The 143,320-nt window shown below is 44.1% G+C and overlaps 5 protein-coding genes across 19 annotated transcripts; 1 reads left to right on the forward strand and 4 right to left on the reverse strand.

Annotated features, from left to right (window-relative positions):
* Positions 1 to 7,859: 7,859 nt before the first annotated feature.
* On the forward strand, positions 7,860 to 18,712 carry LOC118588936 (sialic acid-binding Ig-like lectin 12). 2 transcript variants are annotated; one of them, XM_036195655.1, is made up of 6 exons: positions 7,860 to 8,324; positions 8,971 to 9,018; positions 10,124 to 10,381; positions 11,355 to 11,448; positions 11,789 to 11,867; positions 18,129 to 18,712. In XM_036195655.1, the coding sequence occupies exons 1-6, from the start codon at positions 7,898 to 7,900 to the stop codon at positions 18,312 to 18,314; spliced, it is 1,092 nt and encodes a 363-aa protein (XP_036051548.1). In that variant the 5' UTR covers positions 7,860 to 7,897; the 3' UTR covers positions 18,315 to 18,712. The 2 variants fall into 2 exon arrangements, with proteins under 2 accessions (XP_036051548.1, XP_036051538.1); XM_036195645.1 differs by lacking the exon at positions 18,129 to 18,712 and adding an exon at positions 8,511 to 8,780 and having other exon boundaries at positions 11,355 to 11,846.
* A 1,959-nt stretch (positions 18,713 to 20,671) lies between these two features.
* Ceacam18 (CEA cell adhesion molecule 18) lies at positions 20,672 to 53,673 on the reverse strand. Of its 2 annotated transcripts, none has more exons than XM_036188486.1 (7): positions 53,620 to 53,673; positions 52,609 to 52,735; positions 32,193 to 32,546; positions 31,217 to 31,501; positions 28,845 to 29,120; positions 23,298 to 23,347; positions 20,672 to 21,477 (listed from the first exon to the last, which is right to left on the reverse strand). In XM_036188486.1, exons 1-7 carry the CDS (start codon positions 53,650 to 53,652, stop codon positions 21,301 to 21,303), a joined length of 1,302 nt encoding a protein of 433 aa, XP_036044379.1. In that variant the 5' UTR covers positions 53,653 to 53,673; the 3' UTR covers positions 20,672 to 21,300. The 2 variants fall into 2 exon arrangements, with proteins under 2 accessions (XP_036044379.1, XP_036044387.1); XM_036188494.1 differs by having other exon boundaries at positions 21,402 to 21,477; positions 23,209 to 23,347.
* Positions 53,674 to 53,682: 9 nt separating this feature from the next.
* On the reverse strand, positions 53,683 to 74,491 carry LOC118584281 (zinc finger protein 175-like). 6 transcript variants are annotated; one of them, XM_036188468.1, is made up of 6 exons: positions 74,329 to 74,491; positions 71,132 to 71,348; positions 69,998 to 70,124; positions 69,681 to 69,752; positions 63,097 to 64,452; positions 53,683 to 53,867 (listed from the first exon to the last, which is right to left on the reverse strand). In XM_036188468.1, the coding sequence occupies exons 2-6, from the start codon at positions 71,201 to 71,203 to the stop codon at positions 53,695 to 53,697; spliced, it is 1,800 nt and encodes a 599-aa protein (XP_036044361.1). In that variant the 5' UTR covers positions 71,204 to 71,348; positions 74,329 to 74,491; the 3' UTR covers positions 53,683 to 53,694. The 6 variants fall into 6 exon arrangements, with proteins under 6 accessions (XP_036044361.1, XP_036044353.1, XP_036044343.1 ...); XM_036188460.1 differs by having other exon boundaries at positions 53,724 to 53,755; positions 62,872 to 64,452; positions 74,329 to 74,490; XM_036188450.1 differs by having other exon boundaries at positions 53,834 to 53,867; positions 62,872 to 64,452; positions 74,329 to 74,490.
* A 24,629-nt stretch (positions 74,492 to 99,120) lies between these two features.
* Positions 99,121 to 111,765, reverse strand: LOC118579865 (zinc finger protein 260-like). Its single transcript, XM_036181618.1, has 4 exons — positions 111,573 to 111,765; positions 105,804 to 106,054; positions 103,591 to 103,717; positions 99,121 to 101,758 (listed from the first exon to the last, which is right to left on the reverse strand). The coding sequence occupies exons 2-4, from the start codon at positions 105,939 to 105,941 to the stop codon at positions 99,792 to 99,794; spliced, it is 2,232 nt and encodes a 743-aa protein (XP_036037511.1). The 5' UTR covers positions 105,942 to 106,054; positions 111,573 to 111,765; the 3' UTR covers positions 99,121 to 99,791.
* Positions 111,766 to 116,192: 4,427 nt separating this feature from the next.
* Positions 116,193 to 128,296, reverse strand: LOC118579826 (zinc finger protein 175-like). 8 transcript variants are annotated; one of them, XM_036181605.1, is made up of 6 exons: positions 128,144 to 128,296; positions 125,551 to 125,772; positions 124,113 to 124,245; positions 123,753 to 123,854; positions 119,320 to 119,415; positions 118,534 to 118,590 (listed from the first exon to the last, which is right to left on the reverse strand). In XM_036181605.1, exons 2-5 carry the CDS (start codon positions 125,608 to 125,610, stop codon positions 119,324 to 119,326), a joined length of 387 nt encoding a protein of 128 aa, XP_036037498.1. In that variant the 5' UTR covers positions 125,611 to 125,772; positions 128,144 to 128,296; the 3' UTR covers positions 118,534 to 118,590; positions 119,320 to 119,323. The 8 variants fall into 8 exon arrangements, with proteins under 8 accessions (XP_036037469.1, XP_036037461.1, XP_036037475.1 ...); XM_036181596.1 differs by lacking the exon at positions 118,534 to 118,590 and adding an exon at positions 118,642 to 118,701; XM_036181576.1 differs by lacking the exon at positions 119,320 to 119,415 and having other exon boundaries at positions 116,193 to 118,701; positions 125,551 to 125,727.
* Between the last annotated feature and the right edge of the window lie 15,024 nt (positions 128,297 to 143,320).

Raw genomic sequence — 143,320 nt, forward strand, 5'->3', positions numbered from 1 at the left:
CACCTTACTGGGGAGATTCTAGGCAGATGTTTTAACATTGAGCCATACCCAAGCTCCTCCCTGGTGGATACTAGGCAAGCACTCTACTGAGCTATAGCCTCAACATGTGCCCCTTCCTATGCTTTTTATTTTTAAACAGAGTCTCACTATGTGGCCCATGCAGACCTCAAATTTACAATCCTTCTGCCTTTGTCCTCCAAGTAGCTGGAATTACACCTTTGAGCTACAAGGCTGGGTTTTGCTGCATGGTAGACAGACCTAGACCAGTGGTTCTCAACCTTCCTGATGCTGTGACCCTTTAATACAGTACCTTATGTTATGGTGACACACACACCCCCAACCATAAAGTTATTTTATTTACTACTCCATGACTGTAATTTTGTTACTATTATGAATCAAAATGTAAATATCTGTGTTATCTGATGGTCTTAGGTGACCCCCTGTGAAAGGGTCATTCGACCCAAAGGAGTCATGACCTACAGGTTGAGAAATGCTGACCTAGACCATGAGAATGATGTTTCGATACCATAGACAGAGCCAGCTCAGTTGTCTGGCCAGTCCACTCTGTCCTGTGGTCCATGTATGTAGCATGAATTCTAATTGGTCTTGATAATAAAAACCCAGAGCCAGATAGAGGGGTAAATGCTGAAAGACCAGAGAGACAAAGGAGCAAGCGACAGCCACATCTTACCTCACCAACTCCTCAACCTGAGAGTAAACTCCTTTCTCCTCCCACCATATGTTCCTTTTCTGCCCAGCCATATCACTTCCTGTCTCTACCTCCCTAGTGCTGGGATCAAAGTTGTGTGCCATCACTGCTTGGCTCTGTTTCTCTTTTAAACTGAATCAATCTTGTGTAGCCCAGGGTGGCCTTGAACTCGCAGAGATCTGTCTGCCTCTACCTCCTGAGTGCTGGGATTAAAAGTGTGTGCCACCACTTCCTGGCCTCTATGGCTAACGAGCCGCTTAGCTCTGCATTCTGATCTTCAGGCAAGCTTTGTTTGGTGTGTTTATGGCTCAGTGCCCTAATTTGCTTCCTAGCTGCTGTGATAAAACACTTGACCAAAATGAACTTGCATTTATTTTAGCTTGCAGACCACAGTCCATCACCAAGGGAAGCTGTGGCAGGAGCTGAAGCTGAAGCTGGGAGCTGGAGAGAAACCACGGAGGAACTCTATTTATTTACTTACTGCCTTTTATACTGGGAGGACCACCTTCCCAGGAGTGATGCCATCCACAGGGAGCTGAGTCCTCCCACATCAGTCAACAATCAACACGATCCACATGGGCTGATCTGACTGAGGCAATTTCTCAGTTGAGGTTCCTTTTGCCTCTGTGTTACAAGTTGATAACCTAGTTTAACCATCACACTGAAGGAGGGACAGCCGGCATTTGCTCACCAGTGTCACTGAAGTAGAAAATATCACATTTCTGTTCCAAATACTGCATTTCCTGTGGCACCATTACCTTTCAGGAAAATATCACAAATGGGAGCTGGGGATATACCTCAATTGATAGAGTGTTTAGCCACAGGTTCAAGTCCCAGCACTGCACAGACCACATGTGGTGGTACATACGTGTAATCTGAGCACTTGGGATGTGGAAGCAAGAGGAGGATATGGAGTTCAAAGTTGCCTGTGGCCACATAGTGAGTTTGAGGTCTGCCTTCATTATGTGGGGCCTTCTCTTAATCAACCAGTAAGTAAAATTTAAATGTAATCCATTCAGTACAGTATGTAGAAAAGTTACTGGGAAAAGTACATTCTCATCTTACTTCTCTCTATTATTCATGGCTACTGCTTTGCCCACCTTTTGCTGAGCATTGAAACCCACTCGTCTCCTAATTGATTTAAACCAGCAAGGCTGCATCTGGATCACTCCACTTTGAGTTCTGCTCCGGGCTCTTTCAAGAAGTTAAACTTGAGATGGGGAACTTGGCTGGGTTTGGATGTATGACCACAAACATTCACCCACTGTCTTAGTTAGGGTTTCTACTGCTGGGAAGACACCCATGGCTGTTGCAGGGTATTTGCTCACAGTGTGAACCCCGAGATGGCATTATTCACTGGGAAAAAAAAAACTGTTTCTAGTTGTGGTGTGGCTCAGCCCTAGCACACACCTTATTCCAAGAGTTTTCTTCTTGAATATTGTAAACAGGATTAAATAAAGTCAACCATAAGTCAAGAGGCAGAGCAAGCAACTAGTTGACAGGAAGTGAATATAGGGGGAAAAACCACAGAGGGTACCAGGGAGTCAGGAGGACGGATAGAGAGACACAAAGGAATTGGGGGGTGGGGCACTGAGTTTGAGGAGTTTGTTTGGAGATGGTATAAAAGAAGAAAGGCTTCTGGGAATCTCTGCTGAGGAGGAAGGTTAACTGGGTGCTTTCTCTGCCTCTCTGAGCTAGCTGGCTTTTACCCCAGCATCTACTCCCAAGTCTTTATTAGTAAAATCAAATTACTGAGATTCTGTTAAAAACAGCTCCTATAAAGGAAAGCATTTGATGGGGGTGGCTTACAGTTTCAGAAGTCCAGTCCATTATCATCAAGGTGTGACATGGTGGCATGTAGGCAGACATGGTGCTGGAGCTCAGAGTTAAAACCATCAGGGCAGGCAACAGCAAGTGAACTGAAGCACTTGAAGGCATGGCTTGAGCACATGTGAGACCTCAAAGCCCACCTCCACAGTGACACATTTCCTCCAACAAGACACACCCCCTAACAGTGCCACTACCTTTGGGGGCCATGTTTTTCAAACCAACATCCCCCCATGGTCATATCTATTTTCCAACAAGATGTGGCTGCCCACTGGATCTGTCCTACTTGCCTTTGCTGGAGACTAGAGACACAACATGAGTGTGCTATATCAGCTGAATTAGTGACTAATGAGTGGAATGAGTGAATGAAATTCCATCCTTCATACCAGGACACAGGTGATAGTTCACAAGCATTAAATTGATACCAGCAGACAAAAGTTGATAAAAGAGAGAACGGAGCACGAGGTGGAGAATGCACACAACTGGACAGTTCACTCCTCACACTAGCAAGATTGCCATACATTGTAATACCACAAACTGTGCAGCTTACAAACATCACAGATGTATTCCTTGTAAAACAAGAGGTTAATCAGTGCAGTGGCAGATGCAATGTCTGGTGAATGATTATGTCTTCGCAAATGATACTTTCTCATGTGGTAGAACAAGCAAACCACCTTCCTTGGGTGTCTTGCATGAGGGGCATTACTCCACTTTGTAGAGGCCCCACCCCTATGACCTAAGCCATTCCTAATTGTCCTGGCTAGTTTTATGTCAACTTGACACAAGATAGAGTCACCAGAGAGGAGGGAGTTTTAATTAAGTTTTAATTAATAAAATGCCTCTATAAGATGGGGCTGAGGGGTAGGGGATTTAGCTCAGTGGTAGAGCGCTTGCCTAGCAAGTGCAAGGCCCTGGGTTTGATCCTCAGCTAAAAAAAAAAAAAAAGATGGGGCTGTAGGCAAGTCTGTAGGGCATTTTCTTAATTAATGATTGATGAGGGAGGGCCCAGCCCATTGTGGGTGGTACCAGTCTGGGGCTGGTGGTCCTGGATTCTCTAAGAAATCAGGGCGCGCAAACCTCAGGGAAAAAGCCATTAAGCAGCACTCCTCTGTGGGCTCTGCATCAGCCTCTGTGTCCAGGTTCTTGCCCTGCCTGAGTTCCTGCCCTGACTAAGTTTGATGATGGAACTGTGAGTGAAATAAGCCTTTCCTTCCCGAGTTGCTTTTTCCATGGTGTCTTATCACAACAATAGAGACCCTGACTAAGACACTCAACAACTCACCTCCATGGGATTGGAAAGATGGCTCAGTAGAGTGCTTGCTACACAAAGATGGGGGTCTGAGTTAGGATCCTCAGCTCCCACATAAGAACCAGGAGAGGTGGTATGTGTCTGTAATGACAGTGCTGGGGTGTGGAGGCAGAGACAGGCAGATCCCAGGGGCTCACTGGCCAGCCAGGAAAGCCTGTCTCAGTGTCCTTTTTTTCCTTGTTGATGAAGTACAAAGCAACTTAAAGGGCAAACGTTTTTTATGCTCACAGTCCCAGACACAGTCCACCGTGGCAGAGACTCAGGGCAGCAGGAACTTGAAGCAGCTGATCACATTGCACCACAGTCAGGAAGCAGAGTGCATTGCATGGTGGCACTCAGCTCACTTTCTCCTTTTTAGACAATCCAGGATCCCAACCCAGGGAACGGAGCCACCCACAGTGAGTAGGCCTTCCCATCTCAACTACTTTAATCAAGATGATCCCCCACAGGCATGACCAGAGCTCCTACGTGGTCTTAGATCTTGCCAAATTGACCATTGAAACTAACCATCACAGATCCTGCTCAGAAAGTAAGGTGGAGAGTGACAGAAGAAGATACCCAAAGCAGAGCTCTGGATTGTATATGTGCATGTGCAGGCAAGTGCACCCCTCTACACACTGACCTCCCTCCATCCACCAGAACCCACCTGTTATCACCATAGCCTTGGGGTTAGGGATCCCAGCATGCCACCTTAGCACTTCCATTCTGGAACTCATGGTCTTCTGAAAATGGGGAAGTGACATTATAGGTCTTCTCAGTTCTCATGGGCGTGTACGTGATAAGTTCCTCTCTTGGATGCAGGTTCTCGGAGTCCTCTCTCCCTGTCCTGCTTTCTTTACAAACTGGGGACAACAGGGAACCAGATGGGCAATGGCCCAGCCCTTCTGACCACTGAGTTGCTGCAATTTCTGATAACTAAGAGAGAAAGTGTTTGGGTAAAGGTTGGTTGCAAGTTGAAAATGCAGAAAGTGGTGTGTGTGCACTCTCATACGAGAGATAGAGATATAGATAGATTGATAGATGGCTAGATAGAGAAGAGAGAGAGAGAGAGAGAGAGAGAGAGAGAGAGAGAGAGAGAGAGAGAGAGATTGGGAATGCTAGTTGAGGAGGGTGGCGAGACATGCCTAAACCCACATGTATTAATCAGGGTTCTCTCAAGGAACAGGATTTATAGAATGAATATATATATATTCAGAGACAGGCAGATCCCAGGGGCTCACTGGCCAGCCAGGAAAGCCTGTCTCAGTGTCCTTTTTTTCCCTGTTGATAAAGTACAAAGCAACTTAAAGGGCAAACGTTTTTTATGCTCACAGTCCTAGACACAGTCCACTGTGGCAGAGACTCAGGGCAGCAGGAACTTGAAGCAGCTGATCACATTGCACCACAGTCAGGAAGCAGAGTGCAATGCATGGTGGCACTCAGCTCACTTTCTCCTTTTTAGACAATCCAGGATCCCAACCCAGGGAACGGAGCCACCCGCAGTGAGTAGGCCTTCCCATCTCAACTACTTTAATCAAGATGATATATATATATATGTGTGTGTGTGTGTGTGTGTGTGTGTGTGTGTGTGTGTATGAGATATATATCATTATATACACATACATGATTTATTAGAATGATCTACAGGCTGTGGTCCACCTGGTCCAACAATGGCTGTCTATCAAATGGAGGTTCCAAGAATCCAGTAGTTGCTCAGTCCATGAGGCTCAATGTCTCAGCTGGTTTTCGGTGTATTCTGGAATCCAAAAGAAGTGGGCTCCAATGCAGCAGCAGCAGGTGTGACCCAGATTAAAGGTGGATCTTCCTGCCTCAAAAGATCTGTATTAAAGGTGAATCTTCTCACCTAAAGAGATCCAGATTAAAAGTGGGTCTTCCCACTTCAAATGATGAGGGAAACAAAACCCTCACTTGGGTTTTACTTAATTTCAGATGCAGTCAAGTTAAGAACCAAGAATAGCCACCACAGGGAGCAAATGTAGAATCCAGAGAGGGGAATATGTGGATGGCCCTGGAGGGCTCACAATGGATGGTTTCATCTTCTGGTATGTCTCTGGGTCACTTTTCTGTAGTATCTCAGATGTTTCTAGGAAAACTGATGTAAGTCAAAGGAGGTACAACCTCTTAGGAATATTTCCACTTCCTTCTACCTCCTACCACAAGTTCAACACAGTTTTCTTCTAGGAAATGCTGACCATCCCTGAGGGTAGACAATGAAAGGCTGGTACTCCTCACTTCACTTCCTCTGTTCAGAGGAACCCCGGGTGAGTGGACGACCCTGAGCAAACAAGTGGTCCTCTGGAGCAAGGGACAGTAACAGACAACAGCAAGGAAGAAACATGTAATGATGGGCTGTGGCCATGACTCAGCAGTAGAGAGCCTGTCTGGAATACTCAGTGAGAGGTGGGGTGGGACTCAGGGGTAGAGCTCCTGCCAAGAATCCTCCAGTGAGGGGCAGAGGACATGGCTCAGGAATAGAGCATCTACTAATGTGAATGACCCTGAATTTCCCACACCAACAAGAAATCCATCCTGGAACAAGGAAGGAAATTTTACTTTTTCCAAAAGTAAATCTGTGTTATTATAGTTTTCAAGGTCAATGCTTGAGCACTAGTAGCCCCAACAGAGCAGGCTTGGCCACACTCACCCTCCATATACCAACTAAAGACGTAAGAAAGAGGGAGACTTAATGTAACTTGGTTACACTGGGAAGAGAAACAAATAGAGGTTCAGTGATCCTCAAGTCCATCTTCAGGGTCCTGATGTGAAGTTTAGGTTTAATTGGAGGGCAAGAGGTAGGCATGATCAAGCAGTCCTGGTCAAGGTATGGTACTGCCCATCAGTGGCACATCCTTGTTTGGCCCACAAAGTTTTCTAATATGTTGTCAAAACTGTGTGGATTCTACCTGGGTGGTGAGTTCATCCTGTATTTGGACTTTAGCTTTTCTGTTTTCCTAACACTGGAGTTCTGTGGAAATTTTGATTCTTTGGGGGCCCTTTGTCCCAAAAAGTCTGATAGCCAAATGGAGGTCACAAGTGTCTCTCTCTAAAGTATCTCCTCTCCTGCTAGATAGGTCACATCTCTACCAAGTCCCACTGTATAGTCCCTCAGCCTCCATTTCCCCAGGTCTCCTGTGAGTGAGACTCTCCTCTGTGGCCTTGGTGTATTTTTGCTTTTGTTGTGTTTGTTTTGGTTTCATTTGAGGGCTTGGTTTGAACGTTTTGAGACAGGGTCTGCTGAAGCCACAGCTGGGCTGAAACTCACTCCATAGATGAGGTTGACCTTGGAGTCCTGATCCTCTTGCCTCCTACCCCTAAGTGCTGAGATTGCAGCACATTCTACCATACACAATTTATGTGGTGCTGGAGATGGAGCCTAGAGCTTTGTGCATGCAGAGCAAACACTCTACCAAGCTAGCTACGTCTCCAGATCCCTTGGCGGGTTTTAATAGGAAGAATGTTCACATCCACCCCTTCAGAGCAGCTGACCACTCAATCTGTGCCTTCTCCATTGAGGCTCTGGCTGTGAGATGCTCCAGGGGCCAGAGACATCTCTCACTGGACAGTGGTGCTTTGGGAACACAGGTGTGCTCAGAGAGGGTGTGCCCATGACAAACTGCTAAGGGAGGGAGGAGAGGCTGGTTGCCCCTGGCCTGCATCTCCCTGACCCTCTTCTCCCCTATGCCCTACATCCATCCCCAACTCCACCAATATCATTGGCCTCAGGGGAGGCTCTGGGGCTCTGGAGGAAGCACGCCCATTTTCACTGGGCAGGGAATGTCACTCAAAGGCCAAGGTCAGTGCAGAGAGGGAGATAGGATCAGACCCCACATGGGTGAATTTGGGAGAGGCAGTTGCCTTCTTTGGCCTCAGGAGGAGATCTGCGTGGTGGGTGGCTGATCTTCAAGGTCCAAGCTCCTCCTCCTCCCAGGGCAGCCACTGTCCTGGCCTCCCCCTGCTTCCGGTGGGGCTTCCTCCAGGCCTTGCATCTCTTAGTTCCTCAGAGAAGAGCCCAGAGAGTCAGACTTCTGGTGGCCCCGCAGCTTCAGCTCGACATGCTGCTGTTGCTGCTGCTGCTCTGGGGAATGACAGGGGTAGAGGGTGGCCCTGAGGCCACTCAGGGTTACTCGCTGAATGTGAAAAGGGAGGTGGTGGTGCAAGAGGGCTTGTGTGTCCTCATTCCTTGTAGGTTCTCCTACCCCACGGGGAAACGGACTGACTCAGACCCGGTTCATGGATACTGGTTCCATAGTGGAGCCAATATAAGGCATGATTTTCCAGTGGCCACAAATAACCCACAGAGGCCAGTACTGAAGAGGACCCAGGGCCGATTCTTCCTGCTGGGAGATCCACAGAAGAACAACTGCTCCCTGGACATCAGAGAGACCAGGAAGGAGGACACAGGCTCATACTTCTTTCGCCTGGAAAGAGGAGAAGAGAAGTATAGCTATATTTTGAACACGATGACTCTGCATGTGACAGGTCAGACATGGCTTGCAGAGAAGCCACCAGGGAAAGTCATGGGTGCCACAGGGTAGTCCTGGGATAGGACTCTATCCTGGGAACAGCTGGGTCTGAGTATCATGGCTGAGGTGGGGAGCTGAATCAGAGCCAGGGCTTCTCCTGGAGCTGCACCTCACCCCCTCCTTATCCTCCATTTCTCACCAGCCCTTACTAACACTCCACACATCCTTATCCCGGAAACCCTGGAGGCTCGCCGTCCCAGCAACCTGACCTGCTCTGCACCTTGGGCCTGTGAGCTCCCCACCTTCTCCTGGACTGGTCCCTCTGTGTCACTCTTGAGCACCAATGCCATTAGTTCCTCAGTGCTGACCATCATCCCCCAGCCCTGGGACCATGGCACCAACCTCACTTGTCAGGTGACCCTGCCTGGAACCGGTGTGACCACAAGAATGACCATCCGTCTCAGTGTGTCATGTGAGATTGGGCTGAGTTGCCTGTTTTGCTAAGGCAGAGTGGTCACCTAAGGGTGGGGTCAAGGTCTGGACACTGGGTCCTAAAATCCTGATAAGGGGACTTGTCAGGATGCTGCCCCCTGCCATACCCACCTAGACAGCTGCTGGGGACAGAGGGTGATTGATGAATCCACTGTGTCATTCTCTCTTAGATGCTCCAAAGAATCTGACTGTGACCATCTATCAAGGAGCTGACCCAGGTAGGAGCTGCCCTGGGTAGGAGCCTTTTAGCTCAGGGCAGGGCTTATTCTTCCTCACATAGGACTCACCTGGAGATGGAGGCCGCTTGTTGGGGAGCCACTGGACCATCCCCTCTGAAGCTCCTAGGTGTCTGCACCAGTTAGTATCCACCCCTCACTCCCTCAGATCTGCACACAGCCCTGGACCACCACAGGCACATGGTGACATGCACACAGCAGAACCACACCATCCAGTACCTTCTCTCCATTTATGGATCTGCCTGCATACCCCCAATAGTTGTGCTCTGGCTTCTTGTGCAGATACAGCTACATGGTTAGACACTTAGAACACATATAATACTGTTCTCAGAAGCTTGGTCTCCAAACTGGAAGTGACCAGTGTCCCGTCCACATAGGCTGGCTGAGCCTGGACTTGTTCCCCTGAGGTTCTGAGAGAGACAAGATGTCAGTAGCAGAGATGATCTTTGGTCTCCATGACTGTGATACCCAGCACAGATGGATTCAATACTGTGGGTTTCTAATACCAATGGGCAGCAAGGGCAGGGAGTCCATTCTACCACTAGCAGTGAACAGTGAATAGGTCTTGTATGTATGACCGCAAGTGTGTGTTCCTGAGTAATATACTATGTGCAGGGAATGTGGCTCAATTGATAGAATTAAAAAAACAAAAACAAAAATCTTGCCAAGCATGCCCAAAACCTTAGCTGGGTTCCATCCCCAGGACCTTATAAGCTGGACATAGTGGTGCAGACCTGCACTTGGGAGGTGGAGGCAGGAGGATCAGACATTCAAGGTCATTCTTGCTACATCATGAGTTTGAGGCCATCATGACATTGCCTTCAATTCTCTCTCTCTCTCTTTCCCCCCCCCCCCCCCACAGCCCCAGTTTGTCTCAACTCCAAATATATGCCTGGATCACTTGTTCTGTTTAATTTTGAGGCTTACAGCCAAGTAGTTCACACTGAAATAAAATAAGTTTAGATTCTTGCTGTGGTGGTAGGTGTCTTCCTTTTTTCTTCTTCTCCCGATCGGTGTCAGCCCCCCTCTCTGGATTCTAGTTTCTCTTCTCCTAATCTCGTCACAATGGCTGTCTCTTTCTCTACAGAATCCATAACCCTGAAGAACGGCTCATCTCTTTCCGTTTCTGAGGGCCAGTCTCTGCGCCTCTTCTGTAGCACCGACAGCTATCCCCCTGCGAACCTGAGCTGGACCTGGGGTAATCTGAGTCTGTGCCCCTCGAAGCTGTCAAAACCTGGGCTCCTGGAGCTGTTTCCAGTGCATCTTAAGCATGGAGGAGTGTACACCTGCCAAGCTCAGCATGCCCTGGGCTCCCAGCACATTTCCCTGAGTCTGCATCCACAGCGTGAGTGACCTGTGGGCCAGAGGCGGGCAGCAGGAGGAGATCAACGCCTGTCCCATCTGTGGACTGTTCCCAGCAGCTCCTGCAGCTTCACAGGGCAGCGTAGCTCCAGCTTGTGCTGAGCTGTGAGCTCTGCCTGTAAATATCCAGAGCCTCACTGTCTTTTTCCTGCTGCAAGGAGGGTGTGTGGGGCGGGGTTGGGGGAAGAGTCACCTCAGGAAGCAGCAAATCCTGAGGAGAGTGACTGGGACTTCCACAGGTGAACTTTGCACACAAGTTCCTTGCTTCTGCAGGCCAGGAAGAAGGGGCATTTGCTAAGAGAAAAACAAAACAAAACAAAACAGCATAAAAACAAATGGACAATTCAGTAGTCACGCTGTGTAGTGGTCCATGCCCCAGACCCTCAATGGGGGCTTTTAGGCAGGGCACTACCATTGAACCATACTGCCAGCCCCTCACTGATGGTAGGCAGGCATTCAACAGCTGACATATATCCCCAGCCATCTTTTAAATTTTTACTTTGAGACAGTTTCACTAAGTTGCCCAGGTAGTCATTGAACTCAGTCTACAGCCCAACCCCCCCCCCTTGAACTTGAGATCCTCCTGCCTTAGCCTCAGAGTTAGCTTGAAGACAAGCATTTCTTCATTACATCTGGCTGTGATGAAACATTCCTTTGCCTGTTTGTGAATCTGGGGTTGGAACCCAGGTCCTAACATATACTGAGATACATTTAATGATCCAGTTAAAAATGCAAAATAATCCTATCCTGGACAAGATACCAAACTAATCAAGTCAAACTGCCGCCTAGCTCTTTGATGTCCCTCTGCCATCTCGGGTCCTCCCACTGCCCCTTCCACTCAGGTCCTTGGGCTGCTGGTTACCTGAGCTAGGGGTGAGAAAAGCAGGGTCCAGCCTCCTGCAAGGCTGGGGCAGGGAGGAGAGGAGGGGAGTTTTCTTAGAGTTCTCTCTCTGCAGACAGTGCAACGTTATCAGAAATGACTGTGGGGGCCTTGGTGGGTGCAGGAGCCACAGCCCTCCTCTTCCTGTTTTGCTGCATCCTCCTCCTGGTGTGAGTATCAGTGTGGGTGGGGGCGGACCACCTGGAGTGATGAGGGACAAGCCTGGCACCTGACCCTGAGCCCAGGCCTGGAAAAGCGAGCCTGAAGTCAGGGGGAGCTGTGGTCTAGGTGTGTGGTTGGTGTGTGGAACTCTGGAGTGTTGCAACCCTCAGGCCCCACTGTCCCAGATGGTGGTAGGAAACACCTTTCAACACAGGAGCCTCTGGGACAGGACCACCAGCCAATCTGACCACCCTTCAGAGGCTTAATTGCAAGTAGAGGGTGGGAGAGAATGCCAGCTGCACCTCCACCTGCCCACACTGACAGGCCCCCTGGTGTCCTTGCATCCAGGGTAAGACCCTGTAGGAGACCAGCCAGGCCAGCTTCAGCAGCTCCGGATCCAGATGCCCTCAAGGGCTCGGTTTCTCAGGTGAGTGACCTGTGTGCATGTGTTCAAACCCAGCATCCTCCTGCCTGGACATCATCCATGAGATGGATCCAGATTGTTCGGCTGAGTGTAGGTCAAGTTGGATGTCCTGCAAGCAGACCTCTCTAGTCCGTTCCCCAGTTTGATAATTGCAGACCGTGTCCTCCACACTGCTTGCTCTCTGGCTTTGAGCTTTTCCTAGATTTGGTGAATACTGACCCCCACCATGCTCCATCCTTGCAATCTTCTCTGTGGTCAACCTCCAGGAAGTTCTGAGTGCCTCTGGGAGGGCTTTAAGTAGCACACCTGTAATCCCAGCACTCGGGAGGCAGAGCCAGGCAGATCTCTGTGAGTTCGAGGCCAGCCTGGGCTACCAAGTGAGTTCCAGGAAAGGCTCAAAGCTACACAGAGAAACCCTGTCTCGAAAAACAAAGCAAAACAAAAGTAGCAGAGTTCCATGCATCCTTGTTTTTCCTTTTTCCGTGTGTGTGTGTGTGTGTGTGTGTGTGTGTGTGTGTGTGTGTGTAGGAATGTGCGTGCATGTGTGTGTACATGCAAGTGAAGGCTTGAGGCTGATGTAAAGAACCATCCTCATTGGTTCTTCCACCCTGAAACTGAGGCACTGCCACTCTGTCAAACCCAGAGATGGCTCACTAGCCAGTTTGCTGCAGGGAGCCCCTACCTCTGCCTTCTAAAGTTAGAATTACAGGTGGGTCACCACACCCACCTGGCATTTATGTCATTCTGGGGATCCAAACTCTGGCTCTCACGTTTCTGCAGCAAGCACTTTACCACTGAGCCATCGCCCCAGGTCCATCCTATCATCCATTTGTGAAATATGGAGTACTTACAAAGAAGCCAGCAGACCAGGTGCCAGGGACCCATCTTTGAAGTTCCTTAGAGAACCTTGGGCTCAGTCGTGTTTTATTCTAGACAGGCAGTTATCAAACCCTCAATCAAACAACAAAGACCAATATGTGAGCATGTCGTAAAAGACAGAGACATTTATTGTAGGAAAATGAAGGTACAAGAACCAGGAAGTGCTGGGAAGACAGGCTATGTGGTTAGTTTGTCTACTATCTATCTATCTGTCTGTCTGTCTGTCTATCTATCCATCTATCATCATCTATTTATCTGTCATCTATCTGCCTATTTATCTGTCCATCTATCATCTGCCTGTCTGTCTGTGTATCCATCATCTGTGCTCTAGATTTTGGTAACCCCATGTAACATAAAATTCACTGTTGTTGCCCTTTTCACATACACAGTTGTGTTACAGATGCCTAGGACTTCTTCATTTTGAAAAACTAAAACTACATGCTGAGCAACAGCTCTTACTGCCTCCCCAGGCTTCCCTCCCAAAGACCCTGGCATCTGCCACTCTTTTCTCCTCCTCCTCCTCCTCCTCCTCCTCCTCCTCCTCCTCCTCCTCACCCCCCTCTCTGTGAATTTGACTTCTGCAGATACCTCCTATGTAGGACACACCATATTTGTCATTTTGTGACTTTTTTTTTCCATTTAATACATGTACTTAGGATCCTTCATGCTGTAGCATACTACACGATTCCTTGCCATTCTAGAAGGTTATTAATATTCCACGGTATGTGTATGTACCATGGTTTCTTTAGCCAACTTATGAGTTTCCTCTACCTGTTTACTATTGTGATGTGAACACTCATAAATATGAAATATTAAGATTGTATCCTCAGTTATTATATATACATATATATATATCTATATATCTGCATTGTTGAGTCATATAGTTTTACTTTTCATTTTTTTGGAATTTGTCATACTGTTTTCCATGGTGGTTTAACCATTTTACATTTTCACCAGAAGTACACTAGGGACCCCATTTCTCCATGTGTTCATCAATACTGGCTATTTCCTGTTTTCTTTTGTATTATTTTAATAGTGGATATCCTACTGAGTGTGAGGTGTTATTTCTTTGTGGTTTAAATGTGCATTTTCTAATAATAATACTATCTCTTTTCCATCTTTCTGGAGAAATGTCTGTTGCAGGTCTTTGTCTATTTCTCTGGCTGGGTTGTTTGTTGTTGAGGAATTATAGGTATTCTTTATCTATTCTGGCTCTTAGTCCCCACCTGATGCGTGGCTTCTAAATATTTTCTGTAGGTTGAATATGGTTTGGTTAGTGATGAGGGAGATTGGATTCTGCCATTTGATTAGTCCAGATAGAGGGAGGAGCAGGTACCAGTTCTCAGAAACAGAAGTCAGCCAGCGAGTGGGACAGCAGCCATGAGGGCTGTGGGAAGAGACAAGAGAAGCAGAGGCCACCACAGGAAGTGAGTTTGGAGAAGTTGATGTGTAAATCATATCTGAGCAACCAGACCACTATGAGTGAAAGAAGGAACGATCTAAGGCCAGCCTCCCTCCGTGGAGAAGGGATGATCATCAACTGTATTTTCTGTGGACACTTCTGGATGCAACAGGCAGGAAAACCTGAGCAAGGGAAGGACAGAGGCAGAGGTGTTAGGAAGGAGGCTGGAGGTGATGTGGAGGGATTCTGGACTGGCTGATGGATAGCTAATAAAGCCAAAATGAAGGGAGTAAGTGTGGGGTCTGAGTGACAGGAGATGAATGAAGGGCAATAAGTGAAAGAGGTTGGAAGCTGAATCAGAAGTTTGCCTTGAGCAGACAGGAGGAGAGAGGCACCCATCACTGAGGGTGAAGAGACCACAGGAAGTAGTCTGGGGCAAAAAGGAGGAGTGCAAAAACAAACAAAAACCACAACAAAACAAAACAAGAACAAGACAGTCACAAAAGGACAAAAACTCTCACTTTCTTGGTTTCTTTCTCTGTTTCTTTGTTTCGTTCCTTCTTTCTTATTACTGTTATTGCTTAATTGCATGTGTGGACATACATGCTTGAGTGCAGTACCCACTGAGGACAGAAACGGGAATCAGATTCCCCGGAGCTGGAGTTACAGGTACTGTGGGTGCTGGGAGCTGAACTCTGGTCCTCTGGCAGAGCAGTGTGCTCTCTTCACTCGGAGCTATTTCTCTAACTCTAAGTGTATTGCTTTGCTGTTTCACAGGAGTTGAGGGTTCAGGTATAAATGCTCCAGGCTCACAATGTTTCCCCTTACAATTTTTTTAGATTTATGAGTTTCTTAATATTTTTATTATGTTTATTTGTTTGTTGTGTGTGTGTGTGTGTGTGTGTGTGTGTGTGTGTTTGCCAGGGTGTATATGTGGGGGTCAGAAGACAACTTCCAGGAGTTGGCTCTCTCCTTCCACCATGTGGGCTCCAGGGATTGAACTCAGGTCCTCAGACTTGGCATCAAGCACCTGTACCCCCTTAGCCATCTTGTCAGCCCAGCTTAGAAGTTTTTAGCTTGAATATCACATCAAAGCAACACCTGTTCTGTGGAATCCATACTTCGAAGTTTGAGTTATCTACTAGTGCCTGCACATGTGGTACAATACTCTCCTGTGATTCGGGGCAGTAGCCATGTGCCACAGCCCCCAGTCCATAGCCCCAAGGCCATGGGGTGTGTGGCCCATGGTTTTTCTTTTTCTTCTTCCTTTTTTCTTTTTAAGGCAAGGTTTCTTTGTGTAACAGCTCTGGCTATCTTTTAATTCACTCTGTAAACCAGGCATGCCAAGAACTCACAGAGGTCCACCTGCCTCTGCCTCCCAAGTGCTGGAATTTAAGATGTGTGCCACCACCACTGGCCTTTTTTAAAATGTGGCTATTCAATACTTTGCTATAGTTGTTCAACACTTTATTATAAAACAGACTTTGCCTTACTGAAGGCAACTGTTAATACCCTGGTTTCATTTAAAGGTAGGCAAGAGAGCTGGAGAGATAGCTCAGAGTTTAAAAGTGCTCTGTGCTCCTGCAGAAGACCTGAGTTCAGCACCCACATCAGGCAGCTCATATCTGCCTGTAGCTCCATGGGATCCAATGTCCTCTTCTGGCCTCCATGGGTACTATACTCACCTGTTCACACACCCACACACATACACATAAATGAAAATAAACTACTTTTCAAAACAGTAAATGTAGGCAGTGTTAAACTTGGATACTCCTTGGGTTATATGTGTTAAAAGCATTGTCTTTTCTTTCAGCCTAGTGTATGCTTATTTGCATGTATGTTCATATGGCTTCCATTTAATCTGGTTTTTAGCTCAGTACCACCTGTGAAGCTTCTTCTAGTTGCACATTTACAGGTTCTAGGTGTTCTGGGTATGAGCTTCTTAAGGGCCATTATTCCTCCCATCAGATACAATTTCTTTGACTGGAGGTTTCTTACCCTGCTCTGCTACACTGTGAGCTTCTGGAAGGCAGGCACCATGTCTGAATCAAGGCACTGTACCTCTGTCACTTGCCCTTTCCTGACTGTACCACAAATCACAATTAGACACCAGTTGACTCATTTGTTTTGCTGTGAGATGTGTCTTGCTATATATTCCTGCCAGACCCAGTAACCATGGGGTGGTCCAGGTTGGCCTCGAGCTCACAGGAGTCCTACTACCACAGCCTCCCAAGTGCAGGGATTACAGAACTCTCCAATGAGTGTTCAAATAGACACTGGCATGACCGTCTTCAATTAATGAATGAAGTACATGAGGCTGAGGGCAAGGCTCAGTGGGTAAAGTGTTTGCAAGCATGAGGACTTGAGTCTGGATCACCAGCACCCACATAAAACCAGCCACAGTGGCGCAACCTACAACCATGGTACCAGGGTGGGATAGAGACAACTGGACCTGACCAAAATGGTGAGCTCCAGGTTTAGTTGGAGAGCCTGTCTTAAAAAATAAGGCAGAGCACCATAAAGAAAGACACTTTGTTGTGCCCATGTCGAGAGACCCCCAAGCAAGACCATCATAGAGCCAATATTTGATGCAAAACACACAGGAGTTTATTAGTAGCAAGCACGCCCAGGCTTGGTCCATGTCCAACACTGGACACAACGGGTGGAGGAGAACAGTCCTGAGCTCCCAGGGTGAGGGGTTTTTAAAGGGAAAAACCGCAAGCAGGGTGGTACAAGCCTTTGCGTCATATGATTGGGTGAGGGTGTATAATCTTTGAATTTACTGGTTAGGGGTTACAGTTATTATTTTGGGGAAGGCCTGGACAAGTCCCAGGCTTTGTCCTTGAACTGCCATGGGGACTGGTTGGCCTAGTATGTACTGACTGTGGGGACTGACTCAGTGGCCCAGGCTCTGTCCTTGAGCTGCCATGGAGGCTGGCTGGCCTCACATGTTCACATTGACCCATGCATGTAGCTCTAAGTTGGTGAGGGGTTCCAGACAATAAACAACTGGCTGAACCTTGAGCGGTCAGAGTAAGTGCAGAAAGGGAGCTACTGCAAGGACTACGTCTTTTGTTCATGGCCCTCCCAGGAACTGCTTGCTCAAGTCTCAGGAAGCTGAAATTGAGGCCTGATCTCTGAGAGAAGACTGACAGCCTGTTATGGCATCTGCTTGGTCCTTTCAACTTGATACAGACTTCTTGCCTCTTTATTCACACATGTACCCACACCACACACAGATGTAATACACACATATCAAGAAGAAAAGGGGCCACGGTCCTGTGTCTAGCACACCCATTCCACCTTGGACTATCCAACAACCATCTAAGAATCTCACACATGTGTTCCTAGTACAATACCAGGTGTTGGAGTCAGAACAATTGGTTATGGTTTTGACTGTGATTTTGGTTTGGGTTTCTCTTTATGACCTGTTATGATTGTCCAGACTGGCCTGGAACTCACTGTGTAGTCCAGGCTGGCCTTGAACTTGTAGCAAGTCTCCTGCCTCTGCCTTGAGTCTAGCTGTGCACCAGCTTTGCCAGGGAGTCTGGACAAGTTGCTTGCCTGTTTCCATCTCAGCTTCAGATGTATAAAATAGAGGCAAAACTAGTATCTTGCTGGTGAGCCAGGGAGACTGGGTGCTTGTTATTAAATGTTTGGAGAATGTAGAAATGAGGGTGATTTCAACAAAAATGCACATGAGTGACTAGAGAGCTGGCTCAGTGGTTAAGAGAGTGTACTGCTCTAGCGGAAGACCTAAGTTCAGTTCCCAGAACCCACATCCAGCACTCACAACCTCCTTTAACTCCAGCTCTAGGGAATCATGCCCTCTTCTGGACTCTGTGGGCACTACACCATATGTGCATGCACCCTTACACACATACTTGTAATTTAAAAATTAAAATGTATGTTGGTGAGTGGACGAGGGTCCCGAGGGTCCCTGCTGTCCTACCGTGACCCTCTTCCTTCCTCTCTTTACACAGAGTCCCCTGGTTGAACCTCAGGCAGATGACAGCTTCGAACCCCTGCCTCCCACAGTTGAGGCGGCCTCCTCATCCACAGAGGAAGAGGTACATTATGCATCCCTCAACTTCCATGAGATGAAGCCCAGGAATCCACAGGAGCAGCAGGACACCACCGAGTACTCGGAGATAAAGCCCTACAAGTGACCTGCATGGCTGTGGGCACGGTTGGAGGGAGCCCAGCTGCCGTGGGGTGAAAGAGACGCCAGAGGCTGGCTGGTTCTCGAGAAGGAGAGAGTCCACCATGTCAACATGCCTGCACATGACTTCAGAGCCGTCCTTTATCACACAGGAGTTCTGCTACTGCTCATGTCCCTGCACTCCCTGCCCACCTGATCCCCAGGCTCTGGAAACCACCATTGTGCCCAGGAAACCATAAACTTGACTTTCAGTTGTATGTGTGTGTGGATGTTTTGCCTGTACATCTGTTTTGCTTGTATGTCTGTGTGTTGCTCACATGACTGTTGTCTGCAGAGGTCATCACATCCCCTGGAAATGGATTACAGAGAGTTGTGAGTTGCCACATGGGTACTGGGAATTGAACCCAAGTCTGCAAGAATAGCCAGTGCTCTTAACCACTGAGCCATCTCTCCAGTCCCAAGATTGATTTTTTTAGATTTAATTTTTACTTAAAAATATCAAGTATTATTTACACCATGATAAGTTTTGTTGTATTTTCTTCCAAGTCTATCATGTATTTTGGCCCTGTTCATTGCTGTTACCTTCTCCTGTCTTCTGTTAGTTGCTTGTCCCTTTCTCTACCCAAACAGTCTGGTTTCTAATTTCATGTTGTATGTATTAGTTCATTTTCTTACCTTTGTTGACAAAACACTGACAGAAACATGAAGGGTGGAGAGGTTTATTCTGGCCCATGATTTTAGTCTATCATCATGAGGGAGGCAACATGGTATTCAAGACAGTGAGTACATGTTGTGGAAGCCCCACACATCTTGGTGGATCAGGAAACAGCGGGCATAGGCCAGAGCCAGAAGTAGATATCCACCTTCTAGGCCCAGCCCCAGACACCTACTTCTACAAGTTGGGACACATGTCTGAAAGGCTCTGCAACTTTAGAAAATATTGCTACCAGCTGGGTATCAAGTGTCCAAATACATAAGCTTGTGTGGACCATGTACGTTCAAACCAAAACTAGGTGAGTGGATGGTAGACAGATAGAGAGATAGATAGAAAAGTAGATGGTAGATAGACAATAGATAATGATATATAAAAGATAAATGGTGGTAGATATAAGATAGATACAGAGAGAGAGAGAGAGAGATAAATGATAGACAATTTGACAGAGATGCTGCTCTATCCTACTTCACTATTTGGAATGCACTGATGAACACAGCTCAGAGAAAGTTGCAGACAGAGCACTGTGGACACTGAGGAGCTATCCAAAGTGTCTTAACTTGGTTTCCTTTTCCAGATTTTTTAAAACAATGAATGTTATTTGGGAAGGAAAAACACTTTAGAATAAAAAACATAAAGAAAGAAACTGACATAAGAGGAAACACTGGTAATCCTTAACATGTTTTGCATTTTTTCACTTTTGTGTGAACATACAACTGAACTGAACCTGTATTTGTGCATATTATATATTACACCTATCATTGCTGATTAATCTATACTTTTTTTGAGTTGGTGTGATGATTTGAATGAAATGGCCCCTATAACTCACAGGGAGGGGCATTATTGGAGGTGTGGCCTTGTTGGAGGACATATGTCACAGGTGGTGGGCTTTAAGGTTTCAGAAGCTCAAGACAGGCCCAGGGTCACTCTCTCTTCCTGCTGCCTGCCAATCTGGACATAGAATTTCTTCTCCTGCACCATGTCTGCCTATCTGCCACCATGCTCCCTGCCATGACGATAATGGAGTAAACTTCTGAACTGTAAGCCAGCCCCAATTAAATGCTTTCCTTTATAAGAGTCGCTGTGGTCATAGTGTCTCTTCACAGCAATAGAACACTGACTCACCAAGACAGACAGGGTCACATGTATCCCAGGCTGGCCTAGACCTTGCTATGTAGCTGAGGATGACCTTGAACTCTTGAGCATCCTTCTTCTAGCTTCTAAATATGGGGATCACAGGTATATGCCACTACTTCTCAAATATTTATATTTTCAAGTGTGTGTGTGTGTGTGTGTGTGTGTGTGTGAGTGTGAGAGAGAGAGAGAGAGAGAGAGAGAGACAGAGAGACACAGAGAGAGACAGAGAGAGAGAGACAGGGAGAGAGAGAGAAAGACACAGAGAGGGAGAGAAAGACAGAGAGAGAAAGACACACACACACACACACACACACACACACACACACACACAGAGAGAGAGAGAGAGAGAGAGAGAGAGACAGAGAGAGACAGAGAGAGAGAGAGAGACAGAGAGACAGGGAGAGAGAGAGAAAGACACAGAGAGGGAGAGAAAGACAGAGAGAGAAAGACACACACACACACACACACACAGAGAGAGACAGAGAGAGAGAGAGAGACAGAGAGACAGGGAGAGAGAGAGAAAGACACAGAGAGGGAGAGAGAGAAGTGTAGTTCCTGTTGGGTTCAGAAGAGGGTGACGGATTCCCCTGTAGCTGGAGTTACAGGTGACAGTGAGAAATGTTCCTGCCCAACATGGGGGCTAGGACCCTAACTCAAGTCCTCTGCAAGAGCATTATGAGGTCTTCTTCCTGCAGTCCCTGAGCTGTTCTGTCTCTGATGTCATCTGTGTGGATCTGGGGCCCTAGGAGATGTAGCTGTGCATATTCATTTATAACCTGGAAGAGACTGGCCTTCCTCATTGGGAAGCCCCTCTGCCAGCGTGCTTCCTGAACATGTGTGTGTGTGTGTGTGTGTGTGTGTGTGTGTGTGTGTGAACCCATCTAAGCAACTGATACCACTTGTCTGAGCTCACAACGGCTTGATGTCTCTGTCCTCAGCAACACTGGTTCAAGCATCTTCCAGGCTCTTTCAAGATTCCTTGGTGTCAGGAAAAGGACAGGAAGTTGGAAACATCAGAGTGGGAGGGGGTCTGGAATTAGAGCCTGGAGCTCTCTCATGACCTTGTCCCAGCTTGGCTGGCTCTGATTGGCCAGGCTGCCTGTGATGTCACTCCTTGTCCAGGTCCCATATGGAGTCTTCCAATTCATCTAGAAGGCTTGATTTTTCTTTGGCTCACTGAGATGGCTGGTTCCCTCCCCAGGAGACACCCTGTGATGGTCCGGTTCAGCTGGTCCCCATGGGAGACTCTCCTGTCTCTCTCCCTCCTTGCTGGGCTGAGCTCTCCTCTAGGACTGCCATGAACTCTTATGCCCGGTTCCTCCTACGGGAAGGAATGAGGGGAAAGTCACATCTTGTGTTCCTAAAGTCCTGGGAAGGAAATAGATAAAGAGGCCCAGCTCTTCCCCCACATGTGCCTGTGGAAGAGACAACCTGGGGGTGTTAGTCTTCGTGCCCAGAGTTCCTAACATTTCCACCAATACTTTTTAATATTAATTTATTTTAATAACAGAAAAAATAATTAGCATAACCCACCTTTCTAGTTTCACTTCTGCTGCTGTGATAAAACATCAGACCAAAACAATGTAAGGAGGAGAGGGTTTGTCTCAGTTAACAATTCCAGATCGCAGCCCATCACTGAGGGAATCAAGGCCAGAATGCAGGCAGGCCTGCTTGCTGCTCCGTACAATATGACACCCAACTGAGAAACTCACAACCAAGGAAGTACAGCAGAAGGCATGGAGGATGCTGCCTGCTGGTTTCACCGTCTGGCTTATACTCAGCCAGCTTTTTAAAGTATTATCACCATACCCACGTTACCATCATCACCATCATCATTTAGTGGTGCCAACTTTATCGCCATAATTTCTGCTGTATATTGGATCCAGAATGTTCCCTACAGAACTACGTGTCAGAGGTTTAGTCCCCAAGGTATTGAGAGTTGTGAAACCCTTAAGAGGGTAGGAGACCACTGAGAGAGGATTGGAAGCCTGGCTCCTTCCTCTCTCTTTGCTGTCTGCTCATCACAAGGTAAGAAGCCAGAATGTATTGCTTTGGCACTGGTCCAGTACCAATGGGGGTCAACTGACCATGAACTAAAAGTTCTGAAACTATGATCCAGGATATATCTTCATTTTTATAAGTTAGTTGACTCAGGTATTTTGTTACAGTAACAGAAAGCTGACGGATACCATCACCATTCCTTCATAATTACCATCGCCACCATCCACTGCTACTGTAACGCCATCATCTCATTATGTATCTCCCAGCTATCCTAGAACTCACTGTGTAGACTAGGCTGGCCTAGAACCCACAGAGGCCCACCTGCCCACTACTTCCCAAGTGCTGAGATAAAAGGTGTGTGCCAGCATGTCCAGGTAACCCTTATGTTTTAGGAGTCTCTCATTGACCTTAGAGCTTACCATTTCAACTAGACTGGTGGTTGACCAGTAAGACCCTGGAACACAGCAGTCATCACATCCTCTGGTGCTGGGATTATAGGCACATACTGCTATATGAATGGTTTTTACATGGCTGTAGGATATGAATTTAAATCTTCATTCTTCCATAGCAAGAAGTTTACTATTGTGCCATCTCTCCAGCCCCATCACTATTATTACTATTGAATCTCATGCCAGGGCAGGTTTGTGCTCTGAACCTGACACTTGTAGTGCCTGAGATATTTTTAGCTATCTAAACCTGAGTGGTGGTGGGTGTTACTAATGGCATCTAGCAGTCAGGTGCTAGGAGCAGTGCTCAATACCATACCATGCACAGGAGATCCTTTCTCCCCACATCTCGAGTAACTAACTCTCCCTAAGCACAAGCAGTGCTGAAGTTGAGACATGGTCTACTCTGCTGAAAGATACCTTCGTTTTCCAGCACCTTTCTCTAGCTCCCACATCATGAGTCCTCTCTCCCACTAGGTACATCCTGGGAATCTATTTGTCTGCCTCATATGAACCCTGGTTTCCAGTTCCTGGCCTGTTTCTCTATCTGGCCACGTCTCCTAAGTCATAAGAGCCCTGACCCCATGATGATGAACAGTGGTCACCTGGTGGAGTAAAATATAATCAGGATGTAGACCAGGATTCCACAGAAGTAGGCACTGCCCAAGGATGCCAGTACGATGAGAAATATTACCAAGGATCCTGAAATGTAGAACTCTCTGTGGACAGCAGGCGGTGGTGGCCCTGAATGGAGAGGACAACAGGACATAGAGTTTATTTTGCTGTGATAAAACACCATGACAAAAAGCAACTTGGAGAGGAAAGGGTTTATTTTATCTTACAGTCTGTTATGAAGGAGTCAGAACAGGAATTCAAGCAGAAAGTTGGAAGCAGGAACTGAGTCACAGGCTGTGAGGATCACTGCTTACTGGTTGGCTCTCCATGATTTGCTCAGCTTGCTTTTCTATATAACCCTTATATATGACACCAACCACAGCGGACTGTGCTCTCCTCTTATATCAATCATTAATCAAGAAAATGTCCCACATGTTTGTTTACCAGCCAATCTTATGGAGGCATTTTTCCCAGTTAAGATACCCTCTTCGCAGATACATTTAGGCTTCTGTAAGTTGACAAAAACTAACCAGCATATTCCGCCACATATGGGTTCTTCAAAGATTTATCAACACCTACTATGTGCAAAGCACTATTTTGGTATCAGTGATTCATCAATGATCAAAATCAATTCCTTGGGGCTAGTGAGACAGTTCTGTGAGTGAAGTGCTTGCCAAGAAGGTCTGATGATCTGAGCTCAATGCCTAGAACCCATGTAAAAATGGAAGGAGAGCTGACTCCACAGAGCTGGTCTTCAAGCTCTATGGGTGCACTGTGTGAGGATGCATCACTCTATGTGCATATGTCATGCGCACACACAATAAATATAAAACCAAGCCCTGGCCCTTCTGGCTGGCATGCAGGTGGGAGGACATGATGCTTGATATTGCCTACTTGACTGATGTGGAATGGCCAACGAGACACACCTCTGGACATGTCTTGAGAGGGCATTTCCAGAGAGGGTTGACTGAGGAGGGAAGAGCCATCCCAGGGCTGAGGTCCTGGCCTGAAGCAAAAGTAAGTTGCACATCAACACTCTCATCTCTGCTTTCTGATTGCAGGTGCAGTGTGACCAGCTGCCTCACACTCCTGATGGACGCCATGATTTCCCTGACATTGTGTACCAACATAAACCCATCTATCATGACATTGATTTTGTCACAGCAATGAGAAGTAACTAATATAGATGCAGACAGTGGACAACGGAGTAGAGATGGCCAACACGCCTGAGGAGAGGGGGTGATGAGGGAGGAAGTGCTGGCTGCACAGGGTCATTAACTCACTGAAGACAAACACAAAGGGGGGGGGGCAGACACCGTGCTAAGGAGCAAGCAATGAGCTAATGGCTAGCTAGTCTTCACCTTCCAGAAGCTTAGAGACTTGTGGAGTGGGAAACTATGAACTGGGGAGCCTCATAAGTACGCCATGCTGAATCAGCTCACAGCTTTCTCTGGGATGTGCAGGCAGGCTGGTCTCCTTTTGGGCAGTTTTCTCCAGTGTTTTGATTATCACAGTACTCTATTGTAGAGGGACTTGTCCTGAAACTACACATGGGAAAACTGAGTTTAGAAATGGTGAAATTCTTGCTCCTGCTGCACATTGGTAGCAGGGTACAATTTGAATCCTAATCCTTTGATTGTGTGTGTGTGTGTGTGTGTGTGTGTGTGTGTGTGTGTGTGTGTGCGCGCGCGCGCGCGCGTGTTTTGTTGGATTTTTCTTTTAAGACAGGATCTCACTGTACAGCCCTGCTGACCAGGCTTGCCTCCAACCCTGCTTCTGCTTCCCAAATGCCACAGTATCTGACCCCATCTCACTTTTCAAGACAAGCTTTCCCACTGGCCAGGAGCTTTCAAAGTGGGCTAGCCTGGGAGCTCTAGGGGTCTTCCTGTCTCTGCCTGCCCCAGTGCTGGGATCACAAGCATACCACCACAGCTGATGCTTTCACCTGGGTTCTGGAGACAGAACCTCCTGCCTGCACAGTGAGCACCTCACTGAGCCGGCCCTCAGCCCGAGTCCCCATCGCTTACTGGCCCTTTCCATGGCTCCCTCCTTACACAGGGCAGTTTCTCTCCTTCCAGCAAATGCCTGAGCTCTGTGGCTGCGGGGAGAAAGTGGTGCTTTCCTCATATGCAAAGTTGTCACAAGTTCCTGATTTTAAAACCACAAGAAATATCCATCCCTACAGTGTCTGGATGTCCATCCATCTCCCTACTTTCGCTTATGGGAGTTACTATCTTTTTGCAGTGTGGGTGTGTGGGTTCACGAGGGACTGTTGAATGAAAACTCAGAGGCACCTTAAGAATGAATCTATCCTTTTGTGGCTGCAGGGGGATCCAGCCTCTAAGGAGCCTCTAAAAATGCTTACCCAGAGCATTTTTATTTTTCTCTATATTTACAGTTTAGCCAGTTCATATCCATATGCTCAAAACATTCTGAATGAAGCCTCCAAAAATACAATGCCAAGTGCAAGTTTTTCTATTCATTACAATTTTCCAGGTTTCTTGAACCAAGTTTTTGCATAGGTTTTGTATCCTTGGCAGCCTCTCAGACAAGAGTCACAGGAGAAACAAAAGATGGATTAAGGCTAGGTGCTAGCACTCTGGAGTCAGACCAGGTGTAGCCCAGTGGGAATTCCTGTCACCATATGAATACATTGAGGGCAAAGGCTATGGGGTCAGAGTCCTTAGTAAAGGAGTCTCTCCACTCTCCCATCCACAGTGGAGCCTTGGGTCAGGTGCTCAACTCTGTGGGGCTGGGTTTCCACAATTGTGAGACAGAGGTATTGAATCCCTCACTGTGCCAAGAGACCAGGATGGTCACACAGGCCAGGACTGTGGCTAGACATAGAAAGTAAATGCTGGTCAGTCTTGTCTCTGGTGGAGTTTGCTCTGACTCCAGGACTGGAAACTATGGATGACTGATAGAATAGACAGATTTGGACAGGCCCTTAGAAGACGAGGAGGGTGTCACTGAAGGGCTCTAGCAGGCCTGGGCATGGCAAACATGGCTCTGGCCTTGCCCTTCCCCATTCTCTCTTCCTTGCTAAACCATTAGATTGCATCCCTAAAGCTAGCCCCCAAGGTCTATTCCATTATTTGGCTACTTCCTCCTCCCGAGGCTCACTACCAGGGTCCAGCTATCAAAGTATTAAAGTCCAGCAATCAGAAGTCTCCTTTTGACCACCCTAATTAACATGCCCAATCAAAACTAAACACCTCATCCTCACACAGGGTTTCCCCCTTTCCCTTTTTAAACTGCCATTTGTCTCTGGGTCACATCTGTCTGCTCTCTATCCAGAGACAGTCCTTTGTTCCTCAGGACAAATATCCCTCCCCTCTCCCTCACTCTCTGTCTCCTGCCTTTGTCTCTTATTCCCTGCCCTTTGTCCCTCTTTCAATTTCTCCATTTGAACTAATGTATGGGAGACCAGTTATAACACCAGGTCTTCTATCCAACCCTTCAACCATTCCAGACAGCCTGATAACTCCCCTGCTATGTCACCTAAAGTCTATTCTGTGGAACTTTGCAGACCATTCCTTACCTCAGCCATGTGACAGTTCCTGCCCACCCCCAATCCACACTGGGGATCAGGTTCTTCTTTCCCCTCCAGGCCACCACCCTTCACCCCTTTCCCCTAATGGTGGGAACCCTTCAAGGTAATTCTTGTAACCCCTACAGCTGCTAAGCTTGAGGGCTTTTCTCACTGGGTCCACCTGTCTCATCTGGAACCTTTTATCTCACCAGAAAAATCTTCTTTCATGCACAGTGACACAGATAGGGCCCTGCTCTCTCAAGTTCCAGAGGACACTAGGATCCACACTGCCTTGACACCAGTTCCAGAAGAATGAAGTATCACCTTACAAGTTCTTCCTTTCTGGTTCCCATTCCTAATTAACTACTCAGCTAATTGTTATAGGACCACCATAGAGCTGGAGGCCAAGGACCATCAGATATATCCAGGTGGTAAGGAACAGTAACAATCCAATGGTATTTACCCCCCCCCCCCCAGACCAAAAAGGGTCTGGGCTCTGCAAAAATAGATGTTAATATAACAATCTATTACTGTTAAATGCTCTCAGCAATTGATCACCTGTGTCTCCTGGATGCTAAACTAATAAAGGAAGCAGATGTCTTAAAATAATCTGTCTCGGGTAATACCTGGGGGGCGCTCACCAACCTAAGTCAGAGTGCCTGTGTGACCTGGGCAGGTGTCTCCATGATGGGTAAGGTGACCTGCTGACATCCCACGCAACCTAAGTCAGAAGCTCATTTTTTAGTAAAAGGGGGGACCTATAGGGCCCTGGCCCCTATTTTAAGTAGCTGTTGCCTTACTTGCCGACCTTGACCTTGATATCCTCCCTAAGCTAATTCCCTGCAGGGTTCCACCCTCTGGAATGCTTAAGGGAATTTCCTTGTTTGTTTATCCTGCATGTTGGGTGTCAACAGCTTAGATGCAAGATTGTAAAACATTGTCAGTGAACTTCTGCCCTCTGGGGTTCTCCCATTGTGCTATAAGCCTGTATTTAAGGCCTCCTCCCTCCTTCAATAAACATTTGACATTCTGCTAAAAAAAATAACTGTCTCTGATAAAGCTTATCTCAGGTAAAAATTAAAAACATGTTCCAAAAATCTCTCTCTCTCTCTCACCAATATAAGCAGAGTACTAAATGCTACAATGTAATGGTCACCAGCCCAAGGCTTTAATTTTCTCATGGCTGCTTCTTAATATGTTCAAACTTTTTCTAAGCTCCAGAAACCAGCTTGAATCCATCTGGACAGGTCGGATCTGCTTCATATAAGTGCAAAAATCAAACTTTCCTGGTTTTGGGACCCCCTCTCTCACCCTGGGGACCCTCCAAAGGAAAAATTTTTTAAAGTTCTTTTTTCTAAGCTTTTTTCTGTCTTACCAGCACTCTGCCAGACTCAAGCAGCCAGAGTCCTAAGCCAAGAAAGCCCACCATCCCAGGACGCCTAACTACCTCAGAAGCTCCCTTCCTTATCCCCCTAAGAGCCAACCGATGCCCACCAAGTCAGCTGGAAGCACTTTTTGGGAGAAATAATGTCCCATACCCACTCATCTGCCATCTTTTACAAAAACAAAGAGTTTGGGATGATAGGAATTCTAGCCATGCCCCCATGATCCCGCATGCCTGGGTGGGACACATAGTCATTTCCACCTAGTCATTTCCAGGTCATATGTCCTATGTAACCCATGCACTGCATGGTCATGTAAATTGTGCACAGCATGACCATGTGATCTATGCGCATGCATGGAATAGCCATGTGGGCCCATGTGTGCATGTGTAGGGTAGTCCTTAATAGATAGATCCCATGTACCCTCCCTCACCTCCTCACGTGTCTTTTCAGCAGGCCTGATCACATCCTGTCCTTACGTCTTCCTAATAAAACTCTTGATAGTAGGTTTTTGTTGTGTTTCATGACTTTTCCTCACAGGGTAGGAGTGCCGAGTAAAACCAACACTTTGTGTTGAGAACTTAGTCTTGGTGTGTCCTGTGCTGAACAGTCAGCTGTGAGTGGGGTGTAGTAAGAGGGGCCTCCTGACATGGGCATTGCCTAGACAAAAACATGGGAGGAAAAGTCTAGAGAGTATGGTGATTGCACTCACGAGGTGGCTGGATGGTGACCTCCCTGTAGAAGGTCAGCTGGGTCTCCGGGTTCTCCACAATACACCGGTAGCTGCCCATTTGCTCCCAGGACAGACTAGGGAGGGTCATGTTTTCCTCTGAGACACTTAGGAGAGAGCCATTATGGATCCAGTGGTACTTGGGTTCTGGCCTGGAGAAACAGGTGCATTCCAGCTTCACACTGGAGCCAATAACAGCAGTCAGCACACCATCAAAGACATCAGACTGGGTCCACAGTGATACATAGTCTGGCCCATCTGCAAAGACAGGGCAGAAGACCACAGCTATACTTCTGATCCCTCTTGGGTTGGCATCCTGTCCTCTAGACACAAAGTGTCCTTATGTGTAAAATGAGCCACCCCAGGTGACAGCTGAAACACAGGAATGGTAGCTTCCATGCTGAGTTCTTGTACCTACTATGGGATAAGTCTTGGTAGCCCTACACACTAGCAAAAGGCATAGAGCAAAGCAGAAAAACTCACCACACTGTCTGTGTGAAAGGAACCAAGCTAAGCTCTGTACATATTTCACAAGTGTGTAATCCACAAAACTTATGCCATTTGGTTCCAGAAATGATCATCTTACAGATGCAAATCTCAGAGGAGAGGAGGAGGGTTCAAGTTCCTTGTTCATACAACAGCAGCAAGTAGTTAGGGCTTAGCTACAGTCTAGGGTCCCAGTCTTGGTTCCAGCCAGAAACCCATGAGCAGGAGCATGGAGGACAGAGGTTGTCTGTCCTCCTGTGAATTAGTTTCCTTCAGATGGTGCCACAGACTTCATCTTAGTAAACAGGAGGACCATTGAGCAGTTCCTAACTAAAATGTGAAAATCATTTGAGATGTCTGATTATGATTTTCAGTTGAAAATAAATGTAAAAGACAGTTCTGAGTGTTGAAAGATTCTGGATGGGTGTTCATTAGTTCTTCATATTTGTGTTGTTGCTGTTGTGCTTGGGATCACATAGCTTCATGCATGCTAGGCCTGCACTCCACCACTGAGCTATACCCCAACCTGTTATGGGGGATTCTGTTCTGGGACTCTATCACTGAACTGTATCCCACACCATGATTAAGTTTTTAAATCCAACTTGCTGTTGAGGGAGTATAATCCATGCAACTGGAGCAAGAATAAAAAATGTGTTGATATTTTGTTTATGCTTAACAAATGAAACTTGCCTGGAGAGCAGAGGGTTAGCCACTGGTTAACCACAGAGCCAGGCAGTGGTGGCACACACCTTTAATCCCAGCACTTGGGAGGAAGAAACAGGAAGTGATATGGCTGGGTGGAGAGAGGAAGTGATAAGGCGGGAGGAGACAGGAGCTCAGCCTCCTTGTCGGTCTGAGCATTCCTAGAGGTAAGAAGTCTCTGGTGGCTGCTGCTCTGCTTCTCTGATCTAACAGCTTTTACCCCAGTATCTGACTCTAGGTTTTTATTATTAAGACCAATTAGAATTTGAGCTACAAAAAGTGAAGGTGACTTACCTAAATTGAGAAAAGAACAGTGTTTGTGAACAGATCTGAAAGTTTCAGAGAGTTAATAACTAAAAATTAATCTAAACATAATTGGAGATAAAGAGATGGCTCAGTGGCTAAGAGCACTTGTTCTTACTGAGTGTGGTTACCAGCGCCTCTGTTGGCGCGCGCGCGCACACACACACACACACACACACACACACAGAGAGAGAGAGAGAGAGAGAGAGAGAGAGAGAGAGAGAATATATACTTACACAGATATACACATAAATAAAAGCAAATAAAAAAGATAAAATTGTGATTTGAAATAAAAATAATAAAATATCAATTGTAATCTACGTGTGTGTGTGTGTGTGTGTGTGTGTGTGTGTGTGTGTGTTTATGAATTATGTGGTATGTGTGGTGGATTTATAATCATGTGCATGAAGGTACAGGTGCATACATGACTTACATGTCAGAGGTCAACATCACATGCATTCCTCAACCACTCGAGTCAGCTTTATTTTTTTTAATTGTTTTCATACAATACAATATATTCTGATTATGATTTTCTCCTCTTCCAACTCCCCTCATCCCCTCAGATCCTTTCCACCACCTTACAAACCTAACTCCACGCCTTTTCTTTTTCTCTCTTAAAAAAAAAAACAAGCAAGCAAGCAAACCAACAAACAGACCTCAGTAAATTCATACTGGCCATTCTAATCTCAGAATGAGGATCACATCCCTCTCCTAAAGCCCAACATCCCATGGGGACCCACAGAGCTAAATGGCCAGAGCTGGGATTTAAACCACACCAAGCTGGTTGCAAGCTGGCTTCGGTATATACTAGAGTCTACCCCTGGCTTCCCCTTACTCCCTCCCCCAACACCCTGTCTACTCACAGGCCACACTCAGGGGTATCTCCTCACTCCTCTGAAGTATTTCTGGGAAATCTTCTATGGCACACTGAAGATTGTGGTCATAGCGACTGATTCTGTGGATGACCAGAGTCTTGCCATCCAGGGAAATTGTCATGCGGTTATTGCCTGAAGTTGGTACAGAATTCACATACCACTTGATGTTGGAGGAGTTGGTAAGACATTTGGCAACCACGGAATCCATGCCTTCCACCAGGACACTGGCATTGGCTGAAGCATTGGCTGAGATGCCTGGGTTGCTTTCCAACTCTGGGTGAAGTAAAAGGAAGAGGTAAGGCAGAGTCAACTTTTTCAAGCTTTGGGACATGTTGAAGGTACAGCATATTGGAGAAATGTGAAGAGCTCTAAGATAAGGCAAAAGAGAAGCCCCGGAGCTGACAGGGGCAGAGGAGGGAGGGCTGGGTGATGGGGTGCACAGCCCCGGGCAGGACCTGAGTCATTCTGTACCTCAATTGCAATAACAGCACATTCTTGGTCATGAACAGGTGGCCTAATGGTCGCTTCTTCCCCCTCTCTGTGTGCCTATATGTGTTGTATGTAGGACATGTGTCTATGGGTGAGAATGCCAACATATGCATGCCACTGAGCATGTGTGGAAGACAAAGGACAACCTTGAATATCTGTCCTCACCTTCCACCTTGTTTTGAGGCAGGGCCACTTGTTCACCTCTGTGTACCCAGGTTGGCTAGCCCACGAACTTCCATGGACTCAGTAGGAGTGCTGGGGTTACAGATGTGCACTATCTTTAGGCTTTCTTGGCAACTCACTGATTCGTCACCCCCTCCAGGAAAAAGCTAGAGAGCCACCTTCACAGATTCCAGTGTCACTTTCCCGTGTTTGAGACCCTGGATACTATGTCCTCCAAGAAATCTCCCTTTCACAGTCCTTAGGGCTAGTTTCCGTGTTTTTGTTGGGGAAATTGGTTGCCCTGACAACTCACTTAGAATTTCGAGCCAGCCAGTCGCTCTCTGAGTTCCGTTGCCAGTGTCCACCTCGACAGTATAGTAGCCAGTGTCATTTAACGCCGACCTCCTGATCACCAGGCTACCTGCGCGGGTCACGTTCTCACGACCAGTGTACAAGGGTCCAGGGTGTCGGGTATTGGGAGGTTTATAGCTAAAAATCATGTTTTCTGTACTGTTGTCCATGTCCCGGTACCAGCTGTACTCCAGGACATCTTCTGGGACATTTTCTAAGGTCAGAATGGTCCGGTACCTCTCCACTCCTGTGAGCGAGTCTGGGCTGATGAAGATCTGGCCATAAGCCTGACAAATCCCACAGGTCAGCAAACTGGCTGGGGGAAACCAAAGAAGAGAAAGGAAGGGGGAGAGGGAGGGGAGAAGAATGGAGAGGGTAAGAGTGAGGGGGAGAGATCCAGGTAATTATTTTAGCAGTTCTATAGCTGTCAGAATTTGAATCTGTAATGTCTCCCATAAAAGGCTCAGATTTTGGACACTTGGTTCCCAGCTGGTGGCATTATTTTGGGAGGCTGTGGAGTCTTTTGGGGGCAAGGTCTAAGAGGTAGAAGTAGTTCACTAAGGGTAAGCCTTTAGAACGCATGTCCAGTCACCGGCTCTTGCCCTGATCTATGCTCCTGGTATATGCCATGGTATGATCAGTCTCTACCACACCCTGCTGCTGCCATAAGTTGGACTGCCTCACCACGGCTCCCCAGTATGCCGGACTGCCTCACCATGGCCCCCCAGTATGCCGGACTGCCTCACCACGGCTCCCCAGTATGCCGGACTGCCTCACCATGGCTCCCCCAGTATGCCGGACTGCCTCACCACGGCCCCCCAGTATGCCGGACTGTCTCACCACGGCTCCCCAGTATGCTGGACTGCCTTACCATGGCTCCCCCAGTATGCCGGACTGCCTCACCATGGCTCCCCCAGTATGCCGGACTGAAACAAGAGCCAATAAACACCTTCCCTCACTTGTTCCTGTCAGGAATTGTCACAGTGCCTCCAAAGTAACTAATTCTACAAATTAAGAGTTCCCAGTAGAGCTGGTCTAGAGTTGGCTCAGTGGTTAAGAGCTCTTGGTTAAGGGGCCCTGGCCTTGGCTCCCAGCACCCACAGTGGGTGACTTACAGCCACTGTAACCCTAGCTCCGGAGTCTCTGATACCTTTTTCTGGCCTCCACGGATACTTGCATACACATGGTGAACATACATACTCTCGAGCACACACATATACACATAAAATAAAAAAATAAACCTCCAAGAGTTTCCAGTTCAGGAATGATCCCTGCCCCATTTCTTCAGTCCTGTCTTTATCCATTTTTTCCCTATCCTCTCTCAGCTCACCCACTTCCCTTTGTCTTTCACATGATAGCCATGTGGATCTTAATAAAACCCAAATGTGGCCCTGCTCTCCTCTGCTCAATAGCCTTCCATGTATACTGTTCCCCATTCCACAGATCCCTGCTCCACTCTTCCCCATTCCCAGCCTCCCTGTGGACTCACTGCATCCTTATTTCTGATGTCTCTGACCAGCCTGGGCCACGTGACACTTCTGGGTTTCCTGGCATCCTGAGATCCCCATACCCCAGCCTTGACCACTTAGATTTTCAGTTTGAGGACAGATCTGTGAGCTCCAGGCAGACTGGGCTTGGCTGTGCCAGTCAGCACTGGGCACACAGCTCTCCAACTGATGCACAGGGCAGCACCTAGCATGGCCATCTGGAGGATAAATGCAGGGAAGTCTCTCCGAGACTGCCTGAGACAATTTCTATTGCAGATCTAAATTCACAGAAGATGGTGTGGGTGGGGTGGGAACTGCTACCACCTTAGACAAAAACTGGTGTCCACAACTCTGCAATGCCTGAGGTTTGGCTATGGGGGAGGTAAAGGTGCCTGAGACCCCACTCCACACTGCAAGGGGAACACTAACATATTCAAAGCCAGTATCTGTGTCTCCTAACAAATCCCAATAGCTGTGTGTGTTGTGGAGCATAAAGGCTCCAGAGAAGGAGGGGTTAGAAAGGGACCTAGGCTGGGTGGGAAGTGAGTCCAGACAGATAGGGAAACCCCAGGGAACACAGGGTGATTGTAGGGAGGAGGGGTCCAAGTTCACCCGTTCACATGGCAGGTGGATATAACTGAATTCTCTATCTCTCTCTGCATGTGTTCTTGCTGTGGCTGTGCGTATGCATGTGTCTGAATCTGTGTCTCATCTGTCTGTGTCTCTGTGGGTGAGACATACCCAGATGTTTAGGCTCACTGAAGTCCTGGTGGGTGTCCTGTCTCTGGCTCTCTTTCCACCACTTGCCTCATGGGACTTCTGCGTTATGCCCCACAGGTCTGTTTCCTACCCTTCCCAGCTGAGCTCTTGGCTGCCCTCCCCTCAGCCTCAGAAAGAAGATTCTTCTCCCTCTTACCTATAAGGGTGAGCCACCTCCAGGGGCTACTGTTGGGCCTGGAAAAGTCCATGAGCTTCTTTGGTACTCCAGAGCTCGGGAGGTTCCACTTCATACCCCAGTCCTGGCCTCCCCGCTCCAATGTGGCTCCTCCTAAGATGGACTCTGCCCAGCAGGGAGGGTGGACCCATGGCAACCACCTCTTATCTTTATGGTTTTGTGTTGTCTTTCAGCATTAATTTATCTTACTTTTATACCTATTAATATTTTTTTCTGCTTATGACATGAACAACACCGGCTTCTTGCTAGGTTTCATAAACTGGGAAATACGGAAAAGCAGTTACAAAGGCGAGAGTATAATGTGTCTGTTGTTTCATTTTTATTCCAGCTCTGGGGATTGAACACAGGACCTTGCATGCTAGACAAATGCTCTACCACTGAGCTATAGTCCCAACCACAAATAGCATTTTGTGTGTGTGGTAGGGTTTGAACCCAGGGCCTTCTGCATGTCTATGTTTTTTTAAACCATTTTGTTTATTTGTTTGTTTGTTTGTTTGTTGAGAGAGAGAGAGAGAGGGAGACAGAGAGAGAGACAGTCAGACAGAGAGAGAGAGAGAGAGAGAGAGAGAGAGAGAGAGAGAGAGAGAGAGAGAGAGAGAGGGAGAGAGGGAGAGAGAGAGGGAGGGAGAGAGAGGGAGAGAGAGGGAGAGAGAGGGAGAGAGAGAGAGGGAGGGAGAGAGAGAGAGAGAGGGAGAGAGGGAGAGAGAGAGGGTGAGAGAGAGAGGAGGGAGAGAGGGAGAGAGAGGGAGAGAGAGAGAGAGAGGGAGAGAGAGAGAGGGAGAGAGAGAGAGGGAGAGAGAGAGAGGAGGGAGAGAGGGAGAGAGAGGGAGGGAGGGAGAGAGGGAGAGAGAGGGAGGGAGGGAGAGAGGGAGAGAGAGAGAGAGAGAGAGGGAGAGAGAGAGAGGGAGAGAGAGAGGGAGAGAGGGAGAGAGAGGGAGACAGAGAGAGAGAGGGAGAGAGAGAGGGAGAGAGAGAGGGAGAGAGAGGGAGAGAGGGAGAGAGAGAGAGGGAGAGAGAGAGGGAGGGAGAGAGGGGAAGCCACAGTGTGTGTAGGCCCAACTCCCACCTTAACTCCTCCCACTCTCTTCCTCTTACTGAGAAGCAGACAGGTCTGAGAGCAGGCTAAGATGCATGCAAATAAGTTTATGATCAGGACCCACAGGTGCTGCTGGGTCTTCTTAAAGCTGTCCTCAAGCCAGCAAACTATCAAAAAAAAAAAAAAAATTCAAGATGGGGAATAAAATCCGTTTCTTGTCTCCCAGAGCTCCCTGACCTTAGGGCTAAAGCTTAAGCATCTGGAGAGCAAGGCTCCTGACTCCACGGGAGTCAAGTGTCAGCTGTGGCATTTAAGGTGTGCAATGGGAGAAATGAGAAAGCTGAGAAGGGAACAGATGAATGTCACAGCAGCAAAGTCAGAAGGATAAACAGCGCTGGTTACTGGGGCTGGTTACCACGCAGAAAGGTCATGATCACAACTGAACCCAGTATCGGTATCAGAGCTTTATTAGGAGGAAGAAGGGTGGGGGGGGGGTACAAGAGAACCAGGCCTGGGAAGGAGCATGTGCAGAGAGAAAGATGGAGGGGGGAAGAAGAAATAGAACAGAGAGAGAGGGCGGGGTCTGCGCCTGGGGTTCCAGTGAACATGTGCAGGCGGGTTTACAGAGCTACACCACGCGTGCGCTGATTGTGTGACCACACCATGTAGTCACCAGCACACACTGATGTAACACACAAGACCCTTTGCTTAACTCCTGAACTGCGCATGTGCGGACATGCAGCTGGAGTGAGGGCCGAATTCTAACAATCAGGCTTGGTGGCAAGCACTTCTACCTGCTAAGTCCTCTTGATAGCCAAAGACTACTGCACTTTAATGTTATGTATCCTTCCCATTTTATCTGGTTTTCCCGTTCAGGCTTGTGATCGATCTTTGCATTGCTTTGTCTTGGTTTATGAGTATGCTCTTTCTCTCCACAGCATAATTCCCACGTCACACCCCCTCACGGACTTCGTCAGGCCATTTTAAAATTTCATTCATTCATTAATTTTACAATCCAACCCTAGCCTCCCCTCCCTCCTCTCTCCATTCTCCCACCTCTCCTCCACCCATTCACCCATCCTCTGTATTAGCTAGGAAGGGGCAGGCCTCCATGGGCATCAGCAAGCACTGGCACCATAGATGCTTTAAGACCAAGCACCTTCCCCTGTATTCAGGCTGGGCAAGGCAGTCCAGCACGAGGGATGGGTCCCAAGGCCAGCCAAAGCACCAGGGCAGCCCCGCTCCCATTGCCATTAGGCCATTTTTATAGGCTGTCCTAGCTCCCCTCAATGAAAACCTTGTGAATTCATACACACAGAAGACACAGCTGGCAACAAACCACATATATGATGGCAGCCCTTTAGGATTAAAACAAAGGGGAAATTCCTGCCACCCAGAGCAGCCATGGAAACAGCCATGGCACATGGCACAGGTCATGGTGCGGATATAAACAGAACACAGCTTGCGTTTTCTATTGCAGTGATAAACACCATGACCAAAAGTAACTTGAGGAGGAAAGGGTTTGTTTTAGCTCACAGCTCTCAGGTAACAAGCTACCAGTGAGGGAAGTCAAAGCAGGAACCTGGAAGCAGGAACTGAAGCAGAGACCATGAAGGAATGCCGTTTACTTGCTTGCTTACTCAGTTTGCTTTCTTACACAACCCAGAACCATTTGCCTAGAGGTGGTACCACCCACAGTGAGCTGGGATTTCCCACATCAATTATTAGCCAAGAAAATGTCCTACAGACTTGCCTAAAGGCAATCTGGTGGAGACATTTTCTTAATTGAGATTCCTCTTCTCAAATATGTCTTGGTTTGTGCCAAACTGATGAAAACCCAGCCAGCACACAGACCTACTGTGCTCCAGCTAGGACCTACCTATTGCCTTTTACTACCTTCCTATAATAGGATAAGCCCATTGGTTACATCAGAGCTCTCATGACCTAACTATCTGGACACACCCTCAGAGACACACTAGTAGGCCTTTCCAGAATGTTAAGTTGACATTATTAGTCATCACAGGACTGTAAAAACAGCTCTGCAGTGAAGAGCACTTGCTGCTGTTGCACAAGACCCAGGTATGGTTCCCAGCACCTACATCCTAGCTGTTTGTAACTCCAGAGCCAATGCCTTCTTCTGACCTCCATGGGCTTCTGCATGCATACAGGGCACATAAACTCGCAGAGGCATACATACACACACATGAACAAACAAAGAAAACCTCAAAATGTGTGTGCGGGTGGGGTGGGGGTGCTGGAGAGATGGCTAAGCAGTTAAGAGAGTACTGCTCTTCCAGAGGACCCTAGAGTTTTGGTTCCCAGAATCTCTATCAGGCTACTTACAACTGTTTGTACTCCAGCACCAGGGGACCTGATGCCCTCTTCTGGACTACATGAGTATCTGCACACACATGCATATTATCCACCCCTTGAACCCACACAAGCACACAAATTATTGAAAATAAAAATAAATCTTGAAAATCACTCATTAAAAAAATTAAAATCACTGTAGATGGATTTTCTTTTCTGCCACCAGCCCCAAATAATGGCATGGAGAATAATTGTTAATCATGAAAGCTCGGCCTTAGCTTAGGCTTATTCCTAAATAGTTATTATAACTTAAATTAGCCCATTTTTAAAATCTATGTTCTGTCACATGGCCCGTTACCTCATCTCTTCATACTGCCTATCCTGCTTTTTCTTCCATGTCTGGCTGGTGACTCTGTCTTTCTTCTTCCCAGAGTTCTCGCTGTGCCTGGAAGTCCTGCCTACACCTCCTGCCTAGATCACAGCCATCCAGCTTTTTATTACACTAATCACAGCAATACATCTTCACAGTGTACAAATATCCCACAGCATTTCCCCCTTTTTCTCTAAATAAAAAGGGAAGGTTTTAACTCTAACATAGTAAAATTATATACAATAAGAACAACTATCAGATAAGAATTACATTTAAAATGCCCAGTCTATCTGTATTTGGCAAATTTAGAGAAATTATTCCATTAACTATCCTATCTTGGTGAGTCAAAAGTTTTGTATCTAATTTACTTATTAACCTAACTTGTATTACTAACCCAAAACTATTTTTTCAGACCTCAAAACATTTTCTTTTCTTTTTTTTTTTTTTTTTTGGTTTTGGTTTTTCAAGACAGGGTTTCTGTGTAGCTTTGCGCCTTCCCTGGATCTCACTCTGTAGACCAGGCTGGCCTTGAAATCACAAAGATCTGCCTGTCTCTGCCTCCTGCGTACTGGGATTAAAGGCATGTGCCACTACCGCCCAGCTCAAAATATTTCTTAAACAACTTAAGGTTTTATGTCTTTCACCCTTATATACTTCCTACCTCTTTTGTGAGTTTTTTTTTTGTTTTGTTTTGTTTTGTTTTTCTGAATTTGGTAACAAGGAAAATTGTAACTATAACTATTGGGTCTTTAACCCCATCAGAGACCTGAGAAGGATAGACTATTTCCTGAGTAAACAGGAAGTACAGAGCAAATATCTTCCAAAACTTTAGAAATGATAGAAACAGATGGCTGCCTGGACAGTCAACCAAAGTTTCTTTGCAATGGTGGGGCATCTATCTTTGGCCTACAGGCCTAGAATATCTGACAGACTTTTCTGTGAAGCAGAAATTTTTAAGGGCTATCCTACCTTGTCTTGGCAAAGTTTGGCAGTTACTTTCTTCTGTGTCCTGCTTGTCCAGTTTGGACAGCATACTGTCAGCAGCCAAGGCAAGGGCAGTTTCTTGTCCAGTAGCCAACTTTTCCACAATAAAGGCAAACTCCATATGGAGGTTTTTTGATGCCCATCATCCTTTTATGAAGTAAATTAGTGCGGCCAGGAGCAGACATGTCTCACTGTCATGAAAATATATAGGTTGGTTTAATTTAGCAGTTTCTATACTCCAATGTCTCTCAGCAACTACTGTTTTCTGTGCATTAGCATTTAAAAAATTCAAAGTCAATAAATACCGTACAAGATCCAGACACCCTGTGTATTTTCCATCTTTATGTGGTTATTTTTTATTACTTTACTCTCTCTTTAAAGACTTTATTATTTTTAAACTATTTTTTCTATACTCATTTTCTTTTCTAAGCACATCTTAAAACATTCTGCACCTTTTTAGAGGTTTTCTGTGTCTGGACCTGGCTTTACTAAGCACCTGCAGCTTTCTCTGACCATGTGAGACAAACCTTGAACTGTCATGTCAGCCACTGTGTGGCTCAGCTTAACAAAAGCACCAGCAGTTGTCTCTAGCCTGCAGGCAGCAGCCAGTAGCCACACCTCTGTATGCCACCAAGCTCCCACCTGCCCAAGAGACTGCAGGACTAGGAAGCCACATCCAGATCCTTTTTCAGAACTTTTCTTAGCTTTATCAAGTCCTGTGTTTGGATATTCAAGCCTCCACATTGGACGCCATATCAAGACGGACTTGCTTTGCCGCCACCAGCCCCAAATAATGACATGGAGACCTATTATTAATTATGGAAGTGTTGCCTTAGCTTAGGCTTGTTCCTAACTAGTTCTTTTTTATTTATTTTTTTATTATTAAGAAATTTTCTATTCATTTTACATACCAACCACAGATCCCCTCCCCTCCCTCCTTTCACCCTCCAGCCTCTCCCCACCACCACCACCTATTCCCACCTCCTCCAAGGTAAGGCCTCCATGGGGAGTCAACAGATCCTGATACACTCAGTTGAGGCAGGTCCAAGCCCCTCCCCCTGCACCAAGGCTGTGTAAGGTGTCCCACCACAGGTAGTAGGCTCCAGAAAGCCTGCTTGTGCCCTAGGGATAGAATCCTGATCCCATTGCTGGGGGCCCCTTAAGCAGATCAAGCTATATGACTGTCTCATCAATGCAGAGGGCCTAGTCCAGTCCTGTGGAGGCTCCACAGCTATTGGTCCACAGTTCATGAGTTCCCACTAGTTTGGTTTGGTTGACTCTGTAGGTTTCCCCATTATGACCTTGATGCCCCTTGCTCATAGAATCCCTCTTCTCTCTCTTCAGCTGGACTCCTGGAGCTCAGCCTGGTGCTCGACTGTGGATCTCTGCATCTGCTTCCATCAGTTATTGGATGGTGACAGGGTATTCACCAATCTGATTACCAGGATAGGCTAGTTCAGGCACCCTCTCCACTATTGCTAGTAGTCTAAGGTGGGGTCATCCTGTGGATTCCTTGGGAACTTCCCTGTCGCCATGCTGTCTCTCTCTATCATGGTATCTCTTTCATTGCTCTTCCACTCCATCTCTGTTCCAGCTTGACCATCCTGTCCCCTTATGTTCTCATCCCCCATCCCCTACCTCCACTGCCCCCCTCATCCCTAGTTTACTCATGGAGATCTCATTCAGTTCCCCTTCCCAGGGCAATCTATGTGTCCCTCTTGGGGTTCTTCTTATTAGATAGCTTCTCTGAAGTTATGGGTTGTTGTCTGATTGTCCTTTGCTTTACATCTAGTATCCACTTATGAGTGGGTACACACCATGTTTGTTCTTCTGGGTCTGGGTTACCTCACTCAGGATGATATTTTCTAGTTCCATCCATTTTCCTGCAAATTTCATGCTGTCATTGTTTTTCTCTGCTGAGTAGTACTCCATTGTGTATATGTGCCACATTTTCTTTTCCATTCTTTAGTTGATGGGCATCTAGGTTGTTTCCAGGTTCTGACTATTGTGAGTAATGCTGCTATGAACATAGTTGAGCATGTGTCCTTGTGGTATGATTGAGCATTCCTTGGGTATTGCTGGGTCCTGAGGTAGATTGATTCCCAATTTTCTGAGAAACTGCCATACTGATTTCCAAAGTGGCTATACAACCTAACTAGTTCTTACAACTAAAATTAACCCATACTTTTAATCTTTGTTCTATCACATGGCTCTTTATCTCATCTCTCCATACTGCCCATCCACAACAGAGGCACACACCCAGAAATATTCTCTTGTTTTCTAAGAGGAGAAACCATGTGTAGCCTGCTTAATGTACCCACAGGAAACTGGCAAGACATGTATGACAAATGCCTGGTCACCCAATAGGTGAGCTGGCGGCAGGGCAAAGTAACAATACACCAGAGTACAGTTTGGTGAACCAACGAGTTTATTGGGGTTAATTACAGGAGAAGTGTCTCAAAGGCAATGCAACCCTGAAAGCCCACTCCAGCATGGGTATTGGCTCGCAAAAACTGCAATTGTCACTTACTGTATAATGTGCAGGTCATTCAATAGGTTGGAGAATGTCTCTTCCAAGCAGCTTGGCTAGTCTGTTTCCTCAGCAGTCCTTACTGCTTATATCAGCTTAGGGAGGAAGGCACATTGTATATCTGGTCAGTTTCGGGTATTTCCGAAGACTCATGTGTTTACCTCCCAGGTCTTGATGAGCCTCCCACCAAAACTTCCCAAGTCTTAAGGATGGGATGTTCTAATACAGAAGAAATCATTACACAACACAGCCCCTCTGGCCTACCCCTCTGCTGGCATTTGTTTGGCTCTCCCAGCATGGACAGAAACTCAAGGACATCAATAGACTTTCCTGCTTTGTCTCCAGCCCCAGCTCATAGCAAATGCTGTTTGAGGGAACACTCAACATTTCACCTAAGACCACTACTATCTTTTATGTTCCTACATCTCCACACTGAACCTTGCATATTTGACAGCCTTTGGGGCCTACTACAGTACCTCTCAAGCTTCTGATTGTTGATACAAGTTGAGGCTTGATGACTTTTGACTGGTGAGGCCCTGTGTGTTGTAGAATGTTGCACAATGTGAATTCTACCCAATAAATGGAAGGAGCTCAACCACATCTTCCACAAGGTGTAAGAAATAAAATGTCCTCACACATTGTCCCATCTCCAAGCCTGGGTAAACCTCAGAGATTCCTGAAGGGACTCTCAAGACAGTCTGAAGATCTTAAAAAAACTGTCAACAGTTTGTGAATCAGGAAAATGTCTGATTCAGACCCCACTATCCAGAGAAGTGGGAGGTAGGAGCAGAACATAGTCTCTACTCCTTCTCCAACAATGCCTCTAACATCTCTCTGGCCTCTGGCTCTGAGGTGTCTTTCTATTCCCTGCATATGATTTTGCCACCTGTGGATGGGAGGTTTGTCTTCTATGAACAAGGACTCGGACTCTCTCATGGCATCTCCAGCCCCACAGTATGCCCTTGCTTTGGTCATCCCCCATCTGAACCCAGGACCCAGACACCTCCCACTATGATGCTGATGGGCCTGTTCCAGGCAGGTGAGTGGGCTTGGGAATAGGGGTTATAGGCTCTGAGTCAAGCTGAGCCTCATCTCCCCACATGGCTTCGGACATGGAATCTGTAATTCCCCATCAAAATATCAGAAACAGCAACTGTTCCGTACCTCTGAGCCCCACTGATCATCCTATACCATGCCCCTATTTTGCACTGTGTCTGTCTCTGGCAACTGATTCATACAGGGATCGATATGATAAGACTTTGGTGGCCATAATCACACTGCCCAGGGCAAATTCCACCCTTTCTCTGTGGATACCAGAGTTTCACAGGAGATAATGGCAGAAAAAAGGAGGCAGGAAAAAAAAAGCTTCAAATGGAACTACTGGAACAGACGTCTGTACATGTAGCAGTCACAAGCTCTGGGAGGTCATAGGAGCTGTACTGTAAGGCTGGTATGGAACTGGGACTGGCCAAGGGCAGAACATCAGGGGCTTACTGCACCTGGTTCTGTTCTTGATCCTGCATGTCACCCTCTCACTAGCCCTCATCCACATCCCAGAAACCCTGGAGTCTGGCTGTGCCAGGAACCTAATATTATCTATGACCTGGGTTTGTGAGCAGGGAATGCCTGCTACCTACTGGATGGCAGCTGTCCCCACAACTCCAACACTACCACCAATCTCACCTTTCAAGAAACATTGCTTGGAGCTAGTACAACCATGGAGAAAATAAATGTGTCTTTGGTTGCTGGGTCAGGGTTGTGGACCTGTGGTGCCTGTCTGAGGTCTGGCTGGCTGGGGAAAAATGCTAGCCTGCTTTTCAGGTCCTGTCTTCTCTTTCTTGGATAAGCATACAGTCCCTAGAACATGGAGGATGTGAGGGTCACGTACTCAGTGCTGGATCCCTAATACTAAGTGGCACAACAGAGGAGTTGAGCCCTGCTCTCATCAAACTAGTGTGATGGAAGGTTGTACAGACAGGTACATCAAGGGTACATTATACAGAAGACCACTAATGTGGAAACCACTAAGGTTTCCTAGTACTCAGTGGTAGGGGAAAAACATGCAGGAACACAAGTGGTGTGTGATCTCCATGCTGGATACTAGAGCTGTGAAAACATGGTCTAGTCTTAGCACCAAGTGCTGAGCTTGACATACCCTTGTCTATATGTGCTGTTCAAGCACTACAAGTCAAGTCTGATCTAAACATAAGCCCCACTCTACAGATCACAACAGAGAATTCTAAATGTTGAGTTATTCCCTAGAGCAGAACGGCTCACTGGTGGGCTTGGAGGGGCTAGACTAGAAGAGAAGTAGGTACACATATGCACAAGGCAGCTACTCCCTTCACAAAGCTAGCATGACACTGAGTAGCTTTGGACTAGCCTCTCCTCTTGGCATCTGCAGCAGAAAAAGCTGCATGCGAGGGACTAGACTGGGCCCTGTAATACTATGCATAAAAGTGAGAGGGCTGCAAATGGAAGGACCTATGTCCTAAGAACAGAACACCACAGGGCCTCCTGTGGCCATTTCTGGGGGTACAAGCGTTAGTTGTGGCGCATTCCTTGAGCAAAACTATCACCCATCCAGACTTCATCTCATTTTTTTGTACTTCTTAATACAAGGCAGCCCGAAGGTGAGAGAAGAGATGGTCTAGGTCTCTTGCTCAGAAATTCCAAATGAGGGTATCTACTCCAACCTCAGCCAGGTCAACTTTGTGGATGTCAGTGAAGAGGATCAGCCCAAATATCCTCATGTCGGAGGTTGAGCCTACTGCAACACAGAAAATCATTTTGGGTTCAGGGAACTGTTGTAGATCACTAGCAGGGCTGCATAAGATGTTGATTGGACCACGGGCCTGGGTACCAGGTGTTTGTAAGGGTCTACACTTGACTGTAACTAGCAAGGGGGAGGTCTTTTGCTCCACCCTTGGCATTGTTATAAATAGACCTTTGGAATACAGTTCTGGACCCATTTGGATAAGGATCCAAGCCCACTTGAGTCTATCCTGTGTTTTCTCTCTGTTTCTCTCACCTCTATTTCTAACTAAGTCTCTTATCCCTCACTCTTCACGAGTCCCTGGGGTAAATAATGGTGGGGGCTGGTCCTCTACAGCTGGTGCCTGAACAGAGACAAAGAAAAAGATAAAAAGGAAAAAAATAACCCTAGGACTTGGCGAAAGGATTGTGGGGTGTTGCAAGTGTAGGCATGCCGATAAGGAATTGAAAAATGAAGGCAATGGTATTTTATATTCTTGGGTGAATAGGTAGGTGGTGAAATACTGCAAGGCTGCAGCATTAGATTTCTCTCTCTCTCTCTCTCTCTCTCTCTCTCCTATCTATGAAAAATAAAGAAGGTAGTGTAGCAATATAGTGCAGGAAAAATTTAGAAGTGTAAGGTAGTGTAGAAAAAAATTACTTAAGATACGTTAGGCAACTAGACAGAGAAACTAAGTCTTCAATCTAATGATGGGGGCTATGAACACAAACTGGGGGAAAATCTATCTTCTTTGAACTTAATGGGCAGAAAAAAATATATAACTTCTTTGAGCTTATTGGGTAGAAAAAAGATTCCTATGGAAGCTTTTGGCCTGGGGTCAGCTAAAATGCTAGGTCCAAACAGCAGAGGAAAGAGATTTCCCCTGCAGCAGGAGCAGATGGAAACAAAAATCCTCTGCTCCTCCAGCAGTGCAACATTGTAACTGGGAATTAGTTCCCTCTTGGCCACAGAGTTTAGAAAAGAGTTGGGAAAACTTGATGGTCTTTCTTTCTCTTGGGAAAAACATAAAAAACTTAAAAGCCTTTCAAAACGTTCTCAGTTTTGCTTTCTATAAGGAAAAATTAGTGTCACCTGGATGGGAAAATTTCCCTGAGGCAAGGGCCTGATGAGGCAGGGAAGCCAAGGTGCAGCTGCATTATCTGGGGAAGGAGCTGGGCAGGCACAAGGACAGGACAGGGAGCTATCCAGGAGAGAAGCTTTCTTTTCCATCAGAGAAAGGACCTTTCTGAAACAAATGCCTTCATTTTGCCTCACTGACCCAGAGTGAAGCCCTAAGGGTTTTGCCTCAGGCAATAAACTGCAGTCTGAGTGTGTGGACAACGGGATACAAAACTGCTCAGGAACTGGGTCAGATAAAAGATCTAATTAGAGAGGTACACTTGACACCTGTTAAATGGTGGCACGGGCATTCTAAAGCAAGCTTAGGAAAGAAAAATCTCCCACTGCAATAGCGAAACTCTGTAAAGGGAACCAGAAAGTTTGCTAGCGGACCCGAAAGGCTTTCTGGGAAATGTAATATCAATGCAAGTTTGAAACAGTGCCTTAGGTCTAAAAGCTGTGCAAGAAATTTTTGCTAAGAGCCTCACGACAGTTCAATACAGGAATTTCACCCTCAGCCTAAGACGAGGCTTTATGGTAGCTTTTCTGCTGTAACAGAAACGTTTGTCTGAATTATGGCACAGGGAAGCTGTTATGAATTTGGGTAAAGGGATAACTTCTAGTTAGAAACCATTTACCATTGAGAGCACATTCCTGTTGGGTTCAGAATGGCTGAGAGAGCTTGGCAAGAAAGGTAACTTTGGGGTGTGGCTTTGTTCCGAGAATGTTACAGCTCCCTAGCAACAAGTGTTACAACTCCATAGCAACAACACTCACTAAATCCCAGTGTTGACAAATCTTGCTTCAAACTTTCAAGAACTTTTAGAATAATATCAAAGCTGACTAAACTCTGAACTTTAGAAACGATTTGCATATTTCTGGTCTTGTTAATAGTTTAGTTAAAAAAGTCTTTTCTAGGTGTTAAGAAATATCTTTTTTTTTCTTTTTTATTTTTTTTAAGATTTATTTATTTATTATGAATAGTGTTCTGTCTGCACATATCCCTGCAGACCAGAAGAGGGCACCAGATTTCATTACAGATGGTTGTAAGCCACCATGTGGTTGTTGGGAATTGAACTCAGGACCTTTGGAAGAGCAATCAGTACTCTTAATCTCTGAGCCATCTCTCCATCCCCAAGAAATATCTTATAGATGTTTGCTTTAATGTTACTTCTGTTATATGTAAAATGATAATAGTTAAGAAATCTCTCCTAGATATCTTTTCTAAATCTCTTCTAGGTATTAAGAAATCTTTAGGTGTTTAAATAGGTCTATAGAGTTTCTTTATGACATGTAGTAATAAATGGCCATGTTAGTTGTAAGTGTAAGTTTAAATAAGGTAAGAAGTATATTTGCTAAGGTAGTCCTAAAGAACGTAACTAAGACTTAGGTAAGGTTTATAAAGTAGACCTATAGAATGTAAGTTTAAATAAGAAATGTAAAGGCTTGAGTAGGAGACTTAGGGTTTGGAGAGTAGTCCTATAGAATGCAAGTTTATTATGTAGGTTTGAATGAGACTTGGGAAAGGTTTATAAAGTAGTCCTGTAGAATGTTGGTTTAAATAGGTCATAGATTTAGAAAAAATGTAGGTTTAGAACATATATAGGTTAATTATGTATCTTCAAGTGGGTTCTATTACCAAATGACTTCCCACAGTCACAACATTCATAAGGTTCTCCCCAGTGTGAATTCGACGACGGACCTGCAGGTGGGATTTGCGATGAAATAATCTCCCAGTGTGGACACTAGTGAGGCCTCTCCCCATTGTGAACTGGATTATGCAACAGCAGGTGGGATCTACAAGTGAAACATCTCCCAGTCAGGACATCTGGGAGGCTGCTGCTTCTTATGTGAGTTCTTGGATGGGATGTCAACTCCTATCTTGAGGAAGGCTATCCCATATCTGTGACAGATAGCAGGTCTCTCCTTAGTGTGTGTTATTTGGTGTTTATGAAAAGCTGACCTGCCACTGAAGACCTTCCCACATTCAGTGCACTCAAGTGGTTTCTCTGGAGACTGACTTCCATGTTGCTTAAGTGGTTGTTCATGATTAATTTTTCCAAACTTTACCTTTGTATGCTTTCTCCTTTTGAGCAAGCTTACATCTAGCATTACAAGAGCTTGTGTGAAGAGTGGAGCAGATGCAACAGTGTCATTAAGCTGTTTGGTGATGCTGTTTTGATTCTGACCATTTGCTTCTAGGTTAGGGTCAAAACCTTTTGCAAATGAACTCCTTCTTGTGTAGGAACACAACAGCTCACCAAAGCAATGGTTTCCCTAGACTCTTTACATTCACATAGGCTGTCTGTGCTCCATATTTTCTTATTGAGGAAGGTATCAGGACTCAAAGGTGGGATCTGATTTTGCTGATCTCTCTTTGTAGGGCCAATATCCTGCCACAGCTCTTGTAAAATAGAACACCATGAACCACCTCTTGTGACTTCCCTTGCTGTATCATTTTGAACTGAAACAGAAACTTCCTGTGATGGAGTGTCAAGCCAAGATTCCCCTTCTAGGAAGAGAAAGAAATGAAGAAGTAGGTGCAATAACAGGATGGAGAAGGAATCACATAGAATGAATACAGAGAAATTTCTGCCAGATATAATGACGCTGCTGCTGATAACAGTGAGTAGAACATCCCACAGCCTGCGCCGTATGTCAGACACTCATCTTTCCAGCACCCAGCAAGTGTTAGGCAACTATGCTATGGACATATCAACTATGGCAACTATACCCACTCTTACTTTTTAAGAGGTTAAAATACTGCTTCAGGGAGTGGCCAAAATCACCTTGCTCCTCTGCAAGGAAGATCAGGTTTGGAGAAAGGCAACCAAGTCAACTTTATATAGAGGACACAGATTCTTAGATGTAGTAGGGAAAGTATGGTAGGAAAAGACAAGTCCAGGGTACTCTTAGAACAGAACCAAGGGTGAAGTAGGGGATCAGAGCAGAGGATTTCATCAGCTGTGAAGAAATAGATATTAATATCCTTATCCATTGTCCTGTGTTGTTGAGAATTGATCCCATGGTCTTACCCATGCTACAGCCACTCTTCCCTTAGGATCCAGACCCTTAACGTTTCATTATTTTATTTGTTTGTATCTTTAGATAAGGTCTCATGTAATGCAGTTAGTTTTAAATTAAATGTGTGCTGAGGGTAACCTTGAACTTCTGGTCCTCCTGCCTCCACCTCCAAAGTATTGCCATTATAGAAGTAATTGAATGCCCAGCTACATCTTCGCTCTTAAACAGAAACTTCACACATATTTTGGTTTTGCTTATGCTCTTGATCTTACATTATGTATTCCAGACATACGCTTAGAGTGTCTCTAACTTTTCATGTCTAATGTAACCTATGCTGAAAAGCTTTTCCGTAACTCTCAAATATATCTTATTCATGTGGACGTGGAAATATCTAATTACTCTTAACAGTTTCCTCATATTTCCTACCTACAACTAAATTTCCTTTGTTCCAGTTCAAAACTGCTTCATGGAGCGGTACCCATAACTGTGTGTTGAGAACTAACTTCTAGTGTCACCTAACATCTAGGGTAAGATCACTGTGTCTAAATTTCAAAATCAATTGCTCTCCAGACCTTCATGTTGGCTTGTATTCAGGCAGCCCTTCATTAAACAGAACGACGGTACCAAGGTTAATGTTCTTCCCATTTCATGCTACCATTAGTTGAATTAGAATTTCTTCCTTTGAGTTTCTATAAACAGATATTGAAAATCTTCTAAAGTAGGTAAAAATATTATTTTCTGCCTACCTTTGGAAATTCATTTCTATCTATCTATCTATCTATCTATCTATCTATCTATCTATCTATCTATCCATCCATCCATCCATCCGTCTATCTATCCAAAAACAGTGTCCTCAGGCTTAACATCAATGTGACAAAAGTTAAAGTTCAGTGAGATTCTGTCTCAGAAAGTATGGGGGAAGGATAATAAGATGGCTCAACAGCCTGACAACCTGAGTTTGATCCCCAGGACCCAAATGGTGAAAGGAGAGAACCAACTTTTGTAAGCTGTCTCTGAATTCCACACATGAGCCTTTGGCATTCTTCTATACACACACACACACACACAAACTAAAGAAGGAGGTTGTCTTGAGGGAATGGTTCTCCAAGCAACTAAATATAGTAGCAGATACAGTGTCAGCACCAGGACTGCAGAACTGAACACAGGAATCATCACAACAGTTTTGATGTTCAGTGTGATAGGGTATTTTGAAGCAATTCCCACAGGAAGGCATAGCCATAGGATATTCGGGAAAATGAAAGAGCCAGTAGAGAAGAGAGCATCAGTGAATGTAAGAAAAAAAATGAACAAGACAAAACTGCATGGCCACAAAAATGATAAAATAATGCAAAAAGCATGCACAAATGGGAAACTGAGTCAGTTGACATAAAATGAGGTGCTCTCTTAGAAAAATAAAATTAAGGGTTGGGGATTTAGCTCAGTGGTAGAGCGCTTGCCTAGCACGCGAAAGGCCCTGGGTTCAATCCTCAGCTCCAAAAAGAAAAGAAATTAGAAAAACAAGGCCTATTTATATATCACATGGGTGATATGTAAACCAATGTGCCTGCTGTCCAAGGTAACTGACAAGATGTGCAAACACGAGTCCACAAGGAGGATGAGGTTGAGTTAATCAACTCAGGCACCCTGATCTCCATAAAGAAGATGGATAGCTATTTATTGATTGATTGATTGATTGATTGATTGATTGTAGGGTTTCTCTGTGTAGTTTTGGTGCCTGTCTTGGATCTTGCTCTGTAGACCAGGCTGGCCTTGAACTCACAGAGATCCACCTGGTTCTGCCTCCCGAGTGCTGGGATTAAAGGCGTGTGCCACTGCTGCCTGGCTGCTGACTAGTTCTTAATGTCCATTTCTGACTGAGTCTTATAGTGGCTCCACTAGGAGTCTGGGGGTTTAGCTATGTCTGGCACAGGATATCTGAGGGGGGAAAAATCTACAAACACTATGTTCTTATGTCTGTTAACTTTACTCCTCTAAGACAAAATTCTATCAATACAGCTGTAGCTCTGTCAGGCATTCAAGGCAGGAATAGGTGCCTTCAAGCTCTTTGTCTGTCTACTCTATTTCTCTGGGATGAAATCCTGTCTCCATAGCTTCAGTTCTGTCCAGCTCTGTAGTTCACAGTCCTGCTAAACTCTTACACTACCAGCCTCAGCTTCGTCCTCTGCATCCTCTCTTTCCATCTCTGCTACTCTCTACTCCTGGCAATCAGAAAACTCTATCAGAGATCTGCTTACCCTCTATGGAACCTCTGTCTTCCTCTCTTCTCTCTTACCTTGCCCTTAAGTCTGTTTCTACAGAAAATGCCTGCCCTTTCTTTCTCTGTCTCCTCAGGAATGTTATTCTACCTCTCACCTTGATATGTAAAAACCTCTTTTGTTCTCGGTCAGTTGCTCTGGAGAGCTGCTAGGCCTCAGGTCAGGGGGATGGTCTGAGCTTCATTTGCATAAGAAGCAAAGCTATACATCTCCCACCAGCTTGACTTTGCTTACATGACTTTATCCAGGTACTGGCTCCAGCAGGGAAGTTACCTAGAAGTTCAGCAGGTCTGGAAATATTTGGCCATGTGAGAATTTCATAGTAGAAGACAGCTGGAATATTAAAGGCTGGATTGTGAAACCAAAATGAGCCATCTTAAGACCAAAATGCTTTCACCCTAAAACTAAGGCCTAAGATTTCTCCTTTTAGGAATAGGCCATGCGTTACTGAAACAAGCCAGTCCAGATTCCAGAAACCAGGAAGTGTAAAAGTACAGAGTCACAAGGTAGTCATGAGGTAATGACTGCTGGACTATGGAATGTCTCCCTGGTCTCCAGGGTAACTGACCACAGAAATGTCCCCACCTGAGGGCAGCCAATGAGAAATGGTGGCAGGCAACCATCCCCTTAGAAGTAAGATTAAGCCATGATTTCTAGAAAGCCTCTAGAAGCAAGCCAATCAGAGTTGTACCTGTACTAACACCCCTAAATGATGTAACCTTGTGGTTTTTGCCTTTAAAAACTGAGGTTGCAGAGAGGTGGGCACTTCCTCCAGCCTCCACTGTGTTGGATGTTTTGGACAAAGTCCCTGCCTAGGCTTATATTGCTTTTGGATATTCTTTTGGATATCCCAAATTAAACCTTGCTTTTGTATTCCGGCATGCTCGTCTTCAGTGGTCTTTCTGGGGGTTGCGATCTGGGCACAACAGGATAGCACCAAATATTCATAATAAATGGTTTGCCTCTTGACAGACCCTTGGCTGATCAAGGTGTAGCTTTAATACACAGCTGAATCTCTATGATATATTCTTGTGGCCCACAAGATGTAGTTACAATATAATGCATCTGGCACTGATTGTAGATTTTGGAAGTAGGAAACAACCTACATGCCCATTGGGCAAGAAAGTAGGCTGATAATGACCCCAGAACACCAATCCACCTCTACCTGGGTGATAGTCACTCACTTTGACACCTCTGGTTTGTGAACTCAGCCTTCCCTATCTGTGCTTCCTTTCCTTTTTTAATCCTGAAGATGACTGCTACACTGGGAATGGCATACCCTATGAATTGGAAGGATGTCAGACTTTTAAAAATTATTTCTTTACCAGTAGCTTCTTAGGTTCTAGCTCATCCAATGAAGTCAACATTTCCCACTGAACCTAATGTAACATTTAGGTACCCAAAAGGAATTAAACTTCAGGACTACCTAGGCAAAGCCATTAAATACTTCTGATGTCCCACTATGTTTGGCAAAGGGAAGGAAGGAAATCCTCAATGGAGCTCATTCTGGATCCCAGGCCAGCTGTGCTCACCCACTGCCAAGAGGTGGCTGTAGATCTCCAGCATCACGTCCTGGTACAGGCGTCTCTGGGCAGAGTTCAGCTGCTGCCACTCCTCCTGGCTGAAATCCACAGCCACATCATCAAATGACACCAGTCTCTGTAACATAAATGATGAGTAAATCATTGAGGATTAGGGCATGGCATGCAGGGCTGGGCTGGTAGTGACTATTCACTAGGATGCATCATTAGGCTTCTTATAAACACCCATTTCATATCCTACTCTAGGGATGAAGGAAGCTTATTTTAAAGAACAAAAGTCTTGCTATTATATATTCAAGTTATTTTCCTTTTGAAGGATGCCAGACACAATTCCCTCTAAACTTTAACACAATTCAAACAGCATGACATTTGTTAAGTAGCATTACATAAAGCTGAATCTGTGCCTAGTCTTTGGGATTCAGTGTTACATGAGCTTCTATTCTCAAGAAACTCAGAAACTTGCAAAAATAGGATATGCATGGGCTGGAGAGATAGCTCAATGAGTGGTTAGTTGTTGGGCAGCTGTTACTTTTCTGGACCTAAATTCAGCTGGGGAGTGAGGATGAGGTGAGGAGAGTCTTCAGTAATACAGCTCTCAGACAGCTGCGGAGGAAACCATGGGGTCTTTTTAGCCGCCATGCCTCCTCACCAGTGCTGAGAAGGGGCTTTTCAGTGAAACAGCTGCCCAAGTTGCCACAATAACCCCTTAAGTAACCACAATAAACTCACTGGTTTACCAAGCTGTACTGGAAAAATTCCCTTGGTCTGTAGTTGGGGTGTAGAAAAATGGACTCCACAGGAAGTCATTGGGCACATGGACAAATCAAAATGAAGAACCCAAGAGGTAGCACAATCAGCATGTCATGATAAGATAAGATGGGAGGAGGATCTGACTCCTGTGGTCCACTAAACCACTTCAGAAACTGGGAGCCCAGGACCTGCTGTCTCCAGTGTCTGTCTCTAGCTCTGGAGATCTGGGAACCTGGGAAAGGTCCTGCTTACCTCACATGACCCATCCTGCTCCTGTGCTCCCATCTCTAGGGTTCTTGGGATAATTTCACATCAGCAGACATGTCTTCACTGGTTTCCACTCTTGGTGTCTCTTCCTAGAAGACCTGATTTCCACAAGAGCTGGAAGCTGGGTGGGCAATTAGAGGTTCTAAGCAGAGCTACTGGGCAGAGGCCAGCTGTGATATCATCTGAGTACTGAAGTCTGGATGATGTGGCATGACCATAGATCTGCAGAGACACTGGAAAGTCCTGGGAAGTCAATGACCATGTGACCACTGATCTAACATCGAACTCTCAGGATCCAAGTGAAGGTCACTATGTAGTGAAAGGACCATGCAGAAGCCATAACAGGCTGCTCAGTCTTCTCTCAGAGATCAGGCCTCAATTCCAGTTTCCTGAGACTTGAGCAAGCAGTTTCTGGGAGGGCCATGAACAAAAGACATAGTCCTTGCAGTAGCTCCCTTTCTGCATGTATTCTGACCGCTCAAAGTTCAGACAGTTGTTTACTTTCTGGGACCCCTCACTATGTCCATGGCAGCTCAAGGACAGAGCCCGGACCACTGAGCCAGCCCCCACAGTCAGTATGTGCTAGGCCAGCCAGCCCCCATGGCAGCTCAAGGACAAAGCCTGGGACTTGTCCCGGACAGCCCCCAAAATGATAAATGTGACCCCCAACCAATAAATTCAAAGGTTACATACCCTCACCCAATTAAAAGAGAACAGAGATAAAAATAAACCAATCTAGCCCGGCGGTGGTGGCGCACCCTTTAATCCCAGCACTCGGGAGGCAGAAGCAGGTAGATCTCTGTGAGTTCAAGGCCAGCCTGGGCTACCAAGTGAGTCCCAGGAAAAGCACAAAGCTACACAGAGAAACCCTGTCTCGAAAAACCAAAAATAAATAAATAGATAGATAGATAGATAGATAGATAATAAATAAATAAAAATAAAATAAACCAATCCGAGTTGCATCTGTGCAAAACTCCCCCCCCCCCCGCCCCCAATGCCCTGAAGAGCTTGTGGGTTTTGCCTTTAAATAGCTAGCCGCACAAAGAAAGAGCAACTCCTCCCTGCCTCACTGTATTGGGTGCAGGAATGAGTTCCCTGTCGCGACTTGTAAACTTAAACAATAAACCTTGCTGTTGCATTCTGGACATCCACGGTCTTGGGTGGTCTCTATGGGGTCATGATCTGGGCATAACATGTAGCAGGCTCAGGAGAGTCTACCTCTTGTCATCAGAGTCTAACTAGGTTGTTACCAAAGTGAGGATGCAGGAGGATGCACTGGATGGGAGTCTGATGAAGGATAAGACTCAAGAGCAGGCACCTGCCCAGCACATGGCAACTATGCATCCAAACCAGCAATCTGCCAACTTCATTTCTATTTAAACTTTACATAACCATTTCAGTCATATATAATAAGCATTAGTATTGAGGCTGGATGCTATTCCTTAATTTGCCCTATGGTCACTGAGTAGAAGAGCAGGCAGGGATCAGTCTTAGATGACACACTGTTCCCACTGTCTCATGTGGTCAGCACTTAGAAAAAGCCTTTTGTTGTTCCTCTTGACTTAGAAGCTTGAGAGGGCAATAGACATTTCTGGTTCCTATTTCATTTCCAGACTAGTTCTGTGTCCATCCATGACATGTCACACAGCCTATTCTTTTCTGACACACCACTTTTCTGACAATTCACAGACCCAGTCTCTTCTGTGGTTTGGAAAACATGTCCTTGTGCCCCAAGGCCTCTGTTCATGGGCCACTTCATGCCTGCCCATAAGGAGTGGCCGCTACTACACCAGAATGCAGACACTGACACCAATAACATTCAGTATCCTCTGTTCACCACAAAACTGTAGTTTTACCTTCCAGTCATTGAGATATCTTAGGCTCCTGAAAATGTCACTACTTGAAAGTCAACAGACATTTCCCAAAGAATCTAACTTACTGGTTTCCTGAGACTCAACCCCAAACACGGTTCAAATAACACGCCCCAGTATGGAGACAGCATCATTCTGGTCACTTGTCAATCACAGACACCATGTCCACGGGGTCAGAAGAAGACAGCCCCGTCCCATACCCATGTACATGTCCTAAGGATACAAGATTTTACTCATCTTCTGAGCTCCAAGGCCTTACAGGAACTAGCATTCTGGGACTGGAAGGCCCTGGCACCTGCACAAAGCACCACGCCCAGCTCTGCTGGCGGGAGTCCAGAGGCAAATGTACATGTGCTTATTGTTCTATTCTTCTGTAAGTTTACCTCTGGAATGGAGAAAAGCATAAAGAAAACCACTGAGAATGGCTATCTTTTCAGCTCTGGCCCAAACTGTGAATACATTAGTTTTCCCATTTTTATCTTTATGCTATTTTTCCTCCCAGGCTAGAAAGCACTGCAGTTGCTCCACCGCAACCTCAGCAACCCTGCCCTCCCGACTCCCACAGGACTCCCACCCCAGCTCAACCACAGAATCCCCCTGCAGCCGCCTCACTGGGACTCAAGAGAGCTGCACACTGCACCCTCCACCCCCCACTTCTCACCCCCCCACCCCCAGAGAGCTGCACACTGCACCCCCACCCCCCCACTCCTCACCCCCCACCCCCCAGAGAGCTGCACACTGCACCCCCCACCCCCACTCCTCACCCCCCACCCCCCAGAGAGCTGCACACTGCACCCCCCCCCCCCACCCCCCAGAGAGCTGCACACTGCACCCCCCCACCCCCCAGAGAGCTGCACACTGCACCCCCCCACCCCCACCCCTCAACCCCCCCACCCCCCAGAGAGCTGCACACTGCACCCACTCCAATCCCCCACCCCACCTTCTGCCCACAGATGCTAGGAAATCCCCGTGTCCTGAGACACCAATGCAGAACTTCCTAGGGAACTAAACGGAAACGGTCCTCCCTGCCACTTCCGGTTTCGTTCCAGTTACCTCTGGATGTCTCCCCTGAGAAGTGAAAGAGGTTTGTGCCTACTAACATTAGTTGTGATGTGCCAGTACTGTTACCTCAGTACTTATGAGTACTGTTACCTCAGGTAGTGTCATGGCAGCACCCATAGGATCGTGATACTGGAGGATAGAATTAAGGATTTTTCACTCAGTGCAATTGAGGGAGGGATGGGGAAATGAATGGAAAAGTCTGATCTGTGCCACACTGACAGGCCATTTTTTAATACTGTGTACATTACCCTACTTCTAACTTAAACTGACATCATACATTTTCAGTGTCATTTATCTGCTTTGGTTTTCAGAGGCAATCATCTGTCCCTAGTTTCCCCTTTTCTATAATTACAGACATCTGGCTCCACACTGAACATACTCTGAAAGATACCCTCTGTGTGTATATTTTTTTTCTTTAAAAGCTATTTAGGTATATATGTGTATGTCTGAGTGTATGCCATGGATGTGCAAGATGTCTAAGACTAGAAAGATTCCTTGGAACTGGAGTTACAGATGTCTGTGAGCTATCTGGTGTAATGTTTGCTGCAGACAGCACAGCTCAGTCAAGGAAACAAGACTGGGAGTTGGCAATGTGAATTTTCAGCAGGAGAGGCTGTAAAGTGTTGTCAACAGCCTTGTATGAGAAAGAAACATCCTGCATCTAAGAGTACCCTTCACACACTGACAGAGTACAGCAGACATGTCCACCTCAAGGTTCAGGGAATGTGCTGTTTCTTAAGATGTTCAGGCTTTTTAAGTTTCCGTATATTTTTCTATCCATACTTCCTTGTTTTTTGTTTCCCCTGGTAATCTATTAAACAAAACATTCCGTTAGCTGTAAACATAGTTTAATCATTGTATAGTATCTTTACCTGTAATTGCCTCTAGTAAAACAGCACTGGATATTCTCTAGATCCTTAGAGCTTTTCAGATGCTCTTTGGATCTCTAGCCTCCCATGAGGAAAATCTATATTGCGGACCCTGAATTTGTTTTATGGCCCTAGCTCCACTAAAGATCCAGAGTGCAAGATAGAAATGGAAGAAAGCACATTTCTTAATTCTTTTTATGAAGGCACTATTACCCCATCCGAAAAACACATAAACTCAATAAAAAAAAGAAAATTATATATCAATATTCCTTATGAACACAGATACAGAAATTCTTAATACTTGCAAATTGAATTCAAGAAAATATCAAGAAGATATGATCAATTTGGTTTATTTGAAGATATGATCAATTTCACCATGATCAATTTGGCTTCCTTCCAGAGATGCAGGGATGGTTCAACACACTTAAATCAATAAATGCAATCTACCACATAAACAGATTAAGAAAAAAATACACATAATCATCTCATTAAATTCAGAAAATCCCTTTGACAAAATCCAACATTCTTTCATGATAAAGTCCCAGAGAGTCTGGGAATATAAAGGACAGCAAACCCACAGCCAAATATCATCCTAAAGGGAGAGAAACTCAAAGCATGTTCATTAAAATCGGGAACAAAACAGTGTCCACATTCTTTCCACAGCAATTCAAATGACACTTGAAGTTTTAGCTAGAGCAATAAAACAACTGAAGACCAAGGGATACAAGCAGGAAAGGAAGAAGTCAAAGCATCCTTACTTGCAGATATGATTGTATACATAAAAGACCCTGACCACTCCACCAGGAAACTTCTACGGCTGATATACACTTACAGAAAAGTACCAGGATACAAAATTAACACACAAAACAAGTAGTGTTCCTATACACAAAATGACAAACATACCTGAGAAAGGACTTAGGAAAACACAATGCCTCAAACAAACAAACAAACAAACAACTTGTGATAACTCTAACAAAGCAGGTGAAACTTCAAGATAGATATAAGACAAGAAATTAAGGAAGATATTGGAAGATCGAAAGAATGGATCAGTAAGATTAATATTGTGAAAATGGCCATCCTACCAAAAGCAATCTACAGATTCAACACAACCCCTGTCAAAATTCCAACGTAATTCTTCACAAAAATTGAAAGAAAATAATCTTAAACTTCATATGGTAACACAGGGGAAAAACAAAACAAAACAAAAACAGGATAGCTAACAATTCTGAATAACAGAAGAATTGCTGGAGGTATCACTATCTAGATGTCAAGCTATACTACAGAGCTATTGTAATAAAAACAGCATGGTATTAGCATGAAAACAGACATGCTGATCAATAGAATTGAGTTGAAGACCCGGATATAATCCCACACACATACAGACAGATACCTGATTTGACAACCCAAAAATACACTTTGAAGAAAAGACAGCATCGTCAACAAATGGTGCTGGTCAAACTGGATGTCTCATGTAGAAGAATGAAAGTAGACCCATATCTATTACTCTGTACAAAACTCCAAATGGATCATGGCCCTCAACATAAACCAGATACCCTGAATTTGATCGAAGAGAAAGTGCAGAATAGGCTTGATTTCATTGGTCCAGGAAAGGACTTTCTAAACAGGACACTGATAACATGGGCATTAAGACCAACAATGAATGGGACATCAAGAGACTAAAAAGCTTTTGTACAGCAAAAGACACTGTCATTGGACACAACAACAGTCTATAGGATAAGGAAAAATCTTTAAAAAAAATATATAAAATTGTATGTATATGTATATGTGTATATATATATATATATATATATATATATATAAATAAATAGATGGTTAGTATCTAGAATATACAAACAACAACAAATCAAGTAAACAATAATCCAATTAAAAAAAAGTTGGGTGGTTAGGGAAACTTGCTGCTCTTGCAGAAGACCCAAGTTCGGTTCCTATTATCCACATGGTGGATCTCAACTATCTGTAATTCCAGTTCCAGATCTGATGCCCTCTTCTGGCCTTTGTGCATATACATACATGCAGGCACACACTCATAAAACATAAGCTAAGAAGTCATGACAGTGATCTCCTGTGAAATGCTGGACCGTTTTGGTTTACTGAGATGTGAACAATGTCTATTTATCCCGGATAGGGCACTGACGACAGGCCAAAGTCATGATTCCACAAAAGTCCAGTCAGTGAACCAATGAGGTAATGGGCTTACTGGAGTATGAATGAGAGGTTCTTTAGAAAGGCTCGCACAACTCAAAAGCAGCTGCATCAACAGAAAGTCCAGCCCAGCATGAATGATGACTGCATCCATGGAGCTCCCTATACAACTTGTAGGCAGCTTTATGACCCTCTCATGCTCAGCAGTAATTATTACTTCATAACCTTGAGGAGAGGCCTTTATAAACCTTACTTTTTGGTAACATCTTGAGATTTGTGAGCTGTTTGCTCCTGGCATCTTTTAAATATGTGTTAGTGTGGGTATGTACAGTTGAGTGCAGATGCCCATAGAGGCCAGAGGTACAGATGCTCCTGATCTTGATTTAAAGATATTTGTGAGCTACCTGATGTAGATAGAATGCTGGGAATCAAACTCAAGTCCTCTGGAAGAACAGGAAATGTTTGCAACCACTAAGCCTCCCTCCAGGACAGAATGTTTCAATTCAGAGAAAAATGCTTCACAAGAGACCCCAACTCTGTAGATACCTGATTTCATTCTGCCAAAGAAATATGTAAAGATAGTCTTGGATCTATGTCCATAAATGTGTGTCATTGACATCAAATAACCAAAAAGTAGCTGAATCACATCTTTTTAAATTTTGACAATTCTGGACAATTGTCATTTCTCAACTTTGCTTTTTCATACTGGGATTAAACGCATAGACAAGCAGTCAGCCATTGCCACAGTCCCTTCGAACTCTTTAGATCTTTGTCAGTATCACGTGAAAACTAGATACATATTTTCATTTGAGAGAAAATTCATGACAAATTCGCCAGCGACCACTACCATATAATAATGGTCACTATCCAACTCCAGAATACTTTCATTCCCTGGAAAGAAACCCTGCACCCAACCCATGATGCTGTCTTTCTGTTCTGTGGCAGCCACTGAACCTGTGTAGTATGTGTATTTGCCTCTTTGGGACGCTGCACAGAACTGAAGCATTTAAAAACAAAGTAGTCTTTTGGCTGTCTGTTCTCACCTACTATTATTTTCAGGGTTTGGCCTTACCTGAAAATGCACCATAGAGATCCTGGTCAACAGGGTCTCTGTCATTTGTACTTCCGTTTGCAACCCTTGGCCACCCACATGCCTCACTCACTCCATGAACACCGGGGCTGAGGTGAGGCTAATGGCATTGCTGCCATGCACAGGGCCTATTCTAAAGAGCCTAAAATAGATGCTGAAGTTAAATGATGGTGACAGGGGTGTAAGACATGGGAGAAGGTATCTAAGCATCTATCCATACACACTTAAATGCTAGACCATACACTCACACAAATGAATGTGCAAACATGTTTAGGCATGACAGATACATGTGTGTCACTTGCTTTCTGGCACTTAAAAAATTATCTTACAACACAGGGAAACAATTGCTACAATTTCCCACAAACTTTATGCCTTAAATAATTTACGGAGACTTATCTCAAATCATTTTTCAAGATTTCTTTCTGTGACAAGATAGTCCTTTAAAAGTCTAACACAGAGGCAAGGAGACGGCTCAGTTAGTAAAAGCCTTTGTCTCACAAGCACGATGACCTGTGTTTGGTCCCGTAAAACTAGGTGAGAGGCAAGGGATAATAACACATTTATAACCCCTGGTGTTGAGATGGGGGTTGAAAACTGGGTCCTTAGAGCTCACTGGCCACCTAGGTTAGACTACTTGGGGAGGGTCCAGGCCAGTAAGAAACTTTGTCTCAATCAAGAGGTAACGGTACTTGAGGTAGTCTCCAGACATCTTCACTTGCCTGAGATTAACGGCCATCAGCTTGATCACATTTAAGATACCTTTGAAGTTGGGCCTGATGTCTTTTTAATGCTCCTTAACAGGAGTGGTGTAGAGGACCATTGATCCCTAATATTACAATTACTCCCCACTTCCGGTTTGAGTCTTGTAGCCTCATGGTTTTGGAAGATGCTAAAGTATAGACTATGGTAGATTAATTAAAGGGATGTCATCTATGCAGTTATGGGGAAGTTGTCATCATATTGGGGTGAACTTCTAAGTAGTGTGGCTGCTTTGGGGTCACCTAGGCTCCTGAAAGTATTCCTCATATTCGGTAAGTATGCTCAATAAACTCACTGATTCCCTAAGTTGGGCTTTGGTGGAATTCTTGGGAGGTAGAAACCTGTCTTCTCAAGGAAAGAGTTCTCATAGTACACAGAACATCCACAAATATGTACACCCAGAGGCATGCACACAAACAGAAGTGCATGAACATGGATATTTGTGCTTCTCCTTACAAATCTTCATTCTTTTCCTCAGGTATAACAATTTATGAATTTAAAATAAGCAATGCATAACTATAATTAGGTCTCTTTATTTAAATTAAAAACATGGATAAGACCCAAAGCTGCAGGATCTCCATGACACAGGGAACAACAGGATATCCAAGAGGAGTCCCAGTGAGGGTCCAGCATCAATAGTGTAGCAGAAACCAGAGGCTTTGAACCAGGCCAAATGACTCCTTGCAATCAACACTTGCAAGTAGAGATATATGGATAAAGGGGTTTACTGCATGACTCACTGTCACACTACAGCTTCCATGTCAAGATTTTTCTTTAAATTTTATTTTATTTGGGGGGGGGTGGGCATTGCAAGGGCAGAGAGTGGATTAAAAAAGGGAGGGAAATGAATAGGATCGAGATGCATGATGTAAAAGACACAAAGAATTGTTGTGGATGTTCACACTGTGTGAAGATGTCACTGTGACTGGTTTAATAAAAGCTGAATGGCCAATAGCTAGGCAGGATTTCCAGGCACAGAGGATGCTCAAAGGGCAGGGTCTCCAGCCAGACACAGAGCAGGATGGGCAGTACAGAGTAATGGTAATCAAGTCACAAAGCAGAAAGTAAGTTAATAGAAAAGGGTTAATTTAGTTGTAAAGCTAGTTAGAAACAAGGCCAAACTATCAGCTGAGCTTTCATAATTAATAGTGTCTCTGTGTCATTCTTTGTGAGCTGATGGCCCCGAAAGAAAAATTCATCTATAAAGAATAAATTAAAAAACAAAACATGGGTGAGAATTGACTTTGTGGTAAAGGCTTTCGTATGATCACAGTATCTGTAAGAACAGTGTGAGGTATGAGTCCCTGGGTCTACTGAAATCAGGTCTTTCTGCACAGAATAAAACAGATGAGCCTTCAGTTGTGGAAAACTTTCCTAGTCAAGTACCAGCAACATTTCCTTCCACTTCAATTTGATGACGTACCTTCAGCTGAGATGTATGCGGAACCATTGCTCACACAGCACTCCTAAGGGTTCTCACCAGCGTGAGCTTGCTGGTGAGATGACAACAGTGACTTGCGCAGGAAGCCCTTCCCACATTTGGGACAGACAAAAGGTTTCTCACTACTGTGAGTTCTACGATGTACTTGCAAAGAAGATCTGCCGCTGAAGGCTTTCCCACATTCAATGCACACGTATGGTTTCTCACCTGTGTGGATTCTCTGGTGCTCATTCAGTTGGGCTTTAGATGACATGGCTTTCCCACAGTCACTGCAAGTGTAAGGCCTCTCCCCAGTGTGAATTCTCTGATGTGTGCTGAGAACTGAACTGTGGCTGAAGGCCTTCCCACACTCAGAGCATATGTAAGGCTTCTCACCAGTGTGTATTCGATTGTGTACTTTAAGGTGGGATTTTCTTCTGAATGATTTCCCACAGTCACAGCATTTGTAAGGTTTCTCACCAGTATGAATTCGATGATGCACGGGCAGGTGGGATTTATTACTGAACAACTTCCCACAGTCAAGGCACTCATAAGGCTTCTCCCCTGTGTGAAACCGACTGTGCTTCTTCAGATCTGATGCATAAACAAACCATTTCCCACAGTGGTTACACATGTAAGGCTTCTCCCCAGTGTGAATTCTCTGATGTGTGGTGAGGACTGACTTTTGGCTAAAGGCCTTCCCACAGTCACAACACACATAAGGTCGCTCACCTGTGTGTATTCGAAGATGTACCTTTAGGTGGGATGCATAGCTGAATGATTTCCCACAGTCATGGCATTTGTAAGGTTTTTCCTTGGTGTGGACTTCATGAGGCACCTGCAGGCTGGATGTACTTGTAAGTGATTTTGCACAGTCAGGACATTCAGAAGGTGTCTCTCCTCTGTTTGTTCCAGGATGAGAACTCAACTCATATTTCTGAAGGAAGGATTTTCCACATATGTGGCAAATAAAAGGTGTCTCTATAGTGTTAGCTGTTTGCTGCTGACACAAAGCTGACTTAGCAGTGAAGACTTTCCCATATTTGGTATATGCAACCGGCTTGTCCTGAGAAAGAATTTCATGCCGTCTAAGTGGTTGCTCAGGGCTGAGAACTTTTCCCAACTCTTGACCTCTGCATGCTTTCTCTTCTCCGTTAGGAACTGTGCACACAGCATCAGAAGGGCCTTGTGTGAAGAACTGACAGGACTCAACAATGCCATGAGACTGCTTTGTAGCACTGTGTTGAAGTTCACTGTTTGCTTGAAAGTTAGGGTTAGGCTGCAAAGCTTTTTCAAATGAGCAACATTTTGAAGATCTGTTTTGTGGAGAAATGAGGTGGAGGCCTAAAGGTGTATGTCCCCCGGTTGAGTCACACTCATAACTACTGTCACATATCAGTGTTTTCTGGCTGAAGAAAGTACCAGAACTCAAGAGTGGGATCTGGTTTTGCTGATCTGTCTTTGTAGGGTTATCATCCTGCCACGGTTCCTCTATAACAGAACGTCTAGTGATTTCTCTTGATACATCATTTGGAAATGCAGCTTTCCGACAAATCTGATGTGGTGAGCCATGCTCTGATTCCCCTGTTAAGAGACGAAGGGACAGACACGGTGAGCATGATGGAGGAGGAGTCAGTCTGAACAAAAAGAAGTCTGTGTCAGGCAGTAATGATGCTGATGGTGGTGACAATGGCAAGAAATGCTACCACAGCCCTATAGCATGCCCACACTCACGGAAGACAGCATCCCTATGTGCCAGGCAGTCACTGTATCTAGGGTAAACGTTAGAATGAATAGTTTTCACTGTATCCAGGGCAAATATTAGAGTGAACAGTTGTCTTCTAGAAGTGTCATTGTGGAAAACAGTGATTGTTTTCCATGGTTTGTAGAACTGTTTTTCTGAGGGGGCATTACAGCATCCACATGACTTTGGTCACAAGATGCTTCCAGCACACCCAAGGCTCTTGAATTATTGGGCACTGCAAAGGTACACAATAAGGACTAAAGTAGCGGGGACATGATGCTTTCCTTTAGAGAAACATGAATGAGAATAAGGACTTTGGTTTGAGGAACTTGTTTACCCAACAAACAACTTTGTGCAACAATCAATAAATATGCCTGTGTGTTGTTCAGGGTTCAGTTCATCAGAGGCTGGTCCTTCCTGCTGCCACACAGGCCTCAACATTTCATCTTGGTGTGACGTCTTTCTTCGACGAACTCACACAACACAGAGCACCTGACACTATGACGTGAATACATGAGCTCACTTAATCCCCACAACCATCCCACGATGCACCTGCACCTACACTCCTTGTCCTCGTGAGGAAACGGAAGCTTTGGTCAGTAGCCAAGATGACTTACCAACTTACACAGGAGGCCTGCGCTATAGACGGAGAAGAAGAAGCAGTAAGGAGAAAACAGGCTTCACTAGCACTGTCGATGGGCAGAAGGCGTTAGAGGGAGGGCTGTAAGCAGACATCACTAGCTCTACAGAAAAGGCCTGACCATTTTCTCACCTGGCCAAGGTTTTTTGAAACATTTTTTCTTTCCCTTTGTTTGTAAGGATTAGCTACATACTTCACCCTCCCGCAAGCCTTCCCTCTGAACTTTACATCCCTACTTTTTTATTTTTTGTAACTTATTTATCTGTTTAATGTGTTCGTGTTCATGGGTATATATTTGTTTACTCATGCATGTGGAGGCCAAAGGCTCAGTGTCTTCTTCACTCACTTTCAACCTTATTTTTTGAGGCAAGGTCCATCACTGAATCTAGAAATCGCCAATTCAGCTAGACTGAATGCTAGAAAGGCTCTGGGCTCCTTTTGTCTCTGGCAACCCAGCACTGAGATCACAGGAGTGCGCCACTGTGCTGGTTTTGATGTGAGGGACTAGGCCTGGGTCCTCATGCCTGCAGAGCAAGCACTTTACCAACTGAGCTGCCTGCCAGACTGCCCTACTTTCGTTCTTTTGTGTATGGGTGTGTTAGCCTGTGTGTTTACTTATGGGGACAGAGGTGGACTTTAAGTATCTTCTTCTTATGGTTCTCCAACTTTTCGTGTGTGGTATTTGTGTACCCACCTTTGCATGTACATGTGGAAGCCTGAGACCAACTTTGGGTATCTCTCTCTATTGCTTTCCATTAATTAATTAATTTAGCTAGTTAGTTTTTGAGACAGGGTGTCTCACTGAATTGAGAGTTCACTATTTCCACTGGACTGGCTATCAGGCCACTGACAGCTTACCACTAGTGCTAGAGTTACAGGGACACAGGCTTTTATTTGGGAGCTAGGAACACACACTCAGGTCCTTCTCATTGCACAGCACTCATGTTTCTCACTGAAGCATCTCACCAGCTACAACCATCTTATTTCCTTTGAGACACGCTCACTGGACTTAGAGGATACTATTTTGGCTAGACTGGCTGGTAGACCAAGAAACTGACTATTGTCTTCCCACTCCCATCCCTTAGAGCGGGAGTAACAAACTGTAAATACAAACCCTACACACCACTGTCTTCACTTTTCCTTTTGATACTATATTGTCCAGCCGTCAGCATCCAGCTGCAATATTATAAACTTTGCACCACAAGGATTCTGAAAAGCTTCTCCGTAAGCTGCGAATATTGGGTTGAAAAGATGGCTTAGTGGTTAAGAGCACTTGCTGCTCTTGCAGAAGACGCAAGTTCGGTTCCCAGCACCCATATGACCACTCACAACCATCTGTAATTCCAGTTCCAGAGGATTTAACACTCTTTTATGGCTCTGCAAGCACCAGGCCCATACATGATACACAGGCATACATGCACGAAAAGTATTCATACATATAAAATGAAAATAAATACCTCTTAGGAATAAATTTTATTTCTCCACTATATCTCAATAACCTCAATATAAAAATGGTCAGTTACTCCTAACTCTGAGCACTTACTCATCCCCTAACTCAGTGGCTCTCACTGTGGGTCATGACTCCTTTTGGGGCTTGAATGACCCTTTCACAGGGGTCACATATCAGATATTTACATTATGATTCTTAACAGTAGCAAAATCATAGTTACAAAGTTATAAATAATTTTATGGTTGGCAGTCACCATAACATAAAGAACTGTATTAAGGCCAGGTCGTGGTGTCGCACACCTTTAATCCAGCCACAGGAGGCAGAGGCAGGTGGATCTCTGTGAGTTCGAGGCCAGCCTGGGCTACCAAGTGAGTTCCAGGAGAGGTGCAAAGCTACACAGGGAAACCCTGTCTCAAAAACCAAAAAAAAAAAAAAACCAAAAAAAACAAAAAACAAAACCCAAAAAACCAAACCTATATTAAAGGGTCCCAACATTAAGAAGGTTGAGAAACACTGCTCTAAATTAACCAAGTTTACTTGGTCTCATCCTTTATTCCAATTCAAAATTGCTTTATGAATAACCAGTCCATGTGCCCTCAACTCCCATGTCACCTCCCATTTAGGGTGAGGCTACTTCATTCGAGTTCCATTCTCTACATGCCCATGGTGACGGCTGCATTCCAGCAGCTTTCCCTCAATCACACAGGACAAAGGCACTAAGGATGCTTTCCTGATTCTCACGCTGTTACACCACACCATCCATTACAACCTGTTTCCTTCCATTTACTTTAGCAGACACTGAAAAATCTTCTACAGTAGGGAAAATGGTATATCTTTTGCTTATCTTTGGAAATTCAGCACACGTAACTCTTTGTTTGCTGAGACTGCTGTCCACGGGGCTTAACTTCTGATGCAACGAGACTGAAAACGGAGAAGTCAATCTCATCAACAGATTGTATGCAATGGGGAAGAGCAGCAGAGCAGACATTAACAGAGACCCAGCTCTTCCTGGCTCAGAGCACAAGGAAGAAAAGCACCCAAATTTGCAAACTGGAAATATCTGGCCAGCAGACAGGCTGGTGAATTCTACATCATACAGAATGACTGAGTATTTGCACCAAATCTACCAGGAAGAAGAGGAATAAAATAGAAACGTTTGCTCAAAAAAGATGCTGATAGAACGTTAACTGAACTCTTAAGTGAAATCCAAATCTCATTAGGAACAAAGAATCTAAGGAAATAGGGAATTAGTTTGTACTGATCTTAGCAGAATTAAGAAACAGTCATGTACACTGTATACTGGAAAATAAAAATGAGCAGGAACTGTGAAGTAATAAACTCAAGGACAAGAGCCAAGAAACTAGTTTCTCATAGGAAAGCACTTTCTAACTTGGATGATAATGACTCTAGTTTCTCAGGTCTCAAAAATAAGGAAAGGGGACCATTCACAGGACCAGTCCTCCAAACAGCTAGACATGGCAGCAGGTTTACCATACACAGAGACTGCAGAGGCTAACACAGAAATCACCACAATTCAGACGTGAGGCCTGTCCTGGTTTCATTTCGATTGCTGTGATAAAACACCCTGACAAGAAGCAATTTAGGGGAAAAGGACTTATTTTACCTTACCATTCTAGGTTACAGTCCATCATTTCCGGGAATTCAAGGTGGTGGGAAGCTGAAGCAATTGGCTGCATCACAGGAGAGAAAGGCTGAGTACATGCATATCTATTGCTCAGCTCACTGTCTGTACTCCTGCATCGTATGACCCAACTCCAGGGCACGGTGCTGCCCACAGAGCTGGGTCTTCCCACATCGATTAATGGAATTCCCAGAGACACGCCCACAGGCCAACCTAATGTAGACAATTCCTCATCAAGACTCTTTCTAGGGGTTGGGGATTTAGCTCAGTGGTAGAGCGCTTGCCTAGCAAGCACAAGGCCCTGGGTTTGGTCCTCAGCTCTGGAAAGGAAAAAAAAAAAAAAGACTCTTTCTAGGTGGTTCTTCATTTATCAACTTGACAACACTAGCCACAGGAGGACCAACAGCACGTCTCTAAAAGGCAGCTCCTGTAAGAAAGTAGGACTGGGCCCACAGGATAGCTCAGTGCTTGCTGTCAAGACCGATGATCTGAGTTTGATCTCTAGGACAGAACTGACTCCCTAAAGGTCGTCCTCAGACCTCCACAGGGGTGAGTGGAATGTGCACACCCAGGAACATAAAAGTATACATAAATGCAGTAAAAAGTGGTTACAGGAGAACATATAAAACAGGAATATGGTGATGCTAAATTAGGACACAAAAGAAGAGCCAGGATGAAGAAGAACACTAACGAAGGGATAAATAAATGTGTGAAAGAATTAGAAGACCACAAACTGACAAAGCATACAAAAAATAATATATACATTGAAAATCTGGTTACATAACAGATACAATGAGATGCTTAAATAGTTATGAAAATATCACAGGAGGGCCCGGAGAGATGGCTCAGTGGTTAAGAGTATCTGCTGTTCTTCCAAAGGACCTGAGTTCAGTTTCCAGCACCCACATGGGTGCTCATAACCACCTCTAACTCTAGTACTCTTCAGGCCTCTTCTAACACACACACACACACACACACACACACACACACACACACACACAAATACAAAACCAAGGAAACTTTTTTTTTACTCATTGCACAAGCAATATAGTAACCACATTGATAATGTCAACTGTTGACAGCTAAGATGCACAAACAGAACTATGTGTGATTTCTTCATGTTTCATGACGTGCACACCTCGATTATTAATTTGTACAGACCATTAAGCACATATCCAGTAACCACCTTTCTGTCCCTGTGAGAGACTCCTAATAAAATGTACAGTGGAAACTGGGGGTAAAGGGCAATCTGGGTGCTCACTCCTGAGGGATGAGTAGGTCAGTAGGCTGATTACACCTCTCAACTATCTACCTCCACTTGGCAATAGTCACTCACCTCGACACTGACACATCTGGTGTGGGAAATCAACTTTCTTCATCTTGAGGATGGCCTCTGGCCTGGGATACCCTGTGAATTGGAAGGATACTGGATTTGTTACATCTTCTTAGAGGGTAGCCAATGAACTCTGTACTGGCTAACTGCAAAAGTCAACATTAAGTACTGCATGCAAAGTAACATATAAAAGGTGCCCAACAGGAGTGAAGCCAGAACAAAACAACCTAGAAATTAAGACATATTTCTGATATTCCACCAAGTTTTGCAAAGAGAAAAATATGAGGCCCATTCTGGACCCCCAGACCAGCTGTGCTCACCCACTGCCAAGAGATGGCTGTAGATCTCCAGCATCACGTCCTGGTACAGGCGTCTCTGGGCAGAGTTCAGCTGCTGCCACTCCTCCTGGCTGAAGTTCACGGTCACATCCTCAAAGGATACCAATCTCTATAACAGAAAGATACAATAAGTAATCATGTGTTTTTAGTAATTCCTCGCCCCCCAGAAGTTCCATTTAAACTTTCCACAAAAATACTGATTTCACATTTGACATCCACGCATAAAGACAGTATACAGAAATATCCTGCCATGTGATTTCTCACTCACCCCCACCCTCATGAAGGACAGAATTTCTCTAGAATTTAAGCAGGATGACAGCTACTAAGCCACATTATGCTTGTCTAGAGTTGTGTGGGGTTCCTGCAGTTCAACACTACAGTACGAGCTTCTACTCTTGGAAAAACTCAGACTGGTAAGACAGCAAACATAAAGAATTAGCATGGGCTAACAAGGAACAAGTTACAAATGTACACAAAGAAAATGTTGGGAGGGAAATTAAGGAATGGCTGTCGTGCTCTGTAGAGCACAGCACCTTGAACTGTAAATGAGGTGCTTGAACTAGGATAGAACACCATTTTCCAAGAAGGAATGGGAGCGAAACTGGAGAGGCAGGAAGCCCACAGTGAATTCAGAGCAACAAGAGGGCTCTGTGCCAGGTTCGGAAGCAATAAAACCCCAGCAGCTAGACAACTGTGGGGGTCACTTAGAGGCACAGCTTTCACAAGCCATCTCCCATGCTAGAAGTCAGTAACACAACTGCCCAAACTGTCCATGCCTCTGGAGGCCACTCCTCATCTGCGATCCCATAATGAAGCCAAAATAACCTCTGGTTCACCGACCTAGACTTGGGTGCGCCTACTTCTCTGACCTGCCAGTCCTCTCCAGACAGAGAGGCTGACTAGAAACAGGGTTCCCGAGGACATCATACAGATGGGCAGATAAACCTAAACCCAAGAAGCAGCACAATGGACATGTCGCAAGAAGATGAGGAAACGCTGAGGTTTCAGTCCTCTGGGCTTCACTCTTAGCTGGAGAATCAAGGTTGCCTCAGGAACAGAGCTTACAATCTGGAACTTCCAATGTCTACACTCCAGTTCTGAGGCACCTCTCCTCACCTCACATGACCCCTCCTGCTCCTCTGCTTCCAGTCTCTGGAGCTTCTGGCAGAAATTCATGTTGGTTGCCATGTCCTCTGTGGTGTCTACTCTTGGTCTTGGCTTTCCTCAGGATTCGGGTGAGCATGTGGAGCCGCTGAGTAAAGCTGACAAGCAGAACTCAGCTTGGTTGTCCTAGAAAATCAGCAGCATGGATGACTTGGCCTGACCCAGGGTTCTACAAAGACACAGAAAGTCCTGGGAAGTCAGTGACTGTGGGACACTCACCTAACATTTTCATGTGAAGTTTTAGCCCTACCTGACAGGCATCATACAAACGTTACGGAGTAGTGGACAAAGTTAAGAAAATGCCAACTCTGCCTCCTGAGTACTGGGATTAAAGGTGTGTACCACCATGCCTGGCTCAATTCTCAATTTTATGAAGATCCAGAAAACAAACAAAAAGAGCACAGTTTTGAACTAAGGGTTGTAAAGAATTCACTGCAGATTTCCCACCCTTTAACTGTGAGAAGAGAAGATATAAAGCAACGTGAAGTTTCCAAAGGAAGATGCAGATGTTCATAGACATTGGGGATCAAGGCCTTCCACCTGTCTGGCAGAGAAGAAAATACAAATAAAAGAATATTCGGCCGGGTGGCGGTGGCGGCACACGCCTTTAATCCCAGCACTCGGGAGGCAGAGCCAGGCGGATCTCTGTGAGTTCGAGGCCAGCCTGGTCTACAGAGTGAGATCCAGGAAAGGCGCAAAGCTACACAGAGAAACCCTGTCTTGAAAAACCAAAACAACAAAACAAAACTACTCTTTCTGTTTAGTGGCATTCTATCCTACCTCAGGCTTCTCATTTACAGTTAAGCTGCTATGCTCTATGGAGAAGGACGGCTGCTCCTTTATTTGTCCTGCCAACATTTTATGTATATTGGTAAAAGTGCTCCTTTGTAGCCCATACTGAGTCTTTCCCTTTGCTGTTTTACATGTCTGATCCAAGTTGACTCCCAGCACCCACGTCGGTGGCTCACAACCACCTGTCACTCAAGCTCCACGAGGATCTGAAGCCTTGGGTCTGCACTTAGCACACAATCATGATTAAAAGTTGAAAGAGGGTTGGGGATTTAGCTCAGTGGTAGAGCGCTTGCCTAGCAAGCACAAGGCCCTGGGTTCGATCCTCAGCTCAAAAAACAAAACAAAACAAAACAAAAAAAACCACAAAAAACAAAACAAAACAAAAAGAGTTGAATGAAATCTGACTAAAAGTCAGCAAGTGTCAACTCAATTTTATTTAATTTTCACTCAGTACTCTCAACTGTATGTCACAGCATTAGAGTAGAGTACCTGGTTTTTAAGAGGTGAATGAGGCTGTGTGCAGTGGTCCATAATCGGACTCAAGGTCACTAAGTGCAAGTACAGGGGATGAATCTCTCTCCTGCCTCACACCATTCCTGTTATCATGAGGCAGATTAGCAAGACAATTCTGGTGACATAGGAAGGGAAGGCATGGGAGGGAAGAGAGACCTTGTCCTAGGGTCTGACCTGCCCTCTGTGCTGTGAAAGATGTGAAACCTCATGTGCTGCTGAAGCCCAAACATGTTTCGCTTACTGAGAACACACAGAAGAATAAAGGCAGCAGTTTCTGGAATTGAAGATGACTTCATCTTTGGGCCTTGAAGGGGGATGTATTAATCCTGCCAGGAGACTATAAGTCTGGCTTACAGAGCGAGTTTCAGGATACATGGAAAAACCCTGTCTTGAAAAGCCATAAATAAATAAATAAATAAATAAAATCTGCTTTGCAACTACTCACAATTCTACTCCTTAAAAGGGCCCTAAGAAATGGACTGCTCTCTTTAACCCTACTTAGGAGGCAGTCGCTGGTCAGTTCTTGGGTACACCCCAATAAAAATAAAGCCTGCTTCAAATCTGACTCAAAATTTTGGAAGTGATCTTATAGTCTCCTGGCAGGATTAATACATCCCCCTTCAAGGCCCAAAGATGCAGTCATCTTCAATTCCAGAAACTGTAAAGCCCCTGAGAACAGACTGCTCCCAGGGGAGGACAATTAGGCATGAGGATGAGGCTTCACTATACAGCAGAAATAAACACCAAAAAGGAAACGAAACAGGTTGGTCTCTTTGGGCCGGGGACAAGGAACAGATTAACCACGTAAAGAACATTCTGCAGGACTGGGCTCAAAAAAGACAGGCAGGACCACACACACCGCGCCCAGGACTTCTTAATCATCTATGTACACGTCAAAACAAAAATGGAGGCTGTTGGCTATTGTCCTCCTTCTACACTAAGCAGCCTCCAAAGGGTGGTTAGGAGCCACCACATCCTGCCTGATAACTTAATTATGCAAAACTCCAGACCAGCAATCCCAAACCTCTGTGTCACTACAACAGACTGCGCTCACTGGGTTCTTTACCTCCTCTGCCTCCTCTCTCTGCTTTCCACATGACTAGTCTTTTCAATAGGGGTTCCTGACCACCGTCAATCTGTTGAGTCCGCAGGAGGCCAACCACTTACTCTAACGCCTGTTTACAGCACCATGCTCTCAACAGCTGGTCACAGAGCCTGGCCACGTCCACAGGCTCCTAAAGCCAGGGCAGCACGGACCCACCTACACACTTTCAAGGACCCCAATCCTCAAAACTGGCCACAGGAATTATAAGTTTTAATTTTTTTCTTTCTCAGCAACAGCTCCCTGTGAGAAATATAATGCGATTAGGGAAATGGCTCGAAGCCATGGTCCCCAACACCTGCACAAAGGCTCCTTCCTCTCCTAGCTCTGCTCCCTGGATCCCACAGCTGCGAGCTCGCAGACTGTACCACCCCTTTCATCAATTCCTGACACTGCTTAGGCTTGGGCAGACCGAGGGTACTGCAGCCTGGGTGTAAGTCAAAACCGTGAATAAGCTCACTTTCTATTTTCATCTACTTTTTCTCCTCTCGCAGACGGACCCAAGCCAGTCAAGGGCTATGCAAACACTCCCAGTACAGAGAGCGGCGGTCGCCCTCACAGACGCCCTCACACCAGCCCCAGGCTCACAACAGCAGGCACCTTCGCCGCCCTCAGCAACCCTGCCCTCCCGACTCCTACAGGACGCCCAGCCCAGCTCCAGCCCCAGCAGCCTTCTCAGCCGCCACTCAGCGCAAACCAGCGCTCGGCAGCACAGCATCCTTCCCGCACCACCGCCACTCACCTCCCACTGCACGGCGGAGAACTCTGCACACCGCACGCGGGGGCCGCGACTTCCGCCCACGAACCCTCAGGATTCCCCAGGTTCAGAATCCGAACTTCCACGGCGTCCTGGTAACGATAACATCAACTAACCACGTGAAGATCTAAGCGGAAATGAATACTCTAGGACACTTCTGGTCACACTTCAGCCTTTTTTTCCCCCCGGCGGAAGTCGGTATTGCAAGTTGCCACTACTGCTTGCAAAGTTACAAAGTAGTGTTGCGCATGCCCACCACCATGTGGGAGGTTATGTTTTGCCAATAGTTATAATGGTGTACATTCTGGTTCTTCCCTACCCCCATCCTCCGCCCCAGACGTTGTCATGGCCACGTCCATGTTCCAATTTTGCGAAAGTCACTGTCAGAGTACACATTTCCGAACATCCTTGAGTCATGTGGAATGTCACAGACTTTAAAAGTCTGAATCTGTCACATATTGTAAGGAGATTTATTTTCTACGTGGGTATACACGTATCTAAGAGAGTGATACCGCATATTGCTAAAGTTTCTCTGTATTTTCACATGGGCTTGCTTTCCTTTTATTATGATTTTCTAAAATTTGAAAAATTGGAAGGGTTATTGGGAAACAGGAAGCGAATCAATGGGGAACATTGAAGTCTGAAATAAACCTTGTACACCATCCTGGGAACATGTCATGGTTCCCTGAGGAAAAACATCTATCCTCACTTAGAAGTGTAACAACAAAACGAACAGTGCATAATAGAAACAATGTAGAACAGGCTGGTAAGGAGCAAAAATGTGGAGACGCCAGTCAAATAGGGAAAAATACCCAGAACAGTAGAATGAAAAGTTGAAGTGGCCGCTTTCTGACTCGGGCAGGAAAACAGCAGCAGATGACTTCCCAGAAGTCAGTAGGTTTTCTGTATCTCCACCAACACAATCAGCCAGATCAAGCCAAATCACAAAAGTAAAAGACGGGGTTTATTTTGGGTAGAGCAAGTTCCAGGGCCCTACAGACAGGAAGGAAGAGAAGGGAGGAAAGTGAATATGTGCACACCTTGTGGGAATGGAGAGAGGGAGAGCGGAAGAGAGAGGAAGGGGAGGGATTTTTCCTTAAAATGAGGCTTTTATGTCAGGACGCAGGGCTGCCCCAAGGGGTGGGTTTCTGTAAGGAACATGTAAGACCTAGGGTGAACAAACCTGGTTAGGAGTGATAAGCAATACAATGATGTAAGAAAACCACAAATGGAGTAGTGATAAGCTATAAGCTATGTGTGGAAGTAGGGGTAAGACTATAAACCTAGCCAGAAAGGGATATAAAAGATGAAGTCTCAGACCCGACCAACAGAGATCGTCAGACCCTCGAGTGAGACGACTCTCCTCCGCCAGAGACGTGAGATCCTGTCCCCAGTACAGACGTGGCTGACCAGAGGAAGGCTGACCCAAGGTCCAGAGACATGGCGAGACCTGTACACCTGGAGAGGTACTCCCGCTTCCATTTGGAAGACAGGATAAATAATTGCTGTGTAAGGATTCTGTCCTTAATTCCATCATCAGCCTGTGATGGCAGACCAGCCTAAAAAGCAGGCGTGCTCTCTGTGTGCCCCCTTTCCCTTTCCCACACTCTCTCCTCTGTCTGTTCTCTCTCTCTCTCCCAATAAAGCTCTAAAAGGAAGCTATGGTACACTGACTCTCCCCTCCAGCACTCTCCTCTGTCAGCATGGCCGCCTCACGGTGGCGACCAACCACGAGCGCCACCAGCGCTGCCACCTTAGCCAACAGCTTGTAATCTTACTGTGTGAATAAGAGTGTTATACCAAGTCTGAATCAAGAGTGATTATTCCTCCCCTGTAACTGGGGTATGTACTCGCTACAGTTTCCAAGGGGCAGGTCAGAATACTAACACAGGGATTCTCAATGAGAAAAAAGTGAGAGGGAGCATAGATCTGAGAATCATAAGGAGACACCTCAGAGCTTGTCCATGACCATATTTGCTCCCACAGAAAAAAAACTGTGTGGTGATGCCAAAACAGCTTGACCACACAGCTGCTATGACAGGCTTACTGGCAGGCAACACCCAGATCCAGGAAAAGCCATAAGCTGATGCCCCCAGGAATGGGCTGGGGATGGGAAGTACCTGACATTCCAAACATTCCAACCACTAGATAATGTTAGGTAAGATGGCCAGATACCCTTGAGCCTAACACACACCTATTTCTCCTTTTTGCTGAGAACCCCCAGACAAATGTCAGCCAACCAGGGTTCTGAAGCCTGGAAATCCCTTCACCCCAACCTCTACTATGATAAAACAAAAAAAACCAACCCTACCCAATCTGGGCTCAGGGCTCTCTGCTCTCACTACTGTGTTAGATAGACAGACAGAGAGACTTTTACATACAGGATATGGTCTCCGTGGTGGTCTTTTGAAGACCCCCATATTCTGCATAACAAAAGCCAGCATGAGATAAGCTTTCCAAGAGAAGAACGAGAAATATGGGAGCCAGTATGAGAACAAGGGAATAAACAAGGGTATAAAGCTAGGAATGGTAGATTTTGCTGGTTTTGTCAACTTGGCAGGAACTGGAAGTTACCTGGGAAACAAGCCACCAGGCCTACCTGTGAAGTTTTTTGTTTTGTTTTGTTTTGTTTGTTTTTTGTTTTTAAGATTAGCTGGGCGGTGGTGGCGCACGCCTGTAACCCAGCACTCGGGAGGCAGAGGCAGGTGAGTGAGTTCGAGGCCAGCCTGGTCTACAGAGCGAGTTCCTGGACAGCCTCCAAAGCTACAGAGAGAAACCCGGTCTCGAAAAACAAAAACAAAACAAAAAATTAGATTAGCCCCGAGGCTTGTCTATAAAGTGTTATTTTGATCAGGTTAACTGAAGTGAGAAGATATACACTAAAAGAGAGTGGCACCAATTCCTGGGCTTGGTGTTAGTTATTATGGCACTCTTACTCATGAGGAACACGTCCCGAACACGACAAGACCACAGAAGAGTTTTTATTAAAGAGGACAGAAATGTGACAGGCCTGTGTGAAACACACGTGGGTGAGGAGATAAAGGGGGCTCATGCAAGATGGCACTGGCTTGATAAAGGTTGGGCCGCGCATGCGTACAGGAACTCATGTGGGTACTCCACGCATGTGCATAGATTACATGGCTGAGCGTGCTTTACGCAACCACGTAAAGCCACAGAGTCCGGGTCCCACAAGATGTCTGACCCAGAGATGGCTATTTTGAACCGGAAATAGTTATGCGGTCCGCCAGGCAGGCCCAACTGTGTGGACATGTAATTTTCTATCACTTGGGTCTTAGAATTCATAAAAAGGAGGTTGCTCAGTGGTTAGAGCACTGGCTGCTCTTCCTTAGGACTCAGGACCCAGTGCCTACATGGAAGCACACGTTAGTTATTTGGCAGTGCTCTTCCCCTGAGAGGAAATGTCCCAAAACACGACAAATCCACTAACAAGAGTTTTATTATAGGAAAGAAAGGGACAGACATAAACAGGCCTGCGGAAATACACGTGGTCAAGAAAGAAAGAAAGTGAGGCCAGGGAACATGGCGCCGGCTTATAAAGGCTGGGCTGCGCCTGTGTACACGGACTTATGTGGCTACTCCACGCATGCGCATAGATCACATGGTTGCACTGCGCACTTTACACAACCATGCAAAGCCACGGGTCCTGGTCACGTGAGATGTTTTGACCCGGAAATGGCTATTTTGAACTGGAAATAGCTAGGCGGAAGTGTCTAGGTCCGCCGGGCATGCCCAACCGTGGGGGCGTTTGTGAATTCATATCAACACACATGTTTGGAACTCCAGTCTCAGGGAATCTGATGGCCTCTTCTGGCCTCTGGACACCAGGCATGCATGAGGTACACAGATGTGCATGCAGAGAAACCACCCATACACAAAACAACTGTGAGTGGGTTCAGCTCCGACACTGGCCAGCATGACTGACTCTACAAAGAAGCCAGTTTCCACAAGGCACTTTCTGAGCTTCTAGAAGGTCACGAATGAGCATTATCCACACCAGCAAAACTGGGCTGTGAAAGCACTAACATAGGTTCATGAGTATTCTGGACTTCTGTGTCTGTCAGATGGTCCCTTGAAGATGATGATCCCATGGCGATCAACACTGCTCGACAAAGTTCTAGCATCTCAATATTGCAGACCACACTTCTCTAGCACTTTACTTTCATATTTAATGATTTTAAATATTAATGCCTTTCTCTTTGGAAAATTTTTTGCGGGCTTTGCTAAAGGATGAAAATGTGTACAATGGTAGCCTCTCTAAACAAAGTAATTCTTTGGAAAAAAAAAATTCCCTCCATTTTGGAACCAGGAATTCCATTATGTCCTCCTTATTACACCAAAAACTGGAAAGTTAGAGATTTACTAGGTGGGGCTGGAGATATGGATCTAAGACTAAGAGCACTGGCTGTTCTTCCAAAGTTCCTAAATTCAGTTCCTAGCAACTACATGGTGGCTCACAACCACCTACAATAAGATCTGGTGCCCTCTTCTGGGCAGAACACTGTATAAATAAATAAAGAGATTTACTAGACACACCCAGTCCCAAGGATGAAATGCCCACAATTCATATCCAGAGCCTGAGCCATTAAGGATAGCAGTTCAGTTAATAAATACAGAGAAATCAGAATGGTACCATACAATGGAAAAAGAGTAAGACATCAGGATCTTTCTTCCCTTTTGGGAGCATTATGAGGGGAACAGGCTCATTTAGTAAGACTAAGACATTGTAGTGTCTGGTCCCCACAAGAAGCCCTTTCCCCAAGGTCAGGTATTTGGATAAGAGTCTACATTCTCAGTCGGCCGGTGGTGGCGCACGCCTTTAATCCCAGCACTGGGAGGCAGAGCCAGATGTCTGTGAGGCCAGCCTGGGCTACCAAGTGAGTTCCAGGAAAGGCACAAAGCTACACAGAGAAACCCTGTCTCGAAAAACCAAAAAAGAGTCTACATTCTCTCAGGGGCTTGAGGAAAGTTCCTGCTTGCTAATGCAGTTTTTTTCCATATCTGTGGCAAGAGGAAATTATGGCCCTTCCATTAATATATGACTGATGCCTATTATCAAGGTCAAGGCCTAGCTACTTCTTCAATGTCTGATTTCAAGCCACAGCCCAGCTCACATGCCCCCTTTCTCCCATTTAATCCTATGTGCAATAAAAGGTATAGTCTTTTCAATTAAACACTGCTGGCGGCTAGGCGGATTCACCCTCAGATCATGTGTGCCTGACTATACCTTCCCCCCACCACCACCAAAGTCTCTGGCAGGAGATGGTGAAGAACCCACTGAAAAGTTGGGAACCCTGTTAGTTATTTAGGTGGCGCTCTTACCCCGCGAGGAACACGTCCCGAACACGACAAATCCACAGAAGAGCTGTTTATTAATATAGGATAGAAAGAGACGTGACAGCCTGTGTGAAGCACACACAGTGAGTGAGGAGAGAGGAGAGAGAGGAGAGAGGAGAGGAGAGAGGGGAGAGGAGGGGAGAGAGGAGAGAGGGGAGAGGAGAGAGGAGAGGAGAGAGGAGGAGAGGGGAGGGGAGAGGAGGGGAGAGAGGAGAGAGGGGAAAGGAGAGAGGAGAGGAGAGGGGAGGGGAGGGGAGAGGAGAGGAGAGAGGAGGGGAAGGGAGGGGAGGGGAGGGGAGGGGAGAGAGGAGAGAGGGGGGAGGAGAGAAGAGAGAGAAGAGAGACCTGTGCAAAATGGCGCTGGCTTTTTAAAGAGTGAGCTGCGCATGCCTACAGGACCGCATGTGGCTACTCCACACATGCGCATAGATTACATGGCCCTGTGCACTTTACACAACCATGTAAAGCCATGGAGTCCTAGCCACGTGAGATGTTCTGACCTGGAAACGGCTATTTTGAACCGGAAATAATTAGGTGGTCCGCCTGGGCAAGCCCAACCATGTGGACATGTAATTTTCTATCAAACCCCAAACTGGCCACTTTGTCTGTTGTGGTGTTGCCATGCTGTGGACAAGCCCAGCATGTGTAGCCCCCTGTCTTTCACCTACATCCCCTCCTGGACAGAGATGAAAATCAAAGGCTTTGTGCTACTTAAAAATGTTAGTAAACAGGGGCACCACTGATAGAATTTTCCACAAACTTTCCTAGAAGTAGCCTGGTAGCATGTTGCTAAACTATCATGCAAGCAAAACAAAACCATTTTTATATGACTGACCAGCTGTTTCTTTGGAAATACTGTCACAGCTAGTCTTGCTGACTGTTGACATTTGCTCACAGGAGAGGCAGGAAGTTCATTGGACTCCTACTCTTGTATCTTTCTACCAGCTGCTCCTTCTGGGCAATTGCAGTTCTGCCCTAATAGCATGTGGTCTCATAGAGAGGCTAGGATATTAGGACGGGGGCTCCACTTATGTGCCTATGGGAAGCCTTTATCTATACAGGATAAAAACCTCCAGTGAAGCTCCTTTAGGGTCACCTCTGCTTCTTTAAGTGACTCTTCATCCATACTCTTTTAGTCAGTTCAATAAACTCGTTCCCCAGGGTGAACGATTGTGAAACTGAACCTTGGAGTGTCATTGGGATCATATGTTCCCCCAAGTCTTACAGCATAAGTCTTGTACTATTGTAGAGGCTTACCTCAAAACATGCATGTTCAGGTGGAACCTCCAGCTGGTCTGTACACAATCCCGAAAGCCCTGTTCCCGTCTCTCTCCAAACCACGCCCACTCAGAGAATCTCCAAATAAAGGAAAGGCCAGTTCTGAGTTCTTGGTGGCTACTGCAGCATCCTCTCCTGAAGTTGTCAGCTGCTCAAGTCCCCTCCTAAGCACTCTGCTATAGCAGGAATCTTAAAAGTCCTTATCAATAAAATCAAACCTGAGGCCAGGTATTGGGGTGAATGCTGGAAGATCAGAGACACAGAACAAGCCACAGCTTCCTCACCTCCCCAGTTCCTCAGCTGGTCTTGTTCCCTCAGACTGCAGGCTTCTGAGTCCTCATCTGAATGGGTCTCAGCTGAACTGTGCTGCTCAAAGCCTAAAAGCTTAACCAGCCAAATGCTTAATTAGCCAATTGCTTAACCAGCCAAATGCTACTAGTTTCTGGTCTTCACGCCTTATATATCTTTCTCTTTCTGCAGTCACTCCCTGGGATTAAAGGCTCGCTTTCTGGGATTAAAAGAGTGTGTCTCGATGCTGGCTGTATCCTTGAACACACAGAGATCCGCTTAGCTCTGCCTCCCAAGTGCTGGGATTAAAGGCGTGCACCACCACCGCCCAGCTTTTACTATGGCTTGCTCTGACCCATTTTCTAGCCACCATTTTTGGCTCTGTATCTAGTGGCTGTCTAGATGAATTTATTAGGGTGCACAATATTTTGGGGAACACAATACCACCACACTCAGCTTTTGACCATACTTGGGCATAAACCTCGCTTGTGGCAGACATGCCATCACCCCTTTTGTACAACCTATATAATCTCTTTGCTTTAGTTTGGGCATGTGACTTCTCTGGCCTTGATCTCTGGAACTGGAGAAATCGCTACGGAGTTGCTTTGCTCAAATAAACCTGTTGTATTTTTTCAGTTCAACATGATCTGGCTTACTGAGTAGGCAGAGAAACCTATTATCAGAGGGCAGAAAACCTATTAATGTATCTTATACAAAAATAGTTATCTTACTATTATGTATTAGAGGCTTATCTCAATGTTTATTCATGCCTAGAAATTGACAGTCCTTAAAATGTCTACTACAATATAAACATTTTGTGCTTCTTCTAAGATAATTATTACATTCCATCATTCATAATCATTTAAGCAATATTTTAAATAAACTTTTTCTTAACTATGAAGTATAATATAATTGGGTCCCTTTTATTGTGTATTCAAATATGACTGTAGATCCCAGAAGACAGCCTTGGATGTGTGTATGTATGCATGCCACTTGGAAGTGTGGCAGCCATGGGACAACTTTTGACAGTTGACTAACTCCTGCTACCATATGGGGCCTTGGGAACAAGTATCTTTAGGTGTTGAGCCATCTTGCCAGTCCTATCTACATTTTTAGAGATGCTGTCTTTCATTCAACAGAAACTCACCAATTACACTATGATAGCTGGCCAGTGAGCCCCAGGGATCACCTACGACCTTGACCCCAGTGCTAGTATTACAAGCACACACCAACACAATAGACTTTTTATGTGGGTTCTTGCAAAAGCAAGCACCATAGAAGCTGAGCTATATAATTAGACCCCTAATTATGTCTGTTATAAAATACTATATTTCATATAAGTCAAGCAAAATATTACAGTGAGCAATATGGGTGTGGTTGACTTGATGGTAAAGCTGTTTATACAATCATGGAGTCTGTAAGAACAATGCTTGGTTATGTGTTCTTGAATCTATTGCGATTTGACAGGAGTATTTATTTATTTGTTTGTTTGTTTGTTTGTTTGTTTATTTAATTTATTATTTGGTGTTTTGAGACAGGCTTTGTCTGTGTGACAGCCCTGGCTGTCCTGGAACTCACTTTGTAGACCAGGTTGGCTTCACACTAAGAGATATGTCTGCTTCTGCTTCCTGCATGCTGAAATTAAAGGCATATGCCACCATACCCAGCTTGACATGATTTTAGGAAAGATTTACTTATTTTTATGTGTATGAATAGTTTGCCTGCATGTATGTATGTGCCGTGTATGAGTTCCTGGTACTCAGGGAGGCCATAAGAGGGTACCAGACCTCTGGAACTGGAGTTATAGATAGTTGTCAGTTGCCATGTAGGCACATGCTGGCAACTGAACCCTGCCTGGTCTTAACCCAAAATAGCAAGTACTGTTAACTTTATCACCCCAGCTCCTAATCTAAGCAGATTTGGAAGGGCTGCTTGCATTCACAACACACAGGTGTCTTTACAGCATGGTTGCAAGGTACTCCAGGAGCTTAATGATTTCCCACAGTCATAGTAATGGTCATATTTCTCTATGTGTAGCTTTTATGATGCACCCTCCATTGACATGTATTATCAAATGACTTCTCAGTGACAGCATCACTATAATTTCTTTGCAAGGTGAGTTTGCTGGTGAGATGCTGTGGTAGTTTGAAAGAAGATGGCCCCCAAATGGAATGGCACTATTAGGAGGTGTGGCTTTGCTAGAGTAGGTGTGGCCGTGTTGGAGGAAGTGTTACTATGAGGATGTGCTTTGAGGTCTCCAGTGCTCAAGCTACACTCAGAGTGGTAGATGCTTCCTGTTTACTGCAGATCAAGATGTAGAACTCTCAGCTCCTTCTCCAGCACGTCTGCCTGCCTGCTGCCATGTCTCACCTTAATGATAATGGATTAAACCTTTGAAATTGTAAGCCCCACAATTAAATGTTTTCCTTTATAAAAGCTGCCATGGCCATGTTGTCTTTCCACAGCAGCAGAAACCCTGACTAAGACAGAAGTCAACAGTAAGTTCTACAGGAAGGCCTTCCCACATTTGTCGGGGTCTTCCGCCTTGTGCCGGTCTCCCTAGTATGGACTCACCACACATTCTACTGTGCAAAGAAGACCTGCTGCTGAAAGCTTTCCCACATTTACTGCAGACTTGTGGCTCCTCATCTGTATGAAGTAATTCATGCTCTTTGAGATGAGCCTTAGAAACATGGCTTCTCCACAATCGCTGCATGTGTTAAGTTTCTCCCCAGCATGAATTCTGTGATGGGTACTGAGAACTGACTTATCACGGAAGGCCTTTCCACACTCCGAACACACTTAGAACCAATGTATATTTGATGATGCACTTTTAGGTGGAACATTTTCCTGAGTGACTTCCCACAGCCATGTCACTCATAAGGTTTCTCATTGGTATGAATTTGATGATGCACAAGCAGGTAAGATTTAATACTGAATGATTTCTCACAGAAATGGCATTTGTAAGGCTTCTCCCTTATGCAAAATGAGCCGTGCTTCTTCAGTTCTGATGCTCAAATAAATGATTTTCTACAATCCTTGCATTGGTAAGACTTTTCCCCAGTTTGAATTCCTTGATGTGTGTTGATGACTGATTAAAGGCTGAATGAAATACTTCTAACAGTCAGAACACACATAAAGTCTCTCACTTGTGTGTATTCGATGATGCACCTTTAGATGGGATTCATAACTGAACGACTTCCCACACTCTGGGCATTTGTAAGGTTTTCCTTTGTGTGAATTCTATCATGTACCTGGATGTACAATTAAACATCTGACATTGAGGACATTCATAAAGTTTTTTCACCTATGTGAGTTACTGGATAGTATGGTAACTCTGAGTTCAGGAGGAGGGCTTTCCCACACATTTTACAGAAAAAAAACATGCTTCCCAAGTGTCAGGTGTTCTGTGTTGCATGGGACATTCAAAGAAGGAGAGTCACTATAGAATATAATTTTAGGCTCTCTGTCAGCAGGGAGGAACAGTTTCTGTGAACTGAACCTTGAACTTCCATTCAGAAGCATATTCATTTATTATACACAAAGGTTGTGTTTGGGGACAACAAGTTCCTCATAGCAAAGCCCCTTTTATCTATTCTATATATTCCTTGAAGGAAATCATCACACTCCCAAAACCTTTAGTCCTTATTGTATACTGTTTGCAGTACCCAGTAACTCAATACCCCAAGCACGCCTGGATAGTCTTGTGACTAAAGTCATTTAATGGATGGAAAACTCCTTCAGAAAAACAATTCTTTAAATCATAGAAAGCAATCACTGTTCTCTACTATGATTTCTTCAATGTCTAGGTGTTGTGCTGTTCTGTGTTTTGTGGGTCAGTTGAAGAAAGAGGTCACTTCAAGATGAAATTTTAAGGTCTGTGTGGCAGCAGGAAGGTCCATCCTCTGATGAGCTGAACCCTAAACAGCTGTACAAAGACATATATATTGGTTGTTACATTTGAAATTTGTTTTTGGGTAAAGTATTTTCTCAAAACAAGGTCCCTAATCTAATCTATTTGTCTCTCTAAATTAAAGCATCATGTTCTGTAGCTAGAGTTTTCCTGCCTGGCCCACAGTCACCCTTTTCTTTTCTTTTTTTTTTTAAAGGAAGGTTTTAACTTTTACATAGTAAAATTACATATAACAAAACAATTATTAAGCAAGAATTACAGTTACAATATTAAGGAAGATATCCTATCTATCTTATATTTGTGAGTCTAAGGTTTTATCTCTAACTTATCTTTTATCATAACTGAGGAAATTATAACTATCTAGTCTTTAACCACATCAAAGACCTCAGAAGGATATAATATTACCTGAGAACTGGGAGAAGGATGCAAGCAACTTTCGGGAGTCTTGCAGGGTAGACAGAGACAGCTGGCAGTCTGGACAGTCACCTAATGTTCCTTTGTAAAGTTGGGGCATTTGTCTTCAGCCCACAGGGCTAGAGTCTCTTGGTCACTTCTCTCAGTGTCCTGTAGAATGTCTGGCAGTTTCCTCTGCGAAGCAGGAACCTGAAGGACCATTTTTTCAAGCAAAGTTCAGTGGTCACCTTTCTATGGGTCCTGCATGTCCAGTTGATCGAGCAGTCCAGACAAGAACAGTATCTTGCCAAAATGGCTATTTTTGCCAAGGTGAAGATAAACTCCATATGAAGTGTCTTAGACGCCCATCCTCCTCTCTGAAGTAAATCAGTGCTGCCAGGAGCAGACATGTCTCACTGTCCAGAAAGTCTACATTTTTAAAATATTTTAAATGCCATATTCTGTAGGTCTTTTAAGTATTTGAAGATTACCTATCTATCTGAAATATATCTATGTATATGTAAAAGACTTAACTAACATAACTACAAGTATGATTATCATAGATGACTAATTATTAATCTATTTTTTAATTATCCATTACAATTTTAAATGAGCTGTACAAACATAATACCTTAAACAAGAGTAGAAATATATACACAGTATAACAAAATTAACTTTAAGTTTGTATCAATAGACTATTGTAAAACATTTTAAACAAGTTGTTGCTCTTTAAAAGTAAGTTCCCTAATCTACCCTTTCATCCTATTATATCTCTATCATATTCCCTTTTCTTCTTTAGAAAGAGATCGCATTTATAATCAACCTGATTTAAATAAAAACATTGGTTTTTTTCTGTCCCACACCAGAGGGCTCTTCTGATTTGGGACACAAGAATCTTTTAACTTTTTTTTTTTTTTTTAATCAATATGCCTGGGTTTAGAGATGGAGTGAGCCAATTCCATCTCCAAAGCCAGGTTGATATATTTGGGAATTTGGGCATAGTTTTTCTTACTACTTCCTGCTGGAGGTGGGTGCTGTGTCTTATGGGGACATAAAGAAAATTTTAGGATTATGGAGTAGTCTGTGAGGATGTATCATTTGAGCCAGTTGCCTTGAAACTGTTTTGGATGTCGGATCATCTGGGCCATGGTGTCATCAGAGACCTTTCAGGTGGTCTTGGCTGATCAAACTTGATGTATCTTAATCTGGAACAAATCCATAGCCTCTGGCTTTCTGTGGAAATAAAAGCAGAGTCTCTTTTTCAAAGCAACATATCCTTAAATCCAAATTTTGAAGTCAAGGTACTTTTAAAATTTACGTATTTGTTTAACTCAACAGCTTTTATGATCAAATCTTTTTAAAGTTAAAAATCCCAAAGACAACACAAACCAGATTCTGTGTGTAATATCCATCTTTGTAAGACTGAAATGCTACTGTGGCTGCTGGCTCTGCCCACCTCAGTTTCCAAAGTGGTGGTGGTACAGTTTACTGTCAGCTCTGGGTCTGGAGCCATGTGTACCATCAACTATCAGAAGCAGTTCTATTAAAGCAGCGCATAGCCCAGAAACTTTTTTTTTTTTTTTAACTAGCAAAGGCTAAATCCACCATGCAGCATTGTAAAGTGCCGCTTGTAGACTCCTCATTCCCGCCACACTGCAGGTCAGACACACACTCCAGGAACCCGCCATAGTAGTTCAAACCAGCAGGCTGCTGCTAACTTGAGAGAGACAACTAGGAAGCTGTTTTTAGCTCCGTTTTAGAATCTTTTTTCTCAGGTTTTAGGTGGAAACTCTTGGGTGCCATTTGTAGCTAGAGTTTTCCTGCCTGGCCCACAGTCAGGACAAATCTCTCTCACCTGCCAGGCCCATAGATGCTCAGACCCAACCAAGTAAACACACAGAAACTTATATTGCTTACAAACCATATGGCCATGGCAGGCTTCTTGCTAGCTGTTCTTATATCTTAAATTAACCCATTTCTGTTAGTCTATAAGTTGCCACATGGCTCGTGGCTTACCAGTACCTTACATCTCACTTGTCAAGGCAGCAGCTGGCAGTGTCTCTCTGCCCCAGCCTTCCACCTCCTAGAATTCTCTTCTCTCTTGTCCCGCCTATACTTCCTGCCTGGCTACTGGCCAATCAGCACTTTATTTATACAGAGCACTATCCACAGCAATGTGCCCTTATGACTTTAGTCCTTTACTCTGTGATTTGCAATATACAATCATCCAGGAGCTTCAGGTGTACCAGAGACATCTTGTGTCCAGAGTCAAGCAAAGGCTACAATGCCCCTTCAGAAAAACAATTCTACAAATCATGGAAAATAACCACTGTTTTCCAAAAAGATTCTTTAATGTTTTCATAATCATTCCTCAAGATCAAGTACTTCTAGAAAATAGCTGTTCATTCTAATGTTTCTCTAGATACAATAAAAACTATTCTTTCTAATGTCTACCTCAGACACAGAGGCTCTGCGAAATTCCTACAATATCTAGGTATCTTTAACAAACACTAATGCATTCTACTGTTACTCTAGATACAGTGAGAAATCACTATTACATTCTAATGTTTACCCTAGACACAATGACTCTACTAGATTCCCACTACCTCCAAGTGCTTGTTATCTCATACTGTGATACTGACCCCCCAGTGAAGACCCTCCCATATTTTGATATATTCAATTGGCTTGTCATGAGAGAGAATTTCTACTGCATAAGTGGTTGCTTAGGGCTGAGAACTTTACCAAAATGGGTATCACTGTATGATTTTTCTCTTCTGTTAGGAATTGTGCACATCTTTAAACATCCAAGAACATCATTAAACTGTTTTGGGCATCACTTTGATTGTCACCACTTGCTTCAAGGTTAGAATTCAGATGTTCTGCAAACAAGAAGCACATTGGTAGCCCCTTTTGTGTGTAATGAGGTGAGATCCCAAAGACAGATTCTCCAGTCTCTTCACATTTACAGACACTGTTTGTGTTCAGTGTTTTCTGATCAAGGAAAGCCCTAGGACTCAAGGGTGGGTTCTGGTTTTGCCAATCTGTCTTTGTAGTGTCACCATCTTGCCACAGTGCTTCTAAAATGAGACACCATGGATCATATCTTGTGATTTCACTCTGTAGGGATCTGAGAAAACACTGAAGAAAGACCCCAGACTCAAATAGTATGCAAAGACAAAGACTGTTTTTTCCAGCATGTAGGAGGGTCAGTCATTTATGCAAAATGATGATCTGGGACAAAGACTCACAGGTAATTTTAAACATAACTAGGGGAACATAATTTTAGGAACAGTTAGGTGATATCAAACATAATTGGCTAAGCAGGCTGCAGGGACCCCTCAAAGACCACCACAGAGACTGATTCTGTATCAAAAGCAAAGAGCCTTTATTCAAGCTTGAGCTTGGGCTCTCTGTCTGTCAATAGAGTGGTGAGAGCAGAGAGTTCCGAGCCTGGTTGGGTTAGGGTTTTTATCATAGTAGAGGTTGGGGTGAGGGGATTTCCAGGGTTCAGGACCCCGATTGGCTGACATTTGTCTAGGGGTATCTTGGCAAAATGGGATAGGTGCATGCTGGGGTAAGGGACATCTGGTGACTGTATCTATAGTGGTCAGAAATGTTAGGAATGTCAGGCACTTTCTCCTTAGGTTGGAATGTTAGGTATTTTCCTCTTAGATGCTGATTGGCCCATTCTGGGGGTGTTGCCTTACCCAAAACTTAGACCTATTCTCTGACTGGTTTTTTATTGAGCCTGTCATGGCAGCAGTGTAGCCAAGCTGCCCTGGACCACAGTAATACTACATGGCTGATTCAAGCCTTCTATGTGGCTCCCCCACACCCCCATTCCTACTGTCAGGCATGTTGTTTGTCTAAGAAACTGAAACTTATTTTCTCTTAAAAAACTGAAACCTAGATCTAGTTGTAAAATGGGGGAAATTTAGGCCTCTCATTTAGAAATTAAGCTTTCACAGAAATTTGTTGAAATGGTGTGTCAGTCTCCAATTCCCCTGTTGAGAGGAAAAAGACATGAATTAGCAGACCAAAAGACCAGGATGAAGGAGGACTTGCACACAGGTTAAGTCTGAATGTTATGATATATTACACAGGGGTCCTACATCCATGCAAAAATGGTTTATTATAATAGAGAAGATAGGAAAGAGGGAGAGAAGAAAGAGAGGGAGAGAAGGTTGAGGGGTATACACCTTGTGGGAATAGAGAGGGGGGCAGAGTTTTTCCTTAAGAAGAGACTTCTAGCCTGGCAGCTGTGGCACACACCTTTAATCTCAGCACTTGAGAGGTAGAGGCAGGCAGATCTCTGTGGGCTCAAGGACAGCCTGGTCTACACAGTAACTTCCAGGACAGCCAGGGCTGTTATACAGAGAAACCCTCTCTCAAAACAAAACAAAACAAACAAGCAAAAAACTGAACAAACAAACAAACAAACAAAAAAAAACCAAACAAACCAAAAAACCCAGTAATCTAAAGTAATGAAACATGTTTCATATTTTCCCCCTATATTTTGAAGGTTCAGAGTTTTGATATTGGTCAATGAAGTTCAGATGAGCTGACAAAGTACCAACTACTATTATCAGCCACAAGCTCAAGATTTAAATTTCCTTCAGTTGTCTTCTAAGCGTAGACATAAAGGTGCTTCTCACCATGCTAAAAGCATCTGTGTGCAATCTATATGTTCAGCTCCCTGGACAGGGAAAAATGTTCATGCTTTTTAATGCACAACTTCTATTATTACTCAAAGGTGTGGCAACTGTTAGCTGCTTTTTCTACAGTGTGGATTTCAGTATAGATTACAAAAAGTGGTGATGCTAATATTTCTAAAACTTTTATCTCTTCATGTAAACAAAAAAAGTCATGTAAGCTTCAGGGAGTTGGGAGAGTCATGAGACATGGATCCACCTCTCACAGGTCAAACAGACTCCAGATAAGTACAGCCTACGTTTCTCTAGCTGCCTTTTCCTGAAGGTGTGATCTCTCTCCCCTGGTGTTGGGACTACTCCCCTTCCCCAACTACCAGGACTATGGGCCTGAAAGTTTCAAATGTAAAAATTTCCTTTAGATTCTTAAACTTCAACTTCTGTCCTTAGTCTATATCTGTTTCAGCAGATTTGGACCCAGCTGACAGACACCATCCTGGAATCAGCTGTGGACTACAAACTGCTCCAAATGGCTCTAAGCTTGGACTTGCTGAAAGGTGGTATAAAACAGTCCAGGCAATGTTGTTGCTTCCTATGTCTTCAGCTGGGTCAGCTAACCAAATGCCCCATTACCTGAATGCCCTCCCAGCCTTTGACTAGCATTCCATCCTTCCTGGACCTGACAACAATGTCCTAATTTCAGCAACAAGTAGTTACAGAAGAATGCATATTACCCCTTATCCTCTACAAAAGACTAGAATGTTAGTTCAAAAGGAAACTCCCTGGCATAGAGAAAAATGGCTACCTATATGCCTATTGACATACCAGGAAAGGTACCTGTTAAAACAAAATAGACCAAAAACTATCAACAGGTGATTTATTAGCTCAAATAATTTTACAACATGCTAGGGCACTTGACCTGCTTTATGAAGGGCAATGCTATTGTGTGACTTTAAGAAAAATTCTTTTTTCTTTTTAAACCACTTGAACTCTGTCTTAGTTAGGGTTTCTATTGCTGTGACCAAACACCATGACCAAAAAGCATGTTGGAGAGGAAAGGGTTTATTTGGCTTACACTTCCATATTGCTGATGTTCATTATTGAAGGAAGTCAGGACAGGGCAGGATCCTGGAGGCAGGAGGTGATGCAGAGAGCATGGAAGGGTACTGCTTACTGGCTTGCTTCTCATGGCTTGCTCAGCCTGTTTTCTTATAGAATCCAGGACCACCAGTCTAGGAATGGCACCACCCACCATGAGCTAGGCCTTCCCCCATTGATCAGCTGGATCTCATGGAGGCATTTCCTTAACTGAGGCACCTTCCTCTCTGATGATTCAAGCTTGTATCAAGTTGACACTCAGTACAGAAACCATTAGAGAAAATCAGCAAAAAAAGGTGGCCTTTGCCTCTTCCTCAGGGAGGAATGTTGCTTCTATATTAACCAATCAGGTATAATAAAATCTCCTTTATAAGTCCCAGCTTAGCCAGACTGAAGATGCTGTGTCCCCAGTTTGGGTCAAAACTGAATAAATTGGTTTTTCTATTTTTATCTACTTTGTGATTTTCTCTCTGTATGGTGGGCCAGGTCTCACAACAGGGTGTCCACTCACACTTCTGGCCCCAAAGCCACAAGGTTGCCCTCAACAACCCTGCTGTCTTAACTCTCATAGGACTCCCACCCCAACTCAACCAGAGCGTTGCTCGGCAGCTGCTTCAGCACAAGCCCGCACTCAGCAACACAGGCTCCTCCCTGCTGCTACCACTCACTTCACACCACACCTCAGAGAGCTCTGCGCGCTCCATGCCAAGGCCTGGACTTCTGCCCACAGAGGCCCAGAGTCCTTGTTAAGAGTCCAGATTCCCTCTGCATCCTGGCAAAGATAACACCATCAGACTACCTGCAAAGCAAAGTGTAAATGGTTATTCAAAACACTAGTTACAATTTTCCTCAGACTTTCTTCAGGACAAGGTCCATAATGTGCAAGTTCACTACCAATTGTAAAGTTTCGTACCATAAGGTACTGAAGCCAGTAGGAAAGTCCTTCACTTCTGTACAGTCAGGAAAGGCTTTGGAATGTTGAAGTGTGAAAGTCTGTCTTACAGTGGCAGGGGATTACTTTCTACTGTGTGTACATATATCAAAGAGGTGGTGACATTGCATATTATCAAAAATCCCCCATTCTCTCCATAAAGGTTTCTTGTCTTTTTTTTTTAATAATTTATTTAACTTCATTTAATGTGCATTGGTGTGAAGATGTCAGATCCCAGGGAACTGGAGTTACAGACAGTTGTTAGCTGCCATGTGGGTGCTGGGAATTGAATCTGGGTTCTCTGGAAGAGCAGCCAGTGCTCTTAACCGCTGAGCCATCTCTCCAGCCCCTTCTTGTCTTTTTTGTTTTTTGTTTTTTAGAGACAGGGTTTCTCTGTGTAGCCCTGGCTGTCTTGGAACTTACTCCTACCTATGCCACCAAAGAAAGAGCACACCATGCCCTGCTTCACAGATGGTTTTGAGAGAAGACTACAAGAGTGTTGCTCTTGTGAGAAGTTTTAGGGTCAAAGACATAGATAGCTCCAGGGTTCCTAAAAGACTAGGCTCAGAAATTTGTCTCTACATGTCAAAATATAATAAAACTATGTGAAAGTTAATTAATGCAAAATCAATTTTTTGTCTGCATCTTCTCAGCATATCATTACCCACAATCACCTATTGCATCCAGTCACCCCCTTGGTTTTCCAGAGTCAAACACTTTCCATACTTTTACCTTCCCAGCAACAGCCTTGCAGCCAGCCACCAAGCCACAGCCCATCAAGACTACACCGTGCTCTAGTTTTCTAGATGATGAATGCCTTGACCAGTAAACAACTTGGGGAACAAATGGGTTTAATTCAGTTAGATCAGGTCCTCAGTACTCAGCTAGCTTTCTTATACATTCCAAGTCCATCTGCCTAGGGAATTATGCTACATCAATAACCAATCCCCCCACCCCCTTCAATCTGATCTGGGAAATTCTTCAATTGAGACTCTCTTTTCAGGTGACTTTAGACTGTCGATTGACAAGTAAAGATAATTAGGATAGATCAGTTGGCTCCTTGCGTGGGATGAATCACAACCAGAAGGTAAAACAGCATGTCTCCTTCTCTTTATTCTCAGTGGAATTGAGGCAAGAAGAGCTGCAGAAGCTGACATATGAATTTGGGCTGAATTTTCATTTCCTAGTGGCCTGTGTTGACACATGAATGGACTCACATTCCACCTTGCAAAACTGTTCACTGCTCCTTTTGATAGATCATACTTGGACACTTTCTGACCCTTTGCAGTTTGACTGTCTTACCCGTACATACTGTGGAGAGATTTTATATAATCCTTATCCTATGGTCTCTGGCTTTGACTCAGCCTGAAGGCTTGGAGTGTCCTCACCTCTCAGCTCACATCTCTTTCCCGAAGGCCTATCCTCATGCCTGCAGGAACCCTACAGCGCTGCTTTCCTCTGGCTTAGCTTGGAGTTCACCAGGGTGAGCCTCTCCCCACTGTGTGTGCCCTTCTAGAATTTTTACTATCTCTTCCTTGTCCTAAAAGAGCATGCTTTGTACATGGACCTATCTAGATGGATAGTAGCTGAGTGTGGCCTTAACACAGTTGTTTTTGGAAAGTTCTAGTGTTTGCTCTTCAAGGGCATTGACGACTTTTGACAAGATGAGGGTGAGAAGCACCTTCTCCATGGTAACTCGACTTTCTGATGTCATTTTTGGCTTCCAGGATTTGAGTCCGGTGAAAAAGAGCCTGAAATCCATGAACCCTTCACTTTTGTGATGCTGTGACTGCCCCTGCTAAGGGCAGGTAGACGGGCAAAGAGACAAGGCCACGGGGTGGGGGTGGGGAGATGGGCTGCCTTATATCTCCCCAGAGGCTTCAAGCCCACAGCTGGCAGTGCCAACCTCAGTGACTATAGGAAAGGGTCTGCGACTCTTCATGCCCTGCAGTTTTCTCTGTCCCACCCTTCACTCCTCCCATGATTCATTTGGGGCTAGTCGATTCAGGATAGGGCCAGACTACAGCACTCCTGGGTTACAACCAACAGAGATCAGTCAGTGGAAGGCCAATTCTACCTCTTCAGGGAACGGAGAACAAAACCTAGCCCCTGTCCCATGAAAGCATGGAAAAGGGACACAGGAGAGACCCTTCTGTGACAAATGTCGGAAGCCAGCACTGTATCATGAGCACAGAATAAGGTCATATGTGGGGTTCTGAGGATTGCCAGGGCAGATCTAGAGGGGACTGTGGAGACAGGATATTAGCCTGCCTGGCAGAATACAGCCTGCCTGGCTTGAGGCAGACACTGAATTTTAGGGCACATTTGTTACGTACAAGGGCTTCTTCCACTTTTCCCTTCCTTGTTTGGACACAGAAACCTGACATCCAAATCCTGGAGAAGCTAAGAACCCAGCCATGCCAGTATCCTGAGCTCCCCTGTGCTATATCTGTGAGCCAGAAACAAACTAACCTCCTGAGCCCTAAAAATCATCCAGTCTTCAGTGATGATGTTCACCACATATTAGAATCAGGACACCAAAATTATATGCCTACTGACCTCTCCTGGAACCAGTCTAACCACAGCAGAATTGTCACACAGGCTCTTGTCTGAGGTCATGACACTGAGTGCTTGAGGTTGTGAGAGAAAGGGGAACCAGTCCTGGGAACTGAGGTAGTTGTTTCCTGGAGGTTCAGCTGTGGGGACAGAAAAGGGCTCTTGTCTTGTCCCTCTGCATTTGTGTGCTGAGGGGTAGTGTACCCCCTTCTCAACGTTTCTTAACGATAGAAACTGTCTATTCTCCAAGATGCTGTATAGAACCCCCAAATCCATGTCTCAAGAGGAGCAGGCCAGGCAGCAGGGAGCCCTCCTGAGCTAGGGAGCAGGGCCTCTCCGTCTCAGCCAGATGGTCACTCTTCATCTGCCATTAACCCCGGAGACAGAGTAACTTTGGCTCATAACCAATGTCACCATTTGTAGACATGTGAGCTGCCAGGTCACTTGTGTCCACCTGCCTGTCACTCCCCTGGATGACAGCCACCAGAGGCACAGGGCAACATTCATACATAAGAACTGCATGTTTCAGGACCCTTTGATCCATCTGAGTGAGTCTCCAGTCTCAGATCTTTATTTACTCAATAGTTTAAGTGATTGTTCTGGGAGACAGAATTATATTCAGAAGACACACATACATAGTAGTGCGTCCCAGTGTTCTGATCAGTTTTCTCCCAAAATGACCCATTCCCATGCAGCTTATCTTGATTTTGGGTTTGTCCACTGGAGTGTCAATGGTAAGACTGGATGTTAGAAGCACAGATCATCCTGTTTCCCATGACCGAGAAACCCAGTTTATTAATGGGCCCCAACTGTGTGGCAATCTTGTACTAATGGGCAGTTACAGCTGATTTCTGCTAAAAGAAATGTGCAGTCAATTATCTTGTATTTGTATTATGTGTGTATATCTTCTAGATCAATTCCTAAACGCCAAATGTAGCTGGACCATGTGTCATTCTGAGAATCATGGCCATGCTGTTCACATTGTTATCCACAATTTTTTTTTTTTTTTTTGATTTTTCAAGACAGGGTTTCTCTTTGTAGCTTTGCACCTTTCCTGGAACTCGCTTTGGAGACCAGGCTGGCCTCAAACTCACAGTGCTAGGATTAAAGGCGTGAGCCACCACTGCCCGGCCACAATTCTTGATGGATATCAAAGAGGTATGTCTCCACCTATTGAATGCAGGACACTTTTCTTTTTCTTTTTTTTTTTTTTTTTCTTTTTTTTGTACTGGGGATGAACTATGAGACACAAGTATTAAGTATAAAAGGCGAGGCATTCCTATTTCTGTAATCGTGTAGTAGTTGGACTTGAGGTTGGGTGACACTTGAGCTGGTTGGATAAGGAAGGCCTGGAGAACTGTATATATCCAAATCCTGATGTTAAGAGGAAGGATCCAGGTTACAGTTAGCAGCTGACCAGCCTCACCCATATTTCTAAAGGGAAACAGACCCCTGGCAGATGAAATTGTGGTGGCCATCAAGATCTGCTTCTTGAGCTCTGTCTTGTCCGTCTTCCACATTGAACGCTGTGCTAAGATGAAGAGCTGGTTTGGAGTAGTCAAAGCTGGGTCCTGGGTTCTTAGAGGAGGCAGATAAAAATGATTCCCCAGCCTTGCCCTCAGCAAGTGGTTATTCTGATAGGGAGGTTGTCGATGGACACACCCATGATGGATTACAGCAGGCATGGGAGGATAGCTGAGTGATAGAACCACCATGAGCTTGATGTTCCTGGGGATGGGGTAGGTGGGCATTCAGCACAAGTGTTATGGGATGCTTTCATGCCAGATTCTGGAGACATGAGAACCAGAATCAGTCATAAAACAATGCTGAACTGGCATCACAGACTAGCCTAGTACTACGACCCAGCATGGCTGATCATCATAATTCCTGCTTTACACATCAGAACTCATGTTGAATTGCTTACCAGGAAAGGTAACTAAGGCTCTAGACAGGGCCAGGTGGAAAACATGCTGGACAGAATCTGAAAGGCAGTTCACAGTGTTGCACTGAGTACCTCAGGCTGCCTTTTACTCTGGCCTCAATTCTGTGATGTCTTCAAAGCCAGTAAGACAGGGCTGGATGCAGGTCTCACAGGGTGATGGCCTAAACTGCCCCAGGAAGAATGAACTTCTGTGTCATTTTCCAGGATGTAGCAGCACAAGTTCCTGGTGTCATTTCTGGGTGTAAATGGTACTTGTCTATGTATCCTTCTAACAAAAGTATCATCAATTAGACTTTCTTTTATGCACCTCAAAACAAAAGGCAGGCCAAAGATGACAGAACTGCCATTGCTGGGCATGAATTCCTCACTGGAATGCCTAACCCAATCTTGGCTAGACCTAACCCATGGACATCAGTGAAGAGGATTTGTACAACTGCCTCATAACCTCACCCTAAAGCACTAAGCTTGCAGGTGGGTCTTTTCCACCTCTAACCACCCACTAGAGTTTAAGGACTTGGCAGTATCCATGAGTAACACATCATGGGGAATAGGCATGGTTGGTGCAGACGAGGGAGAATATTCTAGTTACCTGTTGCTGCCACACAACAAATCACGATAACTCTTAATGTTCTAGAGTTACCATTACCTTCCGAGGTTCATGTTAAGTCAGGGACTTGGGAAGGATCACCTGAGTGGCTGTGGAATTAGTTTTCCATAAGCTGATGAGGTTTAACCAGAATCCCAACCACAGGAATGATGCCCTGGATCAATCTTCATGTCTTCAGTGTTAATCTCTGGGCCTCTCTGCATTGGCTCAATTGGTTTTTCTCATAGTATATTGGCCTCAACATGAAGAACAAGCATTCAGATAAGCAATGTAGATACTCTACTGCTTTTAGTGTGGTCTCAAACACCACATTGCTTCTGTTATTATTTTACCCATTGAAACTAAGATAAAATCTCATTGAATTGGAGAGAGTAGGGACACAGACTCACCTTTCAACAGGGTAGTCAGATTGACACTGTGTACATGTTGGATGGAAGACATTATTATGATAGTGTTTTGTAAAAATACCATCTGGCCAAGGTAAAGGCACATCCCTGTAATCTCAGTGCTTGGGAAGTGGAAGGAGAAGACTCAAGATTTCATGGCCATCCTCTGCTATACAGAAAATCAGAATCTAGCCTGGACTATATAAGGCTCAGTCTCACAGAAACAAACAAAGCTGAAATAAACAACAGGAAATACATGATCCAGCATAGAAGGAATATTCATGTCTACAGGGCCTCGGTGAGAGAGAAATGAAGGGCACAGGTGGCTTGAGAAACAAAGAGTAGACCCTTGGTAAGTTGAGGGCCATGGTTCCATAGGAAGAAGAGCAACATGCGGTAGGCTTAGTGAAAGGAGGTCAAAACATGGGAAGCAGTGTGAGGACGAAGAGGCACAGGAAATTCAGGAATAGTGGATGAGAAAAGAATGACCAAAGAAGGTACCAAGATGTAACAGGAGAACCAGGAAGGCAGGCCATGAGTACACATTGGATCCAAGAGCCCTCTATACTACACTGATTTTCCTAGATTGCTTTAGAATAGTTCACAAAATATTAGCAACTGATTTTCTTACTGTGGTGTTTGAGACCGGAATTTGGAAATCAAGGTACTGGCCAAGTGATGGCTAATTTTGGAAACTCCCAAGAAGAAAGCTTGTCAGCTTCTGTTGCTAACATTCCAAGGCCTGGAGGTGTGGCACTGAAACCCCTGCCTCCATGGTCCTATCTTTCAAAAATTTTGAGTCTTCATACGGCTTTCTCACAAGAATGCCACTCATTAGATTTAGGACCAACACTGACCAAGCATGTCTGCATTGTAAGTTACTTTTACAAAAAAGCCATTTCCACAAGGCTGCATTCTGAGGTTCTGGAGGAACATGGAGGAGCATTACTCACACCAGCACTGGGAAGGCACTACCATGGGTTCATGAACATTCTGAGTTTCTGTGTCTCTCTCAAATGGAACCCTGAAGGAGATGCTCTGTAAGTACCTGAGACTGGACATGGTGGTGAAGAATTCATTGAAAGACCTGAGAAGTCAAAACTGGTCACTTTGTCTGCCGGCCACTATGCTACAGACAAGGACAGAACCTATATCCTTTCTTAGAGATGAGAACTGTTTTGTGACATTTAAAAATATTAGTATCCATCCAGGCATAGTGACACACACTCTCCCAGCACTTGGGAGGCAGAGGCAGGCAGCCCTCTATGAGTTAAAGGCCAGCCTGGTCTATCTAATGAGTTCCAGGACAGCCTGAACTGAACTATAGTGAGACCCCGTCTTGTTAAAAAAAAAAAAAAAAAAAAAAAAAAGTATCCCACAATAAACAGAGAAACCATTGATGCAATTTCCAATAAACTTTCCTATAGTCTAGAAACTTTGTACCATTAACTATAGAAGGTTAACCTCAAATCATTAATCAACATTTCTTCATGCAAGGAAACATTTGTGCTTCTTCCTAAAAGTTCATTAATATTTCTCATATATAATTATTTATATGTTTAAACAAGCAATGCATGGCTATACTCTTTTTCAACCATGAACTATGGCTTGTAGTTAGGTTTGCATATGTATTGTGTGTAGATACCTGTGGCATGTATGTGTGTATGTGTGTGCCTGTGGTATCCAGAAGACAAAGAATTTAACAACTGATCGTAATATCTACCTAGTCCTACTTAGTTCTGTGATAAAATATTTTTTCATGAAAACCAAGAATATTTTGATGAGGGATGAGGAATTGACTCTACAATTAATTCTTTTATATGATCAGGTATCTTTAAGAAGATTGCCTGGTATGAACACTCGAGTCTACTGAAATGACATGATTTTGAAGGACTTTGTGCATTCACAACACAAATAATGTCTCTTCCCAGTATGGCGTGGATGGTGCGCCAATAGTATCCCACAACTTCAGTAATGGTAATATGTGTGACCTTGATGACACACCTTCAGCTGATACATCACAATGACGGATTTCCCATGGACAGAGCATCACTACACTTTCTCTGCACTGTGAGTTTGCTCATAGGATGTCACTTGTGAATTCTGCAGGAAGCTCTTTTCTGCTTTGTTATGGACAAAAGATCTCTCCTTACTGTGAATTTTACAATGTCTATAGAAAGAGGACTTATCACTGAAGGCCCTCCCACATTCAGCACACACATATGGCTTCTCGCCTGTGTGAATTCGCTGATGCTCTTTGAGATTGGCTTTAGAAGACATGGCTTTCCCACAGTCGCTGCATATGTAAGGCTTTTCTCCAGTGTGAATTCTCTGATGCGTGCTGAGAACTGACCTATCATTGAAGGCCTTCCCACACTCAGAACACACATAAGGTTTCTCCCCAGTGTGAATTCGATGATGGACCTTCAGGTGGGATGCTCTCCGGAAAGACTTCCCACAGTCAGAGCATTTGTAAGGCTTCTCACCGGTGTGAGTTTGCTGATGCATCTGCAGGTGGGAGTTTCTTCTGAACGACTTTCCACAGTCATCACATTTGTAAGGTCTCTCACCAGTGTGAATTCGATGATGCACATGTAAGTGTGATTTCACACTGTATGATTTCCCACAGTCATGGCATTTGTAAGGCTTCTCCCCCGTGTGAACTCGACAATGCTTCTTCAGATCTGAAGCATACAGAAACAACTTTCCACAGTCGCTACATGGGTAACATTTCTCCCCAGTGTGAATTCTTTGATGTGTGGTGAGGACTGACTTTTGGCTGAAGGCCATCCCACAGTCAGAACATACAAAAGATCTACCATCAGTGTGAATTTGATGATGTACCTTCAATTGGGATATTTTCCTGAATGATTCGCCACAGTCAAAGCATTTGTAAGGACCCTCACTGGTGTGAATTCGATGGTGTGCAAGCAGGTTAGATTTAATACTGAAAGATTTCCCACAGTCAGGGCATTCATAAGGCTTTTCCCCTGTGTGAAATCGACAATGCTTTGTCAGATCTGATGCACAAACAAACATTTTCCCACAGTCACTGCATGTGTAAGGCTTTTCTCCAGTGTGAATTCTCTGATGTATGGTGAGGACTGACTTTTGGCTGAAGGCTTTTCCACAGTCAGAACATGCATAAGGTTTCTCACCAGTGTGTGTTCGAAGGTGCACCTTTAGGTGGGATGTATAACTGAATGATTTCCCACACACATGGCATTCATAACGTTTCTCCTTTGTGTGGATTTCACGGTGCACTTGCAGGCTGGACATGCTCCTAAGTGATTTTGCACAGTCGGGACATTCATAAGGTGTCTCTTCTCTATGTGTTTCAGGATGGGAGGTCAATTTAGACTTGTGGAGAAAGGTTTTCCCACATGTGTGACAGATAAAAGACGTCTCCATATTGTGAGTTATTTGTTGTTGACAGAAAGCTGACTCACCAGTGAAGACCTTCCCACATCCAGTATAGTCAACTGCTTTGTCTTGAAAATCAATTTCATGCTCCATAAGTGGTAGACTGGGAGAAAGAATGGTTCCAAACTGACTTTCACTGTCTGATTTCTCTCTTTGATGAGGAACTATACACACACTATTTGAAGAGCCTTGTGTAAAAAACGGAGGAGGTCCAGTGTCACTAACCTGCTTGGTGGCACTGCCTGGATTGTCACTGTATGCTTCAAGGTTAGGCTTCAGACGTTTTGCAGATGAGAAACATCCTGGAGGTACATATTGTGTAGAAATGAGGTGGGGTCCCAAAAGAATAGACTCTCCAGTTTCTTCATAGTCACAGCCACCGTCTCTGTTCAATGTTTTCTGATCTTGGAAAGCACCAGGATTTGCGGGTGGGCTCTGTCTTTGCTGATCTGTCTTTGCTGTAGTATTGCCATCCTGCCCCAGTTTCTCAAAAACGGAACAATATGAACCATGTCCTGTGACTACGCTGGATGCATCCTTTAGAAATGAAGCTTTCACAAAAATTTGTTGATGTGGTGTGTCAAGCTGTAATTCACCTGCAGAGAAGAGGAAGAGGTGAAGGAGCAGACACAGTGAATAGGATGGAGGAGGATCACATGGAACTGAATCTGAACCCCGAGAATCCGAGTCAGGCAGTAGTCATGCTCACATGTGGATGATAGTGGGAAGGAACATTACCACAGCCTTATTACATACCAAACTACATATATACAGCACTCATGCATGCTAGGTAACTTTGTATGCACCGGACACATGAACTCAAAGTAATTCTCCAAATAGCCACATCTACTCTCCTTTTTTTAATACGTGAGAAATTGAGAACTATGGTTAGTGGCCAAAATCACTTAGTTGAGTGAGCCAAGATTTGGTTTGGGCAAAGGCAAAGTTCAACAAATAAGAGACCTAGCTATACATATGTAGTAAACAGGATGGACTCTGACAAGGCTGATTTTATTTTTGGGGTGAGGAAGGATTCAAGATAGGGTTTCTCTGTGTAGCTTTGCGCCTTTCCTGGATCTTGCTCTACAGACCAGGCTGGCCTCGAACTCACAGAGATCCACCTGCCTCTGCCTCCCAAGTGCTGGGATTAAAGGCGTGCACCACCACCACCTGGCTTGACAAGGCTGTTATACTGCATTGTTGGTGGATAGCTAAGACCTAAAGAACAGACAGCCATGAAGACTTTATTAGCTCTTAGAAATGCATAGTCATGTCCTTTGCCCTTTTTCTCATCTGTTTTTTGGTTGCAGTTTTTTTTTTCTTTATTGTGGTAGTGAGGATTAAAGCAGAGCTTCATCCATGCTAAGCAAGCATTTGACCCTGAGCAATAAACGTATACTCTCAAATTGTTATTATTTTATTTTTCAAACTTTTTTTTTAAAAAAAATATTTATTTATTATGTACACAGTGTTCTGGCCTGCATGTGTCCCTGCAGGCCAGAAGACGGCACCAGATCTCATTACAGATGGTTGTGAGCCACCATGTGGTTGCTGGGAAATTGAACTCAGGACCTCTGGAAGAAAAGCCAGTGCTCTTAATCTCTGAGCCATCTCTCCAGCCTGTTATATTTTAACAACAACAACAACAAAAAAAAAAAATTACACACACACGTGCATGTGCAGAGGAGGTGAGGCTGGAGAGATGGTGTGGTTAAGAACATTTGCTGCTCTTGCTTATTACACAGGTTTGGTTCCCAGCACCCACATGGCACCTAAATTATAACTACAGTTCCAAGGAATCTGACACCCTCTTCTGGCTTCCACAGTCATGGCATAACACATGGTGCACGGACATAAAGGAAGGCAAAACACCCATACACGTAAAATCTTTTTTTTTTTTTTTTTGGTTTTTTGAGACAGGGTTTCCTCCGTGTAGCTTTGAAGCCTGTCCTGGAACTCACTCTATAGCCCAGGCTGGCCTCGAACTCAGAGATCTGCCTGCCTCTGCCACCCGAGTGCTGGGATTAAAGGCGTGAGCCACTACCGCCTGGCATAAAATAAAATCTTAATACATACCTACACCCACATTCTCTCTCTCTCTCTCTCTCTCTCTCTCTCTCTCTCTCTCTCTCTCTCTCTCTCTGTGTGTGTGTGTGTATGTATGGACTTGCACGTGTTGCACATGCCATGGTATGTGTGTGGAAGTCAAAGGACAACTTGGGGAGTCAGCCTTGCCTCTTACCATGCAGGCTCCATGAATCAAACTCACTATTGGCAGCACAAAACAACACATAGAAATATCCAAAGAGGAATGGGACATCAAGATAAAAGAAGGAAAATGTTCATAAAAGACTGATATTCCACCATATTTTGAAAAGAGAAATAAGGAAAGGAGCCCATCCTGGACCCCCAGACCAGCTGTGCTCACCCACTGCCAAGAGGTGGCTGTAGATCTCCAGCATCACGTCCTGGTACAGGTGTCTCTGGGCAGAGTTCAGCTGCTGCCACTCCTCCGGGCTGAAGTTCACGGCCACATCATCAAAGGACACCAGTCTCTGTAACAACATACCCATTGTGAATTAACACTGACAAATAGGACCTGTGTTTTCAGTGATCCCCTGCCCCAAGGTGAAGCTTTAAGCTTTCCACAAAATACCTCTTTCCCACTGTATTTTGGGGCATGAAGAAAAGATATAAAAAAATAACTGGCCACCAATTAAACAATGTCATCCCCTCCCCAAGAGGCCCGAAATGGACTCTTTTCTATTCTCTGTCATAGATTAAACAGCATGACAGTTATTAAGCCACATTGTATCTGTCTATAGCTGTGTTGAGTCCTTGGGATTCAACACTATATGATTTTGTACTCTCAGAGAAACTCAGACTTGCAGAATAGCAAATATAAAGACCCAAGTATTGGGCCATAAAGGAACACTTTATGAACACTTTCAGAAACATATACAAAGCAAATTGTTGGGGAGGGCAAATTAGGCACATGCCTGGAAATGGCTGCCATGCTGACCAGAGCACAGCAAGTAAAAGTGGAGGTAAGAAGTTTGACTGGAGTGTGGAGAACATCACATTCCAGAAGAGAACTAGGGGGAATGGTAGGAAGAGCCCCGGTGTCAGGCAGTGGCAGAGAGCTCTGGGTAGGAGGAGACAGTAACGTCCATAATGTCTCAAGAGTGGTTGTCACCCAAGTTACAGGGAGGTATTCTGGGGTGGGTGAAAAGGGTGTGGGATTTCAATCTTGAGTCATGGATTGTCACTTAAGTAATGAACTGCAGGGAAACGAGAAGATCTTCAAGTTTAAAGGGCTGGTCTTTCCTAGTGCATCCGGTTTGTGTCACTCTAAGATGTGATGGTGGAAGACACAAGTGCAGCCAGAGGGAGGGCAGTTGTTACTGCAGTGCTCCTCCTCCTCCTTGACACTGGCTGCTGAACCACACGAGAAGCACTGCCAGGTCTGCGCGAGGGAGGATTTTGGGGTGATGACACCAGAACACGGTGATGGTTTTAACATCACAGGAGAGAATGACCAGCAAGATGTGAACCTGACTGGATACAATAGTGCAGGCACGTTACCACTGTGAAGTGTTCTTACAAGAATAAAATAAAATTGGAGTCTGATCGTTCTCCAGAGTGGAAATCTCCAATTCAAATACAATGGTAGCCACAAGTCATCTCAAAGTTTCTAGTAGCCATACTAATTACAAACAGATGGAATCAACTTAATACCATACTTAATTTATCCCAATATATCCAAATTATTATTTTAAGAAACTCAGCTTCAGGTTAAAGAGCAGGCTCAGCAGTTAAGAGTGCTGACTTCCAGAGATCTGGGTTCAATTCCTAACACCCACATGGTAGCTCACAACTGCCTGTAACTCCAGTTCTAGAGGATCTGATGCCCTCTTCTGGCTGCTGTGGGTACTGCATACACATGGTACACATACAGGCAGGCAACAAACACATCCATACACACAAAATAATATAACTAAAAAAATTAAGGTACTGAGCTTTGAGGAGCCAATGTGCAGCTATGAAGTGGAAGAGAAAATCAAAAGACTCAGGGATCTGTACACATTCGGGGTAAAGACAGTGCTATGTAGGTGTTACCTTAGCATAGAAACATTCACTCCTAGAGGAAGGGAGAGATTCAAGAGACCACTCCTTCATGTTACATAAATGTGTAAGCTGGACACACAGCTGGGGGAATGATATGCAGCTGCCTGAGTGCTCCATGACTCTGAAGGTTGCACTATACATATACTGCCATAATTAATAAACACACATACACACACACACACACACACACACACACACACACACACACACCCCTCTATTTTACCAAGCTAAGCTGGATTTGGATGCACCTACTTCTCTGTCCTGCCAATCCTTTGGGTTGGATAGAAACAAGACTCCCCAGGAAGTCATAGCTGGGCAGATAAACCTAAACCTAAGAAGTGACACAATGAACTTGTCAATGAAAAAAAGATGAGGAAATGGTGAGGTCTCAGTCCTCTGAGCTTCACTCTTAGCTGGAAAACCAAGGTTGTCTCAAGAACAGGAATCCAATCTGCTGCTTCCAGCTCTTGCAATCTAGCTGTGAAAAGTGGAACCTGGGGCATCTCTCCTCACCTCACACGATCCATTCTGCTCTTCTGCTTCTAATCTTGGGGGCATCTGGCAGAAATTCAAGTCAGTAGGCATGTCCTCTGTGGTTTCTACTCTTGGTCTGTCTTTGATTTTCTCAGGATTCTGAAGATACTTGAGCATGTGGAGGATCCACGTAGAGTTGCAGTGCAGAGGTCAGCTTGGTTATGCTGGGAAAATTGGCAATGTGGATGACTCAGCCTCACATAGGAGGTTTGCAAAGACATCGGAAAATCCTGCAAAGTCAATGACCATATTATCACTCATTCAATAAATTTGCCCACAAAGAGTTGAAGGCCCTACCTGAAGGTCATCATGTAGACACTGCAGAGCAGACAAAACCCAGAAATGCCCAAATCTTCCTCTCACCTCTTAACTGTAACAACAGGAAGGTATTAAGTAAGGTGACGTAAAGCAAAGATGAGGCTCATCAGCCTGGCAGGTCTTAAATATGACAAAAATCAGCTAGCTATCAGCTTATTTTCCAAACAACCTTTCAGCTGGTGTTTTAAGAGGGCAAATGAGGCTGTGTTATAGTCTCTAAAATGATCCAAGGTCACCAAATAGAAAAGAGGATCAATATATATCTGACTTACACAAAATGACATCATGCTACAGTTCATGTTTTTCTTGTTTCTAGACACTATTCAAACTTACTGATGCATCCCACAGCCTATTCTCTTCTGACATATCCCCATAGTTTACAGCCACAATTCCCTCCTATATCAAAAAAGTATATAGGTATACATACTGTGGGACAATTCTTTTCTACACTATTAGTATGTATTACTCTCATTTGCTAATAAAAAGCTGACTGGCTGATAACTAGGCAGGAAGAGATTGTGTGTGAGTGCCAGACCAGGAGAATTCTGGGAAGAGGAAGGGTGGAATCAGAGAGTCACTGGCAAATGAAAAGAAGCAAGATGAGACTGTCATACTGAGAAAAGATACCAAGTCATATGGCTAAATATAGGTAAGACTTATGGGTTAATTTAAGTGTAAGAGTTAGCTTACACTTAACAAGCCTCAGTTATCAGCAGGCTTTTTTATATTTATATATCATATATATTTATAATTAATATAAATATTTACAATTAATATAAGCCTCTGTGTGGTAATTTGGGAAGTGGCTGCTGGGAATTTGGGAACAGGCAGGCAGGAGAGAAATGTCCAATTACACATACACAAGGACCAGAACCTCGATTTTGAAAGCCTAACCTTTCTTCCTTTTAATTTTGCCCCACTTTATTTTATTTGAGCCAATGTGTTATTGTGTAGCACAGGCTGACAGAGAACTCATTATATACTCCAGGATGCCTTGAGGTCAGTGACTCTGCTCCATCAGCCTATCACATGTAGGTATTACAGGAATCAAAAACCCTCTGGCTGACTATGCATGTTTCCCTTACACAGTGACTCAGACCAATACCTGTTGTGGAATATTATTTTAAGATGTGTTACATTTGTTTATGCTGTGGAACATGTTTTAATGATGCAAAGATGTGTTGTGTTCTTTTATGTTGCATTTGTTTAACTCTGTGAAGCTGTGTTACTTTGCCTGCCTAAAACACCTGATTGGTCTAATAAAGAGCTGAACAGCCAATAGCAAGGCAAATAGGTGGAGCTGGCAGGCAGAGAGAATTGATAGATCAAGGAAGGAGCAAGAGAACAAGGAGAGGAGGACACTAGAGGCCAGCCACCCAGCCACCCAGTCAGCCACGGGGTAAGAGTGAAAGTAAGCTATATAGATGTAAGAAAAGGTGTGGTGATGTTTTGTTTGTGCTTTAACAAATAAAACTTGCCTGGAGAGCAGAGTGTGGAGCTAGCCACTAGTTAACCATAGACGCCAGGCAAAGGTGGCACACACCTTCAATCCCAGCACTTGGGAGGAAGCAGGAAGATTAGGAGTTCAAGGCCACCCTGTGCAGCATGAATCTTAAAGAGTCTAATTAATAAAATCAAACCTGGGGCCAGTTATTAGGGTGAATGCTGGAAGATCAGAGACACAGAACAAGCCATAGCTTCATCACCTCACCAGTTCCTCAGCTGGTCTTGTTTCCTCAGACTGCAAGCTTCTGAGTCCTCATCCAAATGAATCTCAGCTGAACTATGGTGCTCCAAAGCCTAAAAGCTTAACCAGCCAAATGCTTAACTAGCCAAATGCTTAACTAGCCAAATGCTTCTAGTTTCTGGTCTCCATACCTTATATATCTTTCTACTCTCTGCTGTCATTCCCTGGGATTAAAGGCTGGATTTCTGGGCCTTTATAGGTGTGTGTCACCATGCCTGGCTGTTTCTAATATAGCCTTGAACTCAGAGATCCAGAGATATTTCTGTCTCTGGAATGCTAGGATTAAAGGCGTGTGTTACCACTGCCTATCCTCTATGTTAAATATTGTGGCTGTTCTGTCTCTAACCAAAGATAAGTTTATTAGGGTCACACAATATTTTGAGGAACACAATACCACCACATTTCCCCTGTTTTTGTCTAAAATTAAAAAAAGCTTATAACTAATACAAGAAAAATCATATCCAATAGGTATATACAATATACATAGTCAAGATTTACATTAACGATGTCTAGTCCATTAACATTTGACAGATTCAGATAAAAACTCCATTATGTATATTAACAATGTCCAGTCCAGTAACATTTGATAAACTCAGACAAAAAAAAAATTTCATTACTTATCCTATTTAAAACAAGTAGTTCCTTTTAAAAAGTAGATTCAAAAATATGAATATGAGAACATATTCATATTCTCTTTTTTCTTTTCATAAAAGTTTCAATAATCTACCTTTTGTCATTTTTATATCTTTCCCTTTTTCTTTTTAGTGTAGATTCAATGATCTACCCCTTTATCCTATTATTTCTTTATCTTTTTTCTCAGGGTAGATTCAGTGATCTACCTCATATCTACCCTGGGCTACACAAGATTGATCCAGTCTAAAAGAGAAACCGAGGCAGGTGGTGGAAGTTCACACCTTTAATCCCAGCACTAGGGAGGTGGAGACAGTAATATAAGGCAGGAGGAGACAGGAGCTCAGCCCTTTTCAGGCTGAGAGGTCATGGAGGTAAGCGGTAACTTGGCTAGCTCCTTCTCTAATCTTTCAGCATTTACCCCTATATCTCCTGGTTTTTATCATTAAGACTAATTAGAATCCATGCAACAAAATGGAAATGGCAAAAGGTAGATGGGATAATTTAAGTTAAGGAAAGCTGGCTAGAAACAAGCCAAGCTAAGGCCGGGCATTCATGAGTGAGAATACGACTCTGTGTGTGTTTATTTGGGAGCTGGGTGGCAGGCCCTCAAAACAGTAAAAGAGCAAAGAGTTAACACAACCAGTGACAAGCACCTTTCAGTGACCTCTAAAGGCTGGACACAGGACTTCTTCCCAGTCACTGACACACCCCCAGACACTGAAATTATGGCTACCTTAATAGCCAATAAACTTTCCCCAGAGTGTTATTACTACAGTCCCAGCACTCCAGAGGCAGGGGCATCACAACTACATCTGAGGCCAGACTGGCCTACAAACTGAGTTGTAGGCTAGCCAGGGGTACATAGAAATATCCTGTTGGAAGGAAGAAAGGAAGGAAGGGAGGAAGGAAGGAAGGAAAATAAACAGGGTAGAGATGGATCAACGGTTAAGAGCAATTGCTGCTCTTGCAGATGTCTCAGGTTCAGCACCTACATGTGGCTCACAACCTCCTGCAACTCTAATTCCAGAGAAACTCTGGCTTCTCTAGGCATACTAAATACAAGCATTCAAACAAACAAACAAAAAAAAATATATATATATATATAAAATACATCTTAGAAATGACACACACACACACACACACACACACACACACACACACACACACACGAGCTGCTTTTACTTAAAAAGCATTATGTATGTCTCCTTCACTTTGGCTCTGACTTCTACTCTGTTCCAATTCCTAACCTATTTCATCCCCAGCCTGGCTTCTAACTTGTAGTGACCCTCCAGCCTCTGCCTCCAGAGCGCTAAGATTACAGGACAGTAATGTTCCACCACAACCTGCTTGGCTACTGTAACACATAACTCTTGATTTCTAAACGTAGACCTCAAATCAGTACATCAGAAATGGACATGGGGTCAAATCAGTAGGTCACTTTAACTTTTCTTCTGCTTAATGTAACCAATGTATGTTATCTCATCCTCTGCTTGTTTTTCCCTTAAACATTTTTTTTAAAGGTGGGGTGTCTTGGGGTTTCTATTGCTGTGAAGAGACACCATGACGACTCCTATAGAGGAGAACATTTAGTGGAGGTGGCAGCGTGTAGGCAGACATGGTTCTGGCTACATCTTGATCAGAGGCAACTGGAAGTGGTGGTCTCAGTGTCACACTGGGAGAAGCTTGAGCAAAATAAGAGCTCAAAGCCCGCTCCCACAGTGACACACTTCCTCCAACAACAGGGCCACACCTCCCAGTAGTGCCACTCCCTTTGGGACCATTTTCTTTTAAATCACCACATGGGGCTTAATTGGAAAAAGCAGATCACTGGGGGTTAGAGAAAAACATTCTTGAAAGATTTATTCTTACCCTTTGAAAAATTTTAAATCTTATGTTGCTTTTCTGTGTGTCTGTGCATCAAAAGCGAGCAGAGGGCTCTCTTCTCTAGAGGGCGGAAGAGAGCATCAGAGCCCCTGGAACTGTTCCCGGGCTTTAGAAGCCAGCACGTGAGTGCTGAGAATACAACACTGCTGAGCCATCTCTCAGGCTCCCGCTCTGCGCTTTTCATCACTGGTCTCTTCAATAGGCATGCTAGATGAGGCTGGCCCTTGCCTGTTTGGATGCAGAAATCCAGGCCTCTGTCCTAAAACCTCTTTACAGTACTACTCTGCTAACCTGCCAATCACCTATCCTCACCATATCCACAGGTCCCAACACAGGCCAAACCTCCAATCAGGCCTCACATCTGCAAAGGACCCCAATAGTTATGTAAATTGGCAAGAGGAATTGAATTAAGATTAGTTTAAAAAAAAAAATCCTTTTTCTGTTTACAGCTCCACCTCCATACAGTAAATATAATATGGGGAACGGAAACGCCCAGAACACTTGGTCTCTGGGGTCAACACCAAGGCTTTTATGCTCAGGTGACTGAGCCCACATTAAATACACCTATCCGTATCTCCTGGCTTTCATGCAGTTCTTTCTATTGCTAACACTGCTTGGGCTGACATAGATGGAGGAGACTGTTGGGGCCAGTTTGGGCCCGAACGTAAATACATTCATGTTCCCGTTTTCACTTATTCTTTGCAGTGTTTCTGCACTCGCAGGCCAGGGTTTGACCAGGAGCCAAGGCTCCAGTCAGCAGCTACTCAAACACTACCGGTCCAGAAAGCAGCGCTCGCCCTCACAAGCACCCTACACCCGCCCCCGGCCCCGGGCTCCATCTCTGCCGGAGCAGTCCTCTCGGCATCAAGGTCCTCGTCCTAAGCCCCAGGCTCCCTCCCAGGACCGGCTCCTGCAGCGCCCACTCCCCGAGTCCTGCCCCGATCCTCCTCACAGGACAACTTGCACGGACGGCGGTGTGAAATCCCAAAGGAGAGCCCACTGGGAGGTGACAAAACACACAGGACGCGGAAGACCCGCTAGAACGGGATGAAAACGAACCGACGACCCCCACCTTACCCACCGCATCCCCCTGCAGCCGCCTCAGCGGTCAATCTGCACAAACCAGCGCTCAGCAGCAGCGTCCGCCCTGCCCCGCAGCCACTCACCTCCCAGAGCTCTGCGCACGGCACGCCGGGGCCGCGACTTCCGCCCGCAGACACCCACAGTACGCAGAGTTCGTACTCCAAACACCCACGCTGTCCTGGCAACGATAGCCAAAGCTAACTACCCAAAGAGCTGAATCGATGTGACCACTGTAGGCCACTTCCGATTTGAATAATGGTTCCCTCAGCCCATTACCACATCCCCCTCGTGGATGACGCGCATGCGCACCACCACTGGCGGAGGTAAATCTTGCCAATACTTATCATGGCTCATCTGGTATTTTCTGTTCTTTCAGAAAGTGTCATGGCCGCAGCCATACTCCAATGACACAGAAGCCACCATCAAAGTGCATCACTTCCATACAGCCACGCAAGGCCTGTGGAATGTGTTACAGTGAAAACCCAAGGCTGTCTTATATTGTTAGGGCATTTATTTACTTGTAAGTGTATCTATTTCTAAGAGACATTGACACTACATGTTACCCAAAGTATCCTTTCTCTGTATTTATTTTATTAGATCTATTTTATGTATTTTTGCCTGCTTGTTGAGCTCACAGCACCCAGGACATTTGCAAGAGCAGCAAGTTCCCTTCTACTACTGAGCCATCTCTCCTTTTCACCTTTTGCCTTTATTTTCACCAGAACTTAAAAGGATTCTTATTTTTGAGATGGTTTCTCTATGTTGGAACATTCCATACCTCTGTGTCCTGAGTGCTAGGATTAAAGGTGTGTACTGCCACAATGATCCTTTCTGATTTTTCAAAGCCATATGGATCATTAAAGGTGAGAGTCTGAGATGAACCATCATGTACTTCATACTGGGGGTATCTCATGGTTCCCAGAGGATACAAATTTGTTCTTACCTAGAAATAAACTTTTTAAAGTTGTATAATAGAAACAATGTAGACCTAGGTAGATAGTGGAAATAAATGGAAAGACCAGTCAAATGGTGAAAGCACCTAGCACTGTAATAAAAAAATCAGTAGACCTAATGTAGAGTATGAGAATAAAGTCAAAGATTGTGTGAGTTATCTCCAGGGTAAACACATTCTAGCCCTAGATGGTCTAGATCAGTGGTTCTCAACCCATGGGTCATGACCCCTTCAGGAAACCTCTATCTCCAAAAAATATTTACAATTTATAACAGTAGCAAAATTAGTTTTGAAGTAGCAACAAAAATAATTTGAAACATGAGAACCATATTACATGAGGAACTGTATTAAAGGGTCACAGCATTAGGACAGTTGAGAACCACGGGGCTAGAACTAGGTAGATTAGGCTGGCCTTGAACTTACTCTGATCTTCTTGCCTATGCTATTCAAGTGCTAGTATTGCAATAACGTGCCATCATGCCCAGTTCACGGGTGATCTAGATCTTCCCAGTGAAAACAGACTACAGGAGTGATGATTTGGAGAAAACAGTTTTATCATCAAAGATACAGCTCGAGTCTCCAAAGAGAAGTCTCAGCCATCCATCACTACGGGGCAAGATTATAGTAAACTACATGAAAGTTAGTGTTATGCAAATGTCAGTCTCTGCTCTTCATTTATCTGCTACTTCTAAACATATCATTATTGTTAACTATACCCATTTATTGTATCTCAGGCACAATCTTGTTCTTCCAGAATTTCTTTCAAAATTGATTTTAGTCAATAAACCTTGTACAATGCCCATCTATCTTGCAGCCCAAACCACAGCTAGTTCACCAAGATGACGCCCTTGCCTCATGGAGGTGATGAGCCATTAGAGACACTCAGAAGCTGAAGCTGTACATACATAAAATCAGAAGTATCTGTATATAAGAAAGAATAAGTTATTGTCTTCCTGGATTACCTTACCTCAAATTTCCCAATTTAATTTATTTTACTGTAAACTTTTGTTTGTTTTTGAGACAGGGTTTCTCTGTGTAGCTTTGTGCCTTTCCTGGATCTTGCTCTGTAAACCAGGCTGGCCTTGAACTCACAAAGATCCGCCTGCCTCTGCCTCCTGAGTGCTGGGATTAAAGGCGTGCACCGCTGCTGCCACCACCGCCCGGCTGTAAATTTCATTTTTATGACTCATAAAATTCCATTGTATTTATACTACAGGCTCATTATACATACACCCATCCATATTGATGGACATCTAGACTGATTTCATTTCTTTGCAATTGTGAAAAGAGTAGTGGTAAAAACGGGTGTGTGGTATGATATAGATTCCCAGGATGCATATCTGGAAGTGGTTAGCTGGGTCATGGGGCAGTTCTAATTTTAGTAATTTCAGAAACCACCACTAAGGCTGCATAGTGAGATCCTGTCTCAAAATCAAATCAAATCAAACCAAACAAACCAAACACAACAATAGAACCCCAGACTGATTTCATTAGGGTTGCAACAATCTGCATTTCCTCCAACAGTCAATAAAGGCTCCCTTTTCTTCCCATCCTCAGCAGGTTTGCTGTCGATTGATAATGGCCATTCTGACCTGGGTAGGATGTTAGCTAAGGAGGATAAACACTTTAAATCCACGTTCTCTTGTTTACTCTTTGATAGTCTAGGTCTTCCCCCTCTTTTTACACTCAGCCATGACTAACAGGGAACAGACCACAGCAACTCAGGCTCTTTGCTGTCAGTTCTCTCACTGTTTGGGGTGAAACAATCTGCTGCTTCAGCTGAACCCCGTTACCCTTCTCTTTGGCTCCTCCTTTTCTGATTCACCCTTTTCAGAAAGTTATCTTGACTTTGTTGTTGTTTTTTGAGACAAGGTCTTTCTCTATTGCCCTGGTAGTCCTGGAACTCATTATGTAGCCCAAGCTGACCTCAAACAGAGTTCTGCCTGCCTGTGTCCTGAGTGCTGTGATTAAAGGCATGTGTCACTACACCTGGCTCTGGATTATGGTATTTCAACTTCATAGCACACCATGCTGTCAATGAAGGTATATATTTTAGAGTAGAAAAACAATATATACACAGATGTGGTTTGCTTTTTATAAAACAAAGGAAAGAAATTCTATACAGGGATATGATTATGTGGATAGTGACGTATATGTCACATACTGGCAAATATGTTCTGTGAAGAGTAAATATTTGTAGCTTGGAGATCACATGGTGTTTCCCACAACTACTCAGTTGTACTAGTGGAACAACAAAGCATCCCTAGAATATATACAAATGATCATAGCTATGCTGTATAAAACTTTACTCAAAAAATTCAAGCAGGCATGATGGTGCATGCCTTTAGTCCCAGCACTTGGGAGACAGTGGCAGGTGGGTCTCTGAGTTCAAGACCAGCTCATGCTCCAGGTCAGCCAGCGCTACACAGTAAGACTCTCAAGAAAAATCCACAGGTAGCTAGCTCAGTGGTTAATGGCACATGTTGCCATGCCTGATAACCTACCTGAATTCAAGTCCTGGAACTTGCATGTTGTCAGCAAAGAACCAACTCCCACAAATTGCTCTCTGACTTTTTCACACATGTATCATGGCACTCATGCATGTACACACACACACACACACACACTACACTATTTACTGTCTTCTTGTGTGCATTACAAGCTTGCATAAAACTATGAAGAAGTCTTCAATGATTCTATAATTATATTATTCTATAATAATTCTAAAATGGCTTTGTCTATGTAGTTCATTTACAGACGGGACACATGGAAAAAAGATAAGCTGAGCTAATCAGGGAAGAGAAAAGTTACAATACCAGGAGCAGTGACTGCTATAGAATTTCACTTATGGATTTATCTCAAAAGTTACTTTCATATGATGAAAAGACTAATTATTGATAGTGCAGCCTCAAGATGGTGTGAATAAGGGATAGACTGTCAACACATATCAGATTCTTAAAATAAGAAACTCATGTTAGGCAATGAATTCTATGTCAAACCCCACTAGTCTGAGGCAATACATATGTAAACATTGATGTCACATAAATAAATATGCAATCATACATACACATTAGACAGTTTTGACAGATCACACAATGTTGTCATTTCCTTTCTTTCATTATAAATATTATTATCCCATAATAAACTGAAATATTGTTGATACAAAATCCCCAAAACTTTTCTATAGTCTGGTACCAATGTGTCTTCTGGCATTTTCTACAGAGAAACTTTTCTCAGACCACTGCTTTAGGATTTTCTCCTAGGATGAAGTCCATAACCATACTCCAAACTCTCTTGTGAAGAATGTGTTTAAACAAGCAGTGCATATGTAGATCTTTGAACATACAGAAGCTGTAATGTACAATAAGTTCTTCCAAAACATTTTCTTCAAAGGATTTAAGGACTATACCTCAGTTGGAAATGTTTATAGACTACGAACTGACTTCTTGAAAAGCATTTCACATAAAAACAACCTATAAGAACTGTGTCTGGTGTGAGTTCCTTGTATTTATTGTAATCTGGCATGCTGTTGAAGGCCTTTCTACATTCAGAACACAATAGGGTCTCTCCCCAGTATGAATCTAGTGCTGCACATCCAGTTGGGATGCACTGCTGGATGACTTCCCATCCTCTTTGCATTTTTTTGTTTGTTTGTTTGTTTTCAAGACAGGGTTTCTCTGTGTAGTTTTGGTACCTGTCCTGGATCTCACTCTGTAGACCAGGCTGGCCTCAAACTCACAGAGATCCGCCTGTCTCTGCCTCCCGAGTGCTGGGATTAAAGGCATGTGCCACTGCCGCCTGGCCTCTCTTGGCATTTCTATGTGTATATGCTGATAGCCTTCAGTGGGATGTGTTATAGAACAATTTCCCATGGCATTCCTATTGCTTCTTGCAAGTGTGAGTCCGCTGATGGCATTTCAACACAGACTTCTGGAGGAATGCCTTCCCACAGTTTTGACAGACAAAAGATCTCCCCTTAGTGTGAGTCATCTGATGTCTAGGCAAAGATGACTTATTGTAGAAGCCCTTTCCACATTCAGGGCACACATAGGGTTTCTCACCTGTATGAATTTGCTGATGTGATGTCAATGCTGACTTCTGGATGAAGGTTTTCCCACATTTTTGACAGATAAAAGGTCTCTCCTTAGTGTGAGTTATCTGATGTCTATGCAAAGATGACCTGCCAAAGAAACCCTTCCCACATTCAGTGCAAACATAGGGTTTCTCACCCGTGTGAATTCTCTGATGATCTCGGAGTTGGCCCTTTGAAGCCAAGGCTTTCCCACAGTCACTGCATTTGTAAGGCTTTTCTCCAGTGTGTATTCTCTGATGTGTTCGAAGTACTGACTTCTGACTAAAGGCTTTCCCACACTCACTACATACATGGTGTTTTTCTCCAGTATGAATTTTTGTGTGGAGATTAAGGGACGATCTTCGGCTGAAGGCCTTCCCACATTCAGAACATGCATAAGGTGTCTCCCCAGTATGAATTCGGAGATGTTCTTTCAGTTGGGAGGAATTACTGAACGACTTCCCACAGTAGTTGCATTTGTAAGGTCTCTCTCCTGTGTGAATTCGATGATGTACTGTCAGTTGGGATGTATGACTGAATGATTTCCCACAGTAACGACATTTATAAGGCTTCTCTCCTGTATGAGTTTGCTGATGAGATGTCAACTGTGACCTCTGAAAGAAGGCCTTTCCACATTTGTGACAGACAAAAGGTTTATCCCTAGTGTGAGTTATCTGATGTCTCAGGAAACCTGACCTACCATGAAAACCTTTTCCACATTCGGTGCACACATAAGGTTTCTCTCCTGTGTGGATTCGCTCATGCTCTTCGAGTTGGTACTTAGAAGCCAAGGCTTTCCCACAGACACTACATTTGTGAGGCTTCTCCACTTTGTGAATTCGACGGTGTACATTCAGTGTGAATGAATAAGTAAATGATTTCCCACAGTCCCGGCACTTGTAAGGCTTCTCCCCTGTGTGAACTCGATGATGCATCTTCAACTGGGATGCATAAGTAAATGACTTCCCACAGTCACTGCATTTGTGAGAATTCTTCCCCAGATGAATTCTCTGGTGCATGCTGAGCTCTGACTTCTGGTTGAAAGCTTTCCCACACTCACTGCATACATGGTGTATTTGTCTAGTATGTATTTTCTGGTGAATGGTGAGACTTGACTTTCGCTTGAAGGCTTTCCCACAGTCACCACATTCATAAGGTCTCTCCTTCATATGAATCTGATAATGCACTTTCAGTCGGGATGTACAACTAAATAATTTCCCACAAACAGTACATTTGTAAGGCTTCTCCCCAGTGTGAATCGTCTTGTGAGTACTGAGGATTGACTTCTGCTTGAAGGCTTTCCCACATACAGGACACACATAGGGTCTCTCCCCTGTATGTATTCGATAATGCACCTTCAGTTGGGATGTATTATTGAAGGATTTCCCACAGTCACGGCATTGGTAAGGTTTCTCTCCAGTGTGAATTCGATGATGCACCTGCAGGTTGGATGTACGACTAAATGATTTCCCACAGTCGGGACACTCATAAGGTTTCTCTATGTGAATTTCTTGATGGGAGGTCAACTCTGACTTCTGGAGGAAGGTTTTCCCACACTTGTGACAGACAAAAGGTCTTTCTCCAGTGTGAGTTGCCTGATGTTTACTGAAAGCAGACATGTCATAGAAGACCTTGCCACACTCAGTGCATTCATCTGGTTTCTCCTTACCATGAACTACCTGCTGTGTAAGTGTTTGTTTATGGATGAGAACTTTTCTGCACTGGCTACCTTTGCATGAATTCTGTCCTTCATGAGGAATTGTACAGCCAGTATTGGAGGAGTCTTGTGTGAAGAGCTGACCAGATGTAACAACATCATGGAGCTGTTTTGTGATACTGTTTTCAGCTTCACCATTTGCTTCAAGGTTATGCTTCAAACCTTTTGCACATAACTTTGGAGCTTCCTTTTGTGTAGAAATAAGGTTGGACACTAAAGGAATGGTTTCCCCAGGCTCTTTATATTCACAATCTCTGTCTGTGCTCTGTGTTTTCTTGTTGAGGAAAGCACCAGGATTCCAGGGTGGGATCTGGTTTTGCTGATCTCTTTTTGTGGGGTCAGGATCTTGCCACAGTTCTTCTAAAATAGAGCAGCACAAACCATGTCTTATGATTTCACTTGCCTTACTAATTTGAAATGCTGCATTCTCAGAAACTTTCTGTGGAAGGGTGTAAAACTCTGATTCCACTTCTGGGAGAAGAAAAGAGATGAAAGAACATGCATAATGAACAGTATGGGTGAGGAATCACATAGAATTAATAAACAGTGAGCACAGGGGTTGGGGATTTAGCTCAGTGGTAGAGTGCTTGCCTAGCAAGCGCAAGGCCCTGGGTTCAGTCCTCAGCTATGGCAAAAAAGAAAAACAAACAAACACCTACAAAAAACCAGTGAGCACAAAATATCTGTGAGGTACTTATGACAATGAGTAGAACATGCCTACCTCTCATATGACATGCCAAACATTAGGTATACAGGCAACTTTATGATGGAAACAAACTCATTTTATCCCCCAAACCATCCCATAAAGCAGTTATAACTACTCTTCCTGTTTTAGAAATGAAGAAATACTAATATACTTAGGTCAGTGACAAAGTAATTTGTGCGGAAGACTGTTTGAACAAACCAACCAACACATTTGATTTATATAGGAGACCTCGTAGGGTAAGATGAAGGGGCAGAAACTGATAAGGCTGTTCTAAGGTAGCCTCAGTGGACAGCAAAATGTTGAAATACGGAAGAGAACACCAGAGCAGAGGACTCCATCAGTTCTGGAGAAAGCATACTCATGCCTTTCTCTTGTAGTCTCACCTAGTTAAGTGCTCGGATAGTGATGTCCCCAGCGCTCTGCTGCTAGGGATGGAAGTCGGCTCCATCCAGGAAAATACTCTATCCTTGAGCTACAACCTAGGACAAGCAAATTATCCTTTTTTAACAACAATTTACATTATATAGTGGCCTTTCCTTACTTTTCCAATCTCATACTATAATGTAAGAGTGGTTAAATGCATTTGCTCTTTTTCAAAAGACTGGAGTTTAGTTTCCAGTACTTACTTACACCAGACAGCTCACAAACTGCCGTTACTCCAGCTCCAGGAGATCCAACGTCTTCTGGACTTTGTGGAAACTCCACACATGTGGCATATACTTACACAGATACACACACAAGCACACAAAAATAAATCTAAATAAGAAAATACTATAACATGGATCAAATACATCTGAGGGATATCTACAGAATATTCCATTCAACAGAAAAAGAATACAGTCTTCTCAACAGCCCATGAAGTTTCTAAAAAACAGACCATATACTATGTTACAAAGCAAACCTGAACAATATGAAGAAGCTGAAATAACTCTTGGTATCTTAAAAGACCATAATGGAATAAAACTAGAAACCAACAGTAAGAGAAACTGCACAGATACATGGATGTACAACAGTACATTTTGAATTAACAGTGAGTCACAAAGAAATCAAAATATTAAAACACTTTGGTAATGAAATGAAGATGAATACCAACTTATCATGATCTTTGGCTACAGCTAAAGACAGTTCTAAAAGAAAGTTGATATCTGAGATATTCACATTAAAGAAATTAGAGAGAGTTCAAGCTATGATGAAACTAAAGGTCTTAGAAAATGAAGAAAAAGGCAAAATCCAAAGTAGTAGATGGAAAGAAAAAAATAAAGATCAAGGCAGTAATTAATGAAATGGAAACTAATAGAACAATACATAGAAGGAAACAAATTGATAAATGAAGTTGGGGATTCAAAAAAATGGCTCAGCTGTTAAGAGCACTGACTTCTCTTCCAGAGAACTCAGGTTCAGTTCCTAGCACCCACATGATAGTTCACAACTCTCTGTAACACTAGCCCTAGGGGGATCAGATGCCACCTTCTGGCCTCTGTGGGCACTGCACACAGATGGTGCATATATGTATGTGTAGGCAAAACGCCCATAGATGCATAAAAAAAGTGAGATTGAAAACTCGCTAGCTAAATTGACACATAGAGAAGACTCAAATTAATAAAATTAGAAATGAACAAGAGGCTATTACAACTGATTCCAAAGAAATACAACAGATTACTAGAGAGTAACTACTCGGAAATATTACATTAAAAAACAAAACTGAAAAATTTAGAATAAATGGTTAAAATTTTAGTCACATATGACCTCTAAAAATTAAGATCATGCTGGGTGTAGTGGCACAAGCCTTTAATCTAGCACTCAGGAGGTAGAGGCAGGTGGATCTCTGTGACTTCAAGGCCAGCCTGGGCTACAGAGTGAGTTCCAGTACAGCCAGCTATATAGTGAGACTCTGTGTTGAAAAAAAAAAAAACAAAAAACAAAAAACAAAAAAAAAAACTCAAGAAAATTAAATCAAGAAGACATAAACAAAATATTCATAAAAAGCAGTAATAAAGCATCTCCCTGCCAAGAAAAGCCCAAGACCAGATTCACTGGGGAATGCTCCCAAACCTTCAAAGAAGTGCTAGCATCAATACTCCTTAGACTCTTCAATAACATAGAAAGGGAACAGTAAAAAATATGAAGCCAGTATTACCCTAATACCAAAACTGGATAAGGATACAACAGAAAATAAAAGGTGTGTGTAGGGGGTGGTGGTGGAGACACACAAAACTTAAGAAAAAATGTTCAAAACATATTCAAGAACATATTAAGAAGTGTCTTTAACAAATTGTATAGGGCAACTGTATATTCTCCTGTAAAAAATGAAACTAGAGAGAGCGCTATCTTCCCTCCCCTCTTCTCTCCTTCCTTCCTTCCTTTCTTTTTTTTCTTCTTCATCTCCCTTCCTGTTTTTTTCTTTTCTAAGACAGGGTTTCTCTATGTAGTTTTTGGAGCCTGTCCTGGATCTTGCTCTGTAGACCAGGCTGGCCTCAAACTCAGAGATCCACCTGCCTCTGCCTCCCGAGTGCTGGGATTAAAGGCGTGCGCTACCATTGCCTGGCATTCTTTCGCTTTCTTTTCTTTCTTTCCTTCCTTCCTTCCTTCCTTCCTTTCTTTCTTTCTTTCTTTCTTTCTTTCTTTCTTTCTTTCTCTCTCTTCTCTCTCTCTCTCTCTCTCTCTCTCTCTCTCTCTCTTTCTTTCTTTCTTTTTGAAAGGTATCCTGGTAGTCAGGAGCCAAGGAATACCACAGAGTCACAACACACAACACACTCACACGAGAGATTTATTGGGAGAGAAACAAAAGGGTGGCTGCCTCTGCTTGGGAGAGAAGCAGCCTCTTTTTCTTTAGAAAAGACTTATTCATTTTATGTGTAGCACCTGAAGGGGCCAGAAGGGAAGTCGGATCCCCTAGAACTGGAATTACAAATAGTTGTGAGCTGCCATGTGGGTACTGGGAACCAAACTCGGGTCCTCTGGAAGAGCAGCCAGTGCTCTTGAACCCTGATGAACAACGTTAAACAGACTGAAGATCTTAATGTAATGTATGATATTCTGAAACTGCTAAAGGAAGACAGATGCAAAACTCCTAAAGACACAGGCGTGCTCAGACTTGTAGGAAAAGACTTCGATAGCACAGGAAAAAATCCTGTGAATTGTCAAGTGTGATTATAATAGATAGAAAATTAAAAACCTGCACCCCAAAAGAAACAATCATCAGAAGGAAGAGACAGCCTATGTAATGGGAAAGAATCTTCCTAACTATAGATAGTCATATAGACTATATGAAGAACTACAAAAGAATAAAATACCAAAACACCAAATTCTCCAAGAAATAGCTAATATATTTAATGAATACTTCTCAAAAGGCATACTAATGGCCAAAAGATATTTGAAAAAGTATTCACTATTCTTAGTGATCAGGGAAGTCAAATTAAAACTTTTTTCATATTCTAGCTGACCCCAGTCAGAAGGAACTAACAACAAATGCATACAAAGTTACACCCCTGTCCACTGCTACAGGGGACGCAAAGAAGTCACTAAAGAAGCCAGTGGAAGTTCCTCGAAGAACTGAAAATAGAACTATCATATGACCCAGCCAGACCAACCCTGCCTGTATGCCTGAAGAACTCTGTATGAACATCAGCAGCCATATTTATTGATGCACTAAGAAATGGGATCAGATGTCTCTGAACAGATGAATGTATGAAGAAAATGTAGAACAGATACACAATGGGATTTTAGTTAGCTATAAAGAAAAAAAATATAAAATCATGAAAACTGTAGCAAAATGGATGGAACTTGAGATCATTATGTTAGATGAATTAAGTGAGACAAATACCACATTTTTCTTACAAGTAGACTCCAGATTTTAATTTCTGTACACACACACACACACACACACACACACACACACACACACACACACCTGCATGTGTTATGTGTAAATAGTGAAAGTAGAAAGTGGACTGTGAAAGGAGAAGAGATCTTAGGGGAAGAAGAAAAATCGAGAGAGTGGCACACATGGGACATACAGGCAGAAGGGAGAGAATCTGTGGCAAGGAAGGGGCCCAGCAAGAGGCGACTGGGGAGGTCAGTAGGGAAAGGACTAGGAGGGGAAAAACAGAGTGACAGATATTACAAGGACATGACAATGAAGCTAACATAGAAAATATCCACTGCAAACTATCAGCAACCATGCTAAAAGCTTTGTACCTCACCAATGGACCTTATCAATGTTGACACATCTGTCTGTCTATACTTCTACCACACTGGGGACTGAACCCAAGGCTCTGTGCATGCTACGCTGGCACTCTACCACTGAGATATATATCCCCAGCCCTAACCATGGTTAACATGAAAGAAAAAAAAAAGGCCAATTTTCTTCCTAACCAACACATTTATCCACCAGTGCATTTATCTATATCATCAGCCACCACTAGGTTTCCCTCATCTGCTTTTTTTGTTTATTATAGACAATCAAGGTATACAAATATGAATGTCTGTGTGGACCTTCTGGAGAAAATGGTTGCATTAGTCACTTAGGTAATCTCCATGATGAGGCACCCATACCTACCACTCACCTCTGAGAGTCTTGTCCCCACTCCTAGTCCATATTCACAAAGCACTGTGGCATTAGTTGTAGAGAGCTGGGGTAGGAAGCAAGCTCGGTACCCACTACCGTGGTCCATATTCACAATGTCCTGCACCCTGAGCTGCAGAGAGTGACAGCAGGAAGCAAACTAGGGGCCCAACACTAGGGGACTGGGGAAGTGAGGATGACTGATAAGGGCCTCTAATGACGTCCACCTCCATCTAGGTCATATTCACTTACCTTGACACCAACATTGCTGATGTGGGAACTTAACCTCTCCCATCCATGCCTCCTTTCTTTTCTTTATCCTGAGGATGGCCCCAGAGCTAGGAATGGGGTACCCTGTAAATTGGAAGAATATTTACTCAGTGTGTAGCTTTTAGGCTTTAGTGGTCACCCGATGAGCTTTGCCACTGGCTGATTGGAAAAATCAACACTTTGTAGTGGGCACAGAATTATTAACTTGGAATGTCAAAAAGTAACAAATTATGAGGACAGACCATGGGGAAAAACCATGGCATATTTTTGATATCCCATCATGTTCTACAAAAAGAATGGGGTAATGATGCCCATCCTGGGTCCCAGGCCACCTGTGCTAACCCACTGCCAAGAGGTGGCTGTAGATCTCCAGCATCACGTCCTGGTACAGGCGTCTCTGGGCAGGGTCCAGGTGCCGCCACTCCTCCTGGCTGAAGTTCACGGCCACATCCTCGAATGACACCACCCTTAATCTCTGTAGCAAAAAAGTGCAGTCATTGTGAGTTAGTCATCACTGAAGAGTAGGACATAACAATGTGGTTCAGTGATCCTTTACTGTGATTTATCATTAGGCTTTCCATAAAATATCTATTTCATATTATATGAATAATATATATTATATAAATATTTTATAAGTCAAGAAAGTTCATAAAAATATCCTTCCATCTCTTGTACACTCAGGTTTTTCTTCCCCAAAACAGCCAGAAATGGGTTGTTATGAATGCTTCAAAAAGGAATAAGCAGCCTGACACTTAGAGCCAACATTATAGTCCAGGCTTCAGGGAAGTGGTGAAGTATCATGAAAGGTTGAGAACCAGAGGAAGGAGGAGCATTTAGAGACTGAAGACTTGAAACAAAATCAACTGCACTGTTTGCTTTTAGCTTTGGGAATTCTTATTAATTTAGAAAATCACATGTCAGAATATCTCTAGTATCATTAGATGTAAATAATCCATCCATGAACTAGAAGACAACTCACTGAAAGACATATTACAATAAAAAAAAGTTCAAAATTCCTTTTTAAAACACTAAAAGCTGGGTGTGCTGCACTCCTTTAATCCCAGCACTCTGAAGAGAGTGGCAGGTGGATCTCTACAAGTTTGAGGCTAGTCTGGTCTACACAGAGAGTTCTAGCCAGAGTAGGCTACATAGGAAAGTGTGTTTTCATGCTCCTCCAGGTATAGTGGTTTACTTCAGATTAATCATTACAGCTGGCTATTGTTATTTGCTTATGTGTCTCTATGGAAAAACATGTTTTTGCTGTGTGCAGTTTGCGTGCCACAGGAGGAGGCTTGCCCTTGTGATTGGATACTTTACTCACGTGACTCCTCTTAACCCTCAGAGTATAAATAGTCTGATGCTCTGAATGAGACTTTAGTCTGTCTCATTTATCAGCTGCATTCTCCCAGGTCTGACCACCTCTAGAGCAGTAAACAGTTTCATTTTGATTTTTGGCAAGGCAGCATCAGACACTCGTGGTCTCCAAGACTTACCTGCCATGCATTCACATCAAACGAACTCCTTCAAAGATACCCACCCAATGACAGTGGTTATGAAATGGGACAAGAAGACACAGGATTGAGGGCTACATCTAAACCCAAGCACCAAGAGGCAGGGTACAGAGTGACATGGAAGACTAGAAGGTGCAGGAGCACTGGCCTGTGGTCTGCTCTCAGCTGGAGGAGCAAGTCTGCCTCTGGATTGGGGAGCCCAGGATCTGCTGCTCCCCATGTCTGCCCTCCAGTTTTACAGAACTGGACCCCAGGCAACTGCTGCTTACCTCGCATGACCCATCCTGCTCCTGTAGGCTCAGTCTCTGGGGCTCCTGGGATAAATTCATGTCAGCAGGTATGTTTCCTCCCTTGGCCTCTTTTGCTGGCAGATCCGATTTTTTTCAGGAACTGGAAGCTGGGTGAATGTCTAGAGGTTCCCAGGAGGGCAGCTGAGTAGAGGCCAGCTGTGATGAGGCAGAAAATCCCACAGCCTGGATGATGTGGCCTGACTTAGGTGTAAAGAGACAGCAGAAAGTCCCAGAGAGGGAATGACTTTGTGTCCTCAGACAACATTTGCCACACATGAGTTTCTGAGGGCCCAAGACAGTCACAGTGTAGACACGATGCAACAGACAAAGCTCAGAAAAGCCTTCCTCTAGTATTGACCAGGGTGATGAAAGAGAAAACCCAACACCATAATCTGGGGTCTGGGAGATGGTGCAGTGGGTAAGAGAGCTTGCTGCTGGTGCATGAGGACCTGAGTTCAAATCCTCAGCAACCTGAACAAGGCAAGCTTGGCCACAAATGCCTGTAACTCGAGCACCGTGTGGGACTAAGAGAAGAGTATCTCTGGGCTCTCTGTCTATCAGCCTAGCTCCAGGTCCAGTGAGAGACCCAACCTCAAGGGAGTAAGGCTGGGAGTGATGGAGCAGGACACTCAACAGCTTACTCTAGCCTCAGTGCATGTGCACTGACGGACACATACATGTACCTATACCCACATCCATGTACAAACATTCCACATAACCACACACATACCAAAAGCCCAAACAACTCCCCTCCCTCAAGGTAAACACCAAACACCGTAGTTAGCACTCAAGTTTAGGAAAGATTCACTGCAGCTCCCACAGTTTTTAATTGGAGAAGAGGAGGTATAAACCTAGTAGTTTCCAAAGTGAGGGCGCAAGTGTGCACTGTGCGCACTGGGGACCGGAAGTGATACGAAGCGTGGCATCATCTCAGCACCTGCCAGGCTGCTCCTTTTCTGAGCTTTGTCAAGCCATTCACACACAGCTGGCCAACCTCCAGCTTTTTGAGACATGGTCTTACTTATGTAGCTCTTCCTGGCCTGGAGCTTTCTATGTAGATCAGGCTGGCCTTAACTCACAGAGTTCCACCTGCCTCTGCTCCCTGAGCTCTAGGACTAAAGATGTGTGCCATCAGGCTCAGGTCTCACAGAACTCTTAACCATGTCCTAAGCATTAGTATAATCATTTTTCCCCAGATGTGACAAAGATGACTATGGGCTGTTCCATACTGCACCTTAAGAGGCAGAGTGGGGATCAGCCTCATCTCTTCCCTAGTCTAAACCACACACAGTCCCTATTACCAAGTGCAGTTCTTTGTGTGCGCAGCATCCAGAAACTTTTCTGGTTCTTCCTGCTTTCTGAGAGCGGAGATGTGGTGCAGTGTGATGTGGGAATGGCCACTCTTGGTTCTTTCTAAGCATTTTTGTGTCCACCTATTGATACATCAACATCCCATTCTCTTCCCTTAAGTTCAGTGGCCCAATCCCTTCCCTGACTTGGAAACATTCCACATAAACACCAGGCCACGGAAATGCTTGTGGAGGCACACACAAAGCATCTCTCCCCTGTCCACAATGTCTTCATGGTAAATAGGATGTACTCACTGACATCCTGGACTCAGTGACCTCCAATAAGTGGACCACGGCACCACCAAATTAAACATGGGGATGTCCATTTCCACAGAACATTATTACTTTGACAGCCAAGACAATGCCAGAGATAACTATTTACAGGTTTCCAGAGAACCTTCAATAAACTAAAAAGTGAGGCCCAAACAACATCCTCAATAAGGACACAGCATTATTCTGCTCAAATGCCAGTCACTGGCCCTTACTGTGGCCACATGGTCCCCAGCAGAGGACAGCATGACCCACGTCATCTGCAAAGAACCCCAGCCTCCAAGTTAAGTGAACTCAGGGGTTAGGATTGGCCTTTTTTTTTTTTTTTTTTTTTTTTTTTGAGACAGGGTTTCTCTGTAGCTTTGGATCCTGTCCTGGACTAGCTCTGTAGACCAGGCTGGCCTCGAACTCACCAAGATCCACCTGCCTCTGCCTCCTGAGTGCTGGGATTAAAGGCGTGCACCACCACCTCCGGGCTTTAGGATTTGCCTTTTAAAGTTTGTTTTGCATCTCAAGCTCCCTACGGGAGACGACATGCTGAGAATGAAACGGTCCTGTCCTAGAAGCCTTGTTGTCTGCACAAAGGCTAATCATCTCCCAGCTCTCCTGACTGTCTGTGCGTGTTCCCTGGCTTTTGTCCCATGCATTCTGAGTTTTAGCCCTGCTGAGAGAAGCGACAGGCTAACTGAGAATGGCTGGTCTCCCAAAATGAGCTCAAACTACGAATAAGCTCATTTTCCATTTCTACCTACTTTTTCTCTTCTCGCAGGCCACTTCTCGAGTGAGACACCAGCCCCAGGCTCGCGGTGGCGGGCCCCATCGGCAAGCCCGCTTTCCCGACTCCCCAGCTCAACTACAGCAAACCCCTGCGGCCTTATCAGCTGTCACTCAGCACAAACCAGCATTCAACAGCAGAGTCCCCCTGCGTCGCCGTCATTCACCTCACACTGTACCTCAGAGAGCTCTGTACACGGCACGCCGGTGCCCGCGACTTCCTCCCACGGACGCACAGTGTTCAGAATCCAAACTCTAGTGTTGTCTGAGCAACAATAACAGAAGCGATCAGCGTCAAGATTTAAGCGGATATGACCGCTCCAGACCACTTCCGTTTGCTGTGAATCAGTGTTCCTGGCCTTTTTTTGCCGGTGGAGGACGGCGCAACGCATGCGCACCACCACTTGTGACGGTCCATCTTGCCAATACTCACTTTGGATCATCAGGTAGTTTCTGTTCTGCTAGTAGCTGTCTTGGCCACTCCCACCATCACCTTAGTTCCATAAAGCCAGGCAAGGCTTATGGGATGTGAGTATAGCGAAAGTCCAAGGCTGTCTCACGTTGTCAGGGCCTTAATTTCCTACCTGTACGGGTATATCATCTATTTCTAAGAGACTGTGACATTACATATTACTAAAAATAGCATTTCTATGTATGTTATCAGGGACTTGAAATTTTCTTTTTTTTCTCTAAATTAAAAAAAAAAAAATTAAATTAGACACAGTTGTTGGTGAATGGGAATTAAAGCCATATGGAATCTTAATAGGTGAGAATCTGAAATAAATATAATACTGGGGCATTTAGTGGTCACCAGAGGTGAGGAGATCTGCTGTCAATGAGTAGTTTTTTTAAAAAATGTCCATTATTTATTTATTGTGTGCTTTGCATATATAGAAAATAGTATAGAGCTGGGTGGAAGGGGAAATAATGGTGAACAGGGAGAGACCAGTTGACAGTGAAAGCATCCTAAGTCAATAGGCCAAAGTAGAGCATCCAAACAACATGAAAGATCATTGCAGCACTGTAGCACGAATCTTAAAAGGTCTTATTAATAAAAACAAACCCAGAGCCAAGTATTGGGGTGAATGGTGAAAGATCAGAGAAACAGAACAAGCCACAGCCAACCTCACCTTGCTAATTCCTCAGCTGATCTTGCTTCCTCAAACTGAAAGCTTCTGAGTCCTCACCCAAATGGATCTCAGCTGAACTGCTGCTCAAAGGCCTAAAAGATTAAAAAGCCTCTAGTTCCCGGTCTCATGCCTCATATACCTTTTTGCTTTCTGCCATCACTTCCTGGGACTGGCTGTTTCCGCATGGATCTCTGCCTCCCAAGTGATAGGTGTGTGTGCCACCATTTTCTGGCCTCTATATCTATCTAGTGGCTGTTCTGTTCTCTGACCCCAAATAAGTTTATAAGGGTGCACAACATATTGGGGGACACACTATCACCACACAGCATCTTCAGCTCTGTGTAGACCAGGCTGGTCTTAAATTTGCTGTGATCCTCTTGCCTCTGCCTCCTAAGGGCTGGGAGGGATGTGCCATCATGCTTGGCTTTCCAGATGACCTTGACCATCTTTGAGAACAGACTATAGAAGTGGTTGTGACCAGAGATTTATGCCCAAAGAATAGTCTCAGCCATCCATCACCACATGTCAAAATTATAATAAAGGATATATAAGTTAATATAATGCAAATGTCATCTGCTCGTTTGTCTGCTACATCTCAGCATGTCATTGACAGCCACACCCACTTATTGCAGCCCAGGCACCACCTTACGCTTCCAGAGTTACTTTCCTCGTTTCTACCCCTCTAGTTGGTCAACCTGGCACAGTGCCCATCTGTCTTGCAGCCTGAGCCACAGCCAGTCCACCAGGCAGAGGGAGCACTTGCCCCGTAGAGGCAATGAAGCACAAGAGCCAATCAGAAGGTAAAGCTGCATGCCTCTCCATCTTTGTGCTCCATGAGATTGAGCTAATGGGCAGCTGAGGAAGCTGCCCTGTAGATATCATAAAACTGTCCTGTGTATCAGGAGGCTGAATCACAGATACCCTAGAGAACTTCTTAGGCCAGGCATGGTGGTGAACAACCTCTAATCCCACGGTGGCAAATCTCTGTGGGTTCCAGACCAGCCTGTTTTATACAGTGAGTTCCAGGCCAGCTAGGGCTACACAGTGAGATCCTATCTAAACAAAATATAGCAGAAATGTACACAAAGCAAATTGTTGAGAAGGGTAAGTTAGGCACATACCTGGAGTAGCACTGAGATGTTTTAAGTGTGAGGTGGAGAACAGCATTTTCCAGAACGGAGTGGAAGTGAAGGTGGATAGATAAGCAGGTAAGTCCATGGTAAATCTTAGAGCTGCATGTGAGAAAGGAGACTGTGGTGATGGGACTTTAGATGTCATCCAAATTCCAAACAGTGAGCTAAGCTGGATATGACTGTGAAAGAGCATAGATAATTATTTATAAATGGGGTCTCACGTGCCCCAGGGCGGCCTCAAACTTCCTACGAAGCCAAGAATCTCCACAAAGACCTGATCCTTCCTGCCTCTACCTCCTGAATGGCTAGATTTCAGGAGTGTATTACTGTGCTCAATTTATGCTGGAGGTCAAGCTCATTCTATCAGTTGAGCTAAATACCCAATCAGGAGTTTGTTTTAAAACTGTAGTAAATGGGTATGGTGATATTTTCTTTGTGATCTAACAAATAAAGCTTGCCTGAAGATCAGAGTGTGGATCTAAACCACTAGTTAGCCACAGAGGCCAGGCACTGGTGGCACACACCTTTAATCCCAGCACTCAGGAGGCAGAGGCAGACAATCTCTGTGAGTTCCAGGCCAGCATCGGCTACACATGTTTGATCCATTCTAAAAGAGAAAAAGAGAAACAGAGCTAGTGGGTGATGGCTCACATCTTTAATCCCAGTACTTTGGAATCACACGCCTTTGATCCCAGCACTAGGAAAGTGGAGACAGGAAGGGATATGACTGGGCAGAGATATATAAGGTGGGAGGAAACAGGAGCTCAGCGCGTTCAGTCCGAGGATTTGTGGAGTCAGGATCTTGCCCACTTTGGTCTGAGGATTCAGTAGAGGTAAAAGGTCTCTCTAGTGGTTGGCTCCTTTACTTCTCTGATCTTCCAGCATTTACTCTGATACCTAACTCTGGGTTTTTATTATTAAGACCAATTAGAATTCATGCTAAAATGGCCACAGGAGCATCTTAAGTAGCTGAGATGATCTTATTCATGTTTCAGAAGGATTGGTTTTCCTACAGGAGAGTTGATGGTGGCAAGATCTGCATTTGTCAGACTTTCTTGTCGGACTTTCTCATGGGGATCGCCAGCTCCCAAATAATGACATAGAGACTTATTATTATGAAAACTTGGTCTTGACCTCAGGCTTGTTCCCAACTAGCTTTTATAACTTAATTGCTTCTATTAATCTATGTTTTGCCATGTGGCTTTTTACCACTTTGCCATTCTGTATGCCAGACTCCCTCCATGTCTCTGGCATCTCTCTCATGCACCTAGATTCATCCCGGGTTCCTGTCTCTGCCCAGCAGTCCCATCTAACCTCTCCTGTCTAGCTATTGGACATTCAGCTCTTTATTAAATCAATCAGGTGCCTTAGTCAGGCAAGGTAAAACAGTGACATCTTCACAGTGTACAAAAGGGTTATCCCACAACATGCATTACAGAAGGACTGAAGACAATAAATGGAGGTTTACAATATTAACACTTTTCCTGCTCACCAATGATTGCTAAACCATAACAGTGACACTTTACTGAAATATTTACAGTGTAGGACTGAGTGACAAGACCTGAATGCAGTGATAAATTACAACTTCACAGGGGAGAGATGACCTGGCATGCTGTGCACCTGGTAGGATGCAGTAAAGGCTGCATACTATACACATTGATTTGATTATGGAGAAAAAAAATCAAATTATAATCTGATCATACTTCCAGGCCAGAGCTCTCAAGTGGAAATATAAAAAGAGCTACAAAATAATTTAGAGATTTCTAGTAGTCACACCAGAATAGAAATAAATGGAGTCAATTTAATAGTATATTTGACTTAGTCCAATATATCCAAATTATTATTCCTAGAAACTCAGCTTTCCAAAACCAATGAATAGCTATGAAATAAAAAAGTTAAAAGACTGAAGACTCGGGGACCAGAGATATGTGTGTGAAAGAATTTGTGGGGCTCTTTTCTCAGGAAACATTTCCTCAGTTATTATGGGATTATGAGGGGAGCTACTAGGGGTTGCTCCTCAAGGTTGTTTAAGCAGTAAACAGATGCTGGGGATATGGTTTCCACAGTTGCCTGTAACAAGTCTTCTTTGGCCTTGCCAGCTCCCAAATAATGGCATGGAGACTTCTTATTAATTATGGAAGATCAACTTATAGCTTAGGTTAGTTCCTAACTAGTTCTTTCTATTCATCAACATGCTGCCATATGGATCTTGGCTGTTACCTCTTCTCCTGCATGTCCTGCTTGTTCTCCATCTCCTCGTGTCTCTGGATTCCTCTTTCTACTTCCTTTCTGCCCAGAAGTCCCACCTATACCTCTTCCTGCCTACCCATTGGCCATTCATCTCTATTTTAAACCAATCACAGTGGGCATTTGTGATTTTCTTTACAAATTCTTTTTTGAGCAATTTGTCTCATATATAATATCTTATATGTTTAAATGGACAGTGAATATCTAGACTTTTTTCTTAAATACAAATTCTACAATGTACAATGCAGCATCTTTAAAAATGCAGTCTTCTGTGGTGGTTTCAATGAGAATAACTCCTAGGGGTTCATGTATTTGAATACTTGGTCCCCAGCAGGTAGACATTTGGGGAGGTATTAGAAAGTGGGCCTTGTTGAAGGAAGTGTGACTAGGAATGGGCTTCAAGGTATCAAAAGTCCACACCATTCCCAGTTAGCCTTGTGCTGTGGATGAGTTGAGAGCTTTCAGTTTCTGCTCCAGCACTGTGGTGAGTATTGTGTTCCCTGAAATATTGTGCGTTCCCCGAAATAAACATATCTGGGGTCAGAGAACAGACAGCCACTAGAACAGAGCCAGAAATGGTGGCTAGAAAATGGGAAGAGTAAGCCATAGCAGAAGCTGGGCGGTGGTGGTACACACCTTTAATCCCAGCACTTGGGAGGCAGAGCCAGGTGGATATCTGAGTTCAAGGCCACTTTAGAAACAGCTAAGCATGGTGACCCACGCCTTTAATCCCAGGGAGTGGGGGCAGAAAGAAAAAGGTATATAAGGCGTGAGGACCAGGAACTAAGGAGGAAAAAGCATGTAGTTAGTTAAGCTTTGGAGCAACACAGTTCAGCTGAGATTCATGTGGAGGAGGACTCAGAAGCTTCCAGCCTGAGGAAACAAGATCACCTGAGGAACTAGCAAGGTGAGATAGCTGTGGATTGTTCTGCTTCTCTGATCTTCCAGCATTCACCCCAATAGCTGGCCTCAGGTTTGATTTCATTAACAAGTACTTTTAAGATTCCTGCCACACAGCACCATGCATGCCTGCCCGTTGCCATGCTGGTCATGGACTCACCATTTAAAACTGTAAGCCCTCCAATAAACTCTTTTTTCTGTAAGTTGACTTGGTTACAGTGTCTTGTCACAGCAAAGAAAAGTGAAAACCTGCTAAAGTGTTTGCTGAGGGTAGAAGAAATACAGAATTGGTAGAGGAGGAAGGGAGCCATAAGTACCAGCTAAGGTCACATGACCAGCTGCAAAAATAAGGATTATAATTGACACAAGTGTTTCTGTCAAATTTTGTTAGAAGTGAATATTTGTGCATACATATACATTTTAAGCAAATAATTGTGGTTTCTTTCCTCAGTGTTCTGTTCATATAACATAACATCACTTGAGATATCTGTGGCTCTGCTACTTGAATCATATGATCCAGCAGAACCAAGGGTAGTTGAGGTGTCAGTGGCAGAGAGGGATGGTGTTTGGTGCCCTTGTGATTCACTCTATAGGTGAATCACAGAGGAGACCTTTGGCATTTTGGAGCAAGGCTCTATCATTCTCTGCAGACAACTATTCTCCCTTTGAAAGACAACTTCCAGCTTGCTATTGGGCTTTAGTGGAAACTGAACATTTGACAATGGACCACCAAATTTCTATGCAACCTGAGCTGCCTATCATAAGCTTAGTGTTATCCAACCTACCAAGCCGTAAAGTAGGACATGCACAACAGCAATCTATTATCAAATGGAAGTGGTATATATGTGATCAGGTCCAAGCAGGTTCTAAACAGGCACAAGCAAGTTACCCAAATGTTTATGGTCTCTACTCCCATTACAATGCTGTCTGCTGCCAAGCATGCACGTATAGCCTCATGGGGTATGCCCTATGATAGGTTGACTGAGGAGAAGAGAAGACTAGGACCTGATTTACTGATGGTTCTGCACATTATGCAGGCACTACCCAGAAGTAGACAGCTGTAGCATTATAACCACTTTCTGGGACAACCCTTGTGATGTCATTGTTTTTCTCTGCTGAGTAGTACTCCACTGTGTATATGTACCACATTTTCTTTATCCATTCTTCAGTTGAAGGGCATCTAGGTTGTTTGAAGATTCTGGCTATTATAAATAATACTTCTATGAACATAGTTGAGCATGTGTCCTTGTGGTATAATTGAGCATTCCTTGGGTATATGCCCACAAGTGCAATAGCTGGGTCTTGAGGAAGACTGATTCCCAATTTTCTGAGAAACTGCCATACTGATTTCCAAAGTGGCTGTACAAGTTTGCATTCCCACCAGTGGTGGAGGAGTGTTGCCCTTGCTCCACATCCTCTCCAATATAAGCTATCTTCAGTGTTTTTGATCTTAGCCATTCTGACAGGTGTAAGGTGGTATCTCAGAGTCATTTTGATTTGCATTCCCCTGATGAGTAAGGATGCTGAGATTCTTCTGTTGAGAATTCTCTGTTTAGCTCTAACCCATTTTCTAAAATTTGAACTGTTAGGTATTTTGATGTCTTGTTTCTTGAGTTCTTTATTTATTTTGGAGATCATCCCTCTGTCAGATGTCAGGTTGGTGAAGATCTTTTACCATTCTGTAGGCTGTCATTTTGTCTTCTTGACTGTGTCTTTGCCCTACAAAAGCATCTCAGTTTCAATAAGTCCCATTTATTAATTGTTACTCTCAGTGTCTGTGCTACTGGTGTTATATTTAGGAAGTGATCTCTGGTGTCAATGTACTCAAGACTACTTCCTACTTTCTCTTCTATCAGGTTCAGAGTAACTGGATTTATGTTGAGATCTTTGGACTCAAGTTTTGTGCATGGTGACAGATATGGATCTATTGCAACCTTCTACATGTTGACATCCAGTTATGCCAGCACTATTTGTTGAAGATGTTTTCTTTTTTCCATTGTACAGTTTTGGCTTCTTTGTCAAAAATTAGGTGTTCATATGTGTTTGGATTAATGTCAGGGTCTTCAATTCGATTCCATTGGTCCACATGTCAGTTTTTACGCCAGTACCAAGCTGTTTTTATTACTGTAGCTCTATAGTAGAGCTTGAAGTCAAGGACTGTGATGCCTCCAAGGTTTCTTTATTGTACAGGATTCTTTTGGCTATCCTGTTTTGTTTTTGGTTTTCCATAAGAAGTTGAGTATTATTCTTTCCAGGTCTGTGAAGAATTGTGTTGGGGATTGCATTGAATCTGTAGATTGCTTTTGGTAAGATTGCCATTTTTACTATGTTAATCCTACCTATCCATGGACATGGGAGATCTTTCCATTTTCTGACATCTTCTTCAATTTCTTTCTTTAGAGACTTCAAAGTTCTTGTCATACAGGTCTCTTTCACTTGTTTAGTTAGAGTAACCCCAAGGTATTTTTTTGTATTATTTGTGGCTATTGTAAAGGGTGATGTTTCTCTAATTTCTTTTTCAGCCCCTTTATCATTTGTATATAGGACAGCTACTGATTTTTTCCAGTTAATCTTGTATCCTGCCACATTACTGAAGGTGTTTATCAACTGTAAGAGTTCCTTGGTAGAATTTTTGTGGTCATTTATGTACACTATCATATTGTCAGCAAATAGTGAAAGCTTGACTTCTTCCTTTCTAATTTCTATCTACTTGATCTCCTTATGTTGTCTTATTGCTCTAGGTAGAACTTCAAGTACTATATTGAATAAGTATGGTGAGAGTGGACAGCCTTGTCTTGTTCCTGATTTTAGTGGAATCGCTTTGAGTTTATCTCCATTTAATTTGATGTTGGCTGTTGGCTTGCTGTAAATTGCCTTTATTATGTTTAGGTAAGTTCCCTATATTCCTGATCTCTCCAAGACCTTTATCATGAAGGGGTGTTGGATTTTGTCAAAAACTTTTTCAGCACCTAATGAGATGATTATGTGTTTTTTTTTCTTTCAGTTTGTTTATATGGTGTATTACAATGACAGATTTTCATGTTAAACCATCCTTGCATCTCTGTGATGAAACCTATTTAGTCATGGTGGATAATTTTTTTGATGTGTTCTTGGATCAGTTTGCTAATATTTTATTCAGTATTTTTGCATCAATGTTCATGAGGGAGATTGGTTTATAATTGTCTTTCTCTGTTGCATCTTTGTGTGGTTTGGGTATCAGGGTAACTGTAGCCTCACAAAAAGAGTTTGGTAATATTCTTTCTCTTTCTATTGTGTAGAAAAATTTGAATAGTATTGGTATTAGCTCTGCTTTGAAATTCTGGTAGAATTCTGCACTGAAACCATCTAGTCCTGGGCTTTTTTTGGTTGGGAGACAATTAATGACTGTTTCTATTTCCTTAAGGGTTATAGGTCTATTTAAATTGTTTATCTGGTCTTGATATAATTTTGGTATGTGGTACTTACGTGGAAAATTGTTCATTTATTTTAGATTTTCCCATTTTGTGGAGTACAGGTTTTTGAAGTATGACCTGATGATTCATTGTCTGTTGTTATGTCTCCCTTTTAATTTCTGATTTGTTAATTGGGATGTTCTCTCTATGCCTTTTGGTTAGTTTGGATAAGGGCTTGTCTATCTTATTGATCTTCTCAAAGAACCAACTCTTTGTTTCTATTTCATTGATTTCAGTCCTCAATTTGATTATTTCCTGGCATCTACTCCACCTAGGTGAGTTTGCTTCTTTTTGTTCTAGAGCTTTCAGGTATGCTGTGAAGTCACTAATGTGAGATTTTTCCATCTTCTTTATGTGGGCATTTAGTGCTATAAACTTTCCTCTTAGCACTGTTTTCATCGTGTCCCATCAGTTTGGATATGTTGTTCACTCATTTTCATTGGATTCTAGGAAATCTTTAATTTCTTTCTTTATTTCTTCCTTGACCCATTGGTGATTAAGTTGAGCATTATTCAGTTTCCATGTGATGTAGGATTTCTGTTGTTGTTGTTGAAATCCAACTTCAAGCCGTGGTGGTCTAATAAAATACAGGAGGTTGTTCCAATTTTTTTATATCTGTTGAGATTTGCTTTGTAACCAAGCATGTGGTTGATTTTAGAGAAGGTTCCATGGGGTGCTGAGAAGAAGATATATACTTTTGTGTTAGGTTTGAATGTTCTGTAGATATTAAGTCCATTTGAGTCATAACTTCTGTTAGGTCCCTTATTTCTCTGTTAAGTTTCTGTCTGGCAGATCTGTCCAGTGGTGAGAGAGGGGTGTTGAAGTCTCCCACTACTAGTGTGTGTAGTTTGATGTGCAATTCAAGCTTTAGTAATGTTTCTTTTACAAATGTGGCGCCCTTGTATTGGGGGCATAAATGTTCAGAATTGAGACTTCATTTTGGTGGATTTTCCCTGTGTTATGTATGTAGTGTCCTTCCCGATCTCTTTCAATTGATTTTAGTTTGAGGTCTATTTTGTTAGCTATTAGAATAGCTACACCAGCTTGCTTCTTAAGTCCATTTGATTGGGAAGTCTTTTCCCAGCCTTTTACTCTGAGGTAGTGTCTGTCTTTAAAGTTGAGGTGTATGTCTTGTATGCAGCAGAAGTATGGATCCTGTTTTCTTATTCAGTCTGTTAGTCTGTGTCTTTAAGGCAAGTTAAGACCATTGATATTAATGGATATTAATGACCAGTGATTGTTAATTCCTATCATTTTTTGTTGGTAGTGTTTGAGTTTCTCTTCTTTGGTATTTGGTGGTGTGGGATTATCTATTGCCTGTGGTTTCATGGGTGTATCTATCTTCCTTAGGCTGGATTTTTTTTCTTCTAGTGCTTTCTGTAGAGCTGGATTTGTGGACAGGTATTGTTTAAAAATGGTTTTATGGTGGAATTTTTTTTTCACTCCATCTATGGCAATTAAGAGTTTTGCTGGATATAATAGTCTGGATTGGCATCCATGGTGTCTTAGGTCTGTCCAGGACCTTCTGGCTTTCAGAGCCTCCATTGAAAAGTCAGGTGTTATTCTGATGGGTCTGCCTTTAAACGTTACTTGAGCTTTTTCCTTTGCAGTTCTTAATATTTTTTCTTTATTCTGTATGTTTAGTGGTTTGATTATTATGTGGAGAGTGGTCTTTTTTTTTTTTTGGATCCAGTCTATTTCATGTTCTGTAAGCATTTCCTTCTTTAAGTTGGGAAAGTTTTTTTAAAAATCATTTTTCTTCTATGATTTTTTAAAAAGATTTATTTATTATTTATACAGTGTCCTGTCTGTCCCACGTTTACCTGCAGACCAGAAGAGGGCACCAGATCTCATTACAGATGGTTGTGAGCCACCACGTGGTTGCTGGGAATTGAACTCAGGACCTTTGGAAGAGTAAGCAGCACTCTTAACCTCTGAGCCATCTCTCCAGCCACCCTATGATTTTGTTGAATATGTTTTCTGTGCCTTTGAGTTGGTATTCTTCTCCTTCTTCTATCCCTATTATTCTTAGGTCTGGTCTTTTCATGGTGTCCCAAATTTCCTGGACGTTTTGTGTTATGACTTTTCTGGCTTTAGTGTTTTCTTTGACTGAGGAATCTATCTCCGCTATTGTATCTTCAATGCCAGAGATTATCTCTCCCATCTCTTGCATTCTGTTAGTTATGCTTGCATCTGTAGTTCCTGTTCATTTAGGTTCAGATTTTCGATTTCCAGCATTCCCTCTGTTTGTGTCTTCTTCATTGTTTCTATTTCACTTTTCAGGCCTAAGGTACCTGATTGGTCTAATAAAAAGCTGAGCAGTAGAGGGATTGGTGGGACTGATAGGTAGAGAGAATAAGTAGTAGGAGGAATCTAGGCGCCAGAAGAGAGGACTAGGGGGATGCCCAGGGCCAGCCAGACATAGAGGAAGCAGTGAAAGCAGGATATGCAGAATGAAAAAAAGTTAAAAAGCCCTGAGGCAAAATGTGGATGAAGGGAAGCAGGTTAAAATAATTTATAAGAGCTAGTGGGACAACCATAATAAGACAGAACATTCATAACGAATAGTAAGTCTTTGTGTCTTTATTTGGGAGCTGGTTGGTGACCCAGAGAAAGCCTGCTGCATGATGAGGTGCTTCTGAGGGTAGAGGAAATACAGAATGGGTAGTAGAAGAAGGTAATTCTAAACACCAGCTAAGGTCACATGACCAGTTGCAAAATGAGGATTATAATTGACATGAGTGTTTCTGTTGTATTTTGTTAAAAATGCATTTGTACAAATATTTGTGTTTTCTTTCCTGAATTTCTTTATCATGTAATATAACATCAATTAGGAGAATATCGATGGTTAGCTTATTAGAGATATTAAAAGGATGTCCCTAAAGGGACATTGTCACCTATTCTAAATTTATAATTTATAATTATAATGTAGCTTTATGAGGCATAGTTATATCTTATTAGTCACAATTACAACCTGGTTAAATATACAATGGGTTTGCGATTATATGTGGGATAGTTATGCCATTTTTAAGCATCATTATGACCTGGTTATTATTTTCATTTGCAAATTAATCATGACATAAGGAGATATGATTGTCTGTCAAGTTGAATATTAACTAAATTAATTAACTAAAACTAAAAATGGGGTGGTACACCTGAAAGGGAGTTTTGCTTAATTTAAAGTGGGAAAACTCACTTCTAATCTGGATCTTGAGGCTGGAAGACTCACCTTTAATCCAAATCTTTTGGGCTAGGAAAATCAACCTCTAATCAGAATCACTCCCTTCTGCTAGAAGCCTCTATAAGGACATGGAAGAATGAAGCTCGGCTCTTTTCCTGATTGCTCTTGCCTCACCAGCAAGTCTATTCCTTCACTGGCATTAGAGCCTACTTCTTTGGGATTCCAGTGTATACTGAAGACCAGCTGAGACATCCAGCCTCATGGACTGAACAACTATTGAATTCTAGTTCTATTTATAGGCAGCCATTGTTGGAATACATAGCTGCCTCAGCCTGTAAGTCATTCCAATAAATCCCCTAAATATCTCCCTCCCACTCCACTCTATCGATTCAGGTTACAAGTTCTGTTACTCTAAGAACCCTGACTAATACACAGGGTCTCATGTGTGCCAAGTTGTCCTTGAACTCTTGTTCAGTTTGCCTCCACCTTCCAGTGCTAGGATTATATATGTGAGTTACTATAACTAGTTTATGTGGTGCTGGGGATTGAACCCAGGGCCTTGAGCAGGCTAGCCCAGAACTGTTATCAGTTGAGCTGCCCCAGTCCTGTTTGCTTTCAGGTTGTGACAAATTATAGATTCGTCCCATGTTATTCCTCATGTTGTATGTTGTCATTTAACAGAGGACTCATTGTACTTCTGGTGGACTGATGTGTGTGTGTGTGTGTGTGTGTGTGTGTGTGTGTGTGTGTGTACTCTGCCTCCTAAAAGTTGGTATTAAAGGCATGCATCACCATACTTGGCCCTTTAATCACAATTTTAAAACCCATATTTTTTTTTCCACAATAAGACCCAGCCTACTTCATTTGTTTTGGATTTGAATGATGACAATATCCAAACATCATAGGGTCAAGGCTGGGGAGATGGTTCCACAGTTAAGAGTGCTTGCTGTTCTTAGGACTTGAGTTCATATCTCAGCACCCACCACATCTTCCTATGTCCAGCTATAGGTAAATCAAGTATCTTCTTCTGGCCCATAAGGGCACCCCCAACACATGTGACATTCAATGACACATATACACACATAGATATAAATAAAAATAATAAATCTTTAGGGCTAGAAAGATAGTTCAGAGGTTAGGTCACTTGCTACTCTTGCTGAGGTCTCATTGTGGTTCCCAGCACCCACAGAGTGGTGATATACAACCATACATAGGGAGTTCCGATGTCTTCTTCTGACATCAGAGGGCACCAGGCACACTTATGTTACACAGATATACACATAGGAAAAAACATTCATAAACATAGAATTAAAGAAAATAGCTAGATGTGGTAGCACATTTGATTTAGAAATTCAAAATCTGAAACTGCTCAATAAATTCTAGGCCTTGAAGCATTTTACATTTTAAACTTCTGGATTAAGGATGTTCAACCTGAGTTACCAGTCTGGGGCTGGTGGTCCTGGATTCTCTAAGAATCCCCCTGGAACAAATCTCAGGAAGCAAGTCATTAAGCAGCACTCCTCTGTGGGCTCTGCATCAGCCTCTGTGTCCAGGTTCTTGCCCTGCCTGAGTTCCTGCCCTGACTAAATTTGATGATGGAACTGTGAGTGAAATAAGCCTTTCCTTCCTGAGTTGCTTTGACCATGGTGTCTTATCACAGCAATAGTGACCCTGCTATGAGTGAGTACATACCATGTTTGTCCTTCTGAGTCTGGGTTACCTCACTCAGGATGATTTTTTCTAGATCCATCCATTTGCCTGCAAACCTCATGATGTCATTGTTTTTCTCTGCTGAGTAGTACTCTATTGTGTATATGTACCATATTTTCTTTATCCATTCTTCAGTTGAAGGGCATCTAGGTTGTTTCCAGGTTCTGGCTATTACAAACATGAGTACTCATAGGAGGATACTAGATGTAAAACAAAGATGACTAGACTGCTACACAACTCCAAGGAGGCTACCTAGAAAATGGGACCCTAGGAAAGACACAGGGATCTCCCAATGACAGAGAAATGGATGAGATCTACATGAACAACCTGGACGACAGTGGGGGTAATGAAGGGCAAGGTTCGAGGGAAAGAAAGCTTAGGGGAGCAGGAGATCCCAGCTGGATCAAGAACAGAAAGGGAGAACAAGAAATAACAGACCATGATAAATGAAGACCACATGAGAACAAGAATAGGCAGAGTGCTGGAGAGGTCCCCTTAAATCCACAATGATACATCCTCTGTAGACTGCTGGCAATGGTCGAGAGAAAGCCTGATCTGACCTAATCTGGTGATCAGATGGCCAAACACCCTAACAGTCTTGCTGGAACTCTCATCCAATAACTGATGGAAGTGGATGCAGAGATCCTCAGCCAGGCCCCAGGTGGAGCTCCAGGTATCCAATTGTCCAGAAAGAGGAGGGACTGTAAGAGCGTGAATTGTTGAGCCCAAGATGGAAAAAGCACAGGACAAATAGCCAAAATAATGGAAACACATGAATTATGAACCAAAGGCTGTGGAGCCCCCAGCTGGAGCAGGACCTCTGGATAAGTGAGACCATTGAATAGCTTGATCTGTTTGGGAGGCATCCAGTCTGTGGGACCTGGACATGTCCTTAGTGCATGAGCTGCAGTTTGGAACCTTGGGCTTATACAGGGCCACTTTGCTCAGCCTGGAAGGAGGGGACTGGACCTGCCTGTACTGAATCCACCAGATTTAAATGAATCCCTAGGGGAGTCTTGGCCCTGGAGGACAGGGGAATGGAGGGGAGGGACTGGAGGGAAGGTGGGGGTGGGGCCAGGAGGGGGGAGGACAGGGAAACCCATGGCTGATGTATAAAATTAAAACACATAATAGTAATAGTAATAAAAAAAAATAGAGACCCTGACTAAGACACTCAACAACTCACCTCCATGGGATTGGAAAGATGGCTCAGTAGAGTGCTTGCTACACAAGGATGGGGGTCTGAGTTAGGATCCTCAGCTCCCACATAAGAACCAGGAGAGGTGGTATGTGTCTGTAATGACAGTGCTGGGGTGTGGAGGCAGAGACAGGCAGATCCCAGGGGCTCACTGGCCAGCCAGGAAAGCCTGTCTCAGTGTCCTTTTTTTTTTTTTTTCCTGTTGATAAAATACAAAGCAACTTAAAGGGCAAACGTTTTTTATGCTCACAGTCCTAGACACAGTCCACCGTGGCAGAGACTCGGGGCAGCAGGAACTTGAAGCAGCTGATCACATTGCACCACAGTCAGGAAGCAGAGCGCAATGCATGGTGGCACTCAGCTCACTTTCTCCTTTTTAGACAATCCAGGATCCCAACCCAAGGA

This window comes from Onychomys torridus, chromosome 1 (assembly GCF_903995425.1).
Source record: "Onychomys torridus chromosome 1, mOncTor1.1, whole genome shotgun sequence".
Taxonomy (NCBI): domain Eukaryota; kingdom Metazoa; phylum Chordata; class Mammalia; order Rodentia; family Cricetidae; genus Onychomys; species Onychomys torridus.

Bases quoted from the DNA above. Each gene is read 5' to 3' on its own strand.
- LOC118588936 (XM_036195645.1), top strand. From the start codon at position 7,898: ATGCTGCTGTTGCTGCTGCTGCTCTGGGGAATGACAGGGGTAGAGGGT. The intron at 8,781-8,970 runs GTGAGATTGGGC...ATTCTCTCTTAG, and splicing joins CATCCGTCTCAGTGTGTCAT to ATGCTCCAAAGAATCTGACT. The intron at 9,019-10,123 runs GTAGGAGCTGCC...CTTTCTCTACAG, and splicing joins CTATCAAGGAGCTGACCCAG to AATCCATAACCCTGAAGAAC.
- LOC118584281 (XM_036188460.1), bottom strand. From the start codon at position 71,203: ATGGCAACCAACATGAATTTCTGCCAGAAGCTCCAGAGACTGGAAGCA. The intron at 70,125-71,131 runs GTGAGGAGAGGT...TTTCTGTTATAG, and splicing joins AGCAGGAGGGGTCATGTGAG to AGATTGGTATCCTTTGAGGA. The intron at 64,453-69,680 runs GTGAGTGACTAT...GTCTCTTAACAG, and splicing joins CCAGATGTGTCAGTGTCGAG to GGGAATCAGAGCATGGCTCA.
- LOC118579865 (XM_036181618.1), bottom strand. From the start codon at position 105,941: ATGCTCAAGTATCTTCAGAATCCTGAGAAAATCAAAGACAGACCAAGA. The intron at 103,718-105,803 runs GTGAGGAGAGAT...ATGTTGTTACAG, and splicing joins AGCAGAATGGATCGTGTGAG to AGACTGGTGTCCTTTGATGA. The intron at 101,759-103,590 runs GTGAGCACAGCT...TCTTCTCTGCAG, and splicing joins CAGCCACCTCTTGGCAGTGG to GTGAATTACAGCTTGACACA.
- LOC118579826 (XM_036181576.1), bottom strand. From the start codon at position 125,610: ATGAATTTATCCCAGGAGCCCCAGAGACTGAGCCTACAGGAGCAGGAT. The intron at 123,855-124,112 runs GTTAGCACAGGT...TCCAATTTACAG, and splicing joins CAGCCACCTCTTGGCAGTGG to GGTACCCCATTCCTAGCTCT. The intron at 118,702-123,752 runs GTAAGTGAATAT...TTCTTCTCCCAG, and splicing joins TCAGCAATGTTGGTGTCAAG to AAGTGGAATCAGAGTTTTAC.
- Ceacam18 (XM_036188486.1), bottom strand. From the start codon at position 53,652: ATGGGAGCACAGGAGCAGGATGGGTCATGTGAG. The intron at 32,547-52,608 runs GTGAGCACAGCT...GGTTTCCCCCAG, and splicing joins CAGCCACCTCTTGGCAGTGG to CCAGTTTGCTGACCTGTGGG. The intron at 23,348-28,844 runs GTGAGTGCAATC...CTCTCCATTCAG, and splicing joins GGTCACCATCCAGCCACCTC to GGCCACCACCGCCTGCTGTC.